We start from the raw sequence: 121896 nt of genomic DNA, 5'->3' as shown, positions 1-121896 counted from the left end.
CCCTAATCACCCATCAATCACTCCCTGTCACTATCTGTCAACGTTATTTTTTTTTATCTCCCCCCCTGCCCACTGCCCCCTCCTGATCACCCCCCCACCCCTCAGATTCTCCCCAGACCCCCCCCCAGACCCCCCCCCCCTGTGTACTGTATGCATCTATCCGCCCTGATCACCTGTCAATCACCTGTCAATCACCTGTCAATCACCCATCAATCACCCCCTGTCACTGCCACCCATCAATCAGCCCCTAACCTGCCCCTTGCGGGCAATCTGATCACCCACCCACACCAATAGATCGCCCGCAGATCCGACATCAGATCACCACCCAAACGCAGTGTTTACATCTATTCTCTCCTCTAAACACCCACTAATTACCCATCAATCACCCATCAATCACCCCCTATCACCACCTGTCACTGTTACCCATCAGATCAGACCCTAATCTGCCCCTTGCGGGCACCCAATCACCCGCCTACACGCTCAGATTGCCCTCAGACCCCCACTTATCAATTCGCCAGTGCAATATTTACATCTGTTCTTCCCTGTAATAACCCACTGATCACCTGTCAATCACCTGTCAATCACCCATCAATCACCCCCTGTCACTGCCACCCATCAATCACCCCCTGTCACTGCCACCCATCAATCAGTCCCTAACCTGCCCCTTGCGGGCAATCTGATCACCCACCCACACCAATAGATCGCCCGCAGATCCGACATCAGATCACCACCCAAACGCAGTGTTTACATCTATTCTCTCCTCTAAACACTCACTAATTACCCATCAATCACCCCCTATCACCACCTGTCACTGTTACCCATCAGATCAGACCCTAATCTGCCCCTTGCGGGCACCCAATCACCCGCCTACACGCTCAGATTGCCCTCAGACCCCCCCCCCCTTATCAATTCGCCAGGGCATTATTTACATCTGTCCTTCCCTGTAATAACCCACTGATCACCTGTCAATCACCCATCAATCACCCCCTGTCACTGCCACCCATCAATCACCCCCTGTCACTGCCACCCATCAATCAGCCCCTAACCTGCCCCTTGCGGGCAATCTGATCACCCACCCACACCAATAGATCGCCCGCAGATCCGACATCAGATCACCACCCAAGCGCAGTGTTTACATCTATTCTCTCCTCTAAACACCCACTAATTACCCATCAATCACCCCCTATCACCACCTGTCACTGTTACCCATCAGATCAGACCCTAATCTGCCCCTTGCGGGCACCCAATCACCCGCCTACACGCTCAGATTGCCCTCAGAACCCCTTATCAATTCGCCAGTGCATTAGTTACATCTGTTCTTCCCTGTAATAACCCACTGATCACCTGTCAATCACCCATCAATCACCCCCTGTCACTGCCACCCATCAATCACCCCCTGGCACTGCCACCCATCAATCACCCCCTGTCACTGCCACTCATCAATCAGCCCCTAACCTGCCCCTTGCGGGCAATCTGATCACCCACCCACACCAATAGTTCGCCCACAGATCCGACGTCAGATCACCTCCCAAGGGCAGTGTTTATATCTGTTCTCTACCCTAAACACCCACTAATTACCCATCAATCACCCCCTGTCACTGCTACCTATCAGATTAGACCCCTATCTGCCCCTAGGGCACTCAATCACCCGCCCACACCCTCAGAATGCCCTCAGGCCCCAGCCCTGATCACCTCGCCAGTGCATTGCTTGCATCTATTCCCCCCTCTAATCACACCTTGAGACACCCATCAATCACCTCCTGTCACCCCCTAGCACACCTACCCATCAGATCAGGCCCTAATTTGCCCCGTGTGGGCTCCTGATCATTCGGCCAAACCCTCAGATCCCCCTCAGACCCCCTTCCGATCACCTCCCCAGTGCATTGATTGCATCTATTTTCCCCTCTAACCACCCCCTGAGACACCCATCAATCACCTCCTGTCACCCCCCTAGCACTCCTATCCATCAGATCAGGCCCAATACAACCTGTCATCTAAAAGGCCACCCTGCATATGACCGGTTCCACAAAATTCGCCCCCTCATACAACCAGCTGTCATCAAAATTTGCAGATGCTTATACCCCTGAACAGTCATTTTGAGACATTTGGTTTCCAGACTACTCACGGTTTTGGGCCCGTAAAATGCCAGGGCAGTATAGGAACCCCAGAAACGGACCCCATTTTAGAAAAAAGACACCCCAATGTATTCTGTTAGGTGTATGACGAGTTCATAGAAGATTTTATTTTTTGTCAAAAGTTAGCGGAAATTGATTTTTTTTTTTTTTTCACAAAGTGTCATTTTTCACTAACTTGTGACAAAAAATAAAATCTTCTATGAACTCGCCATACACCTAACGGAATACCTTGGGGTGTCTTCTTTCTAAAATGGGGTCACTTGTGGGGTTCCTATACTGCCCTAGCATTTTAGGGGCCCTAAACCGTGAGGAGTAGTCTAGAAAACAAATGCCTCAAAATGACCTGTGATTAGGACGTTGGGCCCCTTAGCGCACCTAGGCTGCAAAAAAGTGTCACACATGTGGTATCGCCGTACTCAGGAGAAGTAGTATAATGTGTTTTGGGGTGTATTTTTACACATACCCATGCTGGGTGGGAGAAATCTCTCTGTAAATGGACAATTGTGTGTAAAAAACATCAAACAATTGTCATTTACAGAGGTATTTCTCCCACCCAGCATGGGTATGTGTAAAAATACACCCCAAAACACATTGTACTACTTCTCCCGAGTACGGCGATACCACATGTGTGACACTTTTTTGCAGCCTAACTGCGCTAAGGGGCCCAAAGTCCAATGAGTACCTTTAGGATTTCACAGGTCATTTTTGTTTCAAGACTACTCCTCACGGTTTAGGGCCCCTAAAATGCCAGGGCAGTATAGGAACCCCACAAATGACCCCATTCTAGAAAGAAGACACCCAAACATATTCCGTTAGGAGTATGGTGAGTTCATAGAAGATTTTATTTTTTGTCACAAGTTAGCGGAAAATGACACTTTGTGAAAGAAAAAACAATTAAAATCAATTTCCGCTAACTTGTGACAAAGAAATAAAAACTTCTATGAACTCACCATACTCCTAACGGAATACCTTGGGGTGTCTTCTTTCTAAAATGGGGTCATTAGTGGGGTTCCTATACTGCCCTGGCATTTTAGGGGCCCTAAACCGTGAGGAGTAGTCTTGAAACAAAAATGACCTGTGAAATCCTAAAGGTACTCATTGGACTTTGGGCCCCTTAGCGCAGTTAGGGTGCAAAAAAGTGCCACACATGTGGTATCGCCGTACTCGGGAGAAGTAGTACAATGTGTTTTGGGGTGTATTTTTACACATACCCATGCTGGGTGGGAGAAATACCGCTGTAAATGGACAATTGTGTGTAAAAAAATCAAAAGATTGTCATTTACAGAGGTGTTTCTCCCACCCAGCATGGGTATGTGTAAAAATACACCCCAAAACACATTGTACTACTTCTCCCGAGTACGGCGATACCACATGTGTGGCACTTTTTTGCACCCTAACTGCGCTAAAGGGCCCAAAGTCCAATGAGTACCTTTAGGATTTCACAGGTCATTTTGAGAAATTTCGTTTCAAGACTACTCCTCACGGTTTAGGGCCCCTAAAATGCCAGGGCAGTATAGGAACCCCACAAATGACCCCATTTTAGAAAGAAGACACCCCAAGGTATTCTGTTAGTAGTATGGCGAGTTCATAGAAGATTTTATTTTTTGTCACAAGTTAGCGGAAATTGATTTTAATCTGCTGAGTGGGAGAAAGATCTCTGTAAATGGACAATTGTGTGTAAAAAAAATTAACAAATTGTCATTTACAGAGATATTTCTCCCACCCAGCATGGGTATGTGTAAAAATACACCCCAAAACACATTATACTACTTCTCCTGAGTACGGCAATACCACATGTGTGGCACTTTTTTGCAGCCTAACTGCGCTAAGGGGTCCAAAGTCCAATGAGCACCTTTAGGCTTTACAGGGGTGCTTACAATTTAGCACCCCCCAAAATGTCAGGACAGTAAACACACCCCACAAATGACCCCATTTTGGAAAGTAGACCCTTTAAGGTATTCAGAGAGGGGCATGGTGAGTCCGTGGCAGATTTCATTTTTTCTGTCGCAAGTTAGAAGAAATGGAAACTTTTTTTTTTTGTCAGAAAGTGTCATTTTCCGCTTACTTGTGACAAAAAATAATATCTTCTATGAACTCACTATGCCTCTCAGTGAATACTTTGGGATGTCTTCTTTCCAAAATGGGGTCATTTGGGGGGTATTTATACTATCCTGGAATTCTAGCCCCTCATGAAACATGACAGGGGGTCAGAAAGGTCATAGATGCTTGAAAATGGGAAAATTCACTTTTTGCACCATAGTTTGTAAACGCTATAACTTTTACCCAAACCAATAAATATACACTGAATGGTTTTTTTTTTATCCAAAACATGTTTGTCCACATTTTTCGTGCTGCATGTATACAGAAATTTTACTATATTTGAAAAATGTCAGCACAGAAATTTAAAAAAATCATTTTTTTGCCAAAATTCATGTCTTTTTTGATGAATATAATAAAAAGTAAAAATCGCAGGAGCAATCAAATAGCACCAAAAGAAAGCTTTATTAGTGACAAGAAAAGGAGCCAAAATTCATTTAGGTGGTAGGTTGTATGAGCGAGCAATAAACCGTGAAAGCTGCAGTGGTCTGAATGGAAAAAAAGTGGCCGGTAGGTCCTCAAGTGGTTAAAGAATTAGCTCGAATACTAGCAGTAGGTGAGATAATCATATTATATAGCCCCAATATTAGTTGTTTAGGGATAGTGTCATTAAGTGTGTCATAAATACAAGAATCCTTAAGCTCTGAAGGAATAAGATCAAATTGTTTATATAAGGCATGAGTTAGTTGCAGATAGCTATAAAAAACAGTATGATGAAGTTGAAATTCCGTAGCAACCTGAGCAAAAGACTTAACCATGTTACCTTGCAGAAGTTGAAAAAGATATATTATCCTCTTGTTAATCCAAAAACTGAATCTCTTCTTAAGTTGAAACATTATTCCACCTCTGTCCCCGTGCCCCCTCTGTGCCACTCTTTTCCTCCACTGTCCCCCTCTGTGCCACCCCTTTCACCCTGCACCTCCTCTGTGCACTCCTTTTCCACCAGTTTCCCACTCTGCCCTCCCCCCTGTGCTTTCCGTGTCCTTCTTTGTTCCCCCTCTGCCCCCCTGTGCCTCTATTGTGTCCCTCTGTTTGCCTCCTTCTATCCCTCTTTGTGATCCCCTAGGCCTTATTGTGCCCCTTGTGCATTATTGAGCCCCCCTCACCTCCTTCATGTCCCCCTCTGTCTTATTGTGCCCCCTGGTGTTGCCTCTGTGTCCCCCTATGCCCTATTGCTCCCCTCTGGTGTTGCCCCTGAGTGCCCCGTGCCTCATTGTGCTCCTTCCCCCGTGTTGCCTCCAATTCCCCTTGGGCCTTATTTAGCCCCCCTGGGCCTGCTTACAAGTCTCCTTGTGCCTTATTGGGACCTCTGGTGCTGCCTCCATGTCCTCCTGTGCCTCTCTTGGTGTTGCCCCTGTATCACCTGGATTCTGCTACCCCACCCTGCACGCTGCAAGCCCAGAGTATCGTATCATGCAGCTGTAAGCTACTCACCTCTCTGCCATCACCATCGCAATGTCATATTCCTCTCTGCTCACAATTTACTCTAGCACCCTACTTTTCCTCCTGCATAACACATAATTACACGCATCATGCAGTAGGTGATTCCGGGCAGTAAAAGTGAACTGTGAGAAGGGAAGAATTTTTCATGGTGTGGACTTCGGGTGGGGAGGTGAGTAGCTTGTAGCTGCACGATACTCTGGGCTCGTGGTGCACACGATGGGGGCAGACGGAAGTACAAGTGGAGTCCCCGATGTCATATCCGGACTACAATAAGTTATACACACCATAGAGCAGGGCATTATGGAAGAGTGGCCAGAAAAAGCCATTATTTAGCACTGGAAATATGAAGGCACATTTTAGGTTTGCAAAAAAGCATGTGGGTAACTCCCCAGATGTATGGAGGAAGGTGCTCTGGACATGAGACTCTGGCACAAACTCAACACATCCCATCTGCCCAAGAACACCATCACCACAGTGAAACATGGTGGTGGCAGCATCATGTTGTGAGGATGTTTTTTTAGGAGCAGGGACTGGGAAACTACTGTAGTTTGAGTTATGGGAAAGATTGATGGTGCTAAATACAGGGATATTCTTGAGAGAAACCTGTGTGAGTCTGCCAGTGATTTAAGACTGGGATGGAGGTTCATCTTACAGCAAAACCATTGACACGAAGCATACTGCTAAAGCAACACTCGAGTGGTTTGAGTGGACACATTTAAATGCATTGGAATGGCCTAGTCAAAGTCCAGACTTCGATCCTTAGAAAATCTTTGGTCAGACTTGAAGATTTAGCAGTTTTGCCAATGGCAAGATGTGGCAAGTTCATGGAGACCTATCCAAAATAAGTGACTTGGAAAAGTTATTCTCACAAAAGGTGACTCTACAAAGACTGACTTGGCAAAAGGAAGGGGGGGGGGGGGGGGAGTGAATGAATAGCTGTGCGTGCTGAAGTTTTATTTTGTCCTATTTGTGGCTTGCTTCACAATCACAATAAATTAAAAAATACATCTTCATGTTCTGTCAATGACATGGTGCAGGCTCTTAAACAATTCATTTTAATTCCAGGTTGTGAGACGACAAAAGAAGAAAATTGCCAAAGGGAGTAAGGCACTGTATTTTGATAAAGCAATGAAGTTTGCACTTTTTTTCTAATAAGATGGTCTTTATTTAACAATTTCTTTCAACTCATTACTGTTTACCTGTCATTACTTTTTTATATTAGGATTATTAACCGCTTTTCTGATTGATTAAGGAGAAGTACACACATGCAAGGATTGTTGTCCATCAGGCAGGGTCGGATTTACCATAAGGCACTGTAGGCACGTGCCTACAGGCGCCTGATGCTGGAAAGGCGGCTCACTCCCCTCCCTGAGGGCCTCCCTCCCTCCTTCCCTATGCAGAGTCCTGATGAAAGTATAAATGAGAGGTTACTCGCCCTGCTCCCGGCATTCCACTGACAAGCTCTCCACTCAGTCAGGGGCACCTCTAACTATTTAATTCTGAGGTTCTTCTAGCCACCTAATACTTAGGGGCTACTTCATATTGAGGGTACTGCTGGTTACTAATTCTAAGTGACAGCTGGGACAGCCAGCACACTTGCGGTGTGGATCAGCGGGGGTTTGTAGATCCATGGAGGGTAAAGTCTACAATGCCAGGACATCTGTGCCTATAGGCTCCTGTGAGGTAAATCCAGGCATGCCATCAGGGATGGGTAAACGATCCCTTGGATAGCAATACGGGAAACAATGCTGTACAGACACATCCCTAGCCAAGGCTAACAATGTATTCTGTTGCTATAGAGGGAGGAGGAGGGACTATGGAGTGGCTTTAATCAGTTAGTGGGGGTTTAAAATAGCATTGTGATCAGTAATACTCGGGCAACAGGGGTTGTTAAGGATCCGACAGGGGGATCCTTAACCATACCTGAGCAATATTGATCGGCAGCTGCTGTACACACATAACGATCGTCGGATGAACTGGTCGTTATTGGCTGATTCAGCCGACGATTGTCAAATGTGTGTATGTAGCTTGATTTATATCGTTATATAACAAACAGTTAACGTAACCCTGTCACTTCTTCACATGTAAGCATGAGGACATTTGTGAAACAGATTTAGCTCTGTGTGTGTGTGTGTCTGCATTCCTCATGCTAAAATAATTTCACTGCTGATATATATGGAATCAAAAGATGAGAAAAAAATCAAGCAGACAAGCAATCACATTTTAATCAGCCTAACTAACACTTTATTTCTGGACTTTGTCTGATTCCTTGAGACGGCAATGAAAAGCTTCATCTGGTTGCTTTAAAAAAACAAAAAACCATATGCAGAAATAGCACTGCAGATCTGTAAAATGTGAATGTGTTTAATATGAATTAAAATGGAGCGACCAATAATGCATCATAATTCCATTACTAAGGGTCTTTTCACACTATGGGCTTGATTCACTAAACCGTGATATGACAAATAGCACACCTTATCAAAGTTAACACGCCTTCTCAGAGTAGCATAGCAAGTGCTACGAACCTGTAGGGGCTCAGGGCAGAACGAGTGCCATTGCCAATTAGCAGGCGTAAGTTCGTAGCGCTCGCTATGCTACTCTGATAAGGCATGTTAACTTTGAGAAGGTGTGCTATCTTTGATAAAGTGTGATATCTTAGATAAGGTGTGATATCTTTGATAAAGTGTGATATCTTTGAAAAGGTGTGATATCTTTGATAAGGTGTGCTATTTGTCATATCACGGTTTAGTGAATCAAGCCCATTGCACCTTGCGGTGGGATCCCAACGCAAAGGTGACATAAAATAGCATTGAGCGTTAGGCGTGCGACTACACACGGTTAATGCACAGCATGCCATGCGTTACTCCGACAGAACTCACTGCGCCCAGGGCCGGATTTGTGGGAAGGCCGGGAAAGCCCGTGCCTAGGGCGGAGCCAAGGAAGGGGCGGGTTGACGAGCAGTCCAACCTATGTCCAAACAGCTGCCGATACCATTTCTCACAAAAATGTAGCCCGTGCTTTGCTCTGCACACAGAAGATTGTGTGTGCAGCAGCAGCAGCTATAGAGAGGAACAGAGGGGCCGGGCAGCTTTGCTAATTTGAGTGTGACAGGAGCAGTGGCAGTATCGCTGCAGCCCTGCTTGCTGTCATTGTGTATAAGTCACACGTAAAGGCTGCCCCGCCCCCACTTCCTCCCCTCTGCTTGTGTGCCCGGGCCATGTGAAGCTCTCAACAGGAGTTCTGCGTTTAGCAGACAGGAATGTGTCACTCAGGAGTCTCAACTCCTCCGCCTCTTTTCCACATGGCTGTCTAAACCTGCAGGGATTGTACAGTTGCCGGTGCATCAGTCCTGGTCTTACATAAGGGCAGCACGAGTGATTCACTGGAGGAGGCACCCAGGATAGTGTAAGTTGAAGATGCACTGTGTTTTAAACAAGACCTTAAGCTAAAATAAAAAAACCACAAACAGGATTTACACATTCCTGGGGTTTCTTCTAGCCCCCACCCCCATAGAGTTCTTGCCGCTTAGTTCCTTAGGACTCCTGTTATATTGTTGTCACCCTTCTTACTTGCTACTGGGCACAATCACAGCTATGGCGCATGCAATATTCTGTGTGCACAGCACCTCCTCAATCATGCTCCCAGCACAGCAGCCACAGCAAGTAATGTGTTGTGCGTGTACGATTTGGAATATTTATGAAGTATGCTTGTGCATATGCTCTGGACCACGGTTGCCTTGCCGCTTGGAAGCATAATGGAGGAGATTGCATGCACCATAGCTGCAACTGAGATCAGTCGCAGCTTTTTAAGTATAGCTACAGCAGATGGAGAGGAATGTAAAAGAACTGAGGGGCCAGAAGCAGTATTATACAATATACAATACAATAACATTTCTATAGCGCTTTTCTCCCATAGGACTCAAAGCGCTTAGGCTCTCTCAGATTCAGTAATTAGTAGGATGAAGTATTCACACAACAAAAGTTATATTTCTGCAAATGCCAAACTGAACAGGTGGGTTTTCAGTCTGGATTTAAACACGTCCAGGGATGGAGCTGTCCTGATCTGTTAAGGTAAGGAGTTCCAAAACGTAGGGGCAGCATGACAGAAGGCTCTGTCTGTATTCCTCCCCCTGCAGCTAGAAGAAGCCCCAAGTATGTGTAAATCCTGTTTTTTATGCTTAGATCACATTTTTTGGAATTGTGCAGTGGTGTTTTTTTATTCTTTAAATCAGACTTGAGCTGTGCTTAAAATTACCCTGAGATGAATAATAATAATAGAGTTACACATACCCGGGGCTTCCTTCAACCCCCTCTGCACCGATTGCTCCCACGCCATCATCCTCCGCCTTCTTCTCCCGTTAGCAGCCCCATAACTTTGGCCATTCGGCTGGGAGCGTTCTGTGCCTGCGCAGTAGTACTGCTCAGACACAGAGTACTTCCAGCAATGGGGTGCCTGCAGTGCGTCCCCACTCGCCAAGCTATCAGGTCTGCTAACGGGAGAATTAGGAGGAAGATGGCATGGGAGCGATTGGTGCGGAGGGGGCTGAAGGAAGCCCCAGGTAAGTATAAAACGTATTATTATTCATCTCAGGATCACTTTAAAACTCTGCACTTTTACTCACCTGGGGCTTCTTTCAGCTCCCCGTAGTCTGTGAGGTCCCACAGCATTCTCTGGTCCCCCTCCATTCTCCCACTGGCAGCTCTGTAAGTTTAGCACTCCGACTGCACAGGCACGGTCCCATTCACGCAGCCTTCTCAAGTATGCCCCATCCCATCCTGGTCCTTTAACCCACACTGTGGCCCCCAGTTCTGGTACTCCCATCCCCCTAAAGCAGGAGTGGGAGAGGGGTCATTAGGATACCTGTAATGAGGTGATGTGCTCATCTGGCTACTCATACTACTTCCAGAGACTCTCTTCTTCCTTCCCTGTGTGTACAAGCACAACTGTACTAGGTATGTGCAAGTACATGCCCAGTAGCACAAAGCAGCTTGTGCAAAGAGGAACAGGCCATACACAAGTGGCTTTGTGCTACTGGACATGTACAGACCATACTCAAAGATGACCAGTACAATTGGGCTTGTACACAGAGGGAAGTGCAGCCTCGAGGAAGAAGAAGGTCCCGAGCAGTAGTGGTGGGGCCTGAATATCATCAGAGGGTCCCAGCACTAGAACAGTGGGCCCCAGGAGGATCTACTATGGTAAGTATCTAGTTTTTATTTTGCTTCAGGTTCACTTTTAAGAGAACCCGAGGTGGATTTCAAGAATCCTATTAGCACACAGAGGCTGGTTCTGCATATAATCATCAGCTTCTGTTACTATACCATCCCCCCCCCCACCCAAAGAATCTGCCGTGCTAGCGACACGCAGCTTGTCGATAACAGGCTGTTTACATGCAGACTGTCACTCTCCGACGCTTCCCGCCTCCTCTGTAGTGCCGCTCCCCACCTGCGTCCCTTACCTACAATCAGCTTACAGAGGCGGGGAGGGAAGGGATGCAGGCGGGGAGCGGCGCTATAGAGGAGGCGGGGGAGCGGCGAGGATTGATAGTCTGCATGTAATCAGCCTGCTAGCGACATGCTGCATGTCGCTAACATGGCGGTTTCTTTTCAGGGGGACAGCAGAGCGCAGGGGGGGGGGGGGGGGGGCAGTATAGTAACAGAGGCTGGTGATTATATGCAGACCCAGCCTCTGTGTGCTAAAAGGATTCTTAAAACCCACCCTAGGTTCTCTTTAAGGCTATATGTTTGGGGGAAAAGTGTGTGTAAGTTAAAGGATGGGGTTGGTTGAGATTGGTCAGGGGGCGGCTGGTGACAGTGGGCCTTGGGCGGTAAAAAGTAGAAATCCGGCCCTGACTGCACCACACTCAATGTGGAAGCACAATAGAAATATCATTGCATCGCATTACAATGCGATAATATTGTGTGCGGTGACAGAATGCAAAGGGCCCTCTGATTAAGGTAATCACTTGTCACACTCAGTATAAATATAGTACTGTATAAGCAGGGTGTAAAATATAAAATGACTTTCTGCACACATTTGTCTTCAGTATCTGGGAGAATGATTGGGTCATTTTTAAGATATCAAGATATAATCAAAACAAGCAAAAATATTTTTTCTAACTGCAGAATGGTGAAGACTGAAGAGAATACTCAATAAGCAGGTTAGCAGGTTAAAAGATCACAATGTTTCGAATCCTGAAAAAAAACAAAACAGGAAAAAAAATGTTATATACAGATTTAGTTTTTTTTTTTTTAAAGTAAAAAAAGAAAGCAACCCAACATACAGCAAAGCCGCCCTCTATTATAGACTAATCATGCTTTAAGTTCTTCCATTTAAAACAAAATTTTGGATATTATTCTTAGTTTCTGGTGAGCAAGCTCATTACATCCGTCATCCCTTGGACTTTTCTGGGCTGGCCAGGCCTGGATTTACCTCACAGCAGCCTATAGGCACAGATGTCCTGGCACCCTAGACTTCACCCTCCATGAACTTGCAAACCCTCGCTGAACCGCACCACTAGTGTCCTGGCTGTCCCAGCTGTCACTTCTCCCTTAGTTCCCTTGCTTGTCAAAGGTAGCTACAGGTGCCCCTTAGTATTAGGTAGCCAGAAGTACCCTCAGTATTAAGTATCTAAAGGTGCCCCCAAGTATTAGGTAGCTAGAGGTGCCCCCAAGTATTAGGTAGCTAAAGAAGCCCCCGACTGAAGGGAGTTCTGGTCCGTGGAAAGCCATGACCTGGGCGAGTGACCTCTCATTTACACTCCACTTGGAACTCTGCATAGGTAAGGCAGGAGGCAAGCACTTGGGGTGGGGAGTGAGCCGCCTTTCCATCATCAGGCGCATGTAGACACGTGCCTACAGTGCCTTATGGTAAATCCGGCCCTGGGGCTGGCACCACAGGTAGATAAGGAACGAGGCGCTCCACTTTAGACATTGATGCTAGTTTTTAAGGTTCTTGTAAACTTTATTTCAGATTGCACACAGTCAAAAGTGTAAAAATAGCCTGGGAGTTAGCTGAAATGTGTTCAATAGGACTTTTTGCATTGGTCCAGTTTGCTGATGAATAAGAGAGTAACCAAGCAGATCAGGGTGACCCAAACCACTAGGAATGTATAGGGGGATAAAAGAGGCCAAAAAGCCCTCTTACTAATAAGCAATGCTTGGTGAAATTTGCCTTCTTAAAACAGAAGGAAATGTGCAAAATCTCAGTTATAAGTGAATATTTGTGGTTACCCACAATGCTCCACTACTGAATATGTAAATTATCTATTTTCGCCCTTGTAAGCCAAGCAAGCATCCAGAACCGCTGGTGTATAGCAAGCCTATAGCTTTAAATATTACACAGCTACACCAACCCCACATGTAGACAGCCTGTTTTGGGCTTTTGGCCCCCATCAGTACATGGCAGGGATTAATATCGCTGTATGGGATAGGGCTTGGACCACTACAACAGAGTAACCAAGCAGTTTGCTGATGAATAAGAGAGTAACCAAGCAGCTCAGGGTGACCCAAACCACTAGGAATGTATAGGGGGGTAAAAGAGACCGAGAAAACCCTCCTACTAATAAGCAATGCTTGGTGAAATTTGCCTTCTTAAAACAGAAGGAAATTTGCAAAGTCTACAAACACTACAAACAGCAAATAGTCAAGTCAATCAAAAAGGTTCTTTATATACTGCACGTACCCCTTTCCAGCATTGAGCAGGTCAAATCCCTCATTGATGTTACTCAGTGGCAGTTTATTGCTCACCATGAAGTCAATATTGATTTTTTTGTCCATGTAATCATCTACTATCTTTGCAATTTCATCACCTTTCCAGCCTAGTTAAAAGAGAGGAACAAAAGAACAAACATTCAAAAGTTTATGAATTCTGGAGAGGAATGTGCTTAAGAAAAGTCTGGGACTACAGAATAAGCACATGGGCTGCAACAACATCAAACCGACTTGGCTTTAGTGATTGAAAAGTCTAAGGGATTAAGCAGTGTTCTAGCGCTGAACTTGTATACAAGAAAGCAGTCCGATACAAGAAGGGTATAATTCATTGGGTAAGAGTGACTTAACCTCCTGAGTGGTATGGACGAGCTCAGCTTTGATCCCCCCGATCGTGGCCCTTATACATACCTCCCCCCGGAACCTGCGATGGCGCAGCCTCTCCAATAACATCCAGGCGTTGCGGTCTATGGCTAAAAGTATTAGAGGCAGAGGATCAGCAGTGCAGCCAGGTAACTGGTATTGCTTAAAAGAAAATAAATATGGCAGCCTCTGCATACCTCTCGCTACAGTTGTCCTTTAAAAAAACTTTTTCTCATAAACATTCCTGTCCCCAGGGGCATAACTACAGGGGAGCAGCCCCTGCGACCTCAGGGGGACTTAGAGCTCTGTGAAGCCCCAACTACTAACCTCCCCTTCCTTTGAAACAGGGGACTGACTATACTTCAGATTAAATGTTGTTGTGGCTAGAGATGGCTCGAACCTCAAATTTTGGGTTTGCGGACTGCGGACGAGAACTTCCGTAAAAGTCTGCGAACTGTCGAACTCGGCGAACCACAATAGACCTTAATGGGCAGGCGAACTTTAAAAACTACAAACACTGTTTCTGGCCACAAAAGTGATGGAAAATATGTTTCAAGGAGTCTAACACCTGGAGGGGGGCATGGCGGAGTGGGATACATGCCTAAAATACCTGGGAAAATTACTGATTTGACGCAGAGTAGAGTTATAATCCCCAAAGGGCAGAAATCACATTGCATTGCTAAATTGGAGGCATAAAGTGCTTTAAAACATATTGCGTGTGTATACATGGATCAGGTAGTGTACTGCTTCACACTGACACACCGAACTCACTGTTTAATGCACCACCGCAAATAGCCGCAAAGGGTTGTCATTAGTTTACACTCCCAGGACATAAACTGTCAGTCCTCTCGGCGGCAATGTTTGTGTAGTGATGGCCGTGCTCGTGCGCAAGTTGGCGAGAGTGCAGGCCATGATGATGAAAATTGAAAAATAAGTTTTGTTTTTTTTTGTTTAATTGAAAATTGAAGTTACTTATAAAATTCTACATTTTTTTTTCCTGATATGTTACTTTGATAACTGTGGTAATTCCAGAGCTAGTACCTGCCGAGTGCCGACAAGCTCTGACCTGTACGGTGCCATAAAGAAGTTGTGCTGTGTACAAAGTGACACCTGTGCCTTCTCAAGTTGTAGTATCAGTTTTTATAAATTTCAGGGAAAGGTAGGTTATTGAACAAAAAAAAATTGAAAGTTATTTATGTATAGATTTGTTAGTAAAAAATAAAAAAATCAAAGTAATAATTCTAATTTCAATGGCTGAAAGTTATTTATGGTTGAAATGTATTTATGGTTATGAATAGATTTGTTATTTATAACATAGTAAGAAATACAAATGTATTTATAAAAAAAAAAGGTAATAAATAATTCTAATTTCAATGAAAATTTCAGTTCCAACTTCCCCTCCATACATTTCCTTAATAATCTCCAGATGTCACCTATCTCTGAACCTTTGCTCCTCCCAAGAAACCCCCTTTTGTTGTCCAGCTGGGTCACCTTTTCTCAGTCTCATATCCAGGACTTCTCACTAGTGTTGGGCGAACAGTGTTCGCCACTGTTCGGGTTCTGCAGAACATCACCCTGTTCGGGTGATGTTCGAGTTCGACCGAACACCTGATGGTGTTCGGCCAAACTGTTCGGCCATATGGCCGAACTAAGAGCGCATGGCCGAACGTTACCCAAACGTTCGGCTAGTGCTGTGATTGGCCGAACGGGTCACGTGTAGTGTTGGGCGAACATCTAGATGTTCGGGTTCGGGCCGAACATGGCTGCGATGTTCGGCTGTTCGAGCCGAACTCCGAACATATTGGAAGTCAATGGGGACCCGAACTTTCGTGCTTTGTAAAGCCTGTAAGACCCCTGTAACTCTGGTTTGCAGAGATGTAGGGACCCCATCTTTAGAATCCAAGTCTAACAATATGTCTTCTACCTGCATGAGACATTTCGTGAAATTCAGACGTTGCTAACGGCCATGGCTGAGATTTATGTACGTCAGCATCACTACCATTGAAATTGCCCAAATAAACAGGTTTTTCTGACACCCATGCAGCAGCACACAGAACAGCAAGCGTGCAGATCCACCTCCACCACCGATCGCCTGGAGAAGATGGTCAAGTACTACATGTCAGATGGCATAGCTGTGTTGAACAATCCATCTGCACCCTTCAACTATTGGGTATCGAAGCTAGACACCTGGCACAAACTGGCAATGTACGCAATAGGGGTGCTGGCTTGGCCGGCAGCCAGCGTTATGTCGGAACGCTGTTTCAGTGCTGCCGGAGGCATCGTCACAGATCGGCGTATCCGCCTCTCCACAGAAAATGCAGACCGTCTGACTCAAATTAAAATGAATCAATCCTGGATTGGAAACGACTACGCAACACTCCCGGACCCCAACCAAGTAACATGAACAATGAACATCTGTGATGGGTTAGCGTTTCCGGTCCCTGTTTATTGAACCTCTCATCTGTATTACATTTATGACTGCATGGCGACAAAATGCAAATTGCTATCCGCACGCTTCTTGTCCTCATGCAAGGCCTGGGTTGTTGTGTCTCAAAGCGTGGCCTTCTCCTCCTGCGCCACCCTCCTCCTGTTCCATCACGTGTGCTGCTGCTGGGTTAGTATTACCGGTCCCTTTTCCTGGAACCTCTTATATGTATTACATTTATGACTGCATGCCGACAAAAAGTATGTTACCTGTGCAAAGAAAACAGACATTTCCCGCATTTAAAAGACAGTTTTCCCTTTGAAACTTTAAAATCGATTTTCTCAAAAACTATAAGCTCTTTTTGCTAATTTTTTTCCCTCTTGTACCCACTCCCAAGGTGCACATACCCTGCAAATTTGGGGTATGTAGCATGTAAGGAAGCTTTACAAAGCACGAAAGTTCGGGTCCCCATTGACTTCCATTATGTTCGGAGTTCGGGTCGAACACCCGAACATCGCGGCGATGTTCGGAGAACGTTCGCGAACCCGAACATCTAGGTGTTCGCCCAACACTACTTCTCACAAGTGTCACCACTCCTTTGGAACTTTCTAACACATCCTATTCATCACCGTCATGCTCCGAGCCTGGAAATGTATAAATGTACCCTCTAGACACACCTTTTCAGATGATCTTCTAATTTGCTATAGCAAGAATTTAAAGAGAACCCGAGGTGTGTTTAAAGAGACACTGAAGCGAAAAAAAATATATGATATAATGAATTGGTTGTGTACTATGAATAATTACTAGAAGATTAGCAGCAAAGAAAATATTCTCATATTTTTATTTTCAGGTATATAGTGTTTTTTCTATCATTGCATCATTCTATAATATGTGCAGATTACACAACACTCAGCATTCAAAATGAGTCTTTCAGAGCAGTCTGTGAAGTAATGAACTCTCCTCTAGCAGAGGAAAAGTAAACAGTACAATTACAGTTGAGATAATAAAAGTCAGATAACAGCCCTCTCCAAGACTAAGTTAGTCGGAGAGCTTAATAGCTTTTTTGCATATAGATAACAACTGGAGTTTCTCAACTCTTCCTGTACTGGAAACAATTAGACTGATGTATCTGATCTTAATGTTTTTTTTCTTAGCTGTACTACACATACAAATCATAATATCATCATTTTTTTTTCGCTTCAGTGTCTCTTTAAAGTGAACCTCCAGACTAAAAATCGACTCAGCAGCACTGAAAAGGCCTGGTGTTTCTTTAACAGTTTCACAGCATCAGAACTTTGTTTCTCTTATACAAGCCTCATTTTTAGCTGCACAGAAGAAAACTGCCCGGGCATTTTTCCCCTGAAGCTGTGCAAAGCATGATGGGATTTCTGATGTTGTTGTTCTCATTCTGCTGTTTTGGTGCAATTTTTTTTTTTTTACATTTTTAATTTGACATTTGAAGGCTAGGGTGTGTAGCTGGGAGGGATGATCAGGACACAGGACAGTTGGAACTGTGTCTCCTGCTCCGTCACCTCCTTTCAACCAAAAAGATGGCTGCCCCCATGACAAAGATGGCAGCCTTCATGAATCACAAACATTTGCCTGTTCTTTTAAAACAGGGTGGATAAGAGATTATATTACCTATCTATTCTAATTAACATAACTAATGTAACTTAATGACAGTATGTTTGTTTAGGCTGAAGTTCCCCTTTAAAGAATGTTATCTGCATACAGAGGCTGGATCTGCCTATACAGCCCAGCCTCTGTTGCTATCCCAAACCCCATTAAGGTGGGGACCTTAATGGGGTTTGGGATAGCAACAGAGGCTGGGCTGTATAGGCAGATCCAGCCTCTGTATGCAGATAATATTCTTCAAACCCACCTCGGGTTCTCTTTAACCTCCCTGCCGTTATAAAAAATTGCTGCGCACGGCAGGGAGGGTGTTTTTTGGCATTATTTTTTTTTTTTTAGCATGTAGCTAGCCTAGCGCTAGCTACATGCTTCCCCCCTCCCTGCGGCGTCCCCCCGAATGCGCCGATCGCCGCCGGCGCATATACCCATCCGGAAATCCCGTTCTGAACGGGATTTCCAGGAGGGCTTCTCCCGTCACCATGGCGACGGGCGTGATGACGTCACCGACGTCATCGACGTCGTGACGTCAGAGGGAGTCCCGAACCACCCCTCGACGCTGCCTCGCACTGATTGGCCAGGCAGCGCACGGGTCTCGGGGGGGGGCACCCTCTGATGATTATATATGATTATATAGAATCACATCTAAGTGAGTAAATGGCATTTTTATTTTATCTTGCTTCACACTTAATATATTATTTTGTATTGTGAACAATAAATAAGCTGGTGATGTGTGCACTGAACCAATGTGACCTAGTGCAAATTATACACTGGAGCAAACCCCTCAACAATGCACCTATAAGAATGTCCTCTATGCCAAGATCGCAGGCTGCCACATGACAACAAAGGACAATCTCAGCATAGAGACAGAGCCCCCCATGGAGGACAGGAGGAAGACTAGCAGAAAGTGTCCGGATCCCATGTAGGTGAGTACCGCACTCTCTGCTAAGGCTTCGCTTAGGGGATGGGGGGTGTTCTAATGGGGGACCTATACTGAACAGGGTGGGCTTCCTATACTTAAGGGTATGATTCTTTCCAGACAAGGAATTGTACCACTTTTTTTTTTTTTTCAGAAAGACCGCAGCCTTTGATGAGAAGCCATTCGTTTTTCTGCTGGGGACTCGGATCAATTAATGGGAACCATGTTCCCATTGATTGATCCCTGGACTACAGGGGGGCGGCATGGGGGTGCGCAGGCACGCTCGTGATCGCCTGCGGGAGCGCACCGAAGCGTGCATTAGCAGTGCAGCAGCCGTCTGGACGTTAGGATCACGTCCAAGCGGCATAAGTGGTTAATGAATACCGTGATTCAAAGGACTCACAGAAATGAGTAAAAAGGCAGATCCAGGCACTGCCAGGTAAATATGCTTTTATTTAAACCATCTAGTGAACAGTGTGGTGCTGAAAAAAATCATGTGTACTCGGGCTTCTATGGAGGGCATTACATACAGATATGATCTTTACCCATAGAGCACCAAATGCAGTGGATAAAGGCAAGCAGGGCTTTGAGTTGGCCTCTATGATCTAGGAACTCTTGTAGGTCACAACCCCCAAATTATTCATTGCAATGCCATAGTGTGTGGAAATTTGACTGAAGTGTTTTGATGCTAAAACCAGGATAATTAATGTAAAAAAGGGTATCCTGAATAATTTACTGTGTTCTACTATATGTCACTGGACCTCCTCGTTAACCTCCTTTAGAAGCCACATTAGTGAAACTATCTGTGCACGCTCGTGATCGCCTGCGGGAGCGCACCGAAGCATGCAGCAGCAGTGCAGCAGCCGTCTGGACTGCAGGGACACAATGTTTCTACCCCTACCCAAGCCTGGCAGCCTATGCAGAGTGGGCGCAGGGAGCAGTTTCACATTTACCTCTACTGGAAGCTGGATCAGCTCTCCTCTTCCTCTTCTGTTCCTGCACCCGTGGCACTTCAATGCTGACATCCTGTTCTGGGTCCCTATCAGATGATATGGCATCAGTTTTTCTGTGGGCAGCACGGTGGTGTAGTGGTTAGTGCTCTCGCCTTGCATCGCTGGGTCCCTGGTTCGAATCCCAGCCAGGTCAACATCTGCAAGGAGTTTGTATGTTCTCCCCGTGTCTGCGTGGGTTTCCTCTGGGTACTCTGGTTTCCTCACACATCCCAAAAACATACAGATAAGTTAATTGGCTTCCCCCTAAAAATTGACCCTAGACTAAAAATATACATGCACTACACAATATAGACATATGACTATAGTAGAGACTAGATTGTGAGCTCCCTTGAGGGACAGTTAGTAACAAGACTATATACTGTATGCTCTGTACAGCGCTGTGGAAGATGTCGGTGCTATATAAATACTAAATAATAATAATGGCATGTGATTGGGACCCGGAGGATAGTGTCAGCATTGCAGCACCACTCAGTGCTGGAAGAGGGGTGGTAGAAAAGACTCCAGAGTGGTGGAGGAAGAGAATCATTCTATCCTTTATCATATTGTTTGGGTCTCTCCGTTCCTCTGCAGTCCATTACGGACCCTATCCACTTTGTGTTGACTTCACACTTGATTGTGGGGTTATGTGCTGTGTTTAACACTAGTTTGATCAGCATAGGTGGCCTCCTGAATTACTTTTCAGCACTCTGCAATAATACTGTCTACAGCCTGTTTGCGTACGTACAAAAAGGGCGCCTGGACAAAAAGGGCGCGGGGTGTAAACGCTAATTAACAATTAATCTTTAATAGCGTTTATAAAAATAGTGTGCTATATTTCGTTTACAAATAATGTTTAACAAACTTATAAATCATTAAATAATGTTTATGAAATCGGCAATCGTGAAAACTTTAATCTTCCCTGTTTCAAAAGTGAAACTTATAATTACGTTTATTAAAATAACGATAATATATGATTAATTGTTATAATTGTATATTATTGTGAATAACCTTCATTTATGGTTTGTTCTTATAATAAAATCTGAAAATATTCTTTATAACGATGATATAAATATAACTACGCTCGTAATAAGTGTTGTAAAACATTAGTAAATATTACTAAAATTATACCTAAGCCTACTCTCACACAGAACCCTCCCTGTACCTATCTCTAACCCCTAGACCCCCCTGGTGGTGCCTAAACCTAAGACCCCCCTGGTGGTGCCTAAACCTAAGACCCCCCTGGTGGTGCCTAAACCTAAGACACCCCAGGTGGTGCCTAAACCTAAGACCCCCCTGGTGGTGCCTAACCCTAAGACCCCCTGGTGGTGCCTAAACCTAAGACCCCCCTGGTGGTGCCTAAACCTAAGACCCCCCTGGTGGTGCCTAAACCTAAGACCCCCCTGGTGGTGCCTAAACCTAAGACCTCCCTGGTGGTGCCTAAACCTAAGACCCCCCTGGTGGTGCCTAAACCTAAGACCCCCCTGGTGGTCCCTAAACCTAAGACCTCCCTGGTGGTGCCTAAACCTAAGACCCCCCTGGTGGTGCTTAAAACTAACCACCCCAAAGCCCTCCCTGTACCTATCCCTAACCCCTAGACCCCCTGGTGGTGCCTAAACCTAAGACCCCCCTGGTGGTGCCTAACCCTAAGACCCCCCTGGTGGTGCCTAAACCTAAGACCCCCCTGGTGATGCCTAATCCTAACCACCCCCCTTAGTCATCGCTTTATTATGTGGGTAATAATGTTTTACAAATTGTGACTCCAAAAAATATATTCCAATTTACATTACGTACTGATCACTTTATTTTGTGAATAATGTTTTAAAAACAGTAAGGGATAAAACTTTAAATAATGTTTTAATTATTTAAATAAGATAAATATGTTTAGTATTTTCATAAACGTTAATTCGGCACGGGTGCATTTTATAAACGTAAATCACCAGAAGCTCAGTTATAAATCATTAAACATCTCCGGGCGCCGTTTGTAAACTTTATTTAGCTCCGGGCGCCGTTTGTAAACTTTATTTAGCTCCGGGCGCCGTTTGTAAACTTTATTTAGCTCCGGCGCCCTTTTTTCCTGCTCGGCGCCCATTAAACGTTATTTATTATGGGAGTGAATGGCGGCGCCCTTTTTGTCCACTAGCTGCTTGCGCCCTTTTTTCCCAGCTCCCTGCTTGGCTGCTTGGTCTGTTCACGGCAATTTAATTTTTTTGATCTTCATTCGGAAGACTAGCACTGACACTTTATTCTGCTCAGCCTTTTGTATCATCATTGCTGCATTGCATAGGGTTGCTAGAGCTAGAGTATTTATTATATGTATTTTCATTACATTATCTATGTTCACCCTGGATTCACTGGTTTTTAATTGTTTTTATTTATATTGTAATATGGTGTACCGATAAAGTTTATCTGATTCTTTTGTATAATGGTGTGGTGCGGTATTATGAGATCCTTTTTTTTCTGATGTTGCTTTGTATATTGTGTATTCCTTCTGTACACATGTTGTTGACTTTAATCGTATTACTCTTGTTGATAAGCTAGTTTATCATTAGATGGTGCTTGGCCATTTGTGGTGTGCAGGGCCGGCCTTAGGTTTCACAGCGCCCTGAGCGTAACCAGGTTTTGGTGCCCCCCCCCCCCCAATTCATCCTCTTCGCGTTTCAGCGCACCACACACATACACTAATGGGGGGGGGGGGGGGGCGTATCCGTCCATCCTGAATCCTGACATATAGCTCTAAGTCCCCCCCCAGTATAGGTAGCCAGGCATAGGTGACCCAGTAAAAGTAGCCAGCTGTAGATCCCTCCCAGTATAGGTTAGCCAGGTAGGTGTCCCCAGTATAGGTAGCCAGTATACTTTCCCCAGTATAGGCTAGATAGGCATTTGTCCCAGCTATAGGTTAGATAGGTAGGTGCACACAGTACAGGTTAGATAGGTAGCTGCCCCCAGTGTATAGGTTAGATAGGTAGGTACCTGCAATATAGGTTAGATAGGTAGCTGCTACCAGTATAGATTAGATAGGTAACTGCCCCCAGTATAGATTAGATAGGTTGCTGCCCCCAGTATAAATTAGATAGGTAGGTGGCCCGCAGTATAGATTAGATAGGTAGGTGGCCCGCAGTATAGATTTGATAGGTAGGTGGCCCGCAGTATAGATTAGATAGGTAGGTGGCCCGCAGTATAGATTAGATAGGTAGGTGGCCCGCAGTATAAATTAGATAGGTAGGTGGCCCGCAGTATAGGTTAGATAGGTAGCTGCCCCCAGTATAGGTTAGATAGGTAGCTGCCCCCAGTATAGGTTAGATAGGTAGCTGCCCCCAGTATAGGTTAGATAGGTAGCTGCCCCCAGTATAGGTTAGATAGGTAGCTGCCCCCAGTATAGGTTAGATAGGTAGCTGCCCCCAGTATAGGTTAGATAGGTAGCTGCCCCCCAGTATAGATTAGATAGGTAGCTGCCCCCCAGTATAGGTTAGATAGGTAGGTGACCCCAGTATAGATTACATAGGTAGCTGCCCCCAGTATAGATTAGATAGGTAGCTGCCCCCCAGTATTGGTTAGATAGGTAGGTGCCCCCAGTATAGAGTAGGTAGATAGGTAGGTGCCCCCAGTATAGAGTAGGTAGGTAGGTAGGTGCCCCCAGTATAGAGTAGGTAGGTGCCCCCTCATACTGGAGGGGGAGCCGCGGGGAGGGCAGCCCGACCTCTCCCTCTCTTCCTCTCCGGGCCGCCCTCCGTGCTCCCCCCTCAGATGTACACTGCAGCAGAGCCAGAGAAGAACAACTCACCTCCCTCGCTGGTTTCGATCGCCGGCGCCTCTCACTTCCCGCTGGTCGCCTCTTCTACATTAGTTACTGATGCACACTAAACTTCCTGCTTAACAGGAAGTTTAGTGTGTATCAGTAACTAATGTAGAAGAGGCGACCAGCGGGAAGTGAGAGGCGCCGGCGATCAGAACTAGGGAGGTGAGTTGTTCTGTCTGGCTCTGCTGCAGTGTACATCGGAGGGGGGAGCAGGGAGAGTGCCCGGAGAGGAACGGAGGGAGAGGTCGGGCTGCCCTCCCCGCGGCTCCCCCTCCATCACGGTGGCTGGCTGCACGGGCATCATGTTTGCGCCTATCACGGCACCAGGGGGCGGAGCTTCCATGCGGCAGGAGCGCCCCCTGGAAGCCGGCGCCCTGAGCGATCGCACAGGTCGCTCAGGTCAAAGGCCGGCCCTGGTGGTGTGTAATCTTGATGAAGAGAAGAGGAAGAGGATAGCCGATCCAGCATCTGGAACAGGTAAATATGAAACTGCTCCCTGCGCCCGCTCTGCATCAGGCTGCATTAGGCAGTCTGACTTTAGCTGTCTGCTGCTGCCCTACCCAAAGTTTGCTGTAGCAAGCTAACTCGGGGAGGGCTGCTAAAAGATTAAAGTGTAACTGTCAGCCATAAAATAAAAAATAATTTCTTTATTTTTATCTGGTAAACAAGTAATAAGGATGCTAACCAGGCAATCCAAAAGTTAAAATCTCTATTACTTTTCTTGTTTATAAATGATCATTCCTCAGTTTACCTGACTCTTATTTGGTACATTGCCGCACAAAGGAAATTGCAGGGCATGCTGGGTTGTCTTTTTTTGGTTCTTTATTTCCCCTCAGACTTAACTAATGTACAGAAGCAAAAAATTACAACCCAGCATGCCCTGCAACTTCCTTTTTGCGGCAACATACCAAATAAGAGTTAGGTAAACTGGGAAATGATCATTTATAAACAAGAAAAGTAATAGAGATTTTAACTTTTGGATTGCCTGATTAGTATCCTTATTACTTGTTTACCAGATAAAAAAAAGAATTGATTTTTGATTTTATGCCCGACAGTTACACTTTAAGTGTATAAGCCAAAATAAACCTTAACATTAATATTCCTCCACTGCCATTTATTATAATTATACAGTATATGTGCACATACAAAAATATAATGTACAGTAAACATAAATTCCATGTAAACCTTTTAAATACCTCCAAACAGGGATGCTTTTAACGTCCGTCCTGTCTGCAACAAGAATGGGTTTAAAGAAACGCAATCAGATGGACCAGTTATTCCAAGGACCACAGTCACTCCATTGGCACAATAAGTGCTTTGTAATGCAGACAACTGTAAAATGATATAATCACAGGTTTATAATGTACATAACAATGTTGGTTAGCAGAATTATGTGAAGAAGTCTTTTAAATGTTTGCTTTGTGAAAATGCTTGACTGTGTGAATGGGAGTCTGATTTATTTTAATAATTGCTCAGTTGACTGTCTGTTCACAGTTAATGTTGTAGAGGCAATTTTCCAGGTTTACTGCTATGTGCTCATTCACTCAGACCATAGCCCTTATTCAATTCACTTTTTCTGCTATGTTTTTTCCTAGGTGATATTTTCAAACTTATCAATAAAATGCATTTTAAACCATCAGCAAGCAAGAAAACACTCACAATAATGTTGACAGTACCTTTTCACCTACTTTGTGGTACTTTTTCAATTGCAGAGTACTGAAAAGCTATTTTAAATTGAAGATGAAAAATTATCTCCTAGGAGAAAACTCAGGAGCTGTTACCCTTATTCAATTCACTTTTTCCAATAAGTTTTCTCATAGGAGACAATTTTCTATCTTCTGTTTAAGATAACATTTCAGCCCTCTGTATTTTTAAAAAGTACCAAAAAGTAGGTAAAAAAGGACTGTCAACATTATTTTAAATATGTTCTTGCCTGCTATTAGCTGAAAAAGGCATTTTATTGATAAAGTGTGGAAATAACATCTAGGAGAACACTTAGAAGAAAATGTAAATTGAATAATGTAAATTGAATAAGTAAATATTGTAAATGTAAACATTTATTGCTATAAGAAGAGATATTCAGATATTCACGTTTATAACCATGCATCCTCCTACAGTCTGTGTATCTTGGATTTACAAAACATGTTTCCATGAAAATAAGTATTTCTAGAAGCACACTTATAATGGACTTTTTAAATAAATTACGGTACTATTTTTGCAGGATTATAAATGTAACTTGATTTGTCTTTAACCGGTTCCGGACCAGTTGAAAGCTACGTCCTGCATGTGGCTGCGTGGATCTGACAGGACGTAGATTTCAACAACTCGTCACTACGTGGTTCTGCCACTTCCGCCGATCGCACTGCTCTCTCCCCACCGCAGATCACGCGCCCTGCCGTCTATATGACGGCAAAGCTTTGTGAGCTGGTCAGAAGCTGATTTTATTGGCTCCTGACCCTGTCATCACTGTAAGCCAATCCCTTATAGCCCATTTCTACATACCATGATGTCCGTTCGTCCAGTACATTCAATGGAAAAATCCACTCCTCCATTAGTCATCTCACAAATGACTTCATGAATTGGCTTGTCATAATCTTTACTACATACACACTCGGTGGCTCCCAGCTCAATGGCTTTTGGAAATTTATGTTTATGAGTCCCAACACCGATAATGCGAGAGGCTCCAGCATGTTTACATCCAACTATGGCAGAGAAACCAACACCTCCCAAGCCAAACACAGCACAGGCAGAGTCAGGTGTCACCTATGGGAAACAGGAAGACAAGTGGTTATTTAAGTGAACAATTATTTTGTGCTGCTTATTTCCTTGAAAAATGATTTTTGGCTAGTCTGCAGTTGGCTATATGCTATACTGCTTAAAAAAGAAACTCTATTTGATGTATTTAAGTTGTGAACTCAGTTTCATGCATGTTATTATAATGACACATTGCCAGCAATTTTGTAAGTTTATAAAGACAATGAAACTATCTGTTTGTGTTGGCAGACCTAATCTTTGTTGAACAAGGTTGTGGACTAAATTACCGTATATAAGAAGGTTGGTATCTTTTGGGATATTGCTTGTTCTGATTAAAGAAAAGTTTCAGTATAATAAACATGCATTGTGTAATAAGCTCACATTATTTCCACATATTGGATCCATTCTAGAAAGATTTTAAGAAAATTAAATTCAGGGTATGTGATTTATATGATGTTTCACTTTAAAATACTGTACAATGCGCCCGATCCAATTCACTTTTTCTCTTAAAGGATATACCAGAGCAGAAAGGCTCTGGTAAAAACTGAAGCTGTAGTGGGTAGGGGGCAATAATCAAATACTCACCGCACCTCCCAGTCACCTCTGTCCCCCGCCGTTCTTCTCTCGTCAGTCCCGTTCTCCTGGGTGACTTTGGCAACTTCAAACTCAGATATACTGCGCCGCGCATGTGCATAATGTCCGTTCTGCTCCACTCTGGCCACGTAGTGATGTCACAGGACAGGAGTGCGCTCGCTCCTGTGCCAAGGAGTGAGCACTGATTGGAGACATGAGGGTAGCGAGCGTGCTCCTGTCCTGTGTCACTCGGCGCAGCCACAGGGGTGCAGAATAGACATACTGCACATGCACGGTTTGGATTTGCCGAAGGTCACCCAGGAGAACAGAATTGGCCAGGGAAGAGTGTCGGGGACGGAGGTGAACGGGAGGTGTGGTGAGTATTTGATTATTGCCCCCTATCCATTACAGTTTTAGTTTTTACCAGAGTCTTTTGGCTCTGGTATACTTTAAGTTTTCTCCTAGGTTGACAAATTATTACATCTTATCAAAAATGCCTTTTTATCCACCAGCAAGCAAGACAATCAGGGCCAGTTCTAGAAATTTTGCTGCCTAAGGCAAACTTGTGAGGATGCGTCCCCCTTACCCCCCAATTGGAATGATTGCACAGCACCCGACAATTTGCACCGCATGCTATAGCTGCGGTGAGCCCCCCAAAAAACACCCTCAGTATAGGTAGGTAACCAGTTGTAGGTGCCTCCAGTGTTGGCAGCTAAGTATAATTGCCCCCAGTATAGGTTAGCCAGGTACAGTTGCCCCCAGTATTGGTTGGTTAGGCAACTCTCTTCACTTCCTGTTTCTTCCTTGGTGCTGCCCCCAGACTTCTGCCACCTGAGGAATTTGCTTCACTTGGTATCATGTGCGGACCGGAAACATAAAGCCACACTTTGCCTGATCTCTACTGCCACCTTAAATTAGTATACCCACACCTCAATCTGAGGGAGCAGTCCCACCAATTAATTGGTACATATTAATATAGAATAAACAGTGGGAGAGTTCATAGGTATTTGCAAAATTAGAAAAGTAGCTTTATTGTAACACCAACACCAACAATGGGTAAACAAATTAAAATCAGTTAAAATTGGCCTGTAATAAGCGCACCTCCTTCCGCACCTCCATCACGCACCCCTCACTCACACACCCCTAAGGTACCGGTACCAATTTATCCGCGTCTTCAGAGAGGGGGAGAGAGCAGTATGTGCATATATATGAAGGGCAAAGGGAGTCCTCTTCAGCTTGCAAGCTAGATATGTATATAAGCCCAGAACAGTCTCACCACTGGTAGTAGTCCACTCGTTTGGTTACCGCATCTTGCGATGTCTCCAGACCAGTTGCCACCTGGGTCCCAACCATCGGACGGTATTGGCCCTCAGGCGACGGCTCTACCCGCTCTGCATGACTGCATTGCCGCGGGGAACGCGCACTGATGCCATGTCTGTCTAGCGTAATTTTGCAGCCAAGAGGAGCGCTCCAGGTCACGTGATTCAGACCCGCCCACCGACGCGTTGCGCCCGCCCACTTGCGAGCTTCGTCAGGGTGTACGTGGCTTGCCATTGGTTACCCAACGCGCTCTTTTAAGTCCAGCAGCTACGAGGCGGGGAGTACTCTAGTGCGTCATAGCTCCGCATAGCATACGGAAGTCTATGCGCACCACCTCACGTCTTCTCGCGTTGCAGATAGTCTCCATGGCAACTCTGATATACTAATGTAGCGTCATGCCTGCGTTCAGGCGGCATTATTTCCGCGTTCCAGCTCACACAGCCTTTGCCTCTCCTGTGTTCTTCCATGCTTCTAAACAGAAAGGGTATGTACAGAACGAATTAATCACAAGATACATGTCTCTTCTTTATCAAGAAGGGGTCTCAGACAGTTCTTTAGTTTAGATACGTTGCACTATTTAGCAGAGAAACTCCGGGAAATATGCTTCATCCCCCTCTCCCTTTTCCCAGTTAACAGTGGCTCCCCAGAGCACCCTGAGGAGCCCATCATTTATGTTGGTAGAAATGGGGCATAGCTTAGTTCATTGTTGAGCCCTGCTGGGCCCATGGCCCCCAGCAGGTAAATCCACCGGCTTTCCTGCTGCTTCAAGAGTCTTAGTCTGTCTCCCCCTCTCCTGTTCACTGGGATTAGAGCAATTCCCATTGCTTGCAGCCCACTCGGATCACCAGCATGTTCTTGGCAGAAATGTTCTGCAACAGAACTCTTGTATTGTCCATTTTCCTGAAGGCCACTATTTATATTAGATATATGTTCCATAACTCGTGTTTTTAGCTTGCGAGTAGTTAGTCCCACATAGATCTTGTGGCATGGGCACTTCAGGCGATAGATGGCTCATTCGCTGTCGCAATTGATAAAACTCCTGATCTTCCATTGCTTTCTACCTGATGCATCATGGAAGAATTTGGCTTGCACCATTACCTCGCATGCAACACACCTACCACATCGATACATTCCTGCAATTTTACTACGACCTAGCCAGTTGGTTGTTGCAGTTGGAACATATTGTGAAGTTACCAATGCATCCCTCAAATTTGGTGCACGTTTCGCTACAAGTAGTGGGCGTTCGCCAACAATTCGCTTCAACTCTGGATCGGTCTGCAGTACTGGCCAGTGTTTTAGCAGAACATCCTGGATCTGTCTCCAGTTGGCATTGTATGGGGTTATGAATCTGGGGGGTTCAATCTTACTATCAGGCTTACTTTTCATACGGCCTGCATTTCCAGCCAACAATTCGTCCCTTGCTCGCATCATAGCCTTGTCAAGGCCCGTGCAGAGCACATCATGATGGTATCCCCGCTCCCGGAAGCGGTCATACATGTCCATGGCTTCCCAAAGTCACTCTCAAGAGTACAGTTCCTGCGCAAGCGCAGGAACTGACCATACGGAATTCCGTTTTTTAGGTGACCAGGATGGTGGCTGGTGGCGTGGAGGAGGGTATTGACAGCAGTAGGTTTACGAAAGGTAGTTGTATGCAAACGATCGCCCCCACGTTTTATGTGCAAGTCCAGAAATGAAATTTCCGTTTCACTCGCAGCATAGGTCAGGGCGATGTTCCTACCATTTTTATTTAGCCGGCACATGAAGGAATCAAGCTCCCGCATGTCTCCCCTCCACACCACCAGCACATCATCAATAAAACGGAGCCAAAGTCAGACATGCCGTTCAAAATCCGGGAGGGGGTACACGTCCTGGCGTTCCCATTGGCCTAGATGTAAACAGGCATAGGCAGGTGCGTAGGCCGCCCCCATCGACGTGCCCCGCACCTGTCTATAATGGGAATTGCCAAACATGAAACAATTGTGCTCTAGCACGAACCTCAACGCCTCAACAAGGAACGAATTGTGTGCCTGCGCACCAGGATTGGCATCCTCCAAGAAGAAGCGGACAGCCCCGATGCCAACCTCGTGGGGAATCGACGTGTATAAACTCTCAACATCCATTCCCACAAGAATGCCATCGGGGTCGAGCCGAACCTCGCCGAGGAGTCTAAGCACATCAGTAGAATCCTGCACGAAGGAGGGAAGTGAGGACACCAGTCCTTTCAATTTAGCATAATGGGCGGACCGGGCCTGAAGACAATACTCAGAATAATTTTGACAGTAGTCTTTCACTTGCTTTTTTGGGGGTCCTGGCACTGGAATGGCAATGAAGGTGGAAGCCTCTGGAGGAGGTAAGTACCCAAACTGGGACCTATTTTTTCAGGCTGCCTTTTAATAAATAAACTGTTGTAGAATATTACCTTAGCAGTTTTCATAGCTGCACCATATCCAGTAGCAAATCCACAGCCTATGAGGCAAGCCTCAATTGGAGCACTAGAATCCACTTTCACAAGGCAAATGTCAGCCACAACAGTGTATTCAGTAAAGGTGCTTATACACGAAAAGATATGAATTAGTTTGCCTTTACAAGAAAATGGACTGGTTCCATCTGCCATCAGGCCTGTTCTGAGTACCATGCTGTAAGGTAAAAACACATTATAATTCAAATTGGACTAGTGTTTTAAAACATACATATTGTGGAATTCAACTGTAAGTTTTGGTAAACACTGTATACATATTCAAAACTATACATATACATATACAACACATACATATACAAAAATAGGAGTACCACAGACCCAGAGCTTGTTCCTCAATAATGGCCAAAAGTCTGAAAATTATGTAAGTATTAAAAACAATTAAAATACCACTGCCGCCCATGTTTAAAGTGGTATGAAACTCAGCATTTCTTCTTTGCTCTGAAAGATTATTTAAAGCATACAATCTAAAAACACACACACATACACACACACACACACACACACACACACACACACACACACACACACACACACACACACACACACACACACACACACACACACACACACACACACACACACAAATAGAAATTGAAGCAGAGCAGCATTCAAAAAGTTAAACACAGCTCTTTCTTCTTCAATGGAAAGGTTGCTGGCCCATTCGAAGAGGTGATCACGGATAACATTATCTTTGTTTACATTCCTTTGTCTGCTACAATTAGTATACATTCCTAACTGTGCTGAAAATGAGCTCTGTCTGCTGTAGAAGCAGAGAGCTGAGAAGTGATATCTAGATTTTAATATATATAAATACAGCAGTGATGCAATAAAATGCAATGACAGCTTTAAGAGAAGATAAACTGTACTTTGGGAAGTTGTAATTTGCAAACAGACAATATTACTTGAGCACAAAGCAAATATGGTGACTGTATGGGTAATAAAAAGTATGAAAACACTTTGCCATACCATGCTACCATGCCATCCCCTTCACTAGTGTATCAATAGATTGCGACTTTTGGAGACTCTCTGGTATATCAATTTTAAGGGATGTTCGAATAATAAATTTTATTAAAGTGGAATGAAACCCAGTATTTCTTCTTTTGCTCTAAAAAAATATTTACAGCATATTATATACAACCAGCATTTTTTTTACTAGAACAGCATTCAAAGGGTTACACACAGGACTTCAAAGTTCAGTGCAGAGAAATCTGGACGCATCCGAAGTAGAGATAATGTTATCTTGTGTTTACTTAATTGTATCAAGTGAGGAATGTGACACATTCTCAGACTGTGGAGAAGCTCCTGGACACAGACAGACACTCAAAGCATTTCTGCCTTCAATACATAATGAATAAAACCAGTTATGAGTAAAATGCAAAGTCAGCTCTCAAAGCAAAAAACTGTACTTTTGGGAACTTGTAATTTCTAAATGAATAATAATACTTATGCACAAATGCAAATATATTAACCGTATGACATTTAAAAAGTAGGAAAACGTGTTTTTATTGAATATTATGTCAGGGTTTTATACCGCTATAAGGGAAAAAATATTTCTGTATTCTTTTTTTTTTTTTTTAAAACATATTTTATTAAATTCAAGTCAAAGAGAAAAAAAAACATACAGCAATGCCATGCGTATACATTAGCATCAAAACCTTATTTGTCATAGAGAAAAAAGACAAATACATGAACAGTCTGTTGTATAATCAACCCACTACTAATGTAGTTAGTGATTCTGTTGCTATGTATAGACCTGCTGTTCCTTGACTTGAAATTATTTTTTACTTTTCATCCCCTCCCTCCCCTCCCCCCTTAGTGTATATGATATAACTTGGTTGAGTTAACTTATTAAACTTGTTGGCTCAAGGATATTCACAAAATTCAGCTCTGGGGTTGCATGAAAAGACTAAACGCTTCTAATTACATCTAGAAAAAGACCTAGACCAGGGGTTCCCACACTTTTTCAGCTCGCGAGCTACTTCTAAATTCGCAGAGGCCAGGAGATCTACCGCCATTTAAATGCACACGAACCCCCCCCCCCGGAAAGGTAGTTAGGTATATGTGCCTTCAGTATAGGTTAGCTGGGCATATGTGCCTTCAGTATAGGATAGCTGGGTATGGGTGGCTTCAGTATAGGTTAGCTGGGCATAGGTGCCTTCAGTATAGGATAGCTGGGAATAGGTGCCTTCAGTATAGGATAGCTGGGCATGGGTACCTTCAGTATAGGATAGCTGGGCATGGGTGCCTTCAGTATAGGATAGCTGGGCATGGGTGCCTTCAGTATAGGATAGCTGGGCATAGGTGCCTTCAGTATAGGATAGCTGGGCATAGGTGCCTTCAGTATAGGATAGCTGGGCATAGGTGCCTTCAGTATAGAATAGCTGGGCATGGGTGCCTTTAGCATAGGATAGCTGAGCATGGGTACCTTCAGTATTGGATAGCTGGGCATGGGTGCCTTCAGTATAGGATAGCTGGGCATTGGTGCCTTCAGTATAGGATAGCTGGGCATGGGTGCAGGGCCGAGCCTGGGCGGGTGCTGCGGGTGCAAGGCACCCAGGCGCCTGCCTCTGAGAGGCGCCGCCTGGCCGCCACTCTCCCCCTGTGGCCGAAGCTCCCTCCCTCCCTCTAGCCGCCGGCGCCGCGTCAGTCCTCAATCAGGCGTGCAGGCGCTAGGACCTAGCACGCCGCACTGATATGCGGAAGTGACATCACTTCCGCATATAGAGCAGGTGCGTCCGGCGCCCTCTTTCTGGTCGGGTCGCCCGCTGATTAAGGTCTGAAGCTGCTGCAAGGTGAGGGGAGAGCTGCGGCGGAAGCAGCTGGAGGGAGGGAGGCAGCGCGCTGATGTCACTCACTACCTAAACGGGGACCCTATACCTCTGCCGACATATACCCCTGGCTACATATACTGGGGACATATAACCCCGGCTACATATACTGGGACATATACCCCCTGCCTACATATACTGGGGACATATACCCCTGGATACATATACTGGGGATATATACCCCTGGCTACATATACTGGGACATATACCCCCTGGCTACATATACTGGGGACATATACCTCTGACTACATATACTGGGCACATATACCCCTGGCTACATATACTGGGCACATATACCCCCTGGCTGCATATACTGGGCACATATACCCGCTGACTACATATACTGGGCACATATACCCCCTGGCTACATATACTGGGGACATATACCCCCTGGCTACATATACTTGGCACATATACCCCCTGGCTGCATATACTGGGCACATATACCCCCTGGCTACATATACTGGGCACATATACCCCCTGGCTACATATACTGGGCACATATACCCCCTGGCTACATATACTGGGCACATATACCCCCTGGCTACATATACTGGGCACATATACCCCCTGGCTACATATACTGGGCACATATACCCCCCGTCTACATATACTGGGGACATATACCCCCGTCTACATATACTGGGGACATATACCCCTGCCTACATATACTGGGACATATACACCTGCCTACATATACTGGGACATATACCCCTGCCTACATATACTGGGCACATATATCCCTGGCTATATATTCTGGGGACACTGGCTGTTTGTCATTATGTGCATTTGCTGTTTAAAAGTTGTCTCTTATTATGTGCATTTGCTGGTTAAAAGCTGTCTCTTATTATGTGCATTTGTTGGTGAAAAGCTGTCTCTTATTATGTGCATTTGCTGGTGAAAAGCGGTCTCTTGTTACGTGCATTTATTGGTAAAAAGCAGTCTCTTGTTATGTGCATTTACTGGTGAAAAGCGGTCTCTTGTTATGTGCATTTACTGGTGAAAAGCGGTCTCTTATGTGCATTTACATGGGGAAAAGCTGTCTCTTATGTGCATTTAGTGGGGAAATTTTGTCATCTAAAAATCTTGAAAGGTTGGCAACACTGGCAGGCTGCGCGGCGCAACGGTAAAGATACAGGCAGCCCACCTCACGCTTAGGCTTGGCAAGGGAGAGGAGCCGACGTCAGCGAGCGAGAGTAGGGTGGCCGCAGGCAGCCATAAATACGCAGTGTGTGACTGCGTCGCACTCGCAGAGCCTCTCAGCCTGAGTCAGTCCAGAGACTAGCAGACTCACAGGCAGCCAAAGCCAGCCAGGAGCAAGCCCATGGAAGAGGGGTAGGAATCACATGCATGTGTAAAGAGGTGGAAGGTGTGGGTGTGATTAGGAAGGACATGGGTGTAGTTATGTGGTTGGGCGTGGTTAATTTAACCACTCCCATAGGCGCTAGAGAAAATCTTGCACCCAGGTGCCAGGCACCCCAGGCTCACCCCTGCATGGGTGCCTTCAGTATAGGATAGCTGGGCATGGGTGCCTTCAGTATAGGATAGCTGGACATGGGTGCCTTCAGTATAGGATAGCTGGGCATAAGTGCCTTCAGTATAGGATAGCTGGGCATGGGTGCCTTCAGTATAGGATAGCTGGGCATGGGTGCCTCAGTAAGGAAAGCAGTGCCTTTAGTGTAAGGCGGGCACGCTTACCTCCCTCCAGCGGTGGCGTCCTGGCTTCACTCCCTCAGCCGCGGCTGCCTGGAGGGCAGATATGCAATTCGGCGGCTGAGGGAGGCTCCGGCAGGCTGCGTGAGTGGAGGCGGAAGTCTTGCTTCAGGCGCCGCCCCCAGCCATGACCCTGTGTCATGGCAGAGCCGCGCCTCTCTTCTCCCGATTGGCTGCATAGCGCAGCTATAAGCGACCAGCAGCAGAATCTGATAGGATGTGGCCAATCGGCCGCCTTCTACAGCTGCTGGCCGCAAAATGCAATGGGACGCGGCCACGAGGCCGTGATCTACCAATCAGGTGGTCGCGATCTACCGGTAGTACCCAGTACAACAACACGATATATGAAACACTTGACAGTATTGCTCCATGGCGCACCAAATCAGCAACCAAAAAGCAGAAAGCTAATTGGTTTGACAAAACCATCATGGATCTAAAAAAGAAAGGGCGCAGACTAGAAAGACAGTCGTGTAAATCAGGGTCTGAGGAGCACAAATCTAGCCTAGTTCAACACCTCAGACAATACCAACAACCAATAACCAAGAAAAAAATCAGACGTTATCTTGCACAAAATATCTACAGCCAACAACAGAGCTGCTCAACTCTTCCACACAGTGGAATCACTCTGCAATCCTTCCTGCCTAAAAGCCCCAACCATGTTCTCCAGGGAAAGGTGTGAAGAATTCTCTGCCTTTTTCACAAACAAGGTGTCTACCATCCGTGCCAGCATTACACCAACAACATCAATTGACCACTGGACTTTGCAGTGGGGTAGCTACAAACCTCTGGGCCTCGATACGGAATCTGCCACACCTTGCCTCCCCCCTATGAACATACAATTTACTAGCAACCCACTTTGGGACCCCTGACACTCAAACACATGCCTCCAACGGATACAAGAGCTAAACGATTGATATTAATAACAGAATAAAAAGTATATTACAAACCTTTACGTTAGCTTTGCCATGTCAGAGTTATGTCTGGCCTATGCGGTCCAGCACAAGTTCAGGATAGGTCATGGCCCAGGCCCTACACCCCTATTTTAGGGGGCCCACTAGTCACTGTTTTTTGGCACAAAGCATAAAGCAGTTAAAAAGGCATTTATGGCAACTTAGCCAACTACTCACCGACCAAGTCCAAGAGTAACGGACAGTCCTCCACAAACCACACTATGGCAGCAGCAGGCAGGCAGGCAGAAACTGTTTCAGCCAGGCACGTGGTTGGGCGGCTGAGCGGCAAACACGTCTTCCACTGCACACTGACTGTGACAGACACTCTCTGGCAGTTCTCTCTCGACAGTCACAGCTCTAGGTAGATGGGAGGAGCTAGGCCTGCCAGCCAGAGATCAGTGAGTGAGGGGGCAGTACAGGCTGCGGAGAGTGATGTGTCTCACTCACCGCAGTAATAGATAGAGCCTAGAGGCCAGCCAGCACCAGGGGAGAGAGCGAGTGACGTCATAGTCACAGACAGTGACATGACTCATCTCGCCAGACTTGCCTGGCTCCGCCGCTAATGACTGCTGTCTGCTGCTGACACTGGGGAGGAGGGAGGTGGAGCCGAGGGAGAGAGATGAGATGAGATTGTCTGCCGGAGCCGGAGGCCGCGCCGCAATTAGTAAGGATGCCGGCCCGGCAGCACCCACACACTCCTCGTCCTCGCAAAAGGTTACATTATGCAAACAGGGAGGGTGGGGCCCGGCGGCTGGGCCCCCCCTCAAGGCTTCAGGCGGCAGGCCCGGTCGTGAATGCGACCTCTGCGACCTCCATTGCTACGCCCCTGGGACTTTGCATATGCCTAGCCTACTACCGTACCACCATGGCAAGTCTTTGACACTCTGAGTGAAGAAGATTTTGGAATTCTCATTCAAAGTCTCCGCTCCACTACCTGCAACCTGGATCCTGGCCCAACTGGATCCCTAATGCAGTGCCCAGAGCTGATCAGGCCAGCACTTCACAAAATCACTCAGTGCTCCTTGCAAAGTGGACTTTTTCCAGAAGAACTAAAGAAAGCAATCATAAAACTCCTCTTGAAGAAACCATCACTAGATCCTGATTCTGTAATCAACTACAGACCTGTGGCGAACTTACCATTCCTATTAAAAAGTTATCGAGAAAGCAGTCGCCTACCAGCTAGAAGCCAGGCTTACAGATAACAACATCTTTGATACTTTTCAGTCAGGATTCAGGAAAAGGCACAGCACTGAAATGGCATTAGTCCGAGTAATGAATGATCTACTTACTGCAAGGGACAAGGGTGATTGCTCAATTCTGATTCTTCTTGACTTGACTGCAGCATTTGATACTGTGGATCATGAAATACTAATCCAGCGACTGAAGAATTACTGTGGCCTAAGGGGTACTGTTCTTAGCTGGTTTCAGACCTTACTATCTGGCAGGACACAGCAAGTATGTCTGGGCACACACTACTCTAATCCAGTGCCACTTGCCTATGGAGTTCCACAGGGTTCTGTACTATCACCATTACTCTTTGCAGTCTACATGCTCCCACTGGGCAAAATAATCCAGAACTATGGCCTAGGATACCATTGTTATGCAGATGACACACAACTGTATCTGTCCTTCAAGCCTGGCACCCAAGACCCATCAGCATCCATAAATGCGTGTCTAGTGGGTTTACAAAATTGGATGAACACCAGCTGGCTGAGGCTGAACTCTGACAAAACAGAGGTGTTGGTGGTAGGTAGTCCACACATGATGGATAAAGTTCAAAACGCTCACCACCTCAAACTAGCAATTGGGGGAGATACTGTACAGTATAAAGACTCTGTGCGAAACCTTGGGGTGATCCTGGATGGAAATCTAAAACTCAAACAGCAGATATCAGCTGTCGTCAAGTCTTCCTTCTTCCATCTAAGAAATATAGCGAAAATCAAACACCTTATCCCAGCTGAAGACCTACCTGCCCTGGTTCATGCATTTGTATCCTCCCGCCTAGACTACTGCAACGACTACTTCATTGGATCTACAGATAAGGTTCTGCGCCCCTTACAGCTAGTACAGAATGCTGCAGCCAGACTCCTAGCCAATGCCCCCCCGCAGCTCACACATCACCCCAGTACTGCAAACTTTTCACTGGTTGCCAGTAAAATGGAGAATCAATTTTAAGATCTGCCTGCTGACATTCAAGGCTCTACACCACATGGGACCCAAATGCATAGCGGATCTATTGAAACTTTATGCCCCTCCACGCACCCTCCGCTCTGCCAACAAGATGAAGCTGGTTATTCCCAGAACACACTTATCATTTGGTGCTCGGGCCTTTTCCTATACAGCCCCTACTCTATGGAACTCACTTCCACAATCAGTACGAGAGGCTCCTTCTCTGGACAGCTTTAAAAAAAGGCTAAAAACTCACCTCTTTTCCCTAGCCTTTGAGACTGCATAATGCAGGGTCACAGCGCTTTGAGTCCCCGGGGAGAAAAGCGCTATATAAATATTATTGTTATTGTTGTTATCGACCTAATGTGCAGCCCTGACCTAGACAATGCATAGGGGACCCAGTTTCCCAAGCAGATCCATGGCAGAGTACCATTCTGTATATTGGAAAGGTTTCACCCAATGAAGTATTTCCATTTTTCAAAGAAGCTTTTAGAGAGAGCATCTTTGTGCCGTAGCGCATCTGTTTTGTCTATATTGAACATATGGAGGAGCTCCTGTTGTATGTCCCAGGTGGTTCTGAATAGATCCATTTGTTATAAATTACTTTTCTAGCTGCAGCCAGTGTTATATGACATTGGGAGAGTCTTTTGAAGTTGAAGTGGCGTTAATTCCTGTTGAGTTTTATTTATTGAATTGAATAGAAATAGTTGTGGAGAGAGAGGTAGGTTTCTTTTGCATAGTTCTTTGATCAGTTGTTGAACTTCAGTCCAGTATTTTTTGATTACTTGGCAGTCCCATATGCAGTGAAAGATATTAGCAGAGGGGTTCGGCATTTAGGACACCATGGTTGATAGTGTGGTGGTGGGTGAGCATATTTAATATTGAATGTGAACTTTGCTCTGTGTATAAGTTTGAAGTGGGATTCTCTCCATGATTCCTTTTAGATGAATTGTCTGAAAATTAGGTTCCCAGCAATAATATGCTTAGGGATGTCTTCGTCTTCAAAGTCTCTGCACCAAGTTTTAAAGTTATGTAATGCTTGAATTTCCAACTTTTCATAGTTGAGTATCTTTTGAATTGTGGACAGGGGGAGCTTGTGAGTACCTGGGTTTAAAAAGTTATCAAGTGTGTTTATCATTTGTTCCTGGGATAGATTTCTCATTTGTTTTGTGACGTAAGATTTTACCTGTGCATAAAACAGGACGTGGTGTCTCGGGAGGTTATATTCCTGTCTAAGGTGATAGAAAGATTTCCACTTGTTTTTGTGTAAATCAAATAGTTGTCCTAGATTTCTTAACCCTTTATACAATACAATACAATAACATTTCTATAGCGCTTTTCTCCCATAGGACTCAAAGCGCTTAGGCTCTCTCAGATTCAGTAATTGGTAGTAGGATGAAGTATTCACACAACAAAAGTTATATTTCTGCAAATGCCAAACTGAACAGGTGGGTTTTCAGTCTGGATTTAAACATGTCCAGGGATGGAGCTGTCCTGACCTGTTGAGGTAAGGAGTTCCAAAACGTAGGGGCAGCATGACAGAAGGCTCTGGGACAAAAAGTTTCCAAGTGGACTCTGGGTATGACTAGATTATTAGAACCTGTGGATCTGAGAATGCGGGGATTGCTACGCAGCTGCAAAATTTCTTTCATGTATCCAGGGCCCAGATTATTCAGTGATTTCAATGTCAGTAGCCCGATCTAGAATAGGACCCTCCATTCTATAGGTAGCCAGTGAAGGGAGTGCAGGACTGGCGTGATGTGTCAGTGAGGGGGTTGGTTGGTTAGCAGTCTGGCAGCAGTATTCTGTATCAGCTGTAGGCGGTACAAGTCCTTTTTTGGAAGGCTAGTGTAGAGAGCATTGCAGTAGTCCAGTCGGGAGGTAATTAATGGCATGAACTAAAGTTGGTAGATCTTCTGGGGGGATGAGGTGCTTGATTTTTGCAATGTTCTTAAGGTGGAAATAGGATAATTTCACCACAGCAGAGATGTGAGTTCTGAAGTTTAAATCCCCATCAATTAGAACTCCCAGGCTAAGCACATGGTCGGAGCTGCGCAGATCCGTACCTCCTATTCCCAGTGGTAAAGACTACAAGTTAAGTTGTTTTGTTGTCATGCGCTGCCCTTCGATCCGAAGGACTTCAGTTTTGTCTGCATTTAGTTTCAGCCAGTTGTCATTCATCCATTGCTGTAGTTCATGTAAGCAGGCGTTTATAGTTAGAGTTGGGTCTGTCACACCAGGCTTGAAGGAAAGATATAGTTGGGTATATCAGGCCATGTTTTTGGATTAGTTTTCCAAGCGGTAACATGTAAATCATGAAAAGCAGGAGAGAGATGATTGAGCCCTGGGGCACCCCATACTTTAGTGGTACAGGGGTGGACAGGAAGGGCCCCATAGACACTTTTTGGGTTCTGCCACTCAAGAAGGATTGGAACCACTGAAGAACTATGCCATCAATGCTGCAGTATTCCTGTAGCCTGTTTATCAAGATGTCATGGTCAACTGTATCAAAGGCTGCAGGAAGGTCTAGCAGTATGAGGATGGAGAACTCTCCTCTGTCTCTTGCCATGAGCAGGTGGTTGCATATTTGGATGAGGGCAGTTTCAGTGCTGTGGTGTTTCCTGAAGCCAGACTGGAATGGACCATAACTGTTGTTTTGTAGGATTGTGGCTTCTAGCTGGAGGTATACAGCTTTTTCTATTAGCTTACCCAGAAAGGGAAGGTTAGAGACAGGTCTGTAGCTGGTCATTGCATCTGGGTCCAGGGAGGGTTTTTTGAGGAGAGGTCTGATGATTGCTTCCTTCAGTAAAGCAGGAAATATCCTCCCATATACCAAAACCTGCATGAGATATACTGGCAGGAAACCCAGGATGCCCCCACAGTGGCATATATTTAGATATATGCATGGGCAGGTTAATTTTTTTCTGAATTTCATTCCATGCTGCCCATGTGTCTTTAATTATTTTACTGGATTTAATTTTTGTGGGTAATTTGGAGAACTTTGTATGTAGAATTGCAGATAAAGACCAGGGTTCTGAGAAAGCTGATTCTAGTTGTGTATTTAAAAATATGTTAATATTGCATACTCTGGCATGTCTAAATAGGCAAGCCAGATTGTAGTTTCTAATGTTGGGAATTCCCAGACCCGCCCACTCTTTGGGGATTTTCAGCTTGGAGTAGGCTATCCTGGGTTTCCTGCCCACCCACAAGAGTCTAGTATACATCCTCTCCAACTCTTTGTTGTCTTGATGTTTGATTAGTAAGGGTAAGGTTTGAAGGGGGTATAGAAGTTTACCAAAAGAAATTGATTTTAATAATGCAGCCCTGTCCATGAAGTTGATGGGTAATGGTTCACAATGTAATAGCTGTCTTTTAATGGACGCTATTAGTGGTGGGTAATTGAGATTGCATGTTGTCGATGAGTCTCTAAATAGAGTGATTTCTAAATACTTGATTGTTGTGGATAATTTTATGGGAAAGAAAGAGGAGCACATCATCTGCAAACATTGTTTGAACTAGAGTCTCAGACCCTATTTTTATGCCTTCTAGTATAGAAGATAAAGTTTTGGCGAGGGGCTCCAGAGCCAGGTTAAATAGTAGAGGGGATAGTGGACTTCCCTGCCTTGTTCCTTTGATCAGTTTTAATCTAAGTGATAAAAATCCTTGTTTATAGACCTGAGCTGTAGGGAAGTGTTGTAATGCTTCTATTAATGATATGAAACGGCCTGTAAATTTCATTTGGGAAAGAGTTGCTCTCAACCATGTCCAATTGACATTATCGAAGGCCTTTTCGGCTTCTAGTAGCAATACAGTGAAGTTTATAGCTGTTTTAGGATACCGTTTTGCATTGTCCATGGTTAAGAGCACCTTCCTTACATTTGCTAGTGCTACAGCTGATCTATTTTTAATGAAGCCTGATTGGTGTGGGCCTATGAGTTTGGTCATAAGTAAGGCTAGGCGGTCTGCCATTATTTTGGTTAGCAATTTTAGATCTTGGTTAAAAAAAGTGAGATTGGCCTGTATGATTCAGGTAATAATGGGTCTTTACCTGTTTTCGGTAATATTTTGATGTAGGCATTATTGGCTGTTTCAAGGATTGTGCCTGTTTGCAGAATGGTATTGAACATTTTTTGTAAGTGAGGGGTGATTTCTGAGCGTAGTAATTTATAATATTCAGCACTGAGACCGTCTGGGCCTGGAGCTTTTCCATTGGCTAATGTTTTGATCGTGTTTTCAATTTCTTCTAAAGTGATGTGGTCATTTAGAAATTGTATATCAGCATCTGACAAGTAGGGGAGGTCTGTTTCATTTAAGATTGAGGCTAATTTGTTGGGATCTGGGTTTAGGCATCTTTCCGTATATAGGTGAGTATAGAAATTGTGGAATAGGGTGTTTATTTGAATGGGATAATGTGTTAGGTTTCCTAAGGTGTCTTCTCGTTCTGACCCATCTACCAGCCGCATCATGATCTGTTTCAACCACTTTTTGAGCTAGGCGTTTGTGAATTAGCTTTCCTCTCTTGTGCTGGAAAACAAAAAACTGCTCCAACCCACCATTTTTTTAGGAAGTCGGCCGGTGTAGAGTCCAGGTGCATCCATTCTCCTGTAGGAGAGCTACAACGGCTCGTAAATGTTTTAGGTGTCTTAGGATCATGGATCTTTTGTTTGGGGAACGTAGGCCCTTAACATTCCATGATATAGCACGTAAAGTCATGTTGTAGCTTTAAGGTGGATCAAAACGAAAAAGCCCCAATGCCGAATAAAAAGCAAATAGTCCCATCTGTGAGCCAACACAGTTTTTCCCCTCCCATCCCCCCCCTCTTCCCATGATGAACAGTATCATAGATATTTTGCATGCATTGCAAACTATTTTCCTGATAAACCTGTAAATAACATACAGTGCATATGAAAACATAACAATGAATCGCAAATTAGAGCTGTGACTTCTCTTCTTCCCTGGGGCTATGTCTTGAAAACATAGCATGTACGCTATAAGAGTTCTGTCCTTTCTTGGAGGCTATAAAGTTCTCATTATATGGGGAGTAGAAATTTTGGATGAATTGGTGTGCTAACACCTATCACAGTTAGTGGGGTTTTTATTTAAGCTTCTTCTGCCGCCCCCTCTGCATTTTCTTCTGGGGTGAACTGTGAAAGAAAGGTTTCTGCATCTTTTGCATCCCTAAAGGAGTGCTGTTTTCCATTTGGTTCTGTAATCCTGACGGTGGCGGGAAATGCTAAGGCAAATCTTATTTTCTTTTCAATGCATGCTGTGCAAGATTTATTAAACGTTTGCCATTGGCGGGAGACCTTAAGCAAGTAATCGTTAAACAGTCTAATGTGGGCTCCTTGAAATTCAAGCTTCTGTTTAATCTGACGATAGGCCCTCATGATCATTTCTTTTTCCGCGTAGTCTAGGTATTTGATCATTATCACCCTGGGTGGCCTGTTTGATCCTATGTCATTTTGTGGGGGACCCACCCTGTGAGCTTTCTCTGCTTTGCATGGAGTTGCAATACCTAGCAGCTGCGGGAGTTCTGTGGAGCGGAAGTTGAGCAATGTGGCACGAGCGTGTGACTCCGGGAGGCCTACCACCCTGACGTTACTCCTCCGTGACCTATTTTCTAGATCCTGGAGTTTGTTGTACATTGACGTTTTGTCCATTTCCAGCCTGCCTATTTTAAGTTTACATTGTGTATGTTCAACTACTACATTTGATATACGTTTCTCCGCCTGTTGTATGCGGCGGGTGTGGGCCTGCACCTCCTTTTGGATCTGTTTTTGAGATTGTGTTATGGCAGAATGTTTCATGTCCTGTAGCTGTGGGGTAAGTTGATGTACTACAGCTGTGGCTATATCATTATAGTCAGATGGGTCAGGGGGTGTTTGGCACTCACGGTTTTCAGCTGGATCTTCTCCATCATTGCCCCAGTCTTGTGTTTGATGGTCAGTGGATGTCCACGAACGAGGAGAGCTGTTTGGGTTGTCTTGGCTGCGCTGGTCGGCGGCCATCTTTGATCCATACGCGCGGCCGTGGTCACCCTTTTTGGTCTCAGAACGGGTCAGATAGTGATCCATAATGGCGTGTAGGGCTCCCGGGTTGTGGAGTGGATGCTCCTCTACTGTCTGCTGTGTTTGGTAGGTGTTGTTGCACGGTTGGTAGTCTCCGGAACGAACTCTGTAAGCAGAGCGAGCTGCTGGTTACCCGTTCATCCAGGCGCCGGAATCGGAAGTCTCTGTATTCTTTTATATCTTTCACATCTCTCCTGCTTTTCCTTGTTTCTTTTGTCTTCTCCTTTTACATTTTGACAATACCCATTGCTATCCACTCATGTGATGTCCGCTGCTAGATGCCAGGTCTCCTGGCACCATCGCTACCCACCATATCCCATTGCTCTGCACTGCCTCACCGGACCCACTATGACCACTGCTGCTGCACTTCTTTGCTTCAATTATTGCTAAACTAGAGACCCAGCAGAACCATTTCCATAGCTCCCTACAGGGTTCCCTTTACTCTGCACTACAGCCCCGGCAGAAGCATTTCCATAGCTCCCTCAGGAGCTTCCTAATCTCTGCCCCTGCTACTACTAATCTAGAGCTCCGGCAGAAACATCTCCATAGTTCCCTGTTCCCTGCCCCTACTACTACTGATCTAGAGCCCTCACAGAAGCATCTCTGTGGCTCCCTATTCTCTGCTCCTGCTACTGCTACAATAGAGTCCCAGCAGAAGTAACTCCATAGCTCCCACTGTGGCTCTTCATTCTCTTCCCCTACTACTACTAATCTAGAGCCCTGGCAGAAGCATCTCCATAGCTCCCTATTCTCTGCCCTTACTACTACTAATCTAGAGTCCCAGAATAAGTAACTCCATATCTCCCATTGGGCCCTCCATTCTCTGCTCCTACTACTACTACTACTAATCTAGAGCCCTGGCAGAAGCATCTTCATAGCTCCCACTTGGGCTCCCTATTCTCTGCTACTACTACTACTACTACTACACTACAGTCCCAGCATAAGTAACTCCATAACTCCCACTTGGGCTCCCTATTCTCAGCTACTGCTACTACTACACTAGAGTCCCAGCATAAGTAACTCCATAGCTTCCACTTGGGCTCCCTATTCTCAGCAACTGCTACTACTACACTAGAGTCCCAGCATAAATAACTCCATAGCTCCCACTTGGGCTCCCTATTCTCAGCTACTGCTACTACTACACTAGAGTCCCAGCATAAGTAACTCAATAGCTCACACTGGGGCTCCCTATCCTCTGTTACTACTACTGCACTAGATCCCTGGCAGAAGCATCTCCATAGCTCGCTCCGGGGCTCCCTATTCTCTGCTCCTTCTACTACTGAGTAAAGTGCTCACGTGAGCTGTAATGTGCAGAGACTGAAAAGCCTTCCTGTGCACAGCTTCACTTCACCATTCTCTTTGCAGTTCTGGTTTAGTAAATTAGCCATGAGATGCTAGGAAACAAATACATATTCTTACTCATTTTTATCACAAAAGTTGCAGGTGGAACTTTTACAGCTTCTGCAAGATCCACACTGGGGAAGAAAAAGGGGAATGACTTTGTCACCTAAGGACAAAAAACAAGAATTACAATGGAATTGTCAGTAAGGGAAATATGGTGAAAGCTGTAAAAGCATAATGACTGCAGAAAGTAAAATTGTAATATATTGCAACAGGATCTGGATAGGATGGCTATATGGGCACATACATGGCAGATGAAATTCAATGTTGACAAATGTAAAGTCATGCATTTTGGTCGTACCAATGGTCTAGCACCATACAAAATAAATGGGATACAGTTGGGAACATCAAACTTGGAGAAGGACTTAGGAGTACTCATCGACAACAAGTTAAATAATCGTACTCAATGCCAAGCCGCTGCAGCTAAAGCGAACAAAATTTTGGGATGCATTAAAAGGGAAATAAAAACTCGAGATGCTAGCATAATATTGCCCCTGTTTAACTCTCTAGTAAGGCCACATCTGGAATATGGAATTCAGTTCTGGGCACCACATTACAAAAAAGATATTGCAGTTTTAGAGCAGGTGCAGAGACGAGCTACAAAATTGATACGTGGGATGGAAGGTCTCGCTTACCAAGAAAGGTTAGATAAACTGGGTTTATTTAGTCTAGAGAAAAGACGCCTTAGAGGAGATCTAATTAACATGTATAAATACATTAGAGGGCAATATAATAGCTTGGCGGATGAGCTTTTTGTCCCTAGGCCTTCTCAAAGGACTAGAGGACATGAGCTGCGCATGGAGGAAAAACGTTTTAGCCATTTATTTAGGAAAGGGTTCTTTACAGTAAGAGTGGTTAAGATGTGGAATGCATTGCCACAGGAAGTCGTTATGGCAAACTCTATACCTGCATTTAAAGGGGGCTTAGATGCTTTCCTTGCGTTGAAAGACATCCATGGCTACAATTACTAGGTTATGCCTAATGATGTTGATCCAGGGATTTTATCTGATTGCCATCTGGAGTCAGGAAGGAATTTTTCCCATTTGGGGCTAATTGGACCATGCCTGGTGGGGTTTTTTTCGCCTTCCTCTGGATCAACAGGGGTATGTGGGGGACGGGCTGGAGTTGTACTTTGTACTGTTTGAACTCGATGGACGTATGTCTTTTTTCAGCCAAAATAACTATGTAACTATGTAATAAACAAAACCTCTGCTTATGTGCTGTTTTTTTTTTTTTTTTTAGGCTTCATTTTTGCAATGCTCTCAGAAACCAGAAACTTCTCCCCTTCACTGACGCTGCCTTCTAAGCCCATCCCAATGGGCTGCTCCCCAGAGCCCTGCACTAATAGGCCAGTGGGTCTGATCAATCAACAACTTTATTTACATCTCAGGTGACCATTTTAACCACTTGAGGACCTAGGGCTTTCTACCCCTTAAGGACCGGCCACTTTTTTTCCATTCAGACCACTGCAGCTTTCACGGTTTATTGCTCGCTCATACAACCTACCACCTAAATGAATTTTGGCTCCTTTTCTTGTCACTAATAAAGCTTTCTTTTGGTGCTATTTGATTGCTCCTGCGATTTTTACTTTTTATTATATTCAGCAAAAAAGACATGAATTTTGGCAAAAAAATGATTTTTTTAACTTTCTGTGCTGACATTTTTCAAATAAAGTAAAATTTCTGTATACATGCAGCGCGAAAAATGTGGACAAACATGTTTTTGATAAAAAAAACCCATTCAGTGTATATTTATTGGTTTGGGTAAAAGTTATAGCGTTTACAAACTATGGTGCAAAAAGTGAATTTTCTCATTTTCAAGCATCTATGACTTTTCTGACCCCCTGTCATGTTTCATGAGGGGCTAGAATTCCAGGATAGTATAAATACCCCCCAAATTACCCCATTTTGGAAAGAAGACATCCCAAAGTATTCACTGAGAGGCATAGTGAGTTCATAGAAGATATTATTTTTTGTCACAAGTAAGCGGAAAATGACACTTTGTGAGAAAAAAAAAAAAAAAAAGTTTCCATTTCTTCTAACTTGCGACAAAAAAAAAAATGAAATCTGCCACGGACTCACCATGCCCCTCTCTGAATACCTTGAAGGGTCTACTTTCCAAAATGGGGTCATTTGTGGGGTGTGTTTACTGTCCTGACATTTTGGGGGGTGCTAAATTGTAAGCACCCCTGTAAAGCCTAAAGGTGCTCATTGGACTTTGGACCCCTTAGCGCAGTTAGGCTGCAAAAAAGTGCCACACATGTGGTATTGCCGTACTCAGGAGAAGTAGTATAATGTGTTTTGGGGTGTATTTTTACACATACCCATGCTGGGTGGGAGAAATATCTCTGTAAATGACAATTTGTTAATTTTTTTTACACACAATTGTCCATTTACAGAGATCTTTCTCCCACTCAGCATGGGTATGTGTAAAAATACACCACAAAACACATTATACTACTTCTCCTGAGTACGGCGATACCACATGTGTGGCACTTTTTTTGCACCCTAACTGCGCTAAAGGGCCCAAAGTCCAATGAGTACCTTTAGGATTTCACACGTCATTTTGAGAAATTTCGTTTCAAGACTACTCCTCACGGTTTAGGGCCCCTAAAATGCCAGGGCAGTATAGGAACCCCACAAATGACCCCATTTTACAAAGAAGACACCCCAAGGTATTCCGTTAGGAGTATGGTGAGTTCATAGAAGATTTTATTTTTTGTCAAAAGTTAGCGGAAAATGACACTTTGTGAAAAAACACAATTAAAATCAATTTCCGCTAACTTGTGACAAAAAATAAAATCTTCTATGAACTCGCCATACTACTAACTAAATATCTTGGGGTGTCTTCTTTCTAAAATGGGGTCATTTGTGGGGTTCCTATACTGCCCTGGCATTTTAGGGGCCCTAAACCGTGAGGAGTAGTCTTGAAACGAAATTTCTCAAAATGACCTGTGAAATCCTAAAGGTACTCATTGGACTTTGGGCCCTTTAGCGCAGTTAGGGTGCAAAAAAGTGCCACACATGTGGTATCGCCATACTCGGGAGAAGTAGTACAATGTGTTTTAGGGTGTATTTTTACACATACCCATGCTGGGGGGGAGAAATACCTCTGTAAATGGACAATTGTGTGTAAAAAAATCAAAAGATTGTCATTTACAGAGGTATTTCTCCCACCCAGCATGGGTATGTGTAAAAATACACCCCAAAACACATTATACTACTTCTCCCGAGTACGGCGATACCACATGTGTGGCACTTTTTTGCACCCTAACTGCACTAAGGGGCCCAAAGTCCAATGAGTACCTTTAGGATTTCACAGGTCATTTTTGTTTCAAGACTACTCCTCACGGTTTAGGGCCCCTAAAATGCCAGGGCAGTATAGGAACCCCACTAATGACCCCATTTTAGAAAGAAGACACCCCAAGGTATTTCGTTAGGAGTATGGTGAGTTCATAGAAGTTTTTATTTTTTTGTCACAAGTTAGCGGAAATTGATTTTAATTGTGTTTTTTCACAAAGTGTCATTTTCCGCTAACTTGTGACAAAAAATAAAATCTTCTATGAACTCACCATACTCCGTACGGAATACCTTTGGGTGTCTTCTTTCTAGAATGGGGTCATTTGTGGGGTTCCTATACTGCCCTGGCATTTTAGGGGCCCTAAACCGTGAGGAGTAGTCTTGAAACCAAATGTCGCAAAATGACCTGCGAAATCCTAAAGGTACTCATTGGACTTTGGGCCCCTTAGCGTACTTAGGGTGTAAAAAAAAGTGCCACACATGTGGTACCGCCGTACTCAGGAGAAGTAGTATAATGCGTTTTGGGGTGTATTTTTACACATACCCATGCTAAGTGGGAGAAATATCTCTGTAAATGACAATTGTTTGATTTTTTTACACACAATTGTCCATTTACATAGAAATTTCTCCCACCCACCATGGGTATGTGTAAAAATACACCCCAAAACACATTATACTACTTTTCCTGAGTACGGCGGTACCACATGTGTGACACTTTTTTACAGCCTAGGTGCGCTAAGGGGCCCAACGTCCTATTCACAGGTCATTTTGAGGCATTTGTTTTCTAGACTACTCCTCGCAGTTTAGGGCCCCTAAAATGCAAGGGCAGTATAGGAACCCCACAAGTGACCCCATTTTAGAAAGAAGACACCCCAAGGTATTCCGTTAGGTGTATGGCGAGTTCATAGAAGATTTTATTTTTTGTCACAAGTTAGTGAAAAATGACACTTTGTGAAAAAAAACCAATAAAAATCAATTTCCGCTAACTTTTGACAAAAAATAAAATCTTCTATGAACTCGTCATACACCTAACAGAATACCTTGGGGTGTCTTTTTTTCTAAAATGGGGTCACTTGTGGGGTTCCTATACCGCCCTGGTATTTTACAGGCCCAAAACCGTGAGTAGTCTGGAAACCAAATGTCTCAAAATGACTGTTCAGGGGTATAAGCATCTGCAAATTTTGATGACAGGTGGTCTATGAGGGGGCGAATTTTGTGGAATCGGTCATAAGCAGGGTGGCCTTTTAGATGACAGGTTGTATTGGGCCTGATCTGATGGATAGGAGTGCTAGGGGGGTGACAGGAGGTGATTGATGGGTGTCTCAGGGGGTGGTTAGAGGGGAAAATAGATGCAATCAATGCACTGGGGAGGTGATCGGAAGGGGGTCTGAGGGGGATCTGAGGGTTAGGCTGAGTGATCAGGAGCCCACACGGGGCAAATTGGGGCCTGATCTAATGGGTAGGTGTGCTAGGGGGTGACAGGAGGTGATTGATGGGTGTCTCAAGGTGTGATTAGAGGGGGTCAATAGATGCAAGCAATGCACTGGCGAGGTGATCAGGGCTGGGGTCTGAGGGCATTCTGAGGGTGTGGGCGGGTGATTGAGTGCCCTAGGGGCAGATAGGGGTCTAATCTGATAGGTAGCAGTGACAGGGGGTGATTGATGAGTAATTAGTGGGTGTTTAGGGTAGAGAACAGATGTAAACACTGCACTTGGGAGGTGATCGGACGTCGGATCTGCGGGCAATCTATTGGTGTGGGTGGGTGATCAGATTGCCCGCAAGGGGCAGGTTAGGGGCTGATTGATGGGTGGCAGTGACAGCGGGTGATTGATGGGCGGCAGTGACAGGGGGTGATTGATGGGTGGCAGTGACAGGGGGTGATTGATGGGTGATTGATAGGTGATTGACAGGTAATCAGTGGGTTATTACAGGGGAGAACAGATGTAAATATTGCACTGGCGAATTGATAAGGGGGGTCTGAGGGCAATCTGAGCGTGTAGGCGGGCGATTGGGTGCCCGCAAGGGGCAGATTAGGGTCTGATCTGATGGGTAACAGTGACAGGTGGTGATAGGGGGTGATTGATGGGTGATTGATGGGTAATTAGTGGGTGTTTAGAGGAGAGAATAGATGGAAACACTGCGCTTGGGTGGTGATCTGATGTCGGATCTGCGGGCGATCTATTGGTGTGGGTGGGTGATCAGTTTGCCCGCAAGGGGCAGGTTAGGGGCTGATTGTTGGGTGGCAGTGACAGGGGGTGATTGAGGGGGGGGGGGTCTGAGGGCAATCTGAGCGTGTGGGCGGGTGATTGGGTGCCCGCAAGGGGCAGATTAGGGTCTGATCTGATAGGTAACAGTGACGGTTGGCGATAGGGGGTGATTGATGGGTGATTGATGGGTAATTAGTGGGTGTTTAGAGAAGATAACAGATGTAAACAATACATTTGAGAGGTAATCTGACGGCGGGTTTGCGGGCGATCTAATGGTGTGGGTGGGTGATCAGATTGCCCGCAAGGGGCAGGTTAGGGGCTGATTGATGGGTGGCAGTGACAGGGGGTGACAGGGGGTGATTGATGGGTGATAGGTGATTGGCAGGTGATTGACAGGTGATCAGTGGGTTATTACAGGGAAGAACAGATGTAATTAATGCACTGGTGAATTGATAAGGGGGGGTCAGAGGGCAATCTGAGCGTGTGGGCGGGTGATTGGGTGCCCGCAAGGGGCAGATTAGGGTCTGATCTGATAGGTAAAAGTGACAGGTGGTGATAGGGGGTGATTGATGGGTGATTGATGGGTAATTAGTGGGTGTTTAGAGGAGAGAATAGATGTAAACAATGGATTTGGGAGGTGATCTGATGTCGGATCTGCGGGCGATCTATTGGTGTTGGGGGGTGATCAGATTGCCCGCAAGGGGCAGGTTAGGGGCTGATTGATGGGTGGCAGTGACAGGGGGTGATTGATGGGTGATTGACGGGTGATTGACAGGTGATGGACAGGTGATTGACAGGTGATCAGGGGGGATAGATGCATACAGTACATAGGGGGGGGGTCTTGGGGGGGGGGGTCTGGGGAGAAGCTGAGGGGTGGGGGGGTGATCAGGAGGGAGCGGGGGGCAGGGGGGGGGATAAAAAAAAAATAGCGTTGACAGATAGTGACAGGGAGTGATTGATGGGTGATTAGGGGGATGATTGGGTGCAAACAGGGGTCTGGGGGGTGGGCAGGGGGGGTCTGATGGGTGCTGTGGGCGATCTGGGGCAGGGGGGGGGGGAAATCAGTGTGCTTGGTGCAGACTAGGGTGGCTGCAGCCTGCCCTGGTGGTCCCTCGGACATTGGGACCACCAGGGCAGGAGGCAGCCTGTATAATACACTTTGTAAACATTACAAAGTGTATTATACACTTTGTATGCGGCGATCGTCGGGTTAACATCCCGCCGGCACTTCCGTATGGCCGGCGGGATGTTGCGGCGGGTGAGCGGCGCCAGGCGGAGGCGGAGGATCGCGTCACGGATGACGCGATCGCTCCGCCCATGCCCATACAAGGACCGCCGCCAATTGTCAATACGGCGGTCCTTGCGGCGTCCACTTCCCGGCCGCCAATTGTATATACGGCGGTCGGGAAGTGGTTAAATCCTTGTGTACCGAAGAAAGGCCACTTCGGGAGTACTAGGAAATGGCACACAAATGTAACGCTAATGCACAAATAGGGGTGGTAAATAAAAATGTGTGCTTATGGAATCACATAATGTTATTGTAATGTGCAGGCATAATAGTTTCTTAGTATCTCTTTAACTCTTCCTGTACTGGAAAACAATATATTCCTTTATCTGCTACTAATGTTTTATTTCTTATGCTGGGCATTTCCGAGCGCATTTCGATTATTTTTAGGTCTAATGCCATGTAAAGTATGGCAAATCGACCTAACGATCCATCGAAACGTGAATCGGACATGTCGGAGATAATCAAATCGACGCGAATCGAGCGGCTCATCGAACACGGAAACACATCGTGTGTACCCAGCATTAGCTGTAATGCACATACAACTCATTATCTTATAAGTTTATTTTTGCTTCAGGTTCGCTTCAAGGCTTTAGGTAAAGGGTTAATTACATAGAAAGATTTTGGCCGCTTCCTTGTTGTTCCCAGATGCCTTTGTAACATGAATAAATAGGCTCGAGAGATACTGGGTGTGGGCAAAGTGTTTCCTCCTTGTAATTTCTTTGAAATGAGGTAAACACATTAAAACATAAGGAATATTTGACACTTGGGATATATACCATGTTCTTTTTGACCTCAATTATTTGTTTGTGTCCTGTCACTGTCATTTCCCTGGTCATCTTGCTGCAGAAGGGGACTAAACTGCAGTGATTCTCTAGTTAGTTACACCACAAAGGTTTCTATAACCCAACAACTCTCAGTTCACACTTCAGTCTGCTGCAGTTCACACACTGCAAGAGCACAGGCAACTGAAAAAAGGGGCCATTTATGTATATTGCCAAAAGGGGAGGTCCATATCAGCCAAGATAATACATATTCCAAGGGTTCCAACTAGGTTGTCCATCTCTATAAGGTATTTTGGCTTGGTATCAGCCTTGTCAAGTAAATATTTTTTTATTGCCAAGCTTGGTCTTCCAATTGTATGATTCATGTGTATATTTGTGAAAACATGTGTATAGCTTACTAGTCCACCACAATCTAACCAAAGCACAGAATATATTACAGTGACTCACAGGAACTAATTAGATTTGTTGTAGCTTAAACCAAATTGCAAAATACAAAGTAACTCCTATTAATATTCCAAACATAAGTCAAATAATGAAAACAGAATAAAATGGAACATAAACATGTCCCCATTGGTAGTCTTTATTCAATCAAAAAATGATGTTGTTGATTTCTCTTAGGTTACTGTATTTAGCAAGCTACAAATCAATGCATTAGGCTCACCTGGGTGTACATTAGTGACGTCTTGTCCAATGCTTTCAACAATTCCAATAGCTTCATGACCCAAAATCACTGGGAATTTTGTTGGAAATATTCCTTTCACTGCACAGTTATCTGATCCACATATACCGGAGGCAAGAATCTAGGAAATAAAACAATTAATAATACTAAAGTGCAACAATAATGTTGTTTGGGGGCACCTTAATTATTCAGAGTTGAATGTTTCCACTTGCAGACCACAGTTTCAAGGTATTTGGCCTTCATTCATGCAATGAATGGACCTGCAAGTCACTATCAGCAGGGATTGACTCTTAGCCCACATAACCCATTATCCAAATACCAGGTTTTTTTTTTATTGGTGGCATGTTTGTTCTTTGCTTAAGAAGAACATGTCGTGTTTTTGAAATATATATTTATTTTCATCTGAAAAACATCTTTCTGTAGAACTGACTTCATTCATGGTCAACCCATACCTTCAGCTGTATAAGAAACAATAAAATAATAAGAATTTTAAAAATGAAATCCAGGCAGCTTGCCTTTGGAAGCAAATAGCATAAATTCTTCCCTTAATGAAAACAATGAGCGCTAGTTAAAGGACATCCGAGGTAAAAAAAATAAACTGATGAGAAAAACAATTGTATCTGTCCTTCTCCTAAAAATGACTTTTTTTTACATATCCCACAGTTTTATTTTATATTTAAATCTAGTTTTTTTTTAAGTTTTTATTGTTTCACTGTCTCTGCTCAATGACACCTTCATTAAAGTATACCAGAACCCAAATCTACAAATTATTGACCCTTTTTATCTCTTTCCTGCTCTCAAAAGCCATTTACTGTCAGGAAAGTGTTTTATGACTGTAATTACTTATCAGTGAGGGTTATGCTATAGTCTGACCCAGTCCGACCCGGTTCCAACCCGGACAGAAACTGTCACTTGCATACTTTAAGTTTAAAGGAGTTATCAGGGATTTATAAGTAAAATAAGGGCTACTTACCCAGGGCTTCATCCAGCCCCAAGCTCCCAGCATGTCCCTCATCGCAGCTCGCCGAGGGACATGCTGGGAGCTTGGGGCTGGATGAAGCCACGGGTAAGTAGCCCTTATTTTATTTATAAATCCCTGATAAATCCTTTAAACTTCAAGTATGCAAGTGGCAGTTTCTGTCTGGGTTGGGACCAGGTCAGACTGGGTCAGACTATAGCATAACTCTTTCAGGCAGAGAAAGAAAAAAAAGGAACACAGCATAGTTATTTGTGTGCTAGGCACGGTACATACACATGTCTAACTCATGTCACATGTCACCTCGGTTGTCCTTTAAATGAAGCCCCATCTGGTTTACTTTGCTGGAAGGGAAGGAGGAGTGGCTATGAATTGGACCATGAGAATTTTGACTTTAAACTTTCCACCTGATGGAAATGAAAAAAAAATAATGTTTTTATTTCCATCAGATGGGTTCCATGTCTTTCATGTGAAATATTTTATAATGTCTTTATTTAATAAACGTCACAGGCATTAGGGGCATTGCCTGCATCTGTGTTGCCAACATTTCCAAAACACAATTAAATCAACAGGAGAGCAAGATCTTCCTTAAAGGAGCACCAAAAAAATTCTAAGTGTGGGTCCAGGCTGATGTTAGTGTATTTGGCATTTGAAAATAAACCAACAAGTTGTTAGAGATATATTTTGTGCCCTCTTACTTTGACTTATTGATAACAAAAGTTAAAAACGGTCAACCCCACCTGACGGCTTCTTTATCTACCAATTTTAGAGGTAAATCCTCAAATGTAAACAAAAGTAAATGTAAAGGAGTGATTGTCATGGCAGCCACACCTCCCTATTAATTGACATAATATTTAGTGGCTGTTATTTACAAGGCAGGCATGGTTGTGGTGGGGATAGAAGTCAGCCCCTTGCCCAATGACACATTGAAATCACTACCAAGTACACATATGCTGATTGCTGACCGACTATGGGGGGAGGAGGGCAATGCAAGACAGCTGTAGGCTGTTGGAAAGGTGGATATGACTACTGCTGATAGCAACTTTGATTTTTTTTTTTAATTGGAAAAACAAAATATTTTTGTAAAAAAAAAAAAATCATATTTACTGCCTTTCTGAGAAAAACAAAGGCGAGCTAGGGCTTTAAGCTAAAGGTGGGGGTTATGCATCGATTAGACATACAGCTCATTATAGCATCCTCCTCTCTTTCATAGAGTTACTCTTTATAGTATCCTCTTCTCTATTATAGATCTGCCCCATTATAGAGTTTCTTTTCTTATAGTCCCCCCATTATATTGTTTCCACCATCACAGTGCTATCTTGCAATTAGGGTTTGCCATTTGTCACATTTCCTAATAGCAAGCATTGCAAATGGCTATTTAATATCAACACAGGTCATCTCGGCGCACACTGCCAGCCACGTAGCACGTAGCACCAAACTTGGGCACCACCATAGCCATAATGCTATAGTGGTGCAGCGGGATTTTAAATATAATTTGTGTGTCGGCAATAGCCGGACTCCGAATTACTACTTCCACTGAGTTGCCAGAAATTTCAGCAGGGTGTGCCATCATTCCACTTACCCTGCGCCCAACTGACCGGCTGGACAAGACATATGCACTTAATATCCATCTGTGACACATGTACAGTAATTATGATTTCCGCAGACTGAACAATACCACATTTTCTTTTTTATGGTGATGGTTTTGCAGTAAAGGATAATTTTATGCATGTGTGTAGGGCGATATGTGCATTTAAAAGGCCTATACTATTTTTTATAAATGCCTCAAATTGAACATGAATTCAAAAAGTATTATTATTATTATTATTATTTAATCTATACGATAACTGCTTACTTCTTTTATCTCAAAGAAAGCATGATTTTAACAGTTTACATACCTTTATTCTAACTTCATGAGCTTTTGGTGGAGCCACTGTGATCTCTTCAATAGAAAAAGGCTTATGAGGTTCCCAGGCAACCGCTGCCTTGCATACTATATCCTTGGATTAAAAAAAAATGATAAAAATGGAAGAAGCCACAGCTAATAAACTTCTCTGTTCCATACTAAACTTAAAAACAAAAGAAAAAAACAAAAACAAAGCTTTGTTTTCAAATTAAAAGTATACCAATATTTTGTTGTTGATTTACTTAGACTTACTAATATACTGTATACAGCACAACAGTGTCCACTGCCTGCTCTCCCATCCACAATGAACGGAACATCACTTGCAGATCACCCTCCCCTTCCTCCTCTTCTGGACCAAAATCCTTTTCTCCTTTTCTTCCTCTCTCAGTAAGGGAGACAAATTACAAAGAGGAAGTCCTATATTTCCTATCTCTTTCCGAACCAAAGCTCTTCCCCCTTGTTTGTTTTGAACTGCTTGGAAATGACTATATAGCATTGATGTTGGGAAAATAGCAGGCCTACCTCCTTCTTTTAAGGCTGCCATACACTGGTCGATTGCCACAGTACACTGGTGCTGAATGTTTGGTGCACAGGGGGGTAACAATAGGGGCTGCAGGCCCTGCACCTGGATGTTTCTCTCTAGCGTCAGACACTAGAGCGAGGAGCATCTGTGGTGGAACGCAAGGAAGGTATCTGCCGTTGCCCGCCGCCTGCACACGCGCTTATTGAAGCTGGAGGGGAGAGCCTGGGGTGAGAGGGGGGGGCAAGGCCGCCCCCCCCTCCCCGCCGAGTGTGGCCATGGCTTTCCCCTCATGCTGCTTCCCTCCAGCCCCCCAAAACGGCCCTGAGCGGACCCCGGGAGGCGGTCAGAATCTCTGCAGGGGGGCCCGGTGACTCCTAGTTACGCCCCAGCTGGTGTAATATGTTGCAGACATTGTACAGCAAATGCAAACTGCACAAAGAATGATGAACAGTAAAAGGTGATTTAACAATATACTTTGCAGACAAACAGCCCTGGTTCTCCCTATCTAATATAATGTTTTGCAATAGCAAATGTAGTAACATAAGCCCCATAAGCCTCAATGTAATGATGATGAATAGTGTTCAGGGGCATAGCAATAGACCCTGCAAGTGATGCAGCCACAGGGGGGCCCAGAAGCTGCAGGGGGGCCCATGGGGATAAGTTTCTCCCTGTCCTGAGAGACTGACAACTAAGGGTATGAGAGAAAAAGCTTTTTGCTCTCTACACAATTGTTCTAATGATTGCATCTGCCCAGCCACTGATAAGGAATCAAACAAAGTTTTGCAGTCACAGATTTGTAGACAGGGACGTTCAGTGTGCAGCAGGGTCTTGTGTACAGTGCCCTGCACCCAGCCTCTTGCCCCTTCCCCAAGTGCTCTATACTGTAGTAATGATAGAGAAGTCTGCAGTGCCAGTTCTGCTCCATCGGAGATGGACAGAGTGAGTGTAATAAGCTGAGGATGGGAGCACAGTCGTCTATCGGTTTTCTGTATGTGTTTTCTGCACACCATGTGTGTCTGTATGTGTGAAAACATGAACATTTTATCACAGACGCTTATGTAATTGATAGAGAAAATGCCTGCAGTGCTTCACTGTTGTCTGTTTTTATCTGCATGGGGAAAACATATTCAAGTGTGCACTAGCCAATTGAATAACATTGCTTTACCTGTGCAGAAAGCGAGTGGGGGAGGGAGGGGGCTCTATCCAAAGTTTTGAAGGGGGGCCCAGTGATTTCTAGTTACGCCCCTGATTGTGTTGTTAATTTTTATGCAAAAGGAAAATGTTCTTTCTAGTTTTGAAACCATTGAGCTGGGTATTTACATTATTCGTGGGACACTCAGTGGGAAATCCCACAATGCCCAGGGCTTCTGCAGAAGACAGACGGTCTTCAATCAGTGATTTTTTACCATTATGCCGCCATTCAAGAAAACACTAACAATAAATAAAATATTCTAGAGCATTAAATAAAACTTGTTTCAAAACGTTGTGAATTATATAAACAAGAATTTTCTAAGCAGACACAGAGTACCTAGCAAGCTCATGGTAAACCAGAATTCCTAGGAGTGCGTAAGGGGCTACAATGGACCAAAAATACCTCTTACTAAGATGCTAAGGAAAAAGCCACCTTACTAAAATGCTAAGCAGACATTGAAGACTGTTGCAGAAATAGAGCAAAACATGTTATGCACCACTACAAAGGGTAAGTAAAAAAGACAGGTCAGATAATAACTCACTACATTCAAATGATAATAATTTTCTTATATAAAAACTATACTTTTCCTGCAGTGCTCATGTCTCTGAAAGTAGGTGATTTTCTTTCTTCCCCGGTATTCACTGCTTTCTATCGTCTTGAGGCTTTGTTGTAGCTTGCTGCATTGATAGTGAATATTCCCCAATAGGATGGAAGCTCATTCCCCCAAGATACTTAAATAAATGGATTGAGGAGGTGTTGATGGGTTAATGTGATTATTTGCTTTTTCACTGTAAACCAGGGCAGGTTTTGCTTAAACAACCTTTAGTTGTTACTGCTCAGATCATGTGGTATTGGTTGCTCTATGCAGTACAGTGTTTTATTTGTCATTTCGTATGAATAGTAATTCCCAGCAAAGATAGCTGAATGGACTTGCAGTTGATAAGTTAGTAATGTGTTCTCAGACGAATAAATGGCATAAATGATTACGTAACGATTTTATAAATTATATTTCAAGAAGGATAGGAGGCGCCCTTATAATGTGTTCGGTGTTCCCTTGTATATACATGGAGACTTCACTTGACTTGATAAAAAGTTTGGTAGTTTTATTGACATAAAGCACTTTCGACAACGCGTTTCACGGTACAAACCGCTTCCTCAGGTCAGGTTAGTGTGCTTAAAAATTAATAAACAAATAACATAAATTGGCGCTCGGCAATAGGTACATTAGAAAAGGATGACACGTATACTAAATTACAGAATAAACAAATATAAAAGGCTAATATAGATGGTACATCCTAGAAAAAATGTTTATCCTTATCGGATTCTTAAAACAATGTACAAGGCATATATACGTTAGGTAAGACGTGTCGGGGTGGTCTAGCAAATATGTGGGTGAATAATAAGATATACTAATTTCATACAAATGGGGGGGGGGAGACCCCTAAACATAGGGGTGGCCAAGGGATGGGGGGGGTAAGGGAATAAGGGATTAAGGAGAAGGTAAAAACCATATAATCAGCGGGGCTGGGGAAGGGGCTAAAAATGTCATACAGTAGTTGCGTCTTAAAACGGCCCTGGTTAGGGGGTTCAAGCTGTAAAATGCTAATGACACCTCTGTGTGGCACATCCATCTAGTGATCAACAGAGGCGTGCTGGAGGCCCTGTTAATTGGGCATATGTGGAGGCTGGATGCAGGCAGTGCGGGATTTCACTGTCAGGTAGGATGAGAGAGAGATAAGATCCGGGCAGTGCGGGGTAGTGCTGTTAGAAGAAGGTATATAGCATGGTAGGAGGGGGTTAGGAGCTTACCTGGGATGTGTAGACCAGTGCCAGAGCGCCAAGCCGAACGTTGGATCGGCCAGCGCTATATATATCTCTGAAGATGTGGAGGAGCCCGGGCGGGACAGCCACGTGTGTGTGGGACGCAGGAGGGCGGTCCCTGGGATAGACAGGGGGCGTGGCTGGGGTCCGTGACCACTCTCAGGAGGGAGCCGCTCAGTAGCGTAGTGGATGCGACCTTGCGGTCGCATCCGACTGACGTGGAAAAGGAAATTAGGCTGGCCTGCGACGGGTGTAAAGGACGTAGGATAGTACGTCAGTGAGCGGTGGGCGCATGTGCCTGAGTTAGTCCGTGCCATGTTGGAAAAGGGCACGGCAGATGGGCAGAGAAAAAAAAAAGGAAGAAAGAAATGTTAGTAAGGGGCTGGGGAGGGTTATGGCGAGTGTGGCTAACACTAGGGGGTAGAGCACCATTAATTAAATAAAGTTTTATGGAGTTCAACTGCATTTAGCAAAAATAAAAAATAAAAACGAAGCACCCATTATAATTACGGAGCAAATCTGCACCTATAAAATGCTGCCATCTTGTGGCCAAATAAGAAAAATTGTAAAAAATGTACCAACTCATTAAACTTGAAGTATTAAAAATACACCAAATACTGACGTACAGTGGGAGAATGCAGGGACAAAACACATAAATACATGTCAAAAAGTAGTTATTCAATCCGTTATCTCAGGTATAGTGTCTATAAACATTTCATTAGAATAAATTAATTTAGAAAACGATAAATAAATATGTACATATATAAAAGAATATAAGAGAATAAATAATGATATCTTATGGCATTCCCATAAATAACAAATTCTCATGCTAAGAGAAAACCTGAACGTTTAGGGCAAAGTGTCCACGGAATGTCAATTCTAGAGTACATCCTAGCATACACTTATGGGCATAAATAATATTATAAATTTATGAGACTCTGTAAATGCAATAGTTTCAGACCTATTCAGTAATCATGAGAAAGGACTGTAGTATGAGAATATACAATCAAGGTTATGTATATAGTAGGGGTGTAGATCAGTAAGGACGGCGGGGGGAGGGGGGGATGGGAGGGCTGAACAAGGACGGGGAACACAGGGGAATGATGAAGGGTGAGTGGGCGGGGTGGGGAGGGCTGACCATGGGCGGAGAAGTAGGGGGATAGAGGAAGGGAGGATAGACAGTATTTTATAGGTGCAGATTTGCTCCGTAATTATAATGGGTGCTTCGTTTTTATTTATTTTTTGCTAAATGCAGTTGAACTCCATACAACTTTATTTAATTAATGGTGCTCTACCCCCTAGGGTTAGCCACACTCACCATAACCCTCCCCATCCCCTTACTCCCATTTCTTTCTTCCTTTTTTTTTCTCTGCCCATCTGCCGTGCCCTTTTCCAACATGGCGCGGACTAACTCAGGCACATGCGCCCACCGCTCACTGATGTACTATCCTACGTCCTTTACACCGGTCGCTGGCCAGCCTAATTTCCTTTTCCACGTCAGTCGGATGCGACCGCAAGGTCGCATCCACTACGCTACTGAGCGGCTCCCTCCTGAGAGTGGTCACGGACCCCAGCCACGCCCCCTGTCTATCCCAGGGACCGCCCTCCTGCGTCCCACACACACGTGGCTGTCCCGCCCGGGCTCCTCCACTTCTTCAAAGATATATATAGCGCTGGCCGATCCAACGTTCGGCTTGGCGCTCTGGCACTGGTCTACACATCCCAGGTAAGATCCTAATCCCCTCCTTCCATGCTATATACCTTCTTCTGACAGCGCTACCCCGCACTGCCCATATCTTATCTCTCTCTCATCCCACCTGACAGTGCAATCCCGCACTGCCTGCATCCAGCCTCCACATATACCCAATTAACAGGGCCTCCAGCACTCCTCTGTTGATCACTAGATGGATGTGCCACACAGAGGTGTCATTAGCATTTTACAGCTTGAACCCCCTAACCAGGGCCGTTTTAAGAAGCAACTACTGTATGACATGTTTAGCCCCTTCCCCAGCCCCTCTGAGTATATGGTTTTTACCTTCTCCTTAATCCCTTATTCCCTTACCCTCCCATCCCTTGGCCACCCCTATGTTTACCGGTTATGGGGGTCTTTCCCTCCCCCATTTATAAGATATTAGTATATCTTATTATTCACCCACATATTTGCTAGACCACCCCGATACGTCTTACCTAACGTATATATGCCTTGTACATTGTTTTAAGAATCCGATAAGGATAAACGTTTTTTCTAGGATGTACCATCTATATTAGCCTTTTATATTTGTTTATTCTGTAATTTAGTATACGTGTCATCCTTTTCTAATGTACATATTGCCGAGCGCCAATTTATGTTATTTGTTTATTAATTCTTAAGCACACTAACCTGACCTGAGGAATCGGTTTGTACTGTGAAACGCGTTGTCGAAAGTGCTTTATGTCAATAAAACTACCAAACTTTTTATCAAGTCAAGTGAAGTCTCTGTGTATATACAAGGGAACACCGGACACATTATAAGGGCGCCTCCTATCCTTCTTGAAATACAACTTTATATTACCCCTTTAGTGGGGTTCTTCACAACTGTCCAGGAGTGAAGTTTTTTTCAGAAGGAGCAGCGACCAATTCTCTAAAAAGGCCGAGTGGGGACGGTACTTCCCTATATGCTATACAGAGTGGTTGCTTTTGTGGCAACCTACACTTGTGAGTATAACTACTATTATTACTTTTAAGCTTTGTTACCTGAAGATAATACACCCCTGCAGTTTTTTCTCTCTCTCCTTTCTGTACCTGTTACAGCCCCCCAATTTTCTAAATTATGTCATGAGAGTTTCCTCTCCCTGATTTACTGTATATTCTGCAGTTTATCACAGGTGTCGATATCTTTACTGCTGGCAGGTGCATCACTGTTGAATATTTGTCTACTGTGTGTTTCAAAGTCAGCAGGAATAACACCTGGTCTCCCAAAGTGCACTGGGAGAACAATTCTGCATAATAATAGCCCAGGCTAAAAATCACAGTGAGGTTGCATAGCAATATACAGCAACATATAGATCGAAGAAGTGTTTCTGACGCTGAATCCTGGAAAATTAATAATGATATAATTTACTGCATTTTATTATAAGTCACTGGAGTGCTTCGAAAAAAATTTGTTACACATGAAGACTTATGTTTTTTTTCTAGTGTTAGGACCCATTTCCACTAGTGCGGTGCGATTTCTTTGTGGAAAACGCATAGACGAATCTGCATACGGATGCAAATTTGTATGCGTTTGTATGTGAATTTTCTTGTGAATTCACATGCATTTTCATGTATTTTGTAAGTATGCGATTTTAACCATGTCAGTGCCTGTGTGCTTTTACACTGATTTTACATGAAAACGTATGCGAATTCGCATGGAAAATTTGCATAGCGAAAAGGCATGTGAATTTCCTATTAAATGCATTACATGTCAATCGCACACTAGCCTTGCGGTGTGTGAATTCTGATGGCTCTGCTGTGCACATTTTTTCTGCACAGTCCACCGCACAGATTTCCCAACAAGTGGAAACTATTATTGGCTATGCGAATCTGCATGCAGATCCGCTCTAGTGGAAATGGTCCCTTAATGTTGCATGATGTAAAGCTGGAGGGAAGTACAGGTAACAGATGGAGAAATGACAAACAAAAATACATTTGACTAATATTGCATATCTTGTTTTCCAAATATATATATTTGTTAAGCATATAAATGAGCGGTGCTCATAGTTCAGTTAGTAGCTAGTAGAAGGTGAGGTGTTTTTAATTTCATTTCTCCCATTTAGCTGACCCCTGGGCTTTTGGCATGGTTCCCACTAGAACGCTGACAAAAACTAGCATTTTTGCCTGATTAGAGTAGGACTCACCAGATCGGGGACACTTTGGCGCAGTTGGTGAGCTTAAACGCGTTAAAGCGTAACCAAGAGCCCCTGTCACTGTTTTCCTGTTGTGTGCTGCAGCACCCTCTGTATATATATATATATATATATATATATATGTTCTAAAACTGCCAGTACTAAGTCAGGTCCAATCTTTAATGAACCGTATACTGTAGGTTAAATCAGTCCGTCTCTATGTCTCCATACAGCGGCACCACTAGGGAGCAATAGAGGTTAGACACTGCAGCATGGCTGAAGAGGGATCCCAATGGTGCCAACAGGTAGATACAAGCATGCCAAATTGCATTGAGTCAATACCACCAAATATATTGGTTAATAGCCATGCCCCCAAACCATCAAAGAATATACATTTATCTGTGAAATCTGTGTATGATAAATGCTTACCTGTCCTGTGCAATGTATATCCTAGACGGCCTCTATAATCTCTAAAACTCCATGCCTTCTAACAGTAGTTTTCTTGCTGTGATATTTGAAACTGCCTTTACAAGTCATCATTAGGGATGAGAGAGAAGGCCTGTGACAGTCTTGTGAAAGTTTCCTTGAACTTCGAGTGGTACCGCAAATTTTCATCAAACCTAATTCCTTTAAAGTCAATGGCTGACTTTAAACATTAATAGTAAAGCCCCTATACAGTATATGTTAGAACCAACAATTGCTAGCTGGGGTCTGGAACTGGGGAATGTCAGGAATTAATGTGATCCAGGTGTTTAGAAGTAGTGCGCTAACATTGGGCCCAAGGATTGAGGACCTGAGACAGAGAGTAGGTCAATGAAAGCAATCAATGTTTGGCCTCTGGTTAGCGATCACCAAGGAGACCACACTGCTAGCTGGTAGCATGAGCTGGGTGGAGTGCATTGCCAATGCTATCCACAAGTATAATTAAAAGATGTGTCAATGGAGTATTGAAAGCTGGCAGCAGCAGGAGGAGGAGGTGCTGGACCCTTGGCCCAGAGCATTGGTCACATTGCTAGCTGGCAGCATGAACTGGGGAGTGCATAAGCAATGCCACCCAGAAGCATACATATAAATAGAAAGTAGGAGGACCATACCAAGATGGTGTGTACAGTGTGCACCAGCTCTGCTGTTGTAGGTAAAAATATAGTATATGTATCATGAACTGGATGACATGAATGTTGAACATTAGTTTTACAATACCTGGTGTAAAAATAAGGCAACAAAACACTGATGTGTTGTAAAGCGTGCAACAACAGTGATCATGTCAGACAGATGTTTAAAAAATCGTGTATACTTATATCTCATTGTTTAACCTCTTGAGGACCCTATGCTTAAACCCCCCTAGTGACCAGGCTATTTTCCCTAATTAGGCCACTGCAGCTTTAAGAGCTCGCTGCAGGGCCATACATGTCAGCACACAAGTGAACCCCCCCCCCTTTTCTCCCCGCCAACAAAGCTTTCTGCTGGTGGGATCTGATTGCTCCCCCAATGTTCAGCCTATGAGAGCGATCACTCTCCTGCCTCCCAGAGGGGACGCAGCGCTGTACTAAGTAAATAGACGGCGGTTTTGCCATCTAATAGTCTCCTAGAGGCGATTTCCTGCAAAACCCTGCCCCAGGACTTGATGACAGTTGGCGTCAGGCGGTCCTGGGGCTGCCGCCGCAATCACGCCCATTGGTGCGACGCGGTCATAGAGCAGTTAAGACAATGATAAAGCATAACATAAAGCATAAAAAAAAATTATAGAAAGATATTAGTCTTGGTGTTTTTGCCTAGGCACACCAATTACATATGATAAAACATACCTGTTTTTTATAAGTTCATATTCTGAACAAAATAGTGATAAATAATTTACAAAAATAGCTATTATATTTTCATTTTACAAATATAACCAAAGTATTGTGTCTATGGGCTTGATTCTAAGTTGACTCTGTGCTCTTTGTATTTCCCACAGTACACCTATCACTGTACAAATAACACAAGGTGTCACAAGATTCCCATTACTATCAGGATGTGAAAGCATTTTTGTTTAGATCAACATCACAGTATTTATCTCACTGTCTGATCATCTGGTTGCTGTTCCTGCCAGGCAAGTTCTAGAACAGAGGCCGTCATGTTTAATTGCAATCTTCTTCAATATTGTCCCCACAACATCCTATCTCTTGAGCTGGTGTGTAACTGGGTCATCAACTGAGCATTAAGTCCAGGACATACAGCCATCTACACTGATAAGAACTAAATTGGACTCTTGATGCAAGGGGTTTATATGTGGTGTGACAAAAGATGGAATTTCCTCACATTCCATCAGATACAAAGGCATTATTTAACATCTGCATCAAGAGAAACTCCTAGAATAGTGTTTGCAATACATATAGAAACTCTACAGCCACTATTCTCTGTGGTGGTTTTATGTTTCTTTCTTTTATTTAATTTTCATTTTTTCCATGTTTCTGACAGTGAGTGATACCATTCAGGTGCATTTAAGTTTTCATATTAGAGCATTAACATTAGCATTAACATTAACCTCACTGGTGGTATGATTGTTTCTGGATTTTAGTGTCTGATTTAGTGCAATTTTTTCACACCATATAAATAATACCACTGGGTAGATCTGCAGCAGCCCTGCACATTACACACCTTCCATGGATCCAGCTCAGGGCGCCCTGAGCTGCAGATGTCCGGCCCGAGCCTGACTCGGGATTGCCGCTAAAGAGGTTAACATTGACATCTTATTTGAAACAGCAGGTAAGTAACCATATCACCTAGAATAGACAAAGGCTGCCTTTTCTGTTCTTAAAGTGAACCTCCGGACTAAAAATCTACTCAGCAGAACTGAAAAGGCTTGATGTTTAACAGTTTCACAGCATCAGAACTTTGTTTTTCTTACCAAAGCATAATTTTTAGCTGCATTTTTAGCTAAGCTCCACCCTTCAAAGAAAACTGCCCGGGCTTTTTTTCCCTGATGCTGTTCAAAGCATGATGGGATTTCCTATGTTGTTATTCACTTTGCCTAGCAACTGGGAGGGGTGATCAGCACACAGGCCAGTTGGAACTGTGTCTCATGCTCCCTGTCACCTCCTTTCAACCAAAAAGATGTCTGCCCTCATGAAATCAAACATTTGCCTGTTCTTTTAAAACAGGGTGGGTAAGAGATTATATTACCTATCTATTTTAATTAACATAACTAATGTAACTTAATGACAGTATGTTTGTTTAGGCTGAAGCTGACGCGTAGCTTGGGGGTGTCGGGGTAGGACAAGTGCCCCCGGGTGCTAGGGCCCCAAGGGCGCCCAGCTGCAGTGTCTCAGTCCATACCAAGGGTGTTATCAATTGGACTATTTGGTCTCTTGAGAAAAAAATCTCAATGTATCTTTTGCATACCTTAAATAATTTTATTTTTATGTTTCTCTAAATTCAATCTTTCCATGCGCAAAAGATGAAACGTTCTGTAAAGGACACATGACGTTTTGTCATCCAACCAGCGCTTTAATAGTGTTTTGTTTGCCCCTAGCAAAGCTGGATGCTCAAATTTAGTCACACTAGGGGCATGTTTTTTTGTTTCTATATTTTATGGGACCTGATCTCTTCTTGAGCTACCTTGCAGGACTGCAGTAGGGGCTAAGTGGGGGAGAACAATTTTATGTTCCGTCTCTCAGCCGAAGTTATCCACCTGGACCAGAGGATTGCTGCCGTCCATGTGCTGGATTCTCAGCAGAGGCCGTCTTTATCGGCCGCCTTCGCCGAGTTTCATCTGGCATGTGTACGAGCCTTGGATGTAGCCTTAACCTTTCAAATGCTTAATAGTAGGTTGCATATTATACATTATTCCTCTTTAGAGTTGTTATCTAATCATCTGGAATAAAGGTATCATACATAGTAAAGTCACGAACAGCCTAGAATTGGTTGCTTGTTAAGGGAGTTGCAGTAAACACATCTTACAATACATAAATACATTGCTTGATTTTCACTTGCCTTAGGGTGTGAAGCTAAATGCCAATGCCAACTAGATTAGATTGAGCAGCAACTGCTGGAATTTCTGACTAACATTAATTAGATTAATTATTAGCTTTATGCTCATGCTGTCTATGTATAGATATCTTCCACCAGAAAAAAAATGTTCCTATTACTATATTTGATTTGGGTTTGGGGTGATCAAACTTTTAGGAAAAGCAAAGAGATTTAATAATTGATTCTTTTAGTCAAGCAGTTATTAAAATAAACATGAACTAAAGGTGCTTAACTTGAGAAATTCTGGAAATACGGTAGTCACAATTGCAAAGCTTATTGTAACGATCGGTGTAACACAGAGAGGGTCTGATTACCGGTGAACTGCAGTATCACCGACAATACAGAATATACCCGATTATTGATGATCTGCAGTATCACCGATAATCAGATATATCTACTAACCTCTGGACACCTGAGATAACAAGTGAGTGTTAGGTGCAACAGTAATACTTTGAGTACTGCACAGAAGTATGTACCTTCCGTTGGCCTTGTCACAGACCGCTAGGCCGGTCTGCGGGTGGGTCAGTCGATCAGCGTCAGAAATCCCCTTACACGGTCATTTGTTCATCACGAAGGGTAACCCGCGTTCGCAATTTGATGAACTGACTCGCGAAGGGAGCGTTCTGATACCAACCGAATCACCACACACACATACAATTCAAAGATCTGCCACCAAGCGAGTTACACAGCCCGCTACTGTAATTATACTATGACTTGGAGAACGCTCTATTAACCCCTTGCGGTATACAGGAATCTGGGTCAGATCTGACTATCTGAGCCGGATTCACGCATACGGGTTATAAATGTGTACTTCTATTAAACACAGGGTAGCGAGTTCAGGAGAATAGGTACGATGGTGTATGTTCAGCAACAGGTCATAACCGCTAAACGATTTTTAAAACATTTAATAACAAAAATGCATTACATACAGTTATAAACACCTATTAACATATAAACACAGAGCTTAAAAATAAAAAGGAATAAAATCAGAAAATTCTTACTTAGCTAGATGAGCAGTCCATTTGAAGAATGAAGAAAAATAGTCCAGTTTAAAGGTAGGCATTCAGGTTAAAAGTCCTTTGTACACAACATGCGCCCGGTTCTCCTTGAGCACATGTCTGGACTTCCCTGGTCGATGGAAATTGAAGAACTGGGGAGGAGTTCCTCGCAAACACTTTTTACTGACCTGAGTTTTGGGGTGGTCACTACCTGGAAAGTAGGTGTGTTTAAGGCAGGGTTACCTCCTGGCAGTCAGGTTGCCACCCACAGACTCAGAGCAAGGAATGTACCAATTATTAATAATTTGTGTGACTCGGCCCAAGATTGCTGCATCGCAAATCCGAGACTATATTCATAAGCAGCTTGCGACCCTGTATCGAACGAGGCTATACATGCCTAGTCTAACGAATTCGCTCTACGCATGCCGGATAAAGTGGTTTCTCTGCAGATTCCTGATAGCTAGAAAATTGTAATTCCTGTGTATGATAGAACTGATTCCTAGGTATCAGGAAATGTAATTTTTGTCTTGCTGTGCCAACCCCATTTTGAATTATTAATAAATTAACGTTCCCTTTGTGTGAGGCTATGAGTTTGGAGGGAAATTTGAATCTCAACCAGTTTGAGGAGGCTTGGGGAACATGAGCTGGCTGACCAAATGGCTTCTCAGCAGGGGAGTTGGCCACTTTTGACATTCTTTCCTGACACAGGATGTGGAGGAAGGTCACTGTACTCTCTGCAATGCTCTCAAAAGGGGAAAGAGAAAGGAAGGGCATTTTTTTGTACAGTTACACAACACTGACAGTAATGGCTGGACCATACGAAAATCGTTGGCGATTTTGCGCACGACTTTCCGTAATATTCGTCACAGGCCTAGACTCTACCGGGGGAGGAGCTAGGCTGACAGTAGGAAGGACAGAGTGTGAGTGACACCAGTGAGAGGGTGTCACTAACAGGTCTGGGAACTGCCTCTAACAGTAAGGCCAGTTCTCGAGGTCGGGCAATCCAGGTCGTTAACACACAGACAGATACGGTACAGATTCAGAAGACGGTTAAGTAATCCAATAGACAGGCAGGGTTTGGCAACGGGTATCAGAATAACGAGGTACAGAGTCAGAAGGCAAATACGGAGTCCAGGAACGAGCAGAGTTTGGCAACAGGATATCAGAAATAGCAAGGTACAGGATCAGAGTTCAGAAGAATAGTCAGGCAGGCAAAAGGTCATAACAAATAATACAGGTAATATTCCTAACGCTAAGGTGTGAACGCCTTGATGTCAACACCTTTGGAAACTATGCTAGAACACAGATACAGACAAGGCCTAAGTTCTACCACGTAGTGATCGCAACGCTGTCGGGCGTTTTGTCAATGTTTGTATTAATCGTTAAAAATAAATAAATATAAAATCAAAAATGTAATGCTCCTGAAAATGGGAGGAGCTAACAATACAAACACACGCCTAACTATATGAGTTCGTTTTTCGAGGTTTTACAGTACTGGTTTAAACATGTAAATAAACGTAGACCAACTTGTAAAAATATCAATTTAATATCAAATAAATATTACAATATCAAAACAATATAAAATTGCACTTTTGAATTAAAACAAAAACTCGTAAGGTTATTCCTACAATGAGCAATGAGCTGGATAATACAATTTCAGTAAAACATCAAAATGTTATTATACTCATTTATCAATAACAGCAGGACTTAAACCATTTATCAGTCAACCCAAATACAGTACAGAGCTATGAGTCATCAAATATGGCCACCGGCCATGTTACCACAGAATTTGTAGAGACAAAATGGCTGAATTGATCGAAAACAAAATGGTAGCTACTAAAAACAAGATGGTGGCTATCAAAAACAAAATGGCGCTATCAAAATCAAAATGGCTGCTATTAAAATCAAAATGGCGAAGTCAAAAATCAAAATTGCGCAGTCAAAATAAAATGGCTGATGTCAGCTATACCATTCAATATGACAAATTTAGGATGACTCAGTGGATATAACGACTGGGCGTTGCCCCACAATGGATATGCAATTAACTATAAATGACAGGAATTTTACTTCTGTCTACACTTTAACCTCCGCTGGCCTGTGTTACTACACAGAGCGAGCGGGTAACATACATATATATAATTTTGGAATGAAATATCTTACTGAGTCATTCTAAACTTTGCTAGGTGTGGCCTGCACATGCTGCGGCAAAATACCAAAATATAAATACATAGAGGAGGTAGCTTGAAATATCTTTTATCCAAAAACAAGTTATGGAATTCACAGCCAGCGATTCTTGAACTATTGATTGTGTTAATCTAAAGAAAAATATACCCACTGAATGGGTTTTATCAAAGATGCGGAGTGAGTGATTCCTGTGCACTGGAAGAACCCACTCCCTTTGGCTATAAATGACTATAAAATAAGAGAAATAATTGTCAATAAATCAAACGTTCAGATAACTGCGCTGTGATAAGCCATATAACTGGAAAAAATTGGTTATTAATAGTTACCAATATGGAGTCAAGGGCGTGTTCCTTTGGGCGTGATCATTCAGAATGCATGGATTCCCCTGTGAGCCCTCTTCAGCTGGTGATCTGATGATCCATTCATGACTGACTCATCTCTTCTTATTCCCCTCACTACCTATGGTCCTGCCCAGGAGATTAAATCTTCCAGCCTATCACAAGACAGTGGGAGTGATCAGTGAGAGTTTTCTGTGACTAATCTTTAACCCAAGTGTAATACTGTATTTCATCCACTGGAGGTGCTGCTGGCTAACTAATCACATTCTTAATGGGATATTTGGCAAACTTGGAAACATTTTGACTATGTTTTATTAATTTTCACTCATAGTGGATAAATCAATGTTATAAAAAATTCATATCTATGGATAGCTGATCTGGATGGAATCACTGGCTATTATTTAGTATACAGTGACCTTTTCTACCATATTCCAGATAGATTGGATTTGATCCAAAAATCATAGTGACATATTTAAAATTATCATGGATCTCTCCTTTTATAAAACAATTATGCATGTTAGCAAAGTTTTATATCTCTATCCATTAATATGATGGTCTAACATGCAACACGGGTAAACATATAGCATTTTCATACCATTTTAGATATATCCATTCAAATCATGTTGATATTAATACATATACATTTTTATATTATTATTGATTTGTATTAACTCCTGATAAAACATAATTGATGGTAACCATTATATAAGGCTTGATCATAAAGTATTTGTATTACTCTTTGTATGATACATTTCTACTCATAAGGTATACATATGAGTGAGTCATGTGTTATTCTCTGAGTCGTGTCCTTAGATGGGGAATTGTTTAACTCAGCCTGTGTTTGCTATGTCACCAAGTTTCTTGGCTTGCAACAATGGTTAATTTCTAAAATCTACAAGCCTTAGAGATTGTATTCAGAGGTTCATCTATTCAGCAAATATATTTGCCTCTTGAGATGTCTCTTTCATTGTTACTCAACTTCTCTTGTTTGGCAATTGTTTGTACTTAAAACAAGGACTATCCTGATTTCATTTTTCCAGCAAGTTGGATTGGATTATCCATTGCAAACAGCACATCAGCTGACTGCCTGTTATTCATAGCTAACCTCACTTTAGAGACACAGACAAGTCAGTCTTGCATGGCAATATTACATCGCCATATTAAAATAAGCTATACATTTCTAAATAATCAATGTACCTATATTAACCTATAATCCCCATATATTAAAAAGTCTTTGTCTGCTGTACCTTAGGGGAAGGAAATTAATTAGGTTTATTTGTATCCGATCATATACAGTTCAGTTTATTGGGAAAACGATATTCCGCCATATGGAAATCTCGACACAGCCAGACAACTGAGAAATGACCAGCATCGAGTATATATACACCAGTGCTCTCCAGCACCTCCCTTAATTGCTGGACCAATGAAAGTTGCTGCAATTGTCAGCTGACCGGCCTGGTCAGCTGACCCTTCTCTGACTGCCATAAAGGCACTGCCTCTCTGTGCGCGCATGCATGCGTCCTCCTAAACCAGTGTGGACTATCAGTCCCAGCCACACCAGTCATGTGTTGTAACGTTGTTGCTGAGTGGAATGCGGAATCCGCCGCCACGCTGTCTGAGCGTGCGGCGTTTCCTCCGCATCCCGGCTCACTGAGAGAAGCAGGCCTATGCGTACAAACCGCCGCATCAGACGCGGCGGTTCCTCCGCGTTCCGCTATGCCAGCCGCAGAAACAGCTGCCTCATCTTGCGTCCATGCGGCGGCTTTTCCGTGTTTCTTCACAGTACCCCCCCCCCCCCTGAGGAGTGGACTCCGGAAAGCTCCTTCCAGGCTTCCCAGGATGTAAAGCGTGGAATTCACTTTTCAGTTTGTCAGCATGCATGCGACCTTCAGGTATCCATGATCTCTCCTCAATACCATACCCTTTCCAATGAACCAGATATTGCACTGAATTCTGAACTATGCGTGAGTCTAAAATCTTCTCTACCTCGTACTCAGGTTGGTCATCTTTCATCACAGGAGGAGGAGGAGTGGGACCCACATGGACCCCTGTCTTAAGCAGAGACACGTGAAAGGCTCTTACGCCACGCATACTGGCAGGAAGATCAATGTCATAAGTAACATTGTTGATCTTTTTAGTTACCAGAAATGCACCCACAAACCTGGGCCCCAACTTGGCTGAAGGCTGCTTTAAGGTTAAGTGACGTGTGGATACCCAGACTAAATCTCCTGGTTGAAATTTCCACTCTAAGGAACGTTTCCTGTCAGCTTGACCTTTCTGGCTTTGAAACGCCTTTCCCAAATTATTCTCCACGATCCCCCATACGTTCTTAAATGAGTTTTGCCAGGTCTCCAGAGCTGGAAACGGAGTGGAAGCGATTGGCAATGGGGAAAATTTGGGCAACTTCCCAGTAACTATCTGAAATGGACAGAATTTTGTGGAAGAGCCTTTTAAATTATTGTGCGCAAATTCTGCGAAGGGCAGAAACCTGACCCAATCGTTTTGCGCCTCTGCCACGTAACACCTCAAAAATTGTTCCAACGATTGGTTGACCCTCTCAGTCTGACCATTGGTCTGTGGGTGGTAGCCTGACAAAAATGACAGTTCCATGCCCATTTGGTGACAGAATGCCCTCCAGAATCTCGAAACAAATTGGACTCCCCGATCTGACACAATGTTTTCTGGAATGCCATGCAAACGGAAAACATGGATGATGAATAAATCGGCCAACTCCTGGGCCGAGGGGAGTCCTTTTAAGGGCACAAAATGGGCCATCTTACTAAAGCGGTCGACTACCACCCAAATGACCGACATGCAGTTAGACCTGGGAAGCTCACCCACAAAATCCATGGACAGGTGGGTCCACGGCTCACTCGGGTGGGTAAGGGCTGCAACGTTCCCACAGGTGCCAGCCGGGAGGGCTTACTTTTTGCACAGACTGCACATCCCCTAACATACTCCTTGCAATCTGTTGCCAGAGAAGGCCACCAAGCGCACCTGGCAACCAGATCCTGTGTTCTGGAGGCCCCAGGGTGTCCCGCATTTTTGTGTGAATGAAACATTTGTAGAATCTGAAGACGGAATGGCAGTGGTACAAACAAAACCCCTTCAGGCTTCTCCTCCGGGGTGTCCTGTTGAAAGGGCCCTAAGGTCTCTGTCCAGTCCTTCCATGTCTCAGTTGTTGCTAGAATCAGTTTCTGCGGAACAATGGTCTCTGGGGTAGAGGGCTGTGCTGTCTCCGGCTCAAAACATCTGGACAGGGCATCTGCCTTAATGTTCTTGCTACCTGGAGTGTACGTAATTATAAATCTAAACCTCGAGAAAAACAAAGACCATTGAGCCTGACGTGGGCTTAATCTTTTAGCTCCCTCGATGTATTTCAAGTTTTTGTGATCAGTGTAAACTGTGATCGTATGTTCTGCTCCTTCCAACCAATGACGCCATTCCTCAAAGGCTAACTTGATGGCAAGGAGCTCCCTATTGCCTATGTCGTAGTTTCTCTCTGCCGGAGAGAACCTACGAGAAAAATAGGCACATGGGTGCAATCTACCCTGCAACCCTGATCGCTGAGACAGCACAGCCCCTACCCCGACCTCCGAGGCGTCCACCTCAACAATAAAGTGGCAAGAAGTGTCAACGTGTTTCAGGATGGGTGCCGAGCAAAACAAGTCTTTCAGAGTGGAGAATGCTTGCAGGGCTTCTAGGGACCAGTGGTTAGTATCTGCCCCTTTTTTCGTGAGATGGGTGAGGGGTGAAATAACAGTGGAGTACCCTTTTATGAACCTTCTATAGTAATTGGCAAAGCCCAGGAATCTCTGCAAAGATTTTAACCCCACGGGTTGAGGCCACTCTAACACAGCAGAGACCTTGGCAGGGTCCATTGACAGGCCCGAGGTGGAAATGATGTACCCCAAAAAGGTGACAGATGTTACCTCGAAGATGCATTTCTCCAATTTAGCATAAAGCATGTTCTGCCTCAGTTTGTCCAATACAATTCGGACATGTGTCCTGTGCTCAGAGAGGTTGTTGGAAAAAATAAGTACCGTATTTTTTGGACTATAAGACGCACTTTTTCTCCCCCAAAAGTGGGGAGAAAAAGTACCTGCGTCTTATAGTCCGAATGTCCGATTGTAAGCTACCCTGGTGCTTGTTTCCGTGTGGTTAAATAGGTCCTAAGCGAGCGAGTGCTGTCCAGAGCGGCATAACAGCAGCCACTGTAACTATGCACACTAATTGTCCTTTGATCTTAATCTCCTCCCCCCCCCCAGCGTGCCCCGCAGCAGCGCGTTACACAATGTTAACATGTGACACAGGAGAAGCCGCCGTTATCAGCACAGCTAGTCCTTTGATCTCGCCCAGAAGCTGTCACCTCTAATGCTGGTCCTTTAAACTTGCCCAGAATACGCCGCCCGCCGTTATCTACAATGCTCGTCCTTTGATCTCACCCAGAAGCCGTCACCCGCTGTTATCTCTAATGCCCGAAGCCGTCACCCGCCATTATCACTGTCGATCCTTTAAACTTGCCCAGAATACGCCGCCCGCCGTCCTTGGATCTTGCCCAGCGTCAGACCCCATTAGCACGATCCCTGCTGACAGGCAATTCAGCCGCTATAGCGGCAGAGTCCTAAGGCTTCCGTACTACCCTGTTTACGTATGTCACCCCATGACCCGGCGCACGTGCGACACAGGTCATTAGAGGGCGCCAGTAAACAGGGTAGTACGGAAGCCTTAGGACTCTGCCGCTATAGCGGCTGAATTGCCTGTCAGCAGGGATCGTGCTAATGGGGTCTGACGCTGGGCAAGATTCAAGGATGGCGGGCGGCGTATTCTGGGCAAGTTTAAAGGATCGGCAGTGATAATGGCGGGTGACGGCTTCCGGCATTAGAGCTAACAGCGGGTGACGGCTTCTGGGTGAGATCAAAGGACGAGCATTGGAGATGACGGCGGGCCGTGTATACTGGGCAAGTTTAAAGGACCAGCATTAGAGGTGACAGCTTCTGGGCGAGATCAAAGGACTAGCTGTGCTGATAACGGCGGCTTCTCCTGTGTCACATGTAAGCATTGTGGAACGCGCTCCTGGGGGGGGATTAAGATCAAAGGACAAGTAGTGTGCATAGTTACAGCGGCTGCTGCTATGACCTTTAGAAGACTGTAGATCACACTGCTGCTGCTGCTGCCATCATTTACATGGCATGGACACCCACACTGGACCCAGCACAGGCACCCAGGCTGGTAAGATTTCCTTTAATGTACTTAAATTTACTGTTTAGTTAGTGTAGCTGGGGAAAGAAAGGGGGGGGGGGTTGTGTAGTGCAGTGTAGCTTGGTGGGGGCGGAGGCTTGGAGGATGGGGGGCAGCAGGAGTTGAAGTGTAGTTTAGTATAGTTTGTGGGGACATCAGGGGTTAGTGTAACTTGGCAGTGTAACAAGGTCCATAAGACACTCCTGGACCATGGATGCACCCAGGTTTAGTATATTTTTTTCCCTGGTTTTTATCCCCTAAACCTGGGTGCGTCTTATAGTCCGGAGCGTCTTATAGTCCGAAAAATACGGTATATCGTCCAGGTATACTAACACGAATTTGACCAACACATCTCTGAATACCTCATTAATTAGTTCTTGGAAGACGGACAGGGCGTTACACAGCCCGAAGGGCATCACCAAGTACTCGTAATGCCCGTCGGGCGTGTTAAAGGCCGTCTTCCATTCATCCCCCTTTCTGATCCACACCAGGTTGTATGCACCCCGTAAATCTAATTTTGAAAAGACTTTAGCGTTGGTAACTTGTGTAAAAAGGTCATCTATCAGGGGCAAGGGGTAGCGATTCTTTATAGTGATTTTATTCAGGCCCCGGTAATCTATGCACGGCCACAGACCTCCGTCTTTCTTTTTAACAAAAAAGAACCATGCGCCAGCGGGCGACCGGGAAGGTCGAATGAACCCCTTGGCTAAATTCTCACGAATGTACTCTTGCGTGGCCAGTTTCTCTGGCCCGGACAAATTGTAAAGATGACCCCTTGGGGGCATACAACCAGATTGAAGATCAATGGGGCAATCAAACGGGCGATGTGGCGGTAACTTGTCAGCAGCTTTGGGACAGAACACATCAGTATACTCGGAATATTGTACTGGAACCCCCTCCAAATGAATCCTGGTCTGGCCTAATGTCACCCTCCCTAAACACTGCTGGAAACAATGTGGTGACCAGCTGGTTAACTGTCCAGTGGTCCAGTCGATCTGTGGAGAGTGACGGTGCAACCATGGCATGCCAAGGATGACTGTGGAGGTGGTCATGTGTAACACAAAAACTGCAGTTTCTCTGTATGTAGTACCCCTATAGTGACTTCCACCTCTGGTGTCTGAGACAGCGGATGATTACTTTGCAGGGGAGAATCATCTACTGCTGTAACCTGAATGGGTGGTTTTACCGGGGTGAGCGGAATACCCAATTTCTTTGCAAATTCGAAATCCATAAAATTTGCTGCAGAGCCTGAGTCAACAAAGGCCTCGGAATCCTCGGTTCTATCTTCCCATGTAACAGTACACGGAAAAAGTAAGAGTTTATCTTCTAGGGGTAAGAGACACGCGCCTAGGGTGTTACCCCCTACAACTCCTAGGCGGTAGCGTTTCCCGACTTATTGGGACAATTACGTACTCTATGACCCCCCTCTGCGCAGTAAAGACGCAGCTGCTCAGACATCCTCCGTCTTCGCTCCACCTGAGATAGTTTTGACCGACCAATTTGCATAGGTTCAGGTGGAGGCGAGACGGGAGGAGGTGGAGTCTCTGGTGTCACAGCGTAGGACACCATCTTTACCTGGCTATTACCCCGGGTCTGCTTCTGATAGCGCAACCTCCGGTCAACTCGAATGGCCGTTGAAATGTCCTCATCGACTGTCCTAGGTTCAGGCAGACTTAACATGAGATTCGAGACCTCATCTGACAGTCCTGATAGAAAACAATCTAGAAGGGCATAATTGTCCCACCTGGCTGAAACTGACCACCTACTAAATTCCGCTGCGTAATTCTCGACCGGACCCTTGCCTTGACGCAAAAGCTTGAGCTTCCGCTCAAAAGTCGCAGCAAGGTCTGGGTCGTCGTAAATTACTGCCATAGCTTTAAAAAATTCGTCCACTGACGTGAGAGCTAAATCTCCGGTGGGCAAACTGTACACCCACGTTTGAGAATCGCCAGATAACAACGTCTTAATAAATGTGACCCTTTGGGCCGTTGTTCCAGAAGTTCGGCGTCTCAACTCAAAATAAGATAACACTCTACTTCTGAAATTTCGGAAGTCGGATCTGTGACCAGAAAATTTTTCAGGTACGGGTAAACGTATATCAGAACTAGGAGCGGATCGCACCTCATCTACTGCTGTCTGGAGGGTTTGTAAAGAACCAGACAGGGCTTCAATCATAGTCTTGTGACTACCCAGCACTTGATTGATGGTGTCCACCGAAGTGAAAAGTGCGCCCAGATGGTCAGAGTGTGCGTCCATTGTATCTTTGGTCTGGCGTTCTGTAACGATCAGTGTAACACAGAGAGGGTCTGATTACTGGTGAACTGCAGTATCACCGACAATACAGAATATACCCGATTATTGATGATCTGCAGTATCACCGATAATCAGATATATCTACTAACCTCTGGACACCTGAGATAACAAGTGAGTGTTAGGTGCAACAGTAATACTTTGAGTACTGCACAGAAGTATGTACCTTCCGTTGGCCTAGACTCTCCCGGAGGAGAAGCTAGGCTGACAGTAGGAAGGACAGAGTGTGAGTGACACCAGTGAGAGGGTGTCACTAACAGGTCTGGGAACTGCCTCTAACAGTAAGGCCAGTTCTTGAGGTCGGGCAATCCAGGTCGTTAACACACAGACAGATACGGTACATATACAGAAGACGGTTACGTAATCCAATAGACAGGCAGGGTTTGGCAACGGGTATCAGAATAACGAGGTACAGAGTCAGAAGGCAAATACAGAGTCCAGGAACGAGCAGAGTTTGGCAACAGGATATCAGAAATAGCAAGGTACAGGATCAGAGTTCAGAAGAATAGTCAGGCAGGCAAAAGGTCATAACAAATAATACAGGTAATATTCCTAACGCTAAGGTGTGAACGCCTTGATATCAACACCTTTGGAAACTATGCTAAAACACAGATACAGACAAGGCCTGAGTGCTACCACGTAGTGATTGCAACGCCAGACAACTGAGAAATGACCAGCATCCAGTATATATACACCAGTGCTCTCCAGCACCTCCCTTAATTGCTGGACCAATGAAAGTTGCTGCAATTGTCAGCTGACCGGCCTGGTCAGCTGACCCTTCTCTGACTGCCATAAAGGCCCTGCCTCTCTGCGCGCGCACGCGTCCTCCTAAACCAGTGTGGACTATCAGTCCCAGCCACACCAGTCATGTGTTGTAACGTTGTTGCTGAGTGGGATGCGGAATTCGCCGCCACACTGTCCGAGCGTGCGGCGTTTCCTCCGCATCCCGGCTCACTGAAAGAAGCAGGCCTATGCGTACAAACCGCCGCGTCAGACACGGCGGTTTCTCCGCGTTCCGCTATGCCAGCCGCAGAAACAGCTGCCTCATCTTGCGTCCATGCGGCGGCTTTTCCGCGTTTCTTCACACTTATGTTCCTGAATGACGTCTGGCAGCAGCTTCAGACAATGAAAAATATTTGCCTCTGAAGCCCCCCTGACAGGAGTTTTGTTTACACAAGCATGTTGATTAATTTTCTGCGTGGAATCTGGTGCTTACAGAGACAATGTTGTACACATGCTTGGTCTGTCAGCCAGGTCACTTGCTATCTAATGCTGCTATAATTTTTGCCTGCAAGGCTATACTACTGAGCATTGTGCTATATACATAGTTTGGCTGCTAGCTAGATATAAGTTACAAGTGCTATCAATCAATGCTATGCAAGACTATATAAGATAAGGAACACTGCGTATTTATGTGATATGCTGCATATTTTTTTTTAAATTATTACTGGAGAGGTGACTTCATCCAACATTTTGCTGGGCAGGCCCATTAAGACCGCTGCTAAATTCATGTAATTGGGGCTCCACCCATGATGACGCCCACATTCTGGTGCATGGTACGCCCAATTTTGGTTGAGGGACAGGGGAGCCCATAAGTGAACTGGATCTTTTAGGAACCTAGTAAGGTCTCTAACGAAAGACATTATTTATATTGGGTTCAGGTCCAGTAATATCACAGGCATAGTTGTTAAAGTTTAAAAACATACCCACCCGGCACTCACACACACATTAGTATCTGTATGTAAATAAAAAAAGAGCTTAACCCATTCAGGTTCCATCGTTTTCACGTGAGAAATGTTCACCTCCCATTCATTAGCCTATAACTTTATCACTACTTATCACAATGCACTGATCTATATCTTGTTTTTTCCGCCACCAATTAGGCTTTCTTTGGGGGGTACATTTTGCTAAGAGCCACTTTACTGTAAATTCATTTTAACAGGAAGAATAAGAAAAAAATGGAAAAATTCATTATTTCTCAGTTTTCAGCCATTATAGTTTTAAAATAATACATGCCTCCATAATTAAAACTCACGTATTGTATTTGTCCATATGTCCCGGTTATTACACCGTTAAAATTATGTCCCTATCACAATGTATGGCGACAATATTTTATTTGGAAATAAAGGTGCATTTTTTCCATTTTGCATCTATCACTATTTACAAGTTTAAAATAAAAAAAATATAGAAATATTTCATCTTTACATTGATATTTAAAAAGTTTAGACCCTTAGGTAAATATTTACATGTTTTTTTTTTATTGTAATGGTTTTTTTTTTTTTTTATACTAAACATTTTATTAGGGTACTTTTGGGAGGGTGGGAGGTAAACAATAGATTTATAATGTAAATGTGTGTTAATTCTTTCTTTTTTTTTCAGGTGTAGTATTACTTTTTGGCCACAAGATGGCGGCCATGAGTTTGTTTACATAACGTCACTCTAAGCGTAGCACGCGCTTAGAGTGACGCATCGGGAAGGAGACGGCCAGAAAAAGCTCAGCTTCCGAGAGAAGCTGTCGCTTTTTCAGCGGGGGAGAGGAATCAGTGATCGGGCTCCATAGCCCGATACATTGATTCCTTGGCTACCGAATCCGCGGCCGGGAGTGCGTGTGCACCCGCACGATCGGCCGCGGGGACGCGCGGTAGCGCGCATGGTTCCTGGACGTAGAAACTACGTCCAGGAACCAAAATAGGTTAAATAGATAAAAGTTTAGGAATGTTTAAATATTTAATAATGGCTATTTAAACCGAACAACAAGCTCCTTAACAGAGTAAACAGATTTGAACGGTATTTTACAAATGAACTGTACTAAGCACCTTTGTAAAGGAATTGTTTTTTGTTTTTTTTTAAATGTATTTAGTATTTATATAGCACTAAAATCTTGCACAGTTCTTTACAGAGTACATAGTCTTGTCACTAACTGCCCCTCAGAGAACTCACAATCTAATACAACATACTCATATGCATATACATTTTTGGGGAAGCCAAATCGGGTGTGTGGGCATCGGGTGTGTGGGCATGGAGATCGGCAGGCGTCTAATAAGCACCAATACTAAGTATTGTTTATCAGGCACCCAGGTACCGAGTTGGGCGCCCGATGCGGTACTAGTGACTCTGATCAAGTACTAATTATGACAAAATAGAGGAGCTGTATCACGCTGGTGCGTGACGAGGTAACGTACACAACAGTAGTACAAGGTATCGTCTATATCACTCAAAACTTGTGCACAAGTATTTGTCAAGGTACAGGGTCGTTATACAAAAATCGTAGTCAAATTCAAGCAGGGTCATACACGTGTATCAGATGTCAATCGTATTGCAAGGATCAGGCAGTAACAGAGTCAGGGACAGGCCGAGTCGGTAACGTAAATCAGATGGCAGCGGTACAGAAGGACTAGACAGGAACAAGGTCAAAATGCAAGCGAGAGGTCGGTACACAGAATAATATACAATAAGATGGTACTTCAATAATATCAGGAGGTTATTACGAATGAATTACAATAATAATAATAATAATTAATACGAAAATAACAAACGACTGACTAACTTAAGTACATATATATTGTGCGTCTACACAATATATTAATGTAACTCAAGAGTAGCTAGCTAGGCCAAGAACCAGCAAACTGATTAGTATCAAGGCCAGTGAGTGAATGCAATCACTGGCCTTAAGTACTATCCCCAATTCCCCAGAACCACTCCCCTAGTGATGTCACTCCAGTGACATCACTGCTGACCTCAGCTAGATCCTCCTCCTAAGCCTATAAGGCAGTGATGGCTAACCTTGGCACTCCAGCTGTGGTAGCACATGAGGCTTTGCAATACTCTAACAGCTTTAAGCATAACTCAGGTAGGCAGAGGCAGAATGGGATTTGTAGTTTGGTCACAGCTGGAGTGCCAAGGTTAGCCATCACTGCTATAAGGCTTTTCGGCAGTTATGTGCGCGCGTTTGGTCGCATGCATGCCGGAACTGACCGCCGGAGGGATGCCGGGGATGCCGCCGAAAACGCCGGACTCAAACCAGTCCCGCCGGAGACGCCCTGACGGACATCGCGGGACTCGCCGTCATCAGGTAAGTTTATTATAAGCTGTTTGTCTATTATGTAGACAATTGGCTAAAAGTAGCAGTCATTTCAGTGCTGGAGGGGGAGGGTATGTTAGGCATTAGATTGGGTGGTTAGTTTTAGGCACTAGAAAAGGAGGGTTCCTATGAGAATGGGTGCCGGTTAAGTGCATAGTAAAATATTGGTAATGTAAATTAGGCCTCTTGCACACTACATGCGATTCCGTTTTTGTATACGATCTAATTTTTGATTCCGATTAAAAAAGTACTACATGTTGCTACGTTTTTTAATCGGAATCAAAAATCTAATTGTATAAAACATTAGAATCGTATGTAGTGAGCAATAGGTCTTACTGATATTTTTACTAGCAGCAAAACCCGACACCCAACTCACGCCGCAGGGGCGCAACATGTACTCAGCCAAATTAGTGTACCTGTATGTTTCATAGGATGTGAAACTGAGAGATGTATAAAAGCAAACTACAAAATATATACTAAAGGATATGCTGTGGTCACTAATTTTTATGAAGACCTCTCCCACTGCCTTCTACCTCCTCTTTTTTTGCCCAGGAAAAAGCTCCAACAACTTTCTGTCTCTATAAAGAATTGAGGATAGTAATGTTTTCTACATCTTTTTAGAAAGGGCCCTCTGCCTTTACTCAAAGAGCGTTCTGGCTTCCATCTCTGCTTTGAAGCAAGGGTTGCCTAATTTTTTTTAGAAATACCCCTTCATAATTTTTTTGTGGAGTTCACTCATTTATTAAATTTGATAAATGAAACTCTTCTGTTATTTTTCCATCTGTACTCTTCTGAATATTTCATTTTTCAGCATTATCCTTTTTTTTCCTTTTTCTTTTTTTCTTTTTTTTACATCTAAACACGTCTTTTCTCACAGTTATTATACCCGTGTATTCTTCTGTCTTCCATCCTTAACCAGCTGAGCGGTCTGGACGAGCTCAGCTCGTCCAACACCGCCAGCGGCTGCCGCTCAGGCCCTGCTGGGCCGATTTTGATGAAATAAAAAGCAGCACACGCAGCCGGCACTTTGCCAGCCGCGTGTGCTGCCTGATCGCCGCCGCTCTGCGGCGATTCGCCGCGAGCAGCGGCGAAAGAGGGCCCCCCTAGCCGCCTGAGCCCTGCGCAGCCGGAACAAAAAGTTCCGGCCAGCGCTAAGGGCTGGATCGGAGGCGGCTGACGTCACGACGTCGGCTGACGTCGATGACGTCACTCCGCTCGTCGCTATGGCGACGATATAAGCAAAACAAGGAAGGCCGCTCATTGCGGCCTTCCTTGTTTATTCTGGGCGCCGGAGGCGATCGGAAGATCGCCTCCGGAGCGCCCTCTAGTGGGCTTTCATGCAGCCAACTTTCAGTTGGCTGCATGAAATAGTTTTTTTTTTATTTAAAAAAAACCCTCCCGCAGCCACCCTGGCGATTTAATCAGAACGCCAGGGTGGTTAATTACCTTCTGTATTTGTTACGGATCTCACAGCTAGTGTATCTGGTGACCACTTTTGGCAGCATACACAAAGAGCTACAGGTATGAAGATAGGTGCTTTCAGAAGATGTGCATTATACATATATGAGTGCAAAGTGAACAACAGCCTCTCCCAAAACACAACACGTAAACCTACAGACTAGCTAACTCATTTATACAAAATGCCAGTGGCATAGCAATAGGGCATGCAGAGATTGCGACCACACAGGGGCCCCTGGACCAGAGGGGCCCACAAGGCACCCTCCTTCATTCCTATTAGCTTTGCATTAGTGCCTTCAATCCTATTAGCTTTGCATTAGTGCTGGTAATGAACACCTCCATGGGCTTGATTCACAAAGCGGTGCTAACTGTTTAGCACGCGTGTGCTAAACAGTTAGCACGTGAAGTGCCGTTCGCGGACTTTCACGCGAATCGCGGCAAATTGCGCGCGCAAAAGTCCGCGATCACATGAATGGCGGCACTTTGCGCGCTCAAAAGTCTGCGAACGACACTTCACGTGCTAACTACTTAGCACACCCGTGCTAAACAGTTAGCACTCTTTTGTGAATCAAGCCCATTGTGTGTTAAATAGTGGTAATCCTACACAAACTGTTTTCTAACTCTTATTAACCCTCTCTGACACTGCAGCTGTCATTGGTATGTTCTGGAGATCCATATCAATAGAGTGTTTGGGGCCCATGTATAACACACACAACCCCTCCCCCCCCCCCCCCCAAAGTTCCTTAGTTACACCACTGCAAAATGCACAACATATACAGTATAGATCAATCTAATGCAGCACCATATAAGCTTGATAGAAACAAGTCAGGGCCAGCCAAATGTCAGAAGCCAGATTATCAGGATCCAGGAGGAGCAGAGTACAATAGCAACAGCTATAAACCAGCTAAATTCTGGCAATAATTCCAGGGGTGTGGCAGTGTTGAATAAGGACAGTTGTCCCACATAACTGGGCTGGAGAGGGACATCTGCTGGTAAAAGGCAGAAGTTCAGCTATAAGCCACCACACTAGCAAAACAGATCTTCCTCGCAAGCAGGGAATGGAGGAAGTGTTCCGCTGCTGTCTGCCGCTCAATTATGGAGGGGGAACTGAGGAAGGTTGAGCCCCAAGGTGAAGGAAGGGGGGGGACGTCCCCCCTTCCCCACCACTGTCCCTACCGGCCGCACCTGTCAATACCTAAACTGGGGGGGGGGTTCCCTGTCAGTACCTGAACTGGTGGGCTCCTGTCACTACCTGAACTGGGCGTTCCCTGTCACTACCTGAACTGGGGGGCTCCTGTCACTACCTAAACTGTGGGGTCCCTGTCACTACCTGAACTGGGGGGCTTCTGTCACTACCTGAACTGGGGGGGCTCCTGTCACTACTCACTAGCTAAACTGTGGGGTCCCTGTCCCTACCTGAACTGGGGGGCTCCTGTCACTACCTAAACTGTGGGGTCCCTGTCACTACCTCAACTGGTAGGCTCCTGTCACTACCTAAACTGGGAGGCTCCTGCCACTACCTAAACTGTGGGTTCCCTGTCACTACCTGAACTGGGGGGGGCTTCTGTCACTACTTAAACTGTGGGATCCCTGTCATTACCTGAACTGGGGGGCTCCTGTCACTACCTAAACTGTGGGGTCCCTGTCACTACCTGAACTCAGGGGCTCCTGTCACTAACTAAACTAGGAGGCACCTGTCTCTACCTAAATTGGGGGGCCCTGTCACTACCTAAACTGGAGGGCTCCTGGCACTATCTAAATTAGGGGGCACCTGTCACTACCTAAACTATCCAGGCCAGCCAGCCCAGCATCACCACCAGCCAACCAGCCCAGAATCACTGCCAAAAAGGCCACAGCATCAACACCAGTCAGGCCAGCAATTACTCCAATCAGCCAGGCCAGCCCAGCATCACCACCAGCCAGGCCAGCCCAGCATCACCGCCAGCCAGGCCAGCCCAGCATCACCGCCAGCCAGGTCAGCCCAGCATCATTGCCAGCTAGGCCAGCCCAGCATCACAGCCAGCCCGACCACAGCATCACCGCCAGCCAGGCCACAGCATCAGTGGTGCTCATCTGGATTCCGGATATCCAAACTACCCAGATAATCCAAACTTTTTCCACTATCCGAACTTTGAATAGCAATTTGGATGTTTTTTAAAATCCGAATAGACTATCCGAGCAAACTTGGAAAAATCCCTTTCAGAGAGAGAGAGAGAGAGAGAGAGAGAGAGAGAGAGAGAGAGAGAGAGAGAGAGAGAGAGAGAGAGAGAGAGAGAGAGACCTCCGACAGGATTTTTAGCAAATTTTCAGGTCACTTCCGGTGTTCTATCCAGATATCCGAATCTGGCTGGATACTGGGATCGGATATCCGACCCGGATTCGGATTGGAAAATTTTGAATCCAGATATCCGACCAGGATCGGATAGAGGGGTATCAGGATCCAAAATAGTTCCAGATAGTGAAAATTGGTATCCGAGCAGCACTGCACAGCATCACTGCCAGGCCCACACATCATCCCCAAGCCGGCCAAAAAAACTATTGCCAGGCCAGCCAAGCACAGCAGCCAGTAAAGGAGAATTCAGAAGCCAGGTGAGAGGTGTCTACCATATTAAAGGGATATTCTGCTTATTTATGTGAAATGCTGTCTATTTATTTGCCTCATGACTGCTGAATTTGTCTTGTTGGGGGCCTCATGGTTACTGAATTTGTCTTGTTGGGGGCCTCCCGATTGCTGAATTTGTCTTGTTGGGGGCCTCATCAATTGTTGGGGGCCTCATGATTGCTGAATTTGTCTTGTTGGGGGCCTCATGATTTGTTGGGGGCCTCATGATTGCTGAATTTGTCTTGTTGGGGGCCTCATAATTGCTGAATTTGTCTTGTTGGGGGCCTCATGATTGCTGAATTTGTCTATTGTCTATTTATCCATTTTGTTATCACGTCAGTCACTCAATTGCGTACTGTTTTTGTATGATCGTATTGTTAGTTTAAAGTACCCCAGAACTGTTCCCCCAAAATGAATGATGCCCATAGTGGGTTAGATTTCCTCCTCCTGAGTGTGCTTGGTTTACCTCCTTGTTGTTCTCAGGGTTTTCCACGTTCTTTATCCTCAAAGTATTTAACGTGATCCTCTAGTCAAATACTAAAACCAGGAAGACCCTCCAAGTGGCACAGGGAAAGCAGGCACTCATTCATGAGCACTTTCTTTCACTATCATGGGGCAGTTTTACACTAGTGCCACGCTGCACAGTTCATAATCACTCAGTAACATTGACTTAGACGTAAGGCGCTAAATAATTGATTCCCTATCATTAACAGGCTCCTGTTAATGATTCAATGAGTCATTTCCCATGACTCAATGAGTCATTAACAGGAGCCGTCACTAGGGGAAGCCGTGTTGCTCCCCCTAGTGACGGCTCCTGTTACCGATTCAATGAGTCATTCCCCATGACTCAATGGGCCTGATTCACAAAGCGGTGCTAACAGTTAGCATGCTGGTGAAAAGCCCTTTATCATGCCTAAACTCAGTTTAGGCATGATAAGTTTAGGTGTGATAAGTTTAGGTGTGATAAGTTTAGGCATGATAAGTTTAGGTGTGATAAGTTTAGGCATGATAAGTTTAAGCGCCAACTGCGTTAGCACCGCAGTGCACAGCTGATCAAAAGTTTTATGCTAGCAAAGTCTGGTGCACTTCGTATAAAGTTTAATGGCGCTGCTGTGCGTGCGGGACTTTGCAAGCGATCTAAACTTATCTAAACTTATCACGCCTAAACTTATCACACCTAAACTTATCATGCCTAAACTTATCACACCTAAACTGGCTTTTCACCAGCATGGTGCAATGGTTATCATGCCTAAAGTCTCTAACTGGGTTAGCACCGCTTTGTGAATCGAGCCCCATGAGTCATTAGCAGGAGGCGTCACTAGGAGAAGCCGCCAGGTAGCGAGATGTCGGCAGATTGTCGCCGCTGGGTAGGTGAGCCGCTCTGCCGTTAACTTTTCTTTTACAGGTGTAGCGCTGACATGATGGAGGCGGAGGACCACACAGCGCTGGAATCCATAGGTAGGTGAGTTGCTCTGCTGTCATTTTTGCCAAGGGGGAGCGGAGACATACTGGGGGCAGCCAGACCACACAGGGGGACAAGGCAGGGAGTTCCCGACAATGCGGCGTACATCGGTTCGTAAAGGCGGGCGGTTCTGAAGTCAGGGATTCCTTGCCTTTGGAATATAAGACGCAGGAACCTTTTCTCCCTATATGTGGGGGAGAAAAAGTGTGTCTTATATTCTGAAAAATACGGTAAATAGTTAACTTAGCGTATTTTTTACTATAAATATCAATCATGAGGGTATATTACTGTTATTTTTGCAAATAAGAGCTTGCGATTATTGATCAAGTATTGATCAATTATTGAAAAGTACAAAAAAACACACCTTTTCCAAATAATATATTGTCGCCATACATTGTACACGGGACATAATTTAAACGTTGTAATTAACAGGACAGCTGGGAAAATGAAATGTGTGGGCTTTATTTACAATGGTATTATTTATATTAAAACTATAGGGGATATATACATGGTTTTCCTTGTTTTTCACTTTAAAATGCATAGGATATAAAGTAATTACTCAAAACAAGTATCCAGGGTCGGACTGGGACACCAAGGGCCCACCAAGGAAGTTTCAGCCTGGGGCCCGCCCCCCTCTCCTCCTCCGACCTCCCCCCCCCATTTTGGGCTCACATACACATGTACTCTAGAAATTTTGCATGACGTTATGGTAGGGAATAGATTGTGAGCAATTCTGAGGACAGTCTCCAATAGGGATACGTCTAAATGCGGCGCGCGCAGCGAGACTAAATGGGTGTCACCACGCACTGGAACATCGGTGTGGTCATGATGAGTCATGGGCAGACTTAAAAAAAAAATACAAAACACAAAATAAGTAGCGGTGTTATTCACAGAGATTAGGTCTGACCAGATACATTTTAGATAAAATATTCAAGTAGTTACATGCCTCATGATAATTCATCAAGTAGTCAAATGGCAGCAGATACCCCCACAAAATGTAATCAGGTTGGTGGCAGATACCCCCACAAAATGCAATCAGGTTGGTGGCAGATACCCCCACAAAATGCAATCAGGTTGACGGCAGATACCCCCACAAAATGCAATCAGGTTGGTGGCAGATACCCCCACAAAATGCAATCAGGTTGGTGGCAGATACCCCCACAAAATGCAATCAGGTTGACGGCAGATACCCCCACAAAATGCAATCATGTTGGCTGCAGATACCCCCACAAAATGCAATCAGGTTGGCTGCAGATACCCCCACAAAATGCAACCAGGTTGGCTGCAGATACCCCCACACAATGCAATCAGGTTGGTGGCAGATACCACCACAAAATGCAATCAGGTTGGCTGCAGATACCCCCACAAAATGCAATCAGGTTGGCTGCAGATACCCCCACACAATGCAATCAGGTTGGTGGCAGATACCCCCACACAATGCAATCAGGTTGGCTGCAGATACCCCCACAAAATGCAATCAGGTTGGCTGCAGATACCCCCACACAATGCAATCAGGTTGGTGGCAGATACCCCCACAAAATGCAAACTGGTTGGCTGCAGATACCCCCACAAAATGTAATCAGGTTGACGGCAGATACCCCCACAAAATGCAATCAGGTTGGCTGCAGATACCCCCACAAAATGCAAACAGGTTGGCTGCAGATACCCCCACACAATGCAATCAGATTGGTGGCAGATGCCTCCACAAAATGCAATCAGGTTGGTGGCAGACACCCCCACAAAATGCAATCAGGTTGGCTGCAGATACCACCACAAGATGCAAACAGGTTGGCTGCAGATACCCCCACAAAATGCAAATAGGTTGGCTGCAGATACCCCCACACAATGCAATCAGGTTGGCGGCAGATACCCCCACACAATGCAATCAGGTTGGTGGCAGATGCAAGTCCCCCCCAGCTTGGAAGGGGGGGGGCAGTGGGCACAGATCAGCGGGGAAGCCTCCCCCCCTCCCTCACCTAGGGCCCCCCCCTTCCGTGCACCCCCCTCCTCCAGAAGTGCAGCCAGCAGCGAGCGGAGAATAGCTTACCGAGCTTCAGATGATGCTAGCTCCGCTCCGCATGCCGCTGCTGCTGCCCTGCTGGTCTCCGTCTCCTGTAGTGACGCTGTCCAATCACGCTCTCGCAGGAAATACTGCGAGAGCGTGATTGGACAGCGTCACTACAGCAGACAGTGACCAGCAGGACAGCGGCATGCGGAGCAGAGCTAGCATCATCTGAAGCTCTGTAGCTATTCTCCGCTCGCTGCTGGCTGCACTTCTGGAGGAGGGGGGTGCGCGGAAGGGGGGACCCCTAGGTGAGGGAGAGGGGGGACGTTTCCCCCCTCCCCGCCGCTCTGTGCCCAATTCCCCCCCTTCCAAGCTGTGCCCCCCTCCCTCTTAGCTCTGGGGCCCCCAGGAGGCGGGGCAGTCGGGGCCCACCAATGGGACCATCGGTGATTCGGTGGCTCAGTCCGAGCCTGCAAGTATCACCCCACAAAAGCTTCATTTGTATCAAAAAAAATAAGATATAGATCATTCATGTGTAATAAGTACTAATAAAGCTATTGGCAAATGAATAAGAGGAGCACAAACAGGTGAAAATTGCTTCCGTCCTTAAGTTGAAGACAACCCGCGGGCTGAAGTGGTTAAACACAACTGGGGATGGAATTGGAGTTTCCCTGCCCAAGCCCTTGATCATATTGTTGGACAGCTGATCGGTTTGTCAGTTCCCTACTGGGGTGATCGTCCCTGGCTTTATATTGTCCAGATGTGTTTATCTCTCTACTCCTTGTCCACTTTAACTATGAAATACACATGTATTTACGAGGCCTGAAGAAGGATGTTGTACCCAAAAAAGCCGACGTCTGTCTAAAAATGTTTACGTTTTTATTGCAAGTTTTGGATGGCTCATTTTGTCTAATCTCCATTATTGGATGGATATTATTGATATCACTATTTTGAACACTTTTGCATTTTAGATTATTAAAGCAAAGGACTTTATATACTTTACCTTATATCCCTGTCATTTTTTGATATTGTTATTGGTGTAGTGGAGCACCTTGTAGGATATGCTTCTTTGATTCAATCTCCCAATATTTCTAGTTATAAACATCCTATTGGTTCAGGGTTTAGAACTGCTAAAAGCTTAGTGAAACAGTGTTATGTAATAACACTCTTAAGAAAGTTTTGTGATACATCTATGTTATCCTGTATTTATTAGAGAGAGTTCTCATCACCAGTGCTGCATGCTTTGACACCTAGCAGCTCAATTTTAATAAAACAAGGCCAGATTGTCCTTTGTGCAAGAACATACGTCATTTCCATCCAATTTGCTACAGACCCTATTAACACAGATACATTTTAGCACAGGGCATAGCATATTTGCAAGCTTTTGTACAATTGTTTTTCAAGCATCTGTTGCGTGCTTGATTGCATTTTACTGGTGCCCTCGGATCTGATTCCCTACTACTACTCTTGTGTACTGGCACATTGAAATAAAGAGTCCACACAGGAGTGTTTGTAGACCCTCAAAACATGCTGTTTCAGTGTTAAGAAGCCATTCATGCTAAAGGGAACCTGAAGCAAAAAGTATATAAAAGCTGCCATATTTATTTCCTTTTAAACAATACCAGTTGCCGGACAGCCGTGCTGGTCTATTTGACTGCAGTAGTGTCTGAAATAAGCATGCAGCTTATCTAGTCAGATCTGACAATAATGTCAGAAAAAACGGATCTGCTGTATGCTTGTTCAGGGCCTATGGCTAAAAGTATTAGCGGCAGAGGATCAGCAGGACTGGGAGGCAACTGGTATTGCTTAAAGAGGAGCTGTCAGCCATACTATCTCAGAAAAAAACCCACATATATAAGTAGATAAATACTTGCTCTACTTACATCACATATGTATTGTACTGTCCACGTTATGATTTCAGTGATTTTTCCATAGTAAAAAAGAGAAAATCCTTCTTAGGATTCTCCATTTTAACTGTGTCTATCTTGAAGCCGATCCTGGTGTCATTTCCTCCCTTACTCTCCTCTGCCTGATTGTGTATGCCTTGCCCAACCTTCTCCCAGTCTTCAGGCAATCCCACCTATCTCTGCAATAAAAAGTGCATTCAGGGCTGGTCCTAGACTTTTTGCTGCCTGAAGCATACTTGTGAGGATGCGCCTCCCCTTCCCGATTTGGAATGATCGCATTGCATCCGACAATTTACTCTGATTCATATAATTCAAATGAAACAATGCTGCTCTCCTGCCTCCCCCCTCCTCAATCACTGTCAGACTCCTCACACAACACAACAAGCTGCTTTTCCCCAATGATACCCACTCACTCACAGTACAAGAGTGTATTGTCTCGGCATGATACACATTGGCCAATCAGAGAGGAACAGAGGTGTGACAAGGGAAAACAGGGGGGAAAGAGGCTTCAGCCAATCAGGTTGCATTAATTAAATCTGAGTGGAAAGTAAAGAAGCAAAAATGCCCTGCAACTTCCTTTGTGTGGCAATGTACCAAATAAGAGTCGGGTAAACTGGGGATTACCATACACTTGAATGGGTAAACACCATTGTGTCAAATAAAATAAAATAAAATACAATATGAGGACCAAATAGTGCATTATATCAAGAATAATAATAATGCTGCCTAATAAATAAACCAGAATTAACCAGAATGTGCAGAATGGTGTGAACCAGATTGCAACAAGTAGAAAAAGAACACCTAAACAACCGCACCAGACTGATATAGGCATAAATTCAATATATCCTTTATTGAAACATCACATAAAAACACTTAAAATCAACAATGTGTGAGGTCGAGCATAGTATCAAAATAATATCAAATGACAATAATCAAAACTGAGCCCCCCAAGAGGGAAAAGATACTAATATAATAAAGTGCATATAATAAAGTGCATAGTGCTACAAGGTACAATAGTGCAAACCAGCTTTGTAAACAACAATGATGATAAACAATATAAACTGCAATATAAACTTGGGAATGATCATTTATCAACAAGAAAAGTAATAGTGATTTTTTTCCTTTTGGATTGCCTGGTTAGTATCCTTATTACTTGTTTACCAGACAGTGGTGTATTTAGGGAATTTGATTATTTACAGACCCCCCTCCCCCCCCAACTAATTTTTAGATGGGAGGGTTGACGGGTTGGGGTGCCAAGTGTGTCACTGCAAATTTTAAGGGAAAAGGAGTCATCAGGATGTGGCCAGAGCTGATCATTATGAAATTCTGTACTCTATACTGTACTCCAGAAGATGTCAGTGCTATATAAGTACACATTATTAATAATATGCTAAGACAGACTATGACTATGGTATGATTAGATTGTGAGCTTCTCTGAGAAAAGTAGGAAAAGGGGGACATACAAAATAAGGGGATGTACAGGAGGATGGGGAGGGGGGGGGCTAAAGAGGTAGAGGCACAAGACAGAGAGCCTGGTGGGAGAGGAGAAATGGCAGGAAGACCTCTCACCAGGACTGCAGGCATCATCAGCGCTGTTTGGCAGGGACATGCTGTTAAAAGAAGCCACTAAAATCTGAAAAGAGGAAAGTGTCATTGGGAAAACAACGGAGATAAGATTAGCTTCAATCAATCTAATCTAAATTTCCTGGAGATTGCTTCTCTGCTCACTACAGAAGTCAGCTGTCAGCACCTGTATCACTGGCTTGCCTTCTGCAACAACAGACTGCCCTGCATTATTGATTTATTACTTTGATCAGGATAAATAATCAATAGTCTAGGGAACTCTGGTATTACAGCAGCCAGTGCACATGGCTACTAATGAAAGGCAACTTCTGAAGTAAAGTACTAAACACATCCTGCCACCTCTCCCTGCTAATGTCCCAGGTGCAGCAGAGTAATCATTCTCTCTACTCACCCTGCTGCTGCTCTGCACATTCACTCACTTGCAGGCTGTGTGTAGAAAGCAAGGAGACACAATGCCCACGGGACAGGAAGGGGGAGAGGTGCTCCATCTATTGCAGGCAGTAGTACAGTTCCCTGCACTGTCTGCTGCTATTTTCACGAATGTTGCCCAAACTGTGAGAAAAGGTCCCAGGTGGAAAAACACAGTGGCTGAGCACCGCAGCGGCACCCCTAGCAGCCACTGTTACCAGATAAACACAAAAAAAATCATTTTTTATTTTATGCCAGACAGTTATACAGGAAATTAATATGACAGCCTCCATATCCCTCTCATTATAGTTGCCCTTTAAGTGGCCTTTATGAAGAAGACTTATCATCTATTGCACATGTCCTAGCTGATTACATCTCATGCATCTAACAATACCATGGGTCCATTTGAAAGTCAACTCTTTTGAATATTTAAAGGGACTCCGAGCAGTGCAAAAACTATGGAAAGATGCATATCATTTTAAAGCTCTCTTTCTCCTCTTTCCAATGATATATAATCCACCGCCCTACGCCTTTTAGTTTTCGCTATTTTCGCGATTGAAATTGCCGCGACCGCGATTTCAATCGCGAAAATAAAGAAAACTAAAAGGCGTAGAGCGACGATTTAGGTGTCGCCAGAAAGAGGAGAAAGAGAGCTTTAAAATGATATCCATCTTTCCATAGTTACTTGTATTACACAGGACGACACTTTCCCCAGTGTCAGCAGCTCCATTCAGCAGAAAAAGTCGGCCTGTGTAATACAATGTAACTATGGAAAGATGGATATCATTTTAAAGCTCTCTTTCTCCTCTTTCTGGCGACACCTAAATCGTTGCCCTACGCCTTTTAGTTTTCTTTATTTTTGTGATTGAAATCGCAGCCGCAGCAATTTCAATCGCGAAAATAGCGAAAACTAAAAGGCGTAGGGCAGCGATTTATATATCATTGGAAAGAGGAGAAAGAGAGCTTTAAAATGATATGCATCTTTCCATAGTTTCTGCACTGCTCGGAGTCCCTTTAAGTAGCAGTAGGGTATTGTACCGTGTTAGCCATCAGTAAAAGCAAGAAGTTTTAAATCAGGATGATACCATTTATTGGCTAACTACAAATGAATAAGAATAAACAAGCTTTCGGCCTTGCAGCCTTCGTCAGGTTTACATCCTGTTAGTTTGCAAGCTGGTGGTACAGACAGCTTATATACATGCAACATCAAAAGGAAAAACAGATATTTTTTCAAGCATAAATACATCATTAAGATGCCTTAATACAAACAGACCATCTAAATGGGTTAAGATAAGGATCCTTGTTTACTTTATTGCTCACAGACCTGGTATTAGGATTGACCCAGAGGTATCGTAAATTCTTAGTTCACAAGTTCAGCTAGGGTGGCTGAGACAGTTCATATATCATCAATCTCATACCAATATAGAAAGTTGTTGTCCTTATTCAGACCCTTCTGCACAGCTTTGAAACAATTTATAAATTTTGTTTCTGCTATTAATCGGTCATTTGACGTTTTGAAGCCGCCCTTCAGGGCAGTGACACGAAGATCATCCATGCTGTGTCCGTTGGACCGAAAGTGTGTAGCAACTGGGAGTCCAGATTTGGTATCATTAATAGTGTGCCTGTGTCCATTCATACGTTTGCGCAGAGTTTGTCCAGTTTCTCCCACGTACATAACATTGGGGCATTTAGCACACATGATCAGATATACCAGATTGGTGGACCCACAAGAAAATTTACCTTGTATTCTGTACTCCTGTTGTGAACCTGGTATCGTTACCCTGTCAGTGGAGTAAATGTGTCTGCAGGTCCCACATATTTTTTGTCGGCAGGGTGATGTTCCGTTTTGTTGAGGCCTATTCAAAGAGCTCCTGGCAATCATCTGTTTTAGATTGTGTGGTTGCCGATATGACAAGAGTGGAGGTTTAGGGAATATCGTTCTCAGTCTGTGATCCTTGTGTAAAATGGGATGAAGTTCCTTAGCAATCCTCCTTAAGATTTCCAGGTGTGGGTTGTAGGTGACAACCAAAAGGACACGTTCCTCTTTCTGGTTTTGCTTATATTTCAGGAGTTCAGTCCTGGGGATGTTGCTGGCTTTCCTGATTTGGGCCTCAGCCATGGGAGGACTGTAACCTTGTTTAATGAAAGTGTTCTTAAACAAAAAGAAAAAACTTCAGAGACTTAGAATTAAGAGTGGACGCCTGGATGCACAAGCAGCAGAAAAAGAGCAACCCACAGGTGTAATGAATCTTTCCTCTTATCAGGCTACTGAAGCTGAAATGTCAGTACTCTCCAAAGGCCTGTCATTCTGCCCTGCGAGACCCATAGACAGGATTGCACTCTGTGGAGATATGGAGGAATTTTTCAGAAAGCTGCGACTCAAGGAACACTACCATGATAAGGAAGCCTGTGATACAATGGATAATGGACCAAAACGCACCAGATCTAAAAAGAAAAAAAAGAAAAAAAGATGGACCCCCAAAGAAGGAAAAAACCCGGCCCTGGATAAATACATAAACAAATTCAGACGCAGAATCTCTGACAGGATCCTGAGTAAAAGAAAGACACTGGCCCAGAACGTAACACCACAGGAGCGACAGGCCATCAGATCCCTTAAGGAGAATAAGGACATTATTATTAAACCAGCGGATAAAGGTGGTGCCATAGTCATAATGAACACCAGTGACTACATCCAGGAGGCACAAAGACAATTATCACCATACTGGCCACGATGGACGTGGAGTCCCTGTACACGAACATTCCCCATGATGATGGTATTGCGGCTTGCCGTAAATATCTTCAGGGTCAGGGCATACCTGTAAAGCCTATTACTGGACTGATCAAATTCATTCTCACTCATAATTATTTCACTTTTGGACAGGACCTCTATTTACAGCAGATGGGCGTGGCAATGGGTTCGCGATTCGCTCCACAGTATGCAAATCTATTCATGGCCAAAATCGAAGAGGAATACCTCAATGCATGTGGCATAAAACCCTTGGCCTACTTCCGCTTCATTGATGATATTTTAATCATCTGGTCCGCAAGTGAGGATGATCTTCTCCAGTTCCACAGGAACTTCAATGCCTTCCATCCTACAATCAAATTGAAACTTACCTACTCTCACACAGAGATTAACTTTCTGGACACCACCATATACATCAGGGGTAACAACATACAAACCTCTGTGTATCGCAAACCTACAGACCGTCCCACATACCTAAGATATGACAGTTTTCATCCCAAGCACATTAAGAACTCTATAATTTACAGCCAAGCTATAAGGTACAACCGGATTTGTTCTGACAGGATGGACAGAGACAAGCACCTGGATCACCTTAAGAACACTTTCATTAAACAAGGTTACAGTCCTCCCATGGCTGAGGCCCAAATCAGGAAAGCCAGCAACATCCCCAGGACTGAACTCCTGAAATATAAGCAAAACCAGAAAGAGGAACGTGTCCCTTTGGTTGTCACCTACAACCCACACCTGGAAATCTTAAGGAGGATTGCTAAGGAACTTCATCCCATTTTACACAAGGATCACAGACTGAGAACGATATTCCCTAAACCTCCACTCTTGTCATATCGGCAACCACACAATCTAAAACAGATGATTGTCAGGAGCTCTTTGAATAGGCCTCAACAAAACGGAACATCACCCTGCCGATAAAAAATATATGGGACCTGCAGACACATTTACTCCACTGACAGGGTAACGATACCAGGTTCACAACAGGAGTACAGAATACAAGGTAAATTTTCTTGTGGGTCCACCAATCTGGTATATCTGATCATGTGTGCTAAATGCCCCAATGTTATGTACGTGGGAGAAACTGGACAAACTCTGCGCAAACGTATGAATGGACACAGGCACACTATTAATGATACCAAATCTGGACTCCCAGTTGCTACACACTTTCGGTCCAACGGACACAGCATGGATGATCTTCGTGTCACTGCCCTGAAGGGCGGCTTCAAAACGTCAAATGACCGATTAATAGCAGAAACAAAATTTATAAATTGTTTCAAAGCTGTGCAGAAGGGTCTGAATAAGGACAACAACTTTCTATATTGGTATGAGATTGATGATATATGAACTGTCTCAGCCACCCTAGCTGAACTTGTGAACTAAGAATTTACGATACCTCTGGGTCAATCCTAATACCAGGTCTGTGAGCAATAAAGTAAACAAGGATCCTTATCTTACCCCATTTAGATGGTCTGTTTGTATTAAGGCATCTTAATGATGTATTTATGCTTGAAAAAAATATCTGTTTTTCCTTTTGATGTTGCATGTATATAAGCTGTCTGTACCACCAGCTTGCAAACTAACAGGATGTAAACCTGACGAAGGCTGCAAGGCCGAAAGCTTGTTTATTCTTATTCATTTGTAGTTAGCCAATAAATGGTATCATCCTGATTTAAAACTTCTTGCTTTTACTGATGGCTAACACGGTACAATACCCTACTGCTACTACTATGCTTGAAGATACCGCAATGTACCGCACTTTCCTGGAACTAAAGAAAGACCTGAAGAAACTTGCACAACTGGACAGCGACATCTTTTTCTTGACTACATGCAAAAAGGAAAAACTTATACCTCAAGGACTAAGGATACAGAATCCCACCCTGCATACATACAATAGCAGGTTTGCAGAAGAAATCTGCAGGAGGAGCTCGGAGAGAATACGGAATAACCTTTTAAGAGTCTGCTATAACCGTAAGAGGATTACAAAGGATGAGATACAGAGCCTGAAACTGTCTCTGAATGATGACCACACTGGATATACATGGGATCAACTACAGACCTTCTATGTGAAACTACAGAGATTCCTAATTAACAACAAAAAGAAAAAACTTAAGAGACTTAGAATTAAGAGTGGACGCCTGGATGCACAAGCAGCAGAAAAAGAGCAACCCACAGGTGTAATGAATCTTTCCTCTTATCAGGCTACTGAAGCTGAAATGTCAGTACTCTCCAAAGGCCTGTCATTCTGTCCTGCGAGACCCATAGACAGGATTGCACTCTGTGGAGATATGGAGGAATTTTTCAGAAAGCTGCGACTCAAGGAACACTACCATGATAAGGAAGCCTGTGATACAATGGATAATGGACCAAAACGCACCAGATCTAAAAAGAAAAGAAAAAAAGATGGACCCCCAAAGAAGGAAAAAACCCGGCCCTGGATAAATACATAAACAAATTCAGACGCAGAATCTCTGACAGGATCCTGAGTAAAAGAAAGACACTGGCCCAGAACGTAACACCACAGGAGCGACAGGCCATCAGATCCCTTAAGGAGAATAAGGACATTATTATTAAACCAGCGGATAAAGGTGGTGCCATAGTCATAATGAACACCAGTGACTACATCCAGGAGGCACAAAGACAATTATCCAATACCGCTCACTATGCCAAATTACAGGGGGACCCCACAAAAGGCTACAGGATGGCACTTAATAGGATGGTTAACAGATTGCCTGCAAACATCAGACTACATGTAAGGACCCTTATCCCTGAAGAGCCTAGAACAGCCTGCTTTTACATGCTTCCCAAGATCCACAAAGAGGGAAACCCTGGCAGGCCCATAATCTCAGGGAGCGGAACTCTTACAGAGAACATCTCAGGGTGGCTGGAAAACATCTTGAAACCTCTTGTCTGTAAAAGACCCAGCTACTTACAGGATACCACCCACCTCCTGAACAAACTGTCAGCCATCGGCCCAGTACCTGAGGGAACCATACTGGCCACGATGGACGTGGAGTCCCTGTACACGAACATTCCCCATGATGATGGTATTGCGGCCTGCCATAAATATCTTCAGGGTCAGGGCATACCTGTAAAGCCTATTACTGGACTGATCAAATTCATTCTCACTCATAATTATTTCACTTTTGGACAGGACCTCTATTTACAGCAGATGGGCGTGGCAATGGGTTCGCGATTCGCTCCACAGTATGCAAATCTATTCATGGCCAAAATCGAAGAGGAATACCTGAATGCATGTGGCATAAAACCCTTGGCCTACTTCCGCTTCATTGATGATATTTTAATCATCTGGTCCGCAAGTGAGGATGATCTTCTCCAGTTCCACAGGAACTTCAATGCCTTCCATCCTACAATCAAATTGAAACTTACCTACTCTCACACAGAGATTAACTTTCTGGACACCACCATATACATCAGGGGTAACAACATACAAACCTCTGTGTATCGCAAACCTACAGACCGTCCCACATACCTAAGATATGACAGTTTTCATCCCAAGCACATTAAGAACTCTATAATTTACAGCCAAGCTATAAGGTACAACCGGATTTGTTCTGACAGGATGGACAGAGACAAGCACCTGGATCACCTTAAGAACACTTTCATTAAACAAGGTTACAGTCCTCCCATGGCTGAGGCCCAAATCAGGAAAGCCAGCAACATCCCCAGGACTGAACTCCTGAAATATAAGCAAAACCAGAAAGAGGAACATGTCCCTTTGGTTGTCACCTACAACCCACACCTGGAAATCTTAAGGAGGATTGCTAAGGAACTTCATCCCATTTTACACAAGGATCACAGACTGAGAACGATATTCCCTAAACCTCCACTCTTGTCATATCGGCAACCACACAATCTAAAACAGATGATTGTCAGGAGCTCTTTGAATAGGCCTCAACAAAACGGAACATCACCCTGCCGACAAAAAATATATGGGACCTGCAGACACATTTACTCCACTGACAGGGTAACGATACCAGGTTCACAACAGGAGTACAGAATACAAGGTAAATTTTCTTGTGGGTCCACCAATCTGGTATATCTGATCATGTGTGCTAAATGCCCCAATGTTATGTACGTGGGAGAAACTGGACAAACTCTGCGCAAACGTATGAATGGACACAGGCACACTATTAATGATACCAAATCTGGACTCCCAGTTGCTACACACTTTCGGTCCAACGGACACAGCATGGATGATCTTCGTGTCACTGCCCTGAAGGGCGGCTTCAAAACGTCAAATGACCGATTAATAGCAGAAACAAAATTTATAAATTGTTTCAAAGCTGTGCAGAAGGGTCTGAATAAGGACAACAACTTTCTATATTGGTATGAGATTGATGATATATGAACTGTCTCAGCCACCCTAGCTGAACTTGTGAACTAAGAATTTACGATACCTCTGGGTCAATCCTAATACCAGGTCTGTGAGCAATAAAGTAAACAAGGATCCTTATCTTACCCCATTTAGATGGTCTGTTTGTATTAAGGCATCTTAATGATGTATTTATGCTTGAAAAAAATATCTGTTTTTCCTTTTGATGTTGCATGTATATAAGCTGTCTGTACCACCAGCTTGCAAACTAACAGGATGTAAACCTGACGAAGGCTGCAAGGCCGAAAGCTCGTTTATTCTTATTCATTTGTAGTTAGCCAATAAATGGTATCATCCTGATTTAAAACTTCTTGAATATTTAAGACAAATATCGGCTTACACTGGGAGACTGAAGCACTGGAAGAAGAATAGAAGTGCTAGTGTATAGATTATGCTTGTACTGCACGTCTCATAGCTTTGTCATTGTTTGCCTGAGAGCTATCCAAAAAAACATGCCAGGTGAGCTGTTTGGGCCTGCTGAATGCATACTTCACCACTGGCACCACAAACATAATCCTGGGAGCATTGTTTTATTGTTGCCGGATCTGAAAATCACTGCAAAGCTATTTGTGTGAACAGTTTCTGTTCCATCTTGGAGGTATAGTACTTAATCCCATACTCTGTGATCACACCGGTTTCTATGCCAATGCAGCCAAATTGTTTGTTATCCTGAACATGATGAATGGATGGATAGTAACAAATAAACCAGCTCAAACAGGATAACAAGATAACAAATGTATTAACATAGAATGACTTTTTAACACTCTAGCATGTCTCAGATTCAGTAGCGTAGCAATAGGGGGTGCAGAGGAGTGCAGAGGCTCTGAGGGCCCCACATTAGACCCTCCGCAAGTTGCAGCATTATCTTTTAATTGGTGCTGTCAATTTAAAATAATTAGCTCTATCTGTACTTTAAATAGAGGTAATTGTAATGCTGGAAACACACGATGCAATTTCCTGACAGACGAGAATTGGGAGATTATTTCCGACATGTCCAATCTGTTCCTGATCAAGAAAGGGAGCGATTTTGTGTAGTTATCATCGGAAAATCGATCCCTTTGTCGATCGGGAGCAGTTTGGACATGTGCACACAATACAACTTTCTGTCGATCGCCCGGTGATCGGACATGAAATTGCATTGTGTGTTCCCAGCATTAAGAAACCATTCCTTTCCTCTTCTTACATCGCTCACACACAGTATTGGCCTGTATTATGTGATTGTGATACATACAATGCTTGGGGAGTCCAGTATAACATTTGCACTGAGGCCCATGGCTCTGTAGCTACACCACTGCCAGGGTCGTAACTAGAAATCACTGGGCCCCCCTGCGAAGCTTTGGATGGGGCCCCCTCATGCCAGAACAGAGCACTCGGTTAGGGGTAGAGAGGTTGGGGGCTAGACGTTGTACAGAAGAGCTTGCTGAACACTGAATAGGGACTGTCTACAAATCTTTGCAAAACTTTGTATGATTCCTTATCAGTGGCTGAGGAGATGCAGCACAATTGTGCAGAGCAGAAAGTTTTTTCTCTCCTTGCCCTTAGTTGTCAGTCTCCCAAGACGGGCCTCCTGTGGCTTCTGGGCCCCCCTGCTGCTGCATCCCTTGCAGGGTCTATTGTTACTCCCCTGACCACTGCTTAGATTAAATATTGTAGCTTATAATTAATAATACCCCAATTGTGAACAAGAAATTAGTAAAAAAGAGTGGCGCTGGCTAGGTTCAAACCATAAAAATGTATTCAATGGCCAAGAAAAGTTTATAAAAGTTTTATATTCAAATTAAAACAATACTCAAATTATTGCACATAAATCAGTCTGTATTGCAGTCATATCATTCACACATGCCATACCATACACACAGGGATCACCTGATTCCCATTTTAAAAAAGAAGAAAAAGCTCCGGAGTAAGAAAACCTTGGAAGTAAAATACCTTCCTACAAAAAAGGTCCAAGACCACAGGTCCGACAAAAGCCTATTCTTCCAATCGGGTAACTATCTAATTCGCAATAATAAAGTGTACCAAAGCATTTCTTAAGTAGGCTGTAGTATGAGTCCCTCTCACCAACTCTAAATGGCACTGTCTCGTGTACCTTGGTATTGTGTAAAATGTCACTTATGGTATCCCATTTGCGGCTCGTCTCTTCGGGTCCCGGCCGGCGACCCTTCTTATGCTGCAAGTGTAATAACGCAGGCGGCAGTCTCCTCTAGCGTCCTCCAGGGATGTTGCTATCTGCAAGTCCCGGTCTGCGTGTCAGGATGGAGCACAGCTTCCGGATCAGCTGCTTTTTGGGTGTGACGTCACTTCCCTTTGCCGTCCCCGTGATGCTGCTACGGTGTTACTGCGTTCCACACAGTTCTGCTCTTCCGTATCTGCTCAGTTTGAAACACTGGATTTGCAGATTTGTCACAATTCATAGATTCATAGATTTGCAGTTTTGTCTCCCAGTTTCAACACCTTGTACATCTCAGGGGCGTCCCTCAATCAGATCGACATGTTTCAATGGCATTGGCGGCCATCTTCATCAGGATCAGGTTAACTCCTCCTTATCCACCTTCGCATTTAAATACTTCCTGGGACTGCAGGATATACCTCTTATTTCCTCTTAAAGGGGAACTATCCACCACATAAGTCACTATAATAAAAAGGGGACCTCACTACAGCTGGTAATCTCTGGACTTTGAAACAAAACTACACTCTCTTCCAACTCCAATGATACCTTATACTCCCTCCCCCTCCCTATCACTCCCTCTCCCCTCTCTCCCCACATTTTAGGAATCAGGTGATCCAGCGGAATCAGTTGGTCACTACACTTTAAAAATCCATTGGCTTTCTCTCCTTGACATCTTGGCAATGTAGTCCCCACCCCTTGGATCCTTATGGACTACCTCTAAGCCGAAGTACATCACATTGTCTATCCTACAGTTGTGGCATGTTTTGAAGTGCTTCGACAACGGGTGTTCCTCCCACCCCTTCAGAATATTATTTAAGTGTTCTGCCATCCTCCTTCCCAATTTCTCTTTTGGTACATCCAAATGTATGAACAGATACTGGTGCTGTATACAGCAGTATATAGGCGATTGACTGGTCAGTTCTCCTTGTCTACCTGTTTATCAGAGAGATATGGAAGAATAGATCACACTGTGCCCATAAAACATGCCTCTTTCACCCTTCTGGCCCACCCTCGTATCCTATTTACCTCCTTCTCTACCTCTCACATCTCGCACATGTGCGCCTGCGCCGCTTCACTACAGTCCTTAGCAGCGAGATCTGAGAGTCAGTAACAGGGCATATCGCCCGGCATTAATGATACTCAGTGTATAAGATGAACCCTGATTTTTCAGAAGATTTTCAAGGGTCAGAAAGTAGTCTTATACTCCAGAATATACAGTAGTTTCCGTAGGGACTAAACTTTTTTGTAATGTTAATGTATGTCAAAAGAATATATTAATGTTATTTATGAAAATATGGGCTTGTAAATAGTGATGGATGCAAAAGTGAAAAAATGCACCTTTATTTCCAAATAAAATATTGGTGCCATACATTGTACTAGGGAAATATTTTAAACATTTTAATAACTGGGACAAATGGGCAAATAAAATATGTCTCCAAGATAACACTAGGAGGAAACACCTTCAACAATAGATACAAACAAAAAGACACATGGTGTAACCTGTTTACAATAAAACACTATCACTCTTTAGTGACAGGCAATCTCACCACAGACACAGGAGTGCATACACGTAAGGGGTCCACCACCTGGGGGCTCAGGCGCTCCCCCCATATGCCCCTGCTCACCAAAAGCTGCTAAAGTTCAATAGCCAATGTCTGCCACCTGGGCTTTTTCCACAGATGCAATCTGCAGGTAAACTCAAAACAGAGCCGCTCATGTGTAAAACCACTTTTTAATAGTTAGATTAAAAGATAAGTAATGCCCGTACATTTAAAAACAAATTAAACAGCCTTGCATATCACCATCTCCTTGTCCGGATAGGACTCCGCTCTACCGGTTTCGTCATGTCACATGACGCCTCAGGGGCTAATGGGAACACATCAGGCTGTGTTCTTATATATCATAGCTCCTCCCCACCCCCACGTATAGTAATGTAAAATTGCACGCTGTGCGGCGTCCATGGGGCACATGTTTCAACAGTTAATCTACCCATGTGCAATAACATGTGAATTCCAGTATACATCATATCATACCATGCACCATTATACTATATTTATCTACATCCCTATAGGGCATGGATTCCAAAAAAAACCCAAGATATAAATCATTTCATTGTGCTCAGTAGTAATAAAGTTATAGGCGAATGAATGGAAGGAGAATGGAAGGAAAATTGCTCTGGTACAGAAGGGGAAAACCCCCTTAGTAGGGAAGTGGTTAATGGGCACCTTTAGATACGTTTGTAAGGTCCGGTTCACATTGGCATGGATGAAAACTGATCCATATAAAAACTGATCCGTGGCATGGACCAGTTTTTAAAAGGCATCAGTTTTCCCTCCGTGACGTTCCGTGGTCAATGCAACACATCCATCGGTCTAGAAAAATTGCTACTGGCCCAAACTTGTAGTACATTCAGTGGACTGGATCCTTTCCAATGGCACAATGTGAACAGATCCAATTGATAAACAGCATCCGTTCACCTCCGTTAGGGTCCGTTCTGTTATGGCCCGCTTAACAGATTCTTTTTGTCCACCTCCTTTGCTGCCTGTATTTTTATAAAGCAAATTGTGTAAAAATGATTTGTGTTAGTTATTAAAAATAGTGTTGTATGATTAAAACCAACGTTTTAACTAGAGCAATGTTCAAAACAGAACAAAAAAAAAGGTTTAAAAAAGAGCTTCAAATTTATGATAACGTTGTGTTTGACATAAACACAGGTTCATTTCACTTTAACACAATTCTCCCCACATAAGTGAGTCTAGTCAAAGCAAGTATATGTTTGATTTTAGTCCATTGTATAAAACATACTTGTCACACACAATGCTGACAGTTGATTCATAGATACAGAATACATAAGAAAACAGTATCTTGCTGTGTACATTTCAGTGATTTTTTTCAGCTCCTTAGGCCTCCGTAGGTGTTAGCATAGCTCAGACTTCACATGTGGAAAAGTGGACTCTGCTGCACTCTGCAGGATGAATCCATGTTTGACAAACATATTTCTTTTTAGAAACAGAATTACAAAACTTTGGGAACACATTAAAATTAAAGATAAAAAAATAAAAATCAGCCTGTGCATCTCATATTTGCAATCCTCATTTAAATTATGATTTTTTTTTTCGAGAGAATCTGTTTTAGAGACGCGTCGGAAATGTCTAAATCTGTAGATATGCAAATAAGCCAGTCATCATTTTATCACATATCTCTTATGATTTGTTATTATTATTATTGATTTATAAATTGCCAACATATTCCATGCGCTGTACAAAGTTCCTTCAGGATGGTTGCTGTCCTGCTCCCATCCCTGTCTTGAGACACTTTTGCTCAATATTCAGTCATCAAGCTATCGTTTTGAAACTGCAATTCTTCGACTCAATAATTGAACCAGCTTCTAATGACACTACACAACTTGGAGAATGACAGTCTCCCAGAATACTACAGTTTGGTTTACGTGTTTGTTTCCTGTTAGAATTCATCATTGTAGACTTTTGGATTGTATTAAATGTAACTGTTGACAAGGCCATTTCATGCACTAGGTAAACCTGGACTGTTCAGTTGATTACTAACCGTATGTACCCTAGCTGATACAGTAATTGCCACGCCAGATGTCACCACCAAATTCCCAAACTTAGTACAGTTTAGGGCTTATTTTCACTGGGAGCCACAGCCGTATTTGATTTGATCCATGGCTCTGTTCTGCTGTGAATACACTGCTATAGAGATTCAGCTGCGTTCAGCAGAAATCTGCAGCATGTTATCCAGATTTGCACCAAAATGTGATCTGGAAAGCCAGGGCCGGTTCTAGACTTTTTGCCGCTAGAGGCAAACTTGTGAGCATGTGCCCCCTTTATTTGGAATGCACTTATCATGGACAGCACAGTCAGCAGCACAGCAGACTCACTTACCTTCGCCCACCAGACCTGGCGGGCAGCTCATCACTGCAGGAAGGTGCAGATTTGTACCCTTTACCACCCTAGGCCACTGTCACCAGCAGCCCCCTTCAGTATAGGTAGTGAGATGACCCCTCCCCCTTCCCTCCAGTATAAGTAGCCAGATGACCCCTCCCCCCTTTCCCTCTAGTATAGGTAGCCAGATGACTCCCTTAATCCCTCCTTTTCCTACTCCCCCCTTTCAGTATAGGTAGCCAGCTCGCCTTCACACTGCAGCAGCCATCTGTGTCACTCATTTTTCCACTCATCTCTGTCATGAACCAGTCCCACGGCACGCCTGCAGGAACGGTTCCCGACTGGGGGTTTGACCAGATCGTGAGGGGAAGCAGCCTTATCCAAGCTAACACAAGGCTGTCACCCCTCAAAAACACTTCTCACTGCCACCACTAGCAGCTGCTAGACACTCAAACAATTCCCACTCTGCTGTTGAGTGGCCTGTCCAGCATTTTCGTATTTGGGTCAGCTTTGCGCTTTAGGCCAAATACGGGAACGCCACACACACAATACAATCACACAGTAGCAAGGCACAATCCCAGTGGTACAATCAGGCACTGAACTTTTAATGCAAATTACACTGAAGTCTCTCTCTAGGTTATGAGTTGGTTTAGTACATCAGAAGTCAGACTTATTAAATAAATATTAAATATTCTGAAAAAGTGGAACGGTGCAGAAAAAAATATATACAAAATCTTTATCTGTTATTATTTCTCATTTGTTTTTGCAACAGTAATTATCGTTAATAAAGCTTGACAATTATGGTTTTTGTTATCAAATTTTGTTAATACCTGGCTCCAAATTCGTTAATAAGTCGGGCACTTTTTTCATGGCGCTATTTTTTCATGCACGCCTATGAACATAGGAAAACACATTTTTTCACTCAAATAAGTATGTATGCAAAATATATGGGCATGCAGGTGAAAACATATATTTTTTTTAAATGCATTGCAGTCAGTGGGCATGAGAAAAAGATTTTTCAGAAAAGTCTTAAGTGTGACAAAAAAATGTGTATACTTGTAATAAGTAGTTTTAATATTTTAATCGAGTAATCTAGATATGTGATTGAGCTCTCTGCATAGCTAGGGCCCAGCTATGAGGGGAAGGATAATTATCTATATTGGATGTGACGCGATTGAGATATCAAAGCTATAGATAAATTATATATGTGATATTGATAAGACTGATCGAAAAGAAATCTTCTATTATTTAGGTTAGGGTAACAAGGCTGGGTTGGTAATTATATAGACAATAGGTCTGCTCTCAGGAATTCTTTGCTTTGAGAAGCAATGGTATGTATAGGATAACCATCCCCCCCCCCCCAGTCAGAAGCTGGTCAAACAGCTGTATCTCATTATGCCACTAGTCCAAAGCAGTACAATGAAGCTGTTAGAATACTGGCTTCAACCAGTTTGACCATGTGCTTTGAGATAGATGAAATTGAAGCAGCTAGGTATGGAAGTCAGCAAATAGAAACCATAGCATTATTTAATTAGACCAATCCAGAGATAGGATCGTAATGCATTATGGGAACCTCCTATTTCATTATGTAAGGAGTTTTAGGCGGGAATGAGGCATTCCTGTTTCTCCCCTTGTCCCTTCACTTACTCACACTCACACATGCACACAGACACATCAACAGACATGCAGACATACAAGCCAATACAATAAGTTTTTATTAATATACTTGCAGATTACTCAGCAATCAATTTGTTCATCTTTTGTAATCATTTATAATGTAACTAAGATTTGTACCTTTATTGATTTATTTTTTAATATTCATGGAAGATCAATAATGCTAAATAAACAACCACATCCTTTTAAATGATTTACTCTGGTCTCAGAAAGACTTTGTTCTTAAAGTACAAATCCCCTTTTAACATTAATGGTGAGCCAGCCACTCGTAAAATAAGATTTATAAAGAACACAGCTACATCGCAACTTCGTTTCAAAATCGGGGAACGAGCAAGAAAAGGAAGCGGAGCTGTTTTCTTGTGAAACTCTATTGCGTTGAATCTGAAGCAAGGGATGAGACCAGACCAGAGAGGAGATGATGGTCCTCCATAAGATGTGGGTGATACCAGAAGTCTGTTTGCATAAGGTGACTATGCTTTATTTCCTGTTGAATTAGCTAAAAGTTTAAATAAAAGTAAGATTGCGTTGTCCGAAGTTGTTAAAGAAATAAAGAATACTAGCCGACCCGCGGCGTAGCATACGTCACATAAGAGGGTAGAGGGCAGGAAGGGGGTATTGGGCACAGTGGCGGGGAGGGGGGTTGGACCCCCCTCAACTGGGTCCCCCATGTGTGCTCTACCTCCAGCTTAAGATCAGCAGGAACCCCCCCTCCCCTGGGTCCCCCATGTGCACTCCCCCTCCAGCTTAAGCTCAGCAGGAACCCCCCCCCCCTCACCTGGGTCCCCCATGTGCGCTCCCCCTCCTGCTTAAGCGCAGTAGCAGCCGCCACTATTAGTAAGAGGCAGCAGGCGGGGATGACTCACCTCTTCCGTGTTCCATCGTGCGTTCCACTGTCGTCACTTCTTGCAATGCCGCACACTGTATTGGTGTAATTTGCCTTTTTAAAACAGAAGTAAATCTGCAATAATTCAGCTATAAGTGAACATTTGTGGTTACCCACAATGCACTGCTACTAAATATGCAAATTACCCCTTTTCCCCCTTGATAAGCCAAGCAAGCATCCAGAGCCGCTGGTGTATAGCAAGCATATAGCTTTAAATTTTACACAGTCATATCAAACCCACATGTAGACAGCCTGTTTCAGACTTTTGGTCCTCATCAGTACATAGCAGGGATTAATACAGCTGTATGAGATAGGGCTTGGACCAGTACAACAGAGTAACCAAGCAGCTCAGGGTGACCCAAACCACTCGGAATGTATAGGGGGATAAAAGGGACCAAAAAGACCTCCTACTAAAAAAAAGCAAAGCTTGGTGTAATTTGCTTTCCTAAAACAGAAGGAAATATGCAATAATTCAGCTACAAGTGAACATTTGTGGTTACCCACAATGCACTGCTACTAAATATGCAAATTAGGGATGGGACGAATCCACAATTTCTTCGAATCCGAATCCGGATCCGAATCTAAAAAGGTTCTCGAATATCTCGAACCTTTCGAATCCCGAATCTAACGAATCCTGCACATAAAAATTGTGCGATCCGTGGTATAGTTGCCCGCAGTATAGGTACCCAGGCATAGGTAGCGAGGTAAAGGTGCCTTCAGTATAGCTAGCTAGGTATGGGTGCCTTCAATATTGGTAGCTTTCAGTATAGGTAGCAGGGTTTATGGGCCTTCAGTATAGGTAGCAGGGTATATGGGCCTTCAGTATAGGTAGCAGGGTATATGGGCCTTCAGTATAGGTAGCAGGGTATATGGGCCTTCAGTATAGGTAGCAGGGTATATGGGCCTTCAGTATAGGTAGCAGGGTATATGGGCCTTCAGTATAGGTAGCAGGGTATATGGGCCTTCAGTATAGGTAGCAGGGTATATGGGCCTTCAGTATAGGTAGCAGGGTATATGGGCCTTCAGTATAGGTAGCAGGGTATATGGGCCTTCAGTATAGGTAGCAGGGTATATGGGCCTTCAGTATCGGTAGCAGGGTATATGGGCCTTCAGTATCGGTAGCAGGGTACATGTGCCTTCAGTATCGGTAGCAAGGTATAGGGGCCTTCAGTATAGATAGCACAGTACATGTGCTTTCAGTATTGGTAGGTAACTAGGTATAGGGGCCTTCAGTATAGGTAGCAGGGTATATGTGCCTTCAGTATAGGTAGCAGGGTATATGTGCCTTCAGTATAGGTAGGTAGCTAGGTATAGGGGCCTTCAGTATAGGTAGTAAGGTACATGTGCCTTCAGTGTAGGTAGGTAGGTAAAGGGACCTTCAGTATAGGTAGCAGGGTATAGGGCCTTAAGTATAGGTAGGTATGTAGGTAGGTAGGTATAGGGGCCTTTAGGTAGGTAGGTAGGTAAAGGGACCTTCAGTATAGGTAGCAGGGTATAGGGCCTTAAGTATAGGTAAGTATGTAGGTAGGCAGGTATAGGTGCCTTTAGGTAGGTAGGTACGTATAGGGGGCCTGTAGGTAGGTAGGTAGGTATTGAGGCCTGTAGGTAGGTATAGTGGCCTGTAGGTAGGTATAGGGGCCTTTAGGTAGGTAGGTAGGTATGGGGGCCTTTAGGTAGGTAGGTAGGTACGTATAGGGGGCCTTTAGGTAGGTATAGGGGGCCTTTAGGTAGGTGGGTATAGCGGCCTGTAGGTAGGTAGGTATAGCAGCCTGTAGGTAGGTAAGGATAGTGGCCAATAGGTAGGTATAGTGGCCTGTAGGTAGGTAGGTAGGTATAGCAGCCTGTAGGTAGGTAGGTAGGTATAGCAGCCTGTAGGTAGGTAAGGATAGTGGCCGGTAGGTATAGTGGCCTGTAGGTAGGTATAGTTGCCTGTAGGTAGGTATAGTGTCCGGTAGGTAGGTAGGTAGGTATAGGTGCCTTTAGGTAGGTAGGTATGTATAGGGGGCCTGTAGGTGGGTAGGTAGGTAGGTAGGTATTGAGGCCTGTAGGTAGGTATAGTGGCCTGTAGGTAGGTAGGTATAGGGGCCATTAGGTAGGTAGGTAGGTAGGTATAGGGGCCTTTAGGTAGGTAGGTATAGGGGCCTTTAGGTAGGTATAGGGGCCTTTAGGTAGGCAGGTAGGTGCGTATAGGGGGCCTTTAGGTAGGTATAGGGGCCTGTAGGTAGGTAGGTATAGCGGCCTGTAGGTAGGTAGGGATAGTGGTAGGTAGGTAGATAGAACCCCCCTCCCCCGCCAACCCCCCCACGGCCCCCTCCGTCCCCCGTGCCTCCTCCGCTCACCCCTGCATAATCTACTCACCTTTCCCGTGGAGCGCAGAGCGGCAGACCTCTTCGTTACTTCCCTGTTCCCTCTAGTGGCCGGACCGGCTCTTACTAATGACGTCATTGTAAGAGCCGGTCACTAGGGGGAACCAGGAAGTCGGCGAGAGGTCTGCCGCTCTGCGCTCCGCTATGGATAGGTGAGTGGATGCGGGCAGGGGGGGCGAGCGGAGGAGGCGCGGGGGGGGGGGGGGGGGTCGGAGGAGGACGAGTGCGAGCGGCGGATGCGCGGCGATGCGGCGTCGGGATTCGGCGGATTCGTATAGTGGAAAATGGCGTCGGGATTCGAATCCACGAATCTCGAATATTTCCTAATATTCAAGGGATTCGTGGATTCGCCGGATTCGTCGTCCCACCCCTAATGCAAATAATTCCTCTTCACCCTTAGTAACTCAAGCAAGCACCCAGAACCGCTGGTGTATAGCAAGCCTGTAGCTTTAAATTTTACACAGCCATATCAAACCCACATGTGACAGCCTGTTTTAGACTTTTGGTCCTCATCTGTACATGGCAAGGATTGATATGGCTGTAAGAGATAGGGCTTGGACCAGTACAACAGAGTAACCAAGCAGCTCAGGGTGCCCCAAACCACTCGGAATGTATAGGTGGATAAAAGGGACCAAAAAGACCTTCTACTAAAAAAATCAAAGCTTGATATAATTTGCCTTCTTAAAACAGAAGAAAATCTGCAATAATTCAGCTATAAGTGAACATTTGTGGTTACCCACAATGCACTGCTACTAAATATGCAAATTACTCCTTTTCACCCTTGGTAAGTCAAGCAAGCCTATAGTTTTAAGTTTTACACAGTCATAGCAAACCCACATGTGACAGCCTATATCTGCTGCTTGGTCCACATCAGTACATAGCAGGGATTAATTAGGCTGTATGAGATAGGGCTTGGACCAGTACAACAGAGTAACCAAGCAGCTCAGGGTGACCCAACCTACTTAGAATGTATAGGAGGATAAAAGAGACCAAAAAGCCCTCCAACTAAAAAAAAACAAAGCTTGGTGTAATTTTCCTTCTTAAAACAGAAGCAAATCTGCAATAATTCAGCTATAAGTGAAGATTTGTGGTTACCCACAATGCACTGCTACTAAATATGCAAATTACTCCTTTTCACCCTTGGTAAGTCAAGCAAGCCTATAGTTTTAAGTTTTACACAGTCATATCAACCCCACATGTGACAGCCTATTTCTGCCGTTTGGTCCACATCAGTACATAGCAGGGATTGATTAGGCTGTATGAGATAGGGCTTGGACCAGTACAACAGAGTAACCAAGCAGCTCAGGGTGACCCAACCTTTTAAGAATGTATAGGAGGATAAAAGAGACCAAAAAGCCCTCCTACTAAAAAAACAAAGCTTGGTGTAATTTTCCTTCTTAAAACAGAAGCAAATCTGCAATAATTCAGCTATAAGTGAACATTTGTGGTTACCCACAATGCACTGATACTGAATATGCAAATTATCCCTCTTTGCCCTTGGTTTGATATGACACTACTTCTTCTTCTTGCTTGGACCAGCCCCTTCTTCTTGCTTGGACCGGCCCTGGGGGCAGGGCGCTACTTCTTCTTCTTGCTTGAAGGTTGAGGCACTTACTCTATTATATATATAGATTTGTTAGTTAATTAGGGAAATAGTTACTTAGAGGTTGCTAAAATGAATAGCAGGCAAAAGGAATGTTCTTCTCATTCCTATGTAAAATGCCTTAGTGGTAGCAGACAGGATGCAGACTTCGTTAATGGTGTTGTTTATTTAAAGATGCAGATATTTTTGTTTACAGAACTGCAAGCTAAACATGGAAAAAAAATGGTTTAAATTAAAGCTTTTGATAGTGTAATTGGATCATAGAAGCAAAACTTACCATAATGGCTTCTATAAGTAAAATAAGGATTTTATATTTATTTTTAATTGGCCACTGTTATAATTTAAGTAGGCCGCAGTTACTTGGCCTGAGTTTTATGTAAAAGGCTTGTCCGCAGTGTATGCCTTTAAAATAGACAGAGGCATCTCAGGGTCTGCGTGTAGCAGAAGATACACGCAGATACTGAGAACATGTTCCTAAGAGAAGGCCGTCGGTTTACTCTGACCTCCACTTACAGGACAGGAACAGTAAACATTGGCCATATTTACTAAACATTCACATTCCCGCATCTGGGTCAAGTGCCTCATCGATTATTAATCGAGTAGGTGTGTATGATGACACCACAAGTGAGTCCACCAATAGACTTATTTAGGGGGTGGCGAAGATGATGTCATATTTAACTCTTTCCTAGCCGGTATTAAATCTGGAGCGAGCAATGGAGAACTCACTTCTGCTTCTTCCTTCTGCACTAGCTCGCAAGGCCGACTGGGACCTAAGCATGTTCGTCCTTTCTGTAATCTGATATAATGTATGCTGTACATATGTAGTTTAGTGTAACGTAGTTAGGAAGAAGGTACCTGATTGACTTCAAGAGGGAGTCTAATCATGAGCTTATAACGCAACATGAAGATTGGCATGGCTAGGATATGATGAATGTATCTATCTGTATTCCTGTGACTTGAATAAATAACGGAAACATTGAAAGAAGCCTGAGCAAGTCTATATCCTGTTTGCTGTGTGGAGAGTCAAGTGATCTCACAGTCTGTGAGACGATGGTGTCGAAGCAAGGTGATAAGAACAGTTTATATCAGCCACTTGTGTAGAAGGAAAGAAAATGTATAGACCATAAATTGGTTTCATATGACAGCTATTCTAATTGGAGTGTAAAATCATTGCAGATGTCACATAAAAGTATTTGTATTGCAAGCTATATATGTTATGAAAATTTCATTCAGATGACAGAGTTGTTGTCCTATTTTTCCATTTGAGTTTTGATAAAAAGTATAAATATAGTCATTAATATTATAATTGATATTAAAAATTTTAATTAATTAAAATGAGCTTAATTATAATTTTGGATAGGATTGTTAATCATATCTTGATGAACATATCTGTTCCTGTATTAGAGGATTGATGAGGATATCGTGATAAGGGTCAGCATTCATAAGTAAGATGTGATTGCTTGTGTCCACAGATGACAGATATATATTGCAACAATCGATTTACACAAAAGTTGATAAAATACGTTTTTTTAAGTTATAGGTTTAGTCAGGAGGATATTCTTAGTGGGTTTAATTTTGATTAAATAAAGTTGAATTGTTGCAAATAACGATTGCATCAATTACATAAGAATTTGATCTGTAAGGTATAAAATAAATTTGGTAGGTCATGACTATAGTTATTATATTTAGATGATTTTGACACTTTATAAGGTAATTATATTTAAAAGTCAATATGTGTGTTCAGTCTAATGTGAGTGATGATTGGAAATATGATCAGATTATGATATGTATTGAATGCTCAGTCCCATAAGTGATTTGTCATGAATAAGTATATCCTTATACTTATATATGCATTATTTTTGTAAAGATCTGTTTTTCTTTACCGGAAGAGAAATGGAAATTTATAAAAATATAATTGAAGAATGGTGACAAATGTTTTCATATCTTTTTCCGGTCAGAGGTGTGAAAGCAGATGTACCAGTTCAAATTGTTGGTATACAAGGGACTTGGTGTTGGTGTATCAAATATCTGAAATAAAATTGTACACTTTGGTCATTGCTGTAGATTATTGATACAGTAATGTATGCACTGATATTTTAGACTGTACACAATATATTCAAATTCAAGGAAATTTAAAAATTAAACGTTTAAAGGACAACAGGTTAAAGCAGAACTCTGATAAAAGTTATTGTTTGTTTATTTTATATGTGCTTATGTGATAATGTTTTTTATTTCCCCTTTTATGATTTGGTGTACACGTATTCTATCTCCTTAATTATTAAATTTTGTTTCCTGAGAAGTATGTGAAGAGAATCAGAGATGGTGGTGATTTCCTTCCTTTCTGTAAATTGATGAAAATTGAGGTACAATATTGATTGGGATATTGGATTTAAAAAGTAATTCGAGTATCAGTTATTTATAGGAAAGTGGATTTCATGTTTCCTTGAGTTTATTTTGGATACTAGCAATTGGTTACATCAGTTGCAATGTATTTTAGTAAGATGAGGTCATTTTAAATAAAAATTAAAGAAAGGTTTCAAGTTAAGTTTTAGTGACATAGAAATGTTTTAGCAGAAGCTGTTTAGGAGATGCTTTGGTCTGTTTGTATAAGAAACAGTGGCATCTATGTTAAGAGAGAGTAGAGTTAATTAAGAACAGCTGGAGTCCTGTAATCTGAAGCCATTTGCTGTCACTCAAACTGCATGAGTAAAGATACGTCAGAAGTTTTTATAAATAATGCATTGATCATTTTTGAGATATTATTATGTAAGAAATTTAAAGGTATCATTTAGTTACTTGCAACTTGCACACACACACACGGCAGGTAGACTAATAATGACATATACACATGAGATTAGCATGTTATGTAAACGCACACACACATATTAACATGCTATTACACATTTACATAAGAGAATATAACTTTGTTGTCCTCACAATAAGTTGTGTAGGGTATTTTTAAGATGACGTTGTAGGTTTTATTGTTGAGCTTTATTTTAGATTTGTCTAAGGTTATGAAACTTATGTTTATTAGATAAACGAGATTTATTAAAGTTCATGGTTTGTGTCCTCATCAAAGGATTGCAATTTAGACAATGTCATATGAGTTTATTTGTTCAAAGGGGGAACAAAAGTTTAAAGTTATTTTCTTGAAATAAGATCATTAATACCATATTTTTTAATTGTAGACGTATTTCTAAAGATTGATTGACGAAAAAAGGTCACATGCAGAGATGGCGAAGATTACAAGGCTTTCACATGCTAATGAGCCTATTGAGAGGAGATTCCATGCTTCCATTGATAAAGGGATGAAAGGAAGTTTACAGCCTAAAGACATTGAAGAGTTTTTTTCCTCCTTCCTTTTTCACGAACTGAACTGAAAATCTAATCTCTTTACACACATATAATTCATTTGACACATGTGAAAAAGACATTTTGATTTTTTTTGTTTTGATGTCTTAATGTTCAGTTTATGTTTTGTTTGTTTGTTGGGTTATATGTGATGTTTTCATGAAGTAATGAAAAGTTTAGGAAAAAATATTGATAAGAACAGAAAAGGTTTTTAAGGAAATTTTTTTTTATCCAATAGCTTATAGATCCATTCATTTTTAAAAAAATAAGGTAAATTTTTGATTAATGTTTGGAAATTGATATTTTTGATAGAAAGGGGTTTCCATAATATATCTTGTATGCAAAGTTATTTTGAGAGTTTGATCAAAATATTAGAAAAGGAATTTTAGATGGTGCAAAAATCATTGATTATAATTAATGGGTTGTATTAAGAAACTTTGAAATCTGATTTAAAGATAATAAGGTTTTGTCAGAAAGCATAAGGCTAATTAGATAGCATAATAATATGTAAATCAGATGATGTTAAGGTATTATTATATACAGTGCATCAGTATCATGTCCTTAAATGATACATTTTTTGATTTAATATTTTTAATTTTTATTAATAATGGAAACCATATTTGATTAGGATATGTTTGAAAATTCAAACTGCATATATTATAGATATTTCCAAACAGTAATACAAACTTTTTAAGGAGGTATGACATAATTGAAGAATACAGGTATACATTAATTCATATTGATTTGGGATGGATAAGTGATATGAATTCCACCAAGATGAATGAATAATATTTTAATGATATTAGTAGTTGGAAGGCAATACATCTGATTATTATGTAACATTATTAGGTAATCCAGTTAATTATGTACATTATTATGATTGTTTTATCAAAAAGGGTTTTATGATCATTTTAAAATGGAAGAAAAAGTAATGAAATTCAAAGTTTAGATTTGTCATCATGCTTGCATGTTTAGTTTAAGGGTATTAGTTTAATTTTATGAAGAATCTACCATTTTTGTCAAAGGTAAAATTTCATATACAACTAGATGTGAAAGGGTTAACACACTGTTTCAATTACACATGAAAGAAAAGAAGTTACTGTTAAAGTTAAGTCCAGCAAGGCAGTGGTTAAGAGTTTTTTTTTCCTCTCTCAGAGTTCATTCACAAGGGATGTAAGAAGAGCATATACATGCAATTACTTTAAATAAAAGTTATTAATTTGTCTAAAAATTTAGCAAAATTTGAAGGTAATTATTAATGAAAGATGACAGAATATGACTGTTATATTTTAACAAAAATTTTGATAATGATTGAAATATACTAAATGTATTTATAGAAGTAAAAGTAATTTTAATATATGATTTAACTTCTATAAAGGGGGAAATGTAATAAGTAGTTTTAATATTTTAATCGAGTAATCTAGATATGTGATGATTTGAGCTCTCTGCATAGCTAGGGCCCAGCTATGAGGGGAAGGATAATTATCTATATTGGATGTGACGCGATTGAGATATCAAAGCTATAGATAAATTATATATGTGATATTGATAAGACTGATCGAAAATAAATCTTCTATTATTTAGGTTAGGGTAACAAGGCTGGGTTGGTAATTATATAGACAATAGGTCTGCTCTCAGGAATTCTTTGCTTTGAGAAGCAATGGTATGTATAGGATAACCATCCCCCCCCAGTCAGAAGCTGGTCAAACAGCTGTATCTCATTATGCCACTAGTCCAAAGCAGTACAATGAAGCTGTTAGAATACTGGCTTCAACCAGTTTGACCATGTGCTTTGAGATAGATGAAATTGAAGCAGCTAGGTATGGAAGTCAGCAAATAGAAACCATAGCATTATTTAATTAGACCAATCCAGAGATAGGATCGTAATGCATTATGGGAACCTCCTATTTCATTATGTAAGGAGTTTTAGGCGGGAATGAGGCATTCCTGTTTCTCCCCTTGTCCCTTCACTTACTCACACTCACACATGCACACAGACACATCAACAGACATGCAGACATACAAGCCAATACAATAAGTTTTTATTAATATACTTGCAGATTACTCAGCAATCAATTTGTTCATCTTTTGTAATCATTTATAATGTAACTAAGATTTGTACCTTTATTGATTTATTTTTTAATATTCATGGAAGATCAATAATGCTAAATAAACAACCACATCCTTTTAAATGATTTACTCTGGTCTCAGAAAGACTTTGTTCTTAAAGTACAAATCCCCTTTTAACAATACTGTATTTCAAAAATCCCATGATAGCTTCACAGAAACATTGGCAAACACTGTGTGTGTACATGTGTGTAAGGGCTTGTTCACACCTGGGGCATTTTGCAGTTTTTTTGAATGCCCTGAAATCGCTAGTGTAATGAATCCTTATAGGATAGTTCATATCGGCACATTGCGTCCGCTTTCCGTTCAGCAAAGCGCTGCATGTACCATTTTTGGGGCGATTTTGCTGCAATGGAAGGTATAGGAAATGTGCAAAACACACACTAATCGCTTTATCCAGCGATTATCTATTTGAGGTTTTTTGTTGTGCATATTATCATTTTGATAAATGTACTCATTAATCACCGTGTATTATTTTACATTACTTTTGATGTCATAGCCAGATAAGTATTGTTACAAGGCATGTAGTGGGCTATTTGCCATTTTAAAGTAAGCATTATGTTTGAATAGGCTTTTCGGAGTTAAACTGTAGACTTCCACTTCCAGTTCCTGCAGATTTATTGAATGTTCTTCAGTTGCATATCTAGGGAAGATGACGGCTACGGCAAGCGCTGAAACTGCACCCCTTTTGGCAATGGGTGGGGGGATGGTTGGAGTGGTGCATATGGCAGGGTCACCAACCTAATTTCAAATTTTTCCTGAACAAGAACTAAAAAAAAAAAAGTCTGTACACCTAATCTTTTTATGGACAGACACCACACAAACAGCACTACAAGTGACAGATTCCCCCTTACAGCACTACGAGTCATAAACACTACTAGTTTCAAGTTCTCCCCATACACACAGCACTACAAGTAACAGTCTCTCCCCACACAAATAGCACTACAATGGCAGACACCTTTCTCGCTCCCTCCACACAGCACCACAAGTGACAGACCTTCCCCCACACACACCCACACAACCACACACAGCACTACAAGGAAGACTTATTCTTACAGCACTACAAGTAACAGATACACCATGCACGCACACCACAGCACAGTTTTGTCTGCTTAAACAGTTCTAACCAGCATGGAGAACTGTTCTGCATGATAATAAGAATATTTTTAAATTCTACTTAATGGTGGCAGTCAGTGGCGTAGCTAGAGATCATGGGGTCCCGTAGCAAATCTTTCACTGGGCCCTCAGATGTAGGCACTTAAGCAGTGCCATCTGCCCCTACCCTGTAAATATGAGTTAATTGGACACTTCATATTCTCAAGCAATTAATACTGCACATTATATATATATATATATATATATATATATATATATATATATATATATATATATGTGGGTTCAGGCACTGTGATTGCTAGCTCTTGATATCCTGGGCTCTCAATACGACTAGTAGTGCGACACTGGGAGGCAGCGTGTGCTCAGGACTAAAGAATACAGAATATTCTGTATATACAAAATATTTTTTACCTGTTTTTAGTACTTTTTATATTGATAGGTACTGAAATCTCATTTTGTAGCTAAGATGAAAATTGACCTCCTGGGAGAAAACTCAGTAGAAAAGTTTATTGAATATGGGCTATAGTATCACTTTATGGTCACAAGGACAATTAAAAATACATTATTTGGCCCTTTCCCATGGAATATGTAGTTTTATTTCTCTCTCTAGAAGTAATCTGAGAATCTGAGAACCCACTGGCTGCTATTTACCAGTACATTTTATTTCCCG

General features: G+C 43.6%; 1 protein-coding gene and 1 long non-coding RNA gene across 3 annotated transcripts; one reads left to right on the top strand and one right to left on the bottom strand.

Moving 5' to 3' along the window:
* Positions 1–8852: 8852 nt before the first annotated feature.
* LOC137504106 (uncharacterized) lies at positions 8853–47327 on the top strand. Its single transcript, XR_011019420.1, has 3 exons — positions 8853–9080; positions 26512–26562; positions 47006–47327. It is a non-coding gene; the product is annotated as an uncharacterized lncRNA (long non-coding RNA).
* LOC137504099 (NADP-dependent alcohol dehydrogenase-like) lies at positions 11367–59327 on the bottom strand. Of its 2 annotated transcripts, none has more exons than XM_068232091.1 (9): positions 59198–59327; positions 56893–56994; positions 54001–54139; positions 45782–45869; positions 30575–30791; positions 26011–26271; positions 24705–24840; positions 13359–13494; positions 11367–11869 (listed from the first exon to the last, which is right to left on the bottom strand). In XM_068232091.1, the coding sequence occupies exons 1-9, from the start codon at positions 59213–59215 to the stop codon at positions 11845–11847; spliced, it is 1122 nt and encodes a 373-aa protein (XP_068088192.1). In that variant the 5' UTR covers positions 59216–59327; the 3' UTR covers positions 11367–11844. The 2 variants fall into 2 exon arrangements, 1 of the variants encoding a protein (XP_068088192.1); XR_011019417.1 differs by lacking the exon at positions 11367–11869 and adding an exon at positions 19674–19932 and having other exon boundaries at positions 13407–13494.
* Positions 59328–121896: the final 62569 nt, after the last annotated feature.

The sequence above is a fragment of the Hyperolius riggenbachi genome, chromosome 1, assembly GCF_040937935.1.
Source record: "Hyperolius riggenbachi isolate aHypRig1 chromosome 1, aHypRig1.pri, whole genome shotgun sequence".
Taxonomy (NCBI): domain Eukaryota; kingdom Metazoa; phylum Chordata; class Amphibia; order Anura; family Hyperoliidae; genus Hyperolius; species Hyperolius riggenbachi.
The sequence above is the reverse complement of the archived record's forward strand: the minus strand, read 5'-3'. Positions and strand labels throughout refer to the sequence as shown.

What these genes read in the sequence shown, in the direction of transcription:
- LOC137504099 (XM_068232091.1), bottom strand. An exon ending in CTCATGAAGTTAGAATAAAG is followed by an intron (nt 54,140 to 56,892) that starts GTATGTAAACTG and finishes TTTATTTCCTAG; the next exon opens with ATTCTTGCCTCCGGTATATG. An exon ending in CAGCTATGAAAACTGCTAAG is followed by an intron (nt 26,272 to 30,574) that starts GTAATATTCTAC and finishes TGTTTCCCATAG; the next exon opens with GTGACACCTGACTCTGCCTG.